This window comes from Hippocampus zosterae, chromosome 11 (assembly GCF_025434085.1).
Source record: "Hippocampus zosterae strain Florida chromosome 11, ASM2543408v3, whole genome shotgun sequence".
NCBI lineage: Eukaryota > Metazoa > Chordata > Actinopteri > Syngnathiformes > Syngnathidae > Hippocampus > Hippocampus zosterae.
In genome coordinates this window covers 9073037-9214031 of record NC_067461.1, presented here as the reverse complement: position 1 = coordinate 9214031, position 140995 = coordinate 9073037, and the positions used below count along the sequence as shown (strand labels likewise).

At 42.1% G+C, this 140995-nt stretch overlaps 10 protein-coding genes, 1 long non-coding RNA gene and 8 other non-coding genes across 28 annotated transcripts; 4 read left to right on the top strand and 15 right to left on the bottom strand.

Moving 5' to 3' along the window:
* Positions 1-17297: 17297 nt before the first annotated feature.
* Positions 17298-19767, bottom strand: avpi1 (arginine vasopressin induced 1). Of its 2 annotated transcripts, none has more exons than XM_052080049.1 (3): positions 19585-19767; positions 18416-18738; positions 17298-18037 (listed from the first exon to the last, which is right to left on the bottom strand). In XM_052080049.1, the coding sequence occupies exons 2-3, from the start codon at positions 18736-18738 to the stop codon at positions 17791-17793; spliced, it is 570 nt and encodes a 189-aa protein (XP_051936009.1). In that variant the 5' UTR covers positions 19585-19767; the 3' UTR covers positions 17298-17790. The 2 variants fall into 2 exon arrangements, with proteins under 2 accessions (XP_051936009.1, XP_051936008.1); XM_052080048.1 differs by having other exon boundaries at positions 17299-18037; positions 18416-18779; positions 19585-19763.
* A 1497-nt stretch (positions 19768-21264) lies between these two features.
* plek (pleckstrin) lies at positions 21265-25743 on the top strand. Of its 7 annotated transcripts, none has more exons than XM_052080030.1 (11): positions 21265-21460; positions 21546-21624; positions 22577-22762; positions 22879-23034; positions 23114-23295; positions 23394-23485; positions 23589-23773; positions 24337-24441; positions 24532-24615; positions 25229-25298; positions 25453-25743. In XM_052080030.1, exons 3-11 carry the CDS (start codon positions 22718-22720, stop codon positions 25563-25565), a joined length of 1032 nt encoding a protein of 343 aa, XP_051935990.1. In that variant the 5' UTR covers positions 21265-21460; positions 21546-21624; positions 22577-22717; the 3' UTR covers positions 25566-25743. The 7 variants fall into 7 exon arrangements, with proteins under 7 accessions (XP_051935990.1, XP_051935987.1, XP_051935988.1 ...); XM_052080027.1 differs by having other exon boundaries at positions 25382-25743; XM_052080028.1 differs by lacking the exon at positions 21546-21624 and having other exon boundaries at positions 25382-25743.
* A 4640-nt stretch (positions 25744-30383) lies between these two features.
* On the bottom strand, positions 30384-38937 carry prokr1b (prokineticin receptor 1b). Of its 2 annotated transcripts, XM_052080025.1 has the most exons (4): positions 38070-38937; positions 35162-35772; positions 32992-33461; positions 32753-32906 (listed from the first exon to the last, which is right to left on the bottom strand). In XM_052080025.1, exons 2-4 carry the CDS (start codon positions 35605-35607, stop codon positions 32878-32880), a joined length of 945 nt encoding a protein of 314 aa, XP_051935985.1. In that variant the 5' UTR covers positions 35608-35772; positions 38070-38937; the 3' UTR covers positions 32753-32877. The 2 variants fall into 2 exon arrangements, with proteins under 2 accessions (XP_051935984.1, XP_051935985.1); XM_052080024.1 differs by having other exon boundaries at positions 30384-33461.
* Positions 38938-42760: 3823 nt separating this feature from the next.
* Positions 42761-50861, top strand: LOC127610182 (filensin). Of its 2 annotated transcripts, none has more exons than XM_052080004.1 (8): positions 42761-43269; positions 44790-44850; positions 45662-45757; positions 46326-46418; positions 47331-47438; positions 48620-48840; positions 49249-49340; positions 49441-50861. In XM_052080004.1, exons 1-8 carry the CDS (start codon positions 42902-42904, stop codon positions 50490-50492), a joined length of 2091 nt encoding a protein of 696 aa, XP_051935964.1. In that variant the 5' UTR covers positions 42761-42901; the 3' UTR covers positions 50493-50861. The 2 variants fall into 2 exon arrangements, with proteins under 2 accessions (XP_051935964.1, XP_051935963.1); XM_052080003.1 differs by having other exon boundaries at positions 42762-43269; positions 47325-47438.
* Positions 50862-53489: 2628 nt separating this feature from the next.
* On the bottom strand, positions 53490-74531 carry pcsk2 (proprotein convertase subtilisin/kexin type 2). The gene is made up of 12 exons (XM_052080055.1): positions 74083-74531; positions 72126-72230; positions 68918-69031; positions 68464-68572; positions 66999-67036; positions 62975-63051; positions 61520-61608; positions 60666-60841; positions 59467-59682; positions 58731-58831; positions 56371-56598; positions 53490-54644 (listed from the first exon to the last, which is right to left on the bottom strand). The coding sequence occupies exons 1-12, from the start codon at positions 74278-74280 to the stop codon at positions 54155-54157; spliced, it is 1941 nt and encodes a 646-aa protein (XP_051936015.1). The 5' UTR covers positions 74281-74531; the 3' UTR covers positions 53490-54154.
* A 1357-nt stretch (positions 74532-75888) lies between these two features.
* Positions 75889-85001, bottom strand: LOC127610212 (uncharacterized). Its single transcript, XR_007964769.1, has 3 exons — positions 84538-85001; positions 77324-77488; positions 75889-77232 (listed from the first exon to the last, which is right to left on the bottom strand). It is a non-coding gene; the product is annotated as an uncharacterized LOC127610212 (long non-coding RNA).
* A 2111-nt stretch (positions 85002-87112) lies between these two features.
* Positions 87113-88454, bottom strand: LOC127610204 (otoraplin-like). Its single transcript, XM_052080051.1, has 4 exons — positions 87858-88454; positions 87617-87756; positions 87412-87522; positions 87113-87333 (listed from the first exon to the last, which is right to left on the bottom strand). Exons 1-4 carry the CDS (start codon positions 88003-88005, stop codon positions 87310-87312), a joined length of 423 nt encoding a protein of 140 aa, XP_051936011.1. The 5' UTR covers positions 88006-88454; the 3' UTR covers positions 87113-87309.
* A 1578-nt stretch (positions 88455-90032) lies between these two features.
* gtpbp2a (GTP binding protein 2a) lies at positions 90033-103370 on the top strand. Its single transcript, XM_052080008.1, has 12 exons — positions 90033-90490; positions 91738-91764; positions 92511-92695; positions 92789-92897; positions 92985-93182; positions 93261-93435; positions 99026-99245; positions 100109-100244; positions 100525-100583; positions 100664-100835; positions 100913-101077; positions 101536-103370. The coding sequence occupies exons 1-12, from the start codon at positions 90293-90295 to the stop codon at positions 101725-101727; spliced, it is 1836 nt and encodes a 611-aa protein (XP_051935968.1). The 5' UTR covers positions 90033-90292; the 3' UTR covers positions 101728-103370.
* Positions 94374-94456, bottom strand: trnal-cag (transfer RNA leucine (anticodon CAG)). Its single transcript has one exon. It is a non-coding gene; the product is annotated as a tRNA-Leu (tRNA).
* Positions 94751-94833, bottom strand: trnal-cag (transfer RNA leucine (anticodon CAG)). Its single transcript has one exon. It is a non-coding gene; the product is annotated as a tRNA-Leu (tRNA).
* trnal-cag (transfer RNA leucine (anticodon CAG)) lies at positions 95139-95221 on the bottom strand. Its single transcript has one exon. It is a non-coding gene; the product is annotated as a tRNA-Leu (tRNA).
* Positions 95516-95598, bottom strand: trnal-cag (transfer RNA leucine (anticodon CAG)). The gene has a single exon. It is a non-coding gene; the product is annotated as a tRNA-Leu (tRNA).
* On the bottom strand, positions 95904-95986 carry trnal-cag (transfer RNA leucine (anticodon CAG)). Its single transcript has one exon. It is a non-coding gene; the product is annotated as a tRNA-Leu (tRNA).
* On the bottom strand, positions 96294-96376 carry trnal-cag (transfer RNA leucine (anticodon CAG)). Its single transcript has one exon. It is a non-coding gene; the product is annotated as a tRNA-Leu (tRNA).
* Positions 98145-98227, bottom strand: trnal-aag (transfer RNA leucine (anticodon AAG)). The gene has a single exon. It is a non-coding gene; the product is annotated as a tRNA-Leu (tRNA).
* trnal-aag (transfer RNA leucine (anticodon AAG)) lies at positions 98428-98510 on the bottom strand. Its single transcript has one exon. It is a non-coding gene; the product is annotated as a tRNA-Leu (tRNA).
* A 599-nt stretch (positions 103371-103969) lies between the features above and the next one.
* polh (polymerase (DNA directed), eta) lies at positions 103970-108488 on the bottom strand. The gene is made up of 10 exons (XM_052080005.1): positions 108178-108488; positions 107512-107646; positions 107206-107441; positions 106599-106762; positions 106237-106340; positions 106043-106162; positions 105855-105978; positions 105676-105741; positions 105390-105562; positions 103970-105120 (listed from the first exon to the last, which is right to left on the bottom strand). Exons 1-10 carry the CDS (start codon positions 108312-108314, stop codon positions 104475-104477), a joined length of 1905 nt encoding a protein of 634 aa, XP_051935965.1. The 5' UTR covers positions 108315-108488; the 3' UTR covers positions 103970-104474.
* Positions 108489-109151: 663 nt separating this feature from the next.
* On the top strand, positions 109152-114956 carry LOC127610196 (voltage-dependent anion-selective channel protein 2). The gene is made up of 9 exons (XM_052080036.1): positions 109152-109319; positions 110708-110780; positions 110870-110919; positions 111318-111470; positions 111574-111626; positions 112562-112789; positions 113077-113227; positions 113309-113366; positions 114217-114956. The coding sequence occupies exons 2-9, from the start codon at positions 110714-110716 to the stop codon at positions 114306-114308; spliced, it is 852 nt and encodes a 283-aa protein (XP_051935996.1). The 5' UTR covers positions 109152-109319; positions 110708-110713; the 3' UTR covers positions 114309-114956.
* An 890-nt stretch (positions 114957-115846) lies between these two features.
* Positions 115847-118067, bottom strand: LOC127610197 (catechol O-methyltransferase domain-containing protein 1-like). Its single transcript, XM_052080037.1, has 7 exons — positions 117941-118067; positions 117729-117847; positions 117273-117378; positions 117043-117161; positions 116321-116375; positions 116120-116253; positions 115847-116044 (listed from the first exon to the last, which is right to left on the bottom strand). Exons 1-7 carry the CDS (start codon positions 118056-118058, stop codon positions 115892-115894), a joined length of 804 nt encoding a protein of 267 aa, XP_051935997.1. The 5' UTR covers positions 118059-118067; the 3' UTR covers positions 115847-115891.
* Between the last annotated feature and the right edge of the window lie 22928 nt (positions 118068-140995).

The window sequence follows — 140995 nt, the reverse complement described above, 5'->3', positions numbered from 1 at the left end:
AATAAGATTGACTTTCACTCTTTAGTAACTTCTGCCTCCTCTCCATGGACTCCTTTGCCCCAATTGCCTGTCTTTAGAAGGCACATAGAAAACGCATTTTCCAACTTATGTGTTCCAAATTGACAAAACTCACCTAACCAAATACAATTATAATCAAGTCAAAAATCGAAATATTTTCTACTCTGACAACCGTCCAGCGCTTTGTTTTGAATTGATTTATCCAAAATTATTTTTTCCATTCCATTTGACTGGATGGATAACATCACAATAAGCAGAGTTGACTTATCGTTTAACTTCTGACTAAAGTCAACGATTAAAATATCAACTTCACTTTCACTCCTCAATAATTACATTCATGAAGGAGTAATGAGTAAATTATTTTGGCACGGAGTATACTGAACAAAAATATAAATACCATGCCAGACTTGTTTCAGCTCCCATTTTTTTTCGTGAGCGGGCATCTAAGATCTAAAAGTTTTACGACATGCACAAAAGGCCATTTCCCTCGAGAATTTCAAATCTGTGTTGGTGAGCATTTCTCATTGGTCAAGGAAATCCATCTCACCTCATAGGTGTGGCATATCAAGTTGCTGATGCATGATTATTGCTTAGGTGTGCCTTACGCTGGCCGCAGCAAAAAGGCCAATCCGAAATGTGAATTTCTCTCCTACAAGCCTTGTCCAAAGGCATTTCAGACAATTTGCCAATCCGCCCCTCACAACCGCAGACCACATGTAACCAAACCAGCGAATGCAAGTTTTTTTGTTTTTTCTTTCCCAGATGGATTTAAAAGATACATGCAGTCAAATGTGCGATTTTTCCCCCCTTAGGACATAGGGGTTGGAGAAGGAAACAAGTGGGGTGATTTTCTGACTGAAACAAGCCCGCGGGCTTCTCCAGATGTCTCATCTGAATAAATGAGTCCTTTTAATCAATAAGTCATCTGTCCTCTGTGAAGAATAATGAGAGGCTATGCAGGTTTCCGTGACAGTGCTATAAATACAGGTTCATGCTAGTGAAAGAAGACTGTGCTTCACAATCAAATTCAAATTGAATTAAACGTTTATGATGGAAACTCAAATATTCATCAATGTATCTTGCTGGGGAAAAAAATGTTCCACAGCTCTTTTTCTCCAGATTACATCGTCTACCTTGAGATGAATTTGCAGGTCTTGTTCTAAATAGCAATTACTAGCTGCACATTCATACGTTTGCATGGCGTTGGCAACTTTCCATGCTCACCAAATGAACACCAACATGCTCTTGAAGTCATTAGCAAGGAAAGCAAGGAAATGACTGGCAGACATAGAAGGCAGACAAAAAGTTCATGACAGTAGACAGGAAGAAAAAAAAACTGCAGAAGTCAAACTGAATATTCAGCGTGGCGCTAATCAAACGCATCGACTTGCATCGGTTCCCTTACAGAATTCGGAAAAGGGAAGGTGCAGGAGCGATCCAGATAAAGCGACAGGAACATAAATCACTCAGAAATTTGGAAAACAAAGAGCAGGTAAGCAGAAGCAAGACACATGAGACCGAAAACTTGAAGATGGCAACAAAATGAGACGAGGAAATGCAAGAAAGTCTTGGATTGGTGGATGCCCGTCTGTATTTCAACATTGCTCTGACAGGGTGGGAAAACGATGGCACCTGCACCCTACCATCCTCTTCCTTCTCAGTCACACCCTCCCCCTCCCAAAACGATTGCTCTCTCAAGTCATGAATATTTCATTTTCATATTTCTGCGGAGAAGTATGCAGTTTGTACTTGCGCTCCTCCGCATACTAACGATGCTCGATCTTCTCAAGGGGGGGCCAGGCGAGGGGGTGATGTGGAATGAAGAGGTTGGGATGAAGGCTGAGGAAGCCTAATCAGCAAAATCTCACTCACCCACTCACGGGGGTAACAGACTTCCAGCAGCTTCATTGTCAAGGAAACTTCAAGAAAGAAGGTCCGAGACGAAAAGAGTTTCACGTCACCTGCTCCAGAGTTGATCGTAGGCTTAGACACGCAATGTTTATTGCACAAGGACAGCTACAAATGTCAGTTGTTTGCCATTTACTAGTTCCAACGAAGAACATTGAGTTTGACTTGTTATCTTGAAAAAGTGATGACAAAAAATATGGCCAGTCTACGATTTATTTGCTATATCACATATAAATAATGTTTAATGTTAATTAAATGGTCGTTTGAAGGATTGGGAAAAACTACACTTTGTGGTAAGGTAAACATATCGGGATTAAAAATGTGGCTGGAGGTATTTATTTTCTCTTTTGACCATTATGGACCCCTTCCCCAGTATCGTGCTTTTATCTCGAGTGATTCTTTGTAAACCAGGAAGTAGCCTGCTTGCTAGCAGATGCATAAACCAATAAATATAGCGTTAGGCCTTGGCCTGTTTTTTTTTTTAAGTCCACCTGCCACAAAATCAAAAATGGTATCGTCCAGCTATCTTACATCATTTTTGTAACCAAGGAAATTAACCTGAAAACTTTCAAAATATATTTTTTTAAACAGTACAGCGTTCTACTTGTTTGCATGAGGGAGAAATTTGTATTATAGTTTCACTGTTTAAGTCAACCTGGAAGTGTAGTCCCAGATTTAAAATTTGACCCAGAAAGTAGCTTACAAGCTACTCAGAAGACTATGCCAAGGGTGTGTGTGTGTGTGGGTGTGTGTGTGTGTGTGGGGGGGGGGGGGGGGGGGTCAGTTTTTGGCATGATTTTCTTTTTCTCCACTTCTCCATTTACCAATGAAGTGGAAAACCCTTCTTACCCAGAATAAAATGTGTACTGTATCATCTAAGTAGCCTGCCAGCCAGCAAACTTAACATTTCCAAGCACTACTTAGGTTTCCACTCTACTTGGTGTCATCCTAGTTTCGTTGTTTAATATTGAGCAGTACAGGAAAATGCTTGCACTCCATTATTGTGTGTGCGCGTATATGTGTCCTGTAGGGGGCGAGGCGAGGTGTGGTGTGCTGCCGAGGCCTAAATCTGTCTTGGACACTTAATTAAACCCAGGGCTCCAGTGGCCCTAACTTATTAAAGACCCACAACACATTAAGTAACCCCCCACACCACCACCTCACACACACACACACACACACACACACACACAGACTTCCATTAGGCTCACAACATCCTACCTTTGAGCAACCAATGATTAAATGCATCTCACTTGTTGACCCTGAGCCGCTGCTGCTTAGTGACCCGCTTTTGGAGGGGAATTATTTCCAAGGAGCTTTAACAGGGTTGCTACTGATTAGGGTTTAAAATAGTACAGCTGGAATGAATGCATTTTTAAAAACAGAGGAGACAAACCGAGCACAAAACAAAGTTAAAGCTAATAATAACGGCATATTTTGAGCCTTTCGTGGAGAAGTATGTTTAGTTCAGATGAAGGTCGACTGTCAAGATAATACCATCAGCAACTCTCATCGTATAAACAGCTTACTCGTCACACTTGAATATTGCGGATTTCGTTTTCACTTTCTGACCCTTTTTATGCAAGCCATTTATTCTCTCCTTTACATGGGAGCCATTGTGGAAGGGATTGTATACGTTTGCACATCTTCACCCCTGCCTCACTTTGCATTTTTATTTTAGACTTTTCAGCAAGTTACAAAGCCATTGGTCAGGTGTTGCCAATGAAAACGTGTCGTCGACAGAAGGCCATGTTGGCTAGCCGAAGAATGCTAAACAACCACTTGGAAATACTCGTTTGCTGTTTTTAATCACTTGTACCAAGTAAAGATTTCAACAATATGACATTTTGAGGTTCCGGACAGTACGCAAAGAATAGTTTAAGCAATGGCGCAAGTGTATATTGTCACACGGCACAGTAAACGCACGCTCAGTTATGTAACTTCCTGTTTTTCAGACAAATATTGACTGTAACAATGACTTAACTATATTTCCCCGCTATGCTAGTGGTGGACTACAATGGCTTCCATTTTGCATCGGCGTTCCGTTTACATTGCCGCAATAGGAGTGAAAAGAACTTTGCCGTAAACTGAGGTTCTCCTGTAGTTATGCTAGTTGGGTAGCACAAAACAATATTGTAAAAGTAACAAGCAGCTTAATTCTAGTTTCAGATTCGGGTTATTAATACCACCAGATAACAGTGGACTGTATAACATACTGTACATTATTCATCAATGTTTTATTGCTATTCGCGGCAGGGCTTGGTCCCTATTTACTGTACTCAAATAACAGCCCCGACTCCAACAGTGTCTGTGACTCCCAATTAGACTCCCTCAATTAAAACCAGAATAAGTCTTGAGTGCCAAAGGGGAAGACACAGAAAATATGAATGGATTAGCCATTTAGCTCCGTGTGTGGAGTTGGGTGTATTTATGTGTCAACGCTGCAGGAGACATTTGCCCCCGGGAGGAGGCCACACAGATTGGTGTGAAGCGAGGAGCCAGCTCAGATCTGCTTAGCATTGCCACGCATGTCACATCATGTCGGATGGCGCCACAGTTACATGGGAAGAAACAACACGACCATCACGTTGAACAACAACCCCGTGACAAATGCAGACGCCCCCCTTCTGTCAGCCGGGCCTGAGGAGACCTCCCCCCACCACACTCTCCCGCCTCACCTCCTGCTGTTGCATGCCTACACATGCACATATATGCACATTATATATTACGCTGTTTGCACATGTTAATGTTTTTGAAAAGTAACTTCAATGTATGTATCGTACTTGACATGCACATTTAAAAAATGCAAATATCGAAATAAATGGACACATGAATGGATAAACAGACATTTGTAGATTTTTTTCCGTGCTGTGATTCATTAACATGTAGCACACAGTAGGATCAAATCGAAAACATTTAACGGTCATTATTATTTAATTATGTACATATTTAGACATTTCAGGCAGGGTGTTTTGTTTAACCACATTATCACTGCGCCCCATTAATTCTGTGCTGAGACGTTACATTACATGAAGCAACATTTTCTGACAGATTATTAAAGCGGCTTCAAAGCTTTGTGACTATTGTTGTAATTTATTTACGCACTGTATGCAGTTTAGCAGTCCAAGAATAACCAAAATTGCGAGATTTGATGGGAAATGATGATGCAATTATGTGAAATCAGGAGCCAAGCTGGAACATTTCGGTGAACAGGCTGTTGTGGAGATGGAGGTGAAGGTAGAGTGATGGAAGCAAAGTAAGATTGAAGAAAAAGAGAAGGCCATCGTTTTGTTGTTGTGCTGATTACTCAGATATGGACAGTAAACATTATAGAATGTGAGGGTCTGAAATGTGGAGACAGCCGCGCTGCAATATGGAGGAAAGATGGAGGGTGGGAAACTATATGGTTAAAAGTTTGAGGAGAAGCTTGGCTATTAGTTTAAAAGCCTCAAATGATGAATAATCTGGAGATGTCAGCAAAGCTTTCCATTCCATTTGTTTTGCTTTTGCTTTGGGTTTGTTGAGTTGTGTGTGATGGGAACAAAAGAATATCAATGACATATAATGTACAATGGCTAATTACAAGCATGAAAATGACCAAAAACATTTTCTAATAACCTGTTTCCTTAATTGATTTCATTAAGGCGTCTATTTTTTTCCCTCCCCCAAAGGTGCAAGTTGTTTTAGTTCCGTTATATTGTGTTATCTTACGGGTACATTCGGATTAATAATGCATTTGTGGAATATGAACGAAGCCGAAAAAGCCAGCCGTTGTTATCCATCTCAGCGGGCTGCCATTTTGCCTTGTGCTGCCACTTTCTGTCAACGGAAAATGACATGACAGCCCCTAAGGGCTCAGTTTTCAAACATCTTGTGACCAAACCTCAAAAACAGGTGAGCCGTGATGCGATCTGCTCTTCAATTAAAAATCGGTGTAGAAAGGGGTTGGTTTGCAAGAAGACCATTTCCCAACATCAGAGCCGCAGCACAGATGAAGGAAGAGCATATTTTCACCGTTAAATTTACAAGGAACCCTGGAGATTTAATTAATCTTCATTCCACCCCCGCTGGTTTGGACTGCAGCGCACGCCCGGACACATTCAGCTTCACTAAAATGCTAAATTCACCCCCGGTGAGGCGCACGGTAATGGTTTGTCACCACCGTCAAGGCTACCTAGACTCACGTTAACACCAATGACAGCGAACAGGACGTGATATGATCACTTCCTGAGAGATAAACACCCATGTGGTGTGATTAAACCTAAACCAGGATTCTGCATCTGCTTCCACCAGTAGAAGCCAGGCTGAATAATTGAACAGAAGATTCATGAAAAGCTCAGCTCTCAAGCACTCTAGGAGGACCGGGGGGTGGTAAGAAGCCAAAATGCTCTATGACGCTATTCTCCAGAAACTTTGAGAGGAAGCAAAAGATTGATCCATATTTTCTATTTCATCACATCCGCTTCATGCCGTCAGCAGGAGAGCAGCAGGAGGCGTGGGCTGAAAGAAGCCTCTGCCTCCAAATGCTCCATTTTTAAATGTCTAACATGACACAAAATCAACTCGAAAAGCTTTTTTGTTTCTCAGTACTCTGATTTTACGAAGGCGGGCATGACGTTTTGGTCTTCAATTGTATCGGAACTGGTGATGACTATATAAAAAGGGCAAAATTCCAGAAAGTTGACATATTAATGCTTGCATATAAATAGATTAAATAGCTTAACGGCATTTGACACTCTACTGCAACTATTTGAATGAGGCAGCCTGCTGGCACGAATACTGACCGTCTGGTTGCTTTTTCTTTGACTTTGTTAACTGATTCGAAAAGCTCGACTGTTCTCAGTTATCACCATTTTTGTGGTCTGTTTTAAAAACTGCTGATGAACCAGTGTCTGTTAGAGGTAGCATGTGTGAAATTTACAAAAATCTGCATAGGAGGCATGGTATGAATGGTGCACTGCTACCCCCCCCCCCCCCCCCCCACACACACACACACACACGTGAGACGGCAGATAGCGGACCTGAATTTCATCAAAGCCATTTGGAAGTTGTTCTCCATCCATCCATTTTCTGAACCGCTTTATCCTCACAAGGGTCGCGGGGCATGCTGGAGCTTATCCCAGCTGGCTTCGGGCAGTCGGCGGGGGACACACCGAGTCGAGCAACCACCCACGCTCACACTCACACCGAGGGACAATTTAGAGTGTTCAATCAGCCTGCCGTGCATGTTTTTGGAATGTGGGATGAGTACCCGGAGAAAACCCACGCAGGGCCGAGGAGAACATGCAAGCTCCACACAAGAAGGCTGGAGCTGGAATCGAATCCGGTACCTCTGCACTGTGAGGTCGATGTTCTAATCAGTCGACCACCGTGCCGCCCTGGAATTGTTCTCTGTGACCTAATTGAACTCCTCCTGCACCCAAGTTTTTGCCTCAGCGACCCTTAAAGCTGCATGCCGCTTGACATGCCTGTACCCATCGTCTGTCTCTTTTGTCCCACAGGCACAAAAGGGTCACTAGGACTCCTCCCCAAGCTCGAGTACATGCCTTACCGTTGGCATCCACCAACGTGTTTGGGGCTTGATGCCACGAGAGCCACTGAGCACTTTTCAGCTACAGCTCCGGTCAACCATCTCAACAATGGAGGCAAAGGTCATAGCCTACTCAAACTCAATTCCCCCACCTCCCCCAGGATATGATCAAAGTTCTGTTGGAGGTGGCAGTTGAAATTCCTGACAGGCTACCCTGCATGACGAAACACACACACACACACACACACACACCCACCTCCACCACTATACCTATATAGTGACGGCTCATGGAGGGCCATTCTGTTTCTTCATTGTTTATTCTCTTTCAAAGTACACCCCCGCCATACATGCCGTTCTCGTTCTTCCTACTGTGCATTTGCTCAGCAAGAAGTGGAATCCGCTCGCTATTACTTGATCAATGCGGCGTGTCATTTCTGTAATTGTATTGTGTTCATCAGCCGCCCTCTCGTAAGTGCATGAAAGTGTCACAAAGCGCAGACAGTCACGACGGGGTCTTTTCTCGCTAGTGAAAGAGGGAATTAAACATCCGCATTTTGCTGAAGTTTGGATGCTGGGCGGAGTCAAGTCAGTTACTGATTAAAATGGTCTGAACACACAAAAACAATATAGCTAGTGACTGGTTTGCAAAGTGATGGTACATTTCTAGAAAGTGAGGCAAAGAATTGGGGACTGATTCATTTTGACGAGTTGGACATTTTCCATGGGAATTTGAATGGACATTTGCCGTCATACACAAATGTTTAGCTGTGCAAAACCTAATATAACGTAAAAAAAACAACACAAAAATAGTTGAATCAAGAAAAAACCCATAGATTAAAACAACTCATTTTATGAGAACAGAGTTGGGGTGCAATGAATGTCTGAAACTTAAGAGACAACATTTGTATTTTTACTGAATAAAAGTCATATATTTTCTGACTAAAGATGCACTGTAATCACGTTTTTTGTTAAAGAAAAAAAAATCTATAATATACTGTATATTTTTAATTTACAAACTCAAATTAAATTCTTACCAAAAAAAAGAACAAAGTGGAGGAAAATTTGCAGTCTAATTGTTTGTTTTAATCCAATCGGTAGCCTTACTTTGTACTATTTTATGTTATGTGTTGTGTTTACACTTTAACTTGATGTGAACAGTTTTGTTAAGCGCTTTGTTACAGCAGCCGCTGTTGTGAAAGCGCTCTATAAATCAGCATGTATTGTATTGTATTGTATACGAATAAATCACAATCTTATGAGAATCATCACAATATTAAACAATCGGGGGCGGGGGGGACAAATACAGTCCTCTGTCCAAACCGTACATAGAAGCAAGTGCAAATGTATTCCCGTTGCTAGCGCATAATCCAGCATGCAAGATGGATTTCGTCACCTTGAATGGTGACTATAAATAATGTCTGCAAATTGCACATACCATGAGAGCGCTCTCACATTCTATACGGTATCCCGTACGCAGTCTTGCTAATGTAGCCATGGCCGAGTCTTAATATTTATGCCTCTCTCTCTAAAAGCTACATGCTGATAGTCAGTCATAATTGATGCACATGCCATTAAAGCCATCTTGAAGCGTCCAAACGCATCAACACGGAGAGATGAGCCATTCTATCCATCTGCTCCAATCAAAGGCCACCTGTCATCACTTCCTGTGATTGTTTGTCATTACTTTCACATTTCACACGCGTGCTTTTTTCAACAGTTTCAAAAGTGTTTCTTTTCGACTAAACGGCTCCATACATTCGTACACAAGTCACTTGTCAAATAAATGACATTTACCCAGCAGGCAGTTGTCTTTTAAATTCGTTAAGATGGTTTACTCTTTCAGTTTCAAGATTTTCCCAACGAGGAAAAGGTGAATGTTTCTGCAGGAATATGTGCAAATGTGATCAACGTACACAAAACTTGTGGCACCTGCACAATAAAAAAAAAGTGTGACTTTTTTAAATGCATTTAATATTTTGGTAGACTTCACCACATTTGGGGGTCAAGGAATGACATTTTAGGGAACTTTTCATGTTTGTTTTTAACTTTCAAATTGTCAAAACGGGTCAATTTGCCTCGGATAGTATTTTAGGATGAAAAGTGTTTGGGCGTAATTTTGTGGCTCACTTGTCTTGCGCTGTGCATCTCAAGTAAGTTGGGGCTCCTAAAGTGACAATGCCTGCAGGGAAGTGTGTTCAGACACATTTGCATTTGTAGCCTTCGAATTATCCCCTTTGAAGAAAGACTTTGGTGTGCAAAGCGATGAGGACGAGAGATGTCTAACCGCCGAAGGTTCGCTTGTATTTTTACCCCACTGATGTGCGGCGGACGTTCTTTGTGTCCTCACATCATATGTGGTGGGGGATGGGTTGAAGGCTTCGGGAATTTTATTTTTTTTTCCATTAAGGATCTCATTCGTTTTAGCACCCTGTCACATCCTCCCTGGAAATACAGGCTGACTTCAAAGGTGTAAGCTGGAAATGCTCTACATGGCCTTGCAGCCTTTCCAGTGCTGCCTTTGCATTTTTGCGGACACGTACGCCTGAATGCTTCGCTCACATCATTAGTTGTATAATTAAAGGCTTGTCGGTTTGTTTGGGCAGCAGAAGGTGGAAAGTGTGCAAATGTGTGAAAGTATCTTTGGCTTTTGTTGTTGTTTTTTTTTTGCCACAGCTGGGTGGCAGTGAGAGGGAAAGAACATGAGGGTTGCAAGTGAACAAGAAAGTGTACTTAAATCTCAAATCAGAAAAAGCATCTGAGCAAATTTTGTGGATCGTTGCTACGTCTGAACCGAAATAAAATGAGTTTATTGACTCACAAATAATTTTCTTTAGCTTTGGTTGATGACAAATTAAGGTAGCATATTTTCATCGAAAAATGTCTCTCGCCGCCTAATTTATCAAGATGAATGTATTTTTCACCTTTGGATGACATGCGTAAAGCATTTCCAGGAGGCATCTGCAATCCCACTTTCTGACAGGTTTGCCAAGTAAGATGACATTTTTTGATTGCAGCAGATGTTGCTCCAAAAAAAAAAAAAAAAGGACTTTGCAATAAGAGCGCATCCTATTTGCAAAATCGGGGCGAACAAATCAATGGTTGCCCTTTTTTCTGATCTTAAATGCTATATAGCGTGCTGCCAGGAGCCCAAAGTCTGCATGCACAGATGTGTGTGTGTGTGTGTGTGTGTGTGTGTGTGTGTGTGTGTGTGTGTGTGTGTGTGTGTGTGTGTGTGTGTGTGTGTGTGTGTGTGTGTGTGTGTGTGTGTGTGTGTCTTGCATTGTGGTCGGGTTTGCGTGCAAATTTGCTCATTAGCTCAAGGTTATGCTCTGCATATTGTGTCACTAGCTCAGAGGTCTGTTTTGAACTGAATTATTAAGATGTGCTTTCCCTCTCTAGTTCCGACTCAGTGGGAACATGTTAATGTGAATTTGTCCCACTTTAGCCTGCTGATCTTTATGTGACGCATGCTGTTATCACGCGCCACAATGAAGCCGCTCTAAATGCAACCAGATCTCTGAATAAATTATGTGTAATAGTTTGAGTCGGTGGGATATTACATTTATTCGTGGGGAGGTTTTTTTTTGGTTTGTTTGTTTTTCCCCACTAACGATTCTTCCCGCAGTGCCGCACTGGTCACTCGCAGCGGAGTTACTTAAATATTTATGGTGAGGAGTTCACGACAAAACGAGTACTGATGGAGTTGACATTTCGATCGAAACAATAAATTGCCCGTGTTGCTGTCGCCACTGATATTTAACAAGGACCGATTCATTATTCATGAGGTTTTATTTTTGCCAGTACTCAGTATAATCTTTCCCAAGCTCATTCAAATCATCACAACATGAGGAAAATTAATACTTGTTGTACAAATAGCTACTCGAAAATCATTCCCGACGACACAAATGTGTTTATTCAATGATGTCTATTTAGTTTGAGAGACTGAAAACTGGAGTTGGCGAAGTACATTTTGTGTTAATGTGGATTCCCTCCAACCAGATGGGTGAACCCCCCCCCCCCCTCCCGCTATTCACGCCTCTGCTGCCACAATGTTTTGGATTTTATAAGCATTGAGCATTATTCTCCCTTTAGACGCCATCAAATCCAAAATATTCGAGTATTGTTTTGATATTTTCTTAGATTAATGTGGTCATAAGTACATATTTGCACATGAATTGTGTTAAGGATTGGTTGTAGTTTTCTATCACTAAGTAAAATTAAGATTTTTTTTTTAAATTAGTAAACACGGGTGAGAAATAAGCTTACTGCCAATAAAATCTCAAATATGGTGCTGAGATTTTCAGAGATTGACGTGGGCATGAGTAGAGATGTGCATGTGAATTCTGAAAACGATTGCTCATTCTTCAGCTTTTTTTACATACAGCTTTTTAGACTGTCCCAAAGTACACTCCGTGACGCTCATGACGGTGTGGGGACCAATGTCACATAAAGGATAAAATATCAAAGGATCTGGTGTGACTTTCACTACTTGTCCACTGTAAAACTCCTCCCCTCGCTTGTCCTCGACTCACCTGAATGCGTCATGAGCAGTGTAATATGATGGGATGTGAAGTTGGACGAACATGTCTCTTCGCAGACCAGAACAGGCCCGAAGGCAGCAAAGCGTGAAGGCAGACAGCGAAGGTACCACATGTGGAAAGGATTTTGACCTTCTGCGCACGGACGGCTGTGCCAGTTTGTTGCCCCGGTTTTATTTATGTGACAGCTCTCATTGGCAACACGACGTTAGCAGCAAGAGGGGGATTCAAGGACTCGGGGGAGTCCGGGTAGACCCTGGACTGGTCACCAGTCATCGGCACATAACACAGAGCAGTGATGCCAATGAATTTCTTTCGATCCATTTGTTTTATAATCTAACAATTCTCGTTAGTTTAGTGTCTGTTGTGACTTCCAGTTCCTGTTTGATGAGCTCTACCTAGCAATTAGTGGCTAGTCAAATGTGTGAAGTGAGAAGAAATAAAGAATCTAAAAATAACCCAAATGGGTCGAGAGTTAAAGTTCCTCGATTTATTATGCGGTTTATTATCTACTTGGTTTATAACATTACACTGGCCTTAAAAAGAAAAATACGTACGGTAAAAGAGCATGAGGTAGAACCTCTCAGGTCAATGTCTAAGTTTGTTCTGAACCAGGAAAAACAAAAATACCCCTAAGAAATCAGATAAAACACAAAACGTGTGTGTGTTTTTTCCTCAGCATCATAGAAGTTAAGCACGTTAAAATGACAAACAAACAACCTTGACTATGATTACAAGTAGGGAGGGTGCCACTGTAAGAGTGTGTGTGCGTTCGAGAGGATCAACTTAAGAGTCCTTTTGCGTGAGCCCCTTAAAATGGCAAGTGAGAGAAGGTGCTCAGCTCAGCAGGACTCTCCCGTCAGCTCAAATCTGATGCTCACCTGAGAAGCAAGCGTGCTAGTGTATTTTTCTTTCTTTCTTTTTTTTTTTGTATGTGTCTGAAACCTTTGAAACCAGTGAGCAACTGAGCTGGAAATAAGAACAAAGGCGCACAATGACACGGAGGAAGGAATAACAATGAGTGATGTGCCGTGCCGTTGTGTGGTTCCATGAATAGAAACTCTTTGTGCGTGCTTGTGTGTGTGTGTGTGTGTGTGTGTGTGTGTGTGTGTGTGTGTGTGTGTGTGTGTGTGTGTGTGTGTGTGTGTGTGTGTGTGTGTGTGTGTGTGTGTGTGTGTGTGTGTGTGTGTGTGTGTGTGTGTGTGTGTGTGTGTGTGTGTGTGTGTGTGTGTGTGTTGCATCAGTCGGATTATCATCAGAGCAAGAATACTGTGTATATCATTTCACTAATTACCGTTCGGCACTCTAATTACAATGCAACGGGGACATGGCACTCTGTGATCCTCAGTCACGTATAATCTCTATAGGACTCGCCTTGTCAATCGCACATTCACACAGAGACTTGCATAAAATGGTGTGACTTGATTTTTCTGACTGTTTCCTTGGCTTCTGTGCATCTGTCATTCCAATCTAGCCTAGGGTCACCCGTGAATGACCTTAAAGTAGAAGAACTAAAGGAGCCCAAAGATACGATCAAACACAAAATAGCTTCAAGTCAAGTAAAACCATGGGATCAGGTTGTATATGGCACAACAATGTATTAAAATACTCAAACAACGTGTGGGACGAATAAAGGATATCTTATCTTATCTTAAACTTGGAAATGTAACAAAAAGTCTGTCCAAGGAATGCTTCCTTCCCCATGGACATGAACAGTTTAAAAAGTGGAGAGTCAAAGGCGGGAGTTGAACTTAAAAGGCCACATTAATTATTGAAGAAAATTTTTCGTTTCACCCTCCGATAATGGAGGACATAGTAAAAGAACGTGTCAGGTATTTATCATTTCACAGATTTTGTGTAGTTATAATACAGCACAGTAAGTTTTTTTACTGGCCCTCTTACATTTATACACACACACACACGATGTGTATGTGATTGAAAATGAGGACATGGACTTTATTGCTGTGAACAAAACAGATTCAAAAGGAGAGTCTTCTCCTGTAAAGACTTTCATTTGAATGTTCTAGTTACCTCTATGCAGAGTTACATTTATTATTGTCTCCTAACGTGCACCATGTTGCAGTCGCTGAATCACTCCACGTGTGTCTCTCACCCTTCCATTGTGCTAACGGTGACGAATGATACGGGTGTGGTACGGATTTAGATGAAGCTTCATTACGGCGCCATCATTAGTCAAAGTGTCATGTGTAATATTTAAAGCATTCAGCCAAGGACAAGTGTGACTGACTAACAGACTGCATCCAAAATTAGTTGAAAAGGTTTACCTCAAGGCCAGGCTTTTCGGGATTTGGGCTCGAGTATTCGGCACATGTCCACGGGTCCCCGAACACAAGCGCTACCTGCTGGGAACAAAAGGAAACTGATCAGGGCATCTGGTGATTGGGTTTTTTTTCTGTTTAATAATATAGAGCAGTGCCATGAGATGTGAGTGCCTTGACTGGCAAGTTTTTCCAGGATAGGAGCAAATAGAATTGTTCTGGATTTTGCCTTTTATCACCTTGTGAGAGAACCAGAGAAATAAACCTGTATCGGTTTAAATGCAGCTTGGTGGGACGATATGAGCTAACATGTCTAGATATAATGTACTGCTAACGCTATATCATTCAGCATTAGAAGTACTGTATGTTACATTCAGCCTACATGGCACGCTTGTCATTGTCATCTGCCATTCTGTTGAAGGGCCAGCGCACAGGAGGCGATCGCTTCCATTATAATTTGAAGCGGCCATTTTAAGGTCGTTTAGGCATGTCCGGGTGGCCTTCAATGGCCAACGTGTCCTCGAGATTTAGTCCGGTGGTACCACGTCGTTGCGTATACTAGACAGGTAGGTGTCGATAAATTGCAAAATGTGTCTGTTTTGTTCCTGCGTGTTGGTAGAACACAGCAGCCAAGTTTGATGACTCGTCGTAAAACGCAGGACTAATAAACTGAGCTCCACAAGGTCAAAACAATATATAATGCCATGTCCAGCTCTGGGCCTGGAATCAGGTGTGTTCCAGCCGGCAGAGATGGAAAACAGGCAGGACAGCGGGGGGACCCTTGGGGACCGAGTTTGGACACCCCTTGTATGATGCAATAACAGATTTCTTTCAAAATTGTGTTGCACCCACCCACTCCCTGACTAGCAGCAACAATACAGTGTTGCTGAACGTGATTTTTTTTGGGGGGGGGGGGTATGTTGACACATTCTGGCTGTGGTGGCTATATGCAAGTGACTGCTACCATCTATCATCACCTATTGTACTTGTTTCTATGAGCACACTGTTCACTACGGTAGCTGACAAGTCATGGGATGAACAAGCCTGTATGAGGACAGTATAAGATAATTAGACCGTCAAAATCTGAAAGGCTCGCTTAAATGTGGTGCGCTCATACGATATTCGAGTTGGATTGGAGCATTTTTCCTCCCTCTCAATCAAAGTGAACTAAAATCTGACTCAAAGATTATTCTGAGTTTTAATCCTGTTGTGTAGGGTGGGATTTATTTATTTTTTTTACCTCAAGCCACTTTGAAAGCAATCACGGCAGACAATCGTAAATGGGACACCCATTCAATAGTTATAGTGGCAAATCTTGATATGTGTGGGCAACACATAGTGTCACAGGTCATTTGCGAACAAAGACGACTTTGCATCCACTTTGTAGTTCACAGATGAACTAAAAGTTAGCCTAGCTATAATCTCTTCCTTCTTTATGCAGCGGTAGAATGCTACCTCCAAGTGACCCAACATTCAAGATCAGTCTTTTTTTTTTCTTTTATCTGAAGTCGTAACAATTTTCTATTTACGAGTGCCAGACGGAGGCAACGAACTTCACAACAAGCAGCTGCTTAACAGATTGTAAACAGTTCTTCACAAAGACCGGTAGTTTCAAGCAATTTATTTGAACACTCGCTTGAAGTTCACTGTCAAATTGAAAGTAAAATGAAATTTTTGCCTTAAGATCTGCTAGCTTTGCTAACACAATGCCACTGAATGAATTGAACTGCTTAATGGAGGGACCACTATTTTCTTCAAATCTGGAAAAACTGTGCTACCAGGTCAGTCCCAGTATCACCCAGATTGGGTTTAGGGGGAAGGTTTGCCGATTGTTGATGAAATGATTGTTTTGTCATTACGTGTGCTCAAACAAAGATTAAGATGTTTACGAACACCCCCACATTAAAGATAGCAAACTGGCAACTCGTGAGAAAACGTACTAGACTGTGTAGTTTGACACTTGACGACGTGCAAAGGCACTCCAAAGACCCAGCTGCACTATTAGTATACAAGCAATTAAATGTCAGTTTTCTGCAATATGTTCCCTTTAGTAAGGTTTTTGTTTTACTTCCTCCCCCAAGTTTCTCAAAACCAACCGTAAACATTTCCTTTGGCTCCACCGCCGTTCATTACTGTATTCAGACTGGCTGGATCTGACATCACAACTTTGCAACTTATACATCTCCATAAATTCATCAGCTGGGTAGGCCAGGAAGATAATAAAATGCTGAAAAATAAACGTCGACACGTTTGCAGTTAAATAGGTCCGATTGAAAAGTCCGTGCCCGACAAGTATGAACTTCATTTGACTGTCGCGTGCAATTTTAAATGCAAAACAGTAGCGTCATCTAGCGGTCTCTAGGAGCATTACAAGTTGAGTTCTCAAGAGAATGCTGATGAGTTGATCATTTGTATCATGTGCTGAGAGGAGGAGACATCGAAAACGGGCTGCATGAGAGATTATGGGGGCCGGATTTCGGCACCCCTAAACTGGATAGTTTTTGAAAATGTCACTGTTTATAACTTTAACGGTATATTTACTCTGGGTGTAATTTGCAGTAGTGTAAGACTGCACAGCATCGCGTTTACATACTCCGATGTTAACGTCAACAATACCCCGATTAGGATAATCTTTCAGTGTGATCGTTTCACGTCACTGTAGTACAACCTCAGGAACACTAAATGAACTTGCATCATGAGGTATACTGTACTAGTGAACCAGTGAGTGGTTGCAGTACTCCCATATCTGTACACATGAGCAGTGTGAATGTAATGCACAGAAATAAGGCGACAGTGGTACAATAAAGGTTGTGGTTTGAAATGACTAAATGGTTGATTTGAGATCATTCCGTTTCAACATAAACGTAGCTAACTTAACATGACCATGAATCTGCCACAATGTTTAATGTCCGATTTTTTTTCTTGAGGTTCTGAATGCCGATCACATCGACATGCAGTTTGAATTAATTCATCTTTGCCTTGTTGAACAAATAAAAGAAAAAACAAAACTATAGACCAAAAAGTACAGTACTTTATTACCACAGGCTTTAGTGAAAATTGAACATTGAACCCTCTTTTATAAGGTTGGTAGTGTTTTCCTTCAATCCCAAAAATACATTTACATGTAATGTATGCTGGTACTGTACAAGGGGTCTTCGATTTGCAATGGAGATCCGCAAGTATCAATACAGCAATGGTCATGTCATAATTACAGTAAACAGATTGTATGAGTTGTAAACCATCAATATTAAAACACAAAAACTGTAAAACTGGAGTATCTGACGACGCATTCTTATGCCACTGCGCAAACTGATTCATTGTGCTCAGTTAAGTCATTTGTAAGTCTGTACTATCATAAACAAAACATCCCTAAATAGACAAACTGTCGCGCTGATATCCTGCTATCTAGCAATGAATACATTGCTAAAACGTGCCCTTGGTCCAAGTGTTGTTGATTTCTTGACGCCGTTAGTGTTGTATTCTGAGGACGAAAATCTCCTTTGACTTCTTCACTCCTTTAGTGTTGTATTCTGTGGAGGTATCTGTCAGGGTCGCTCTCTCCACCTGTCCTTGAGCTTGAGAAAGATCGAGGCGGTCTCTCTGACCTTCTGAAGCCTCGGCTCTCATTTAGAACCGCCGAAGGCCCTGTAGTTTGCTCAGTTGTAGTGTGCTGATGTGGGCCTTCGCTGTTGTGAGGCACAGCTTCTGGATCTGTCTCTTCACCAGAGTCCTTTTCCGGACTGCTTGGGAAGCCCTCTTCAATCCTAAGTGAAATGAAAACATTTTAGTGTGAATAAGAACCTTGAAGTATTTTCTACGTAGAGCTAACCTATCCAAACCGATTTCCTTAAAAAAAAAATAAAATTTGTGCTCTTCACAAAATGCCACAAGATGGGACCAATGCACTTGCTAATCGGGACGCAGTCATTGGTGTCTTTACTGAGAGACCATCTTTGTATATTGAGGAGGGTTTAGTCTGAGTTGTTAGTGGCATTTATACACACACACTTCAGTATAGTTTGTGGTATAATTGCAGTTTGAATTATTAATACAAACATATCTAGGGGATGGGTCAATTAATCAGTCCCTGTCCCATACAAATTGTACAGGTTGATTGTGTCCATGTATCAGACTGATTGTACCTGAGATGATTGAAGGCCCGTAACCAGTGTGTGCCCATTAAGTCCCTCCTGCTAGCCCTCAGAACTCTGCCATGACTCCGGGTCCTAAGTCCCACCAGGGCCTGGGCTAACTCGGTCTCATCCCTGTGGGCCCAAACTAGTTGGGCCCTCTGTTCTGCATCCTGGTCTCCAGCAGCCCTGAAAAGTCTCTGGAGTTGCCACAGGTTCACATTGCTGAAGATGTTCCCAGAGCCGGCCTTACGCGCTCGCCTTTCGGCCAGGCGCCACAGGGTGGAGGGGCTAGCCACCACGGACGAAGGAGGGGATGTGGGCCCACTATCCATCTGAGGAAAAATGCAGGGCAAGGTGACATACAAGGGCTGTGCTGTAAAACTATGCAAATAACAGTTTCAAGTCAGAACATGGATGAGATAGCAGCGGCTTCTAAAGAAACTCCACAATTGACATTTCACATATCATGATAACAGGATAAGTATGATAACTACAGAACCAGAACATAACATTACATTTTCAAGTAAATATTATAAAGGCACACACATTTACATGCATAGTGTTGCTGTGGAAGTTCTGTTATACAAGGTTCAAATTGGGCTAAATATTAGCTTGATAGGATTACGTTAGCGTCAGATCATTACATTTGGGGGTCTACTGCTGTGCTTCATTATTTAAACCCGACTTATTAACTTCACTTTAAAAGAATGCTCCATTGCAGCTTGTAAGTGGAGCACCAGCAGATCACTCGCAGTGACAAAAGGCTGAACTCAATTTGGGTCACAAATTCCGGTCAGTGAACGTTAGGCCGTGGATTAACAGTCGCTCGTCGTGACACATCAAAACACACTTTGACCGGCTCGTTTAACAATTCTACAACGTAACTATTAAATAACGGGGTGTCATATGCATGAGTTATGATGAAAAAACCACCATTTGTTTCTCGCGTGCCTTTTAGCTGCAGTGTACTGATGGCAAAATAACTGTCGTGACAAAACACAGCTGAAACAACCAACTAATAATCCAATAACTCTGGAAAATACGGCTCTCGAGATAAAATACTTAATATTCACAAACAAATGCAGTCACTATATAACTGGCTGAGTCGACACGCGTGTTTATGTTTACATACACCCTACTAGACTGACTCACAAAAATTAAAAATTGCAAATACTTACCAAAATAATGGTCTTGTGTCGACAATAGTCACTTATATTACATTTTCATTGATGCAGCCAACAGCTTTGTTTTTTATGAACGCTGCCACGGTGTGTGACGTACAGCATTTTTGTTGGTTCCTTGGTGATCCCTTTGTGTCCTTGAGCCGGTTACATCGCTGACGTGCCACAAGCCAAAAAAGGGTAAAGTTCCGTCACAGTAGGCGGGGAAGAGATTTACAAGGGCCAATCAAAAGGTTGAAGAGGCAGGCTATAAGAAAGGCCCCGCCTCTGCAAACGTCAGTCTTCTCCTTTGACGTCAGTCGGGCGTTTTGGCATGAGCGGTCCGTTTCGTAAACAGAATGAGTTTGGAGCAGTGACGTTTAACCCGCCTTCAGTGCATTGTGGAATAATTACGGAGACAGTCTTACTTTGTAATTTTGCACTTCCTTGTGAGGGGTCGAAGGGTTTCCGAGTATGGCAATTGGCAAATGCCATCAATCATTCATTCATTTTCATTCATTCATCTTCCGTACCGCTTGATCCTCACGAGGGTAACGGGGGGTGCTGGAGCCCATCCCAGCCGTCTCCGGGCAGTAGGCGGGGGACACCCTGAATCGGTTGCCAGACAATCACAGGGCACACATGGACGAACAACCATCCACGCTCACACTCACACCTAGGGACAATTTAGAGTGTTCAATCAGCCTGCCATGCATATTTTTGGAATGTGGGAGGAAACCGGAGCACCCGGAGAAAACCCACGCAGGCCCGGGGAGAACATGCAAACTCCACACAGGGAGGCCGGAGCTGGAATCGAACCCAGTACCTCTGCACTGTGAAGCCGACGCGCTAACCACTGGACACCGAGGCCGCCCGCCATCCATCATGAATTCTTTATAAACGAAAGGGGTCAGGCCACATTTTTTGTACAGTATTTACCTCCCACATTATTTTAAGTTGCACCTCGTTGAAATGTGCATTATAAATTGTGTTTAATAGAAGTGTGCCAAGAGAGTAACAGATTGGGTTTTGTGCCCTATTAATTATCGTAAATGGTACCCAATGAAGTACTTGTGTTTAACAAAAGGTATCAAACACAAAAACTCTACTAATAACGTATATGAAGCAGCATACAAATACAGGATGAACATTACGTGATAGTAATACACATTTTTAAAAAAATTTTAATACACATTTTTAAATACAACCAACAAGTAATGTCACAAGATGAATATTTAAATGTTTACTCCACCCCCCCCCCCCCCCCGAGTAACCATTAGCACAATGTTGCGTGAGCAATGAATAAAACAGGAACCTGTGAAAGACAGACTTAAGTCAGCAAATACATGCATCCCTAAAATTCCACCATTTGTCACTCATGACGGAATACTGTCCTGTATTTTCCAAACATGTTAGTCATGACCACTAAAACTAAAAGCAAAGGGGAGAAAAAGGTTTTTTTATCAGGAAAAGCCGATAAACATGAAAGTATCAAAGATTTCAAACATTTAATGTTTAACACGACAGGATTACAGCATAAATATAGCCTATGCTTTGCAATAAATGGAAAAAAACCCAAGATGGATAAAGAACATTTGCAAAACGAGTCATGTTCCAAAAAGTGTCAAACGTTGAGTCTCAGAAATGTCAGCTGAAACGGCTGACAAAAAGAGGAAGTTGATGGACGGCTCATCTGACGCACACACACACACATTAGGCCCCCTTCCTGCTCATTTATCGTTTGCGGTTTTGATGACAAGTGGGTAGAATATTTACACACACAAAAAATAGTGAGAGAAGTCAGTGCCTCTTCAAAGAAGCACGGAGGGGACAGTAAAGCAACAGATGAGTGATGGAGCCTCAAAAGATCAGAGAGGGCTACTTGGTGAAAAAGGTAAGAACACCGACTTCCTCATATCGACTCCTCCAGTACGGCACATACACAAAAAATGTCCCATTTTATTCAATGTGCCACGCAGAAGGCAAGTGTAATCAAATTACACCAGAGTGGGCTGCCACGTGAGCAGTCTTGGTGAAGCAGAATGTTCATTCCCCAAGGTTATTTTTGTTCTTTCTCTTCCGAGCAATTCAACAATTAGTCATGTGTGATCATAAGGCAGGCAGCTTGTGTTTAGTTTTAAGTGTGACAGTACTGAGTTCAAGGACCCTCGAGGCCTACACTGCTCATGTGCGTCTGTGCAACCACTACTGCGTGCAGGGATAAAATAAAGGAAACTTCAACATTAGACGGGAATATTGACGGTACAAGATAAAATGTGACAACACAGAATTCTAACCATGATCATATTTACAACAGCAATTGTGACGTCCAAATCAAGGTGATTCTTGCCTTGCATCTACATCTAATTGAACTCAAGTATAATACAGCCGCATTGAATATTTTAGAACTGCTTGTTTTCAAACATTTATGTAAATGTCGTGTCAAGTCAAGTCAACAGTATTTATAGAGCACATTCAAACAGCCATCGCTGCATACGAAGTGCTGTACATGGAGCAATTTAACATACACAATACACAGTAAGTAATGAAGATCAGTGTTGATATTTAAACTGAATCTTTACAGTGGATTATAGTATTGCGCACAATTTTTCGGAATAAATCCGGTCTCTGTTTTACATTTGGATCCACTACAACACATTATTATGATTCTGGTCATGATTATGGCACAGAGACAGACACTTTTTTTTGTAAAGAAAAAGTTAAGTGTGTCAAGCAGAAAGTAAAAACATAAAAAGGACAGCGTGTAAAAAATGTGATTTTCACTGTTCATTATTTTTATTGTTATTAATTTCAATACATTATATCACATCAACGTAATTTCTTTCGTTTGCGATGGCATATTGCTTGCACTTTTGCTGAAAAAAAAGGTCTCTGAGGCACCGTAGTGCTTCAAAATAGACTCGCATTGAGCTTTGGTCATTGTATTCTACTAGTTCAACGCTAGATGGCGCTAAATTCCACACTTTACCCTTCCATATTTCTTTTAAAGGTTTGACCCAAGTAGCACCCAGTACCTTACGGTAGTTGATCCAAATCTGAAAGATTCTTGCTTCAACATAAAAAGAGATTGACAGAGATCGAGAGGCTGAAAATAGGGAGGCGATGGAGAGACGACAGAACATTTACGCCAATGCAGCATTTGACATTTGATGAGTTAAAATCTGAAATGTCGAGTGTGAGTGACGCATCCATTCACCCCGTTATCATCTTCAGATGTATGCACAAAAATAATAATAATACCAAGTACAAATAAACATTCATCTAAAACTGTCATGTCTTGGTGGCTCAAAGAGCTCACTGTTGAACTACTGGACGGCTGTGTGGGTGGTGTTGTCTGAAGACGGGCTGGAATTCTACAAGAAGAAAACAGACCATTCTCCCAAAGGAATGATCCCACTTAAGGGGGCCGCAATCATCAGTCCTTGTCAGGACTGTGGCAACAGAATGGTACGCCCGTGTCGGATATACACACACACATTACTTGCAGCAGAAACGCACATCAGTGAGATCTCATTTAATTCTCCAGTTGGTGTTCAAGATCACCACACACAAGAAACAGGAGCATTTCTTCCAAGCGTCGCATGTGGAAGAGAGGGAAGTGTGGGTGAAGGACATCAAGAGGGCTGTTGGGTGCCTGCAAGGGGGCAAGAGGTTTGCCAGGAAGTCCACCAGACGCTCCATTCGCCTGCCCGACACCATCAACCTGACGTAGGGTCGCTACAGTCCGCACAAACCAAGTCCAAAAGTAACTAATGTGACAGTCTTGCTTGATATCTCACTAAAGTCCCCCATTTGTGTTCTCTTAGTGAGCTGTATACTCAGCTGAGAGACCAGGATGAAGGGGTCAAGGAATTGAAACTGGAGCAAGAGAACAGAATCTTCAACCACTGCTTCACTGGTAGCGTTGCTTTTGTCAGTTGTCCCCCCCCCCCCCCCCCCCCCCCCACACTGATGCCAAGTTTCACGATAAGGTTTCATGTTTTCTTTGGGAAAAAAAAAAGGTTCAACGGTGGTGGAGTGGCTCATTTCCAAGGAGAAAGCCAGAAACAGGCCCGAGGCGCTCATGTTAGCCACAGGGCTCCTAAACGAGGGCTTCTTGCAGCCCGCCGGCGATCTTTCTAAGGAGGGTGCAGTGAGCGGGGAGAAGTCCGTTTTCTTGGATCAGACCGATGCTCTTTACTACTTTGTAAGTTGATGCACATAAATTTATTGGGCTCTGCTGAGGATGCTTAAAAAAATCTTTGAGAAATTATACTTAGTGGTGGTCCATTGTTTCCAACAGCGGAGAGAGCCTTTTATCTTTTTTTCGGTGAAATCCAATACAAGAGCCACACACACGACAGAAAGTACCAAAATGGCCGCGCCTCAGATAGCTAAAAACGGGTTGGATTTGCTGCTTAACTCATATCCCAGTAACGCAATCTGAATCAGAGCACAGTGTTTCGACTTGTGAAGGTGCAAGGAACATATTGTAATGAACATTTTGGGCTTGACTTCCCCTTTAAAGGGTCCAAAAGGCAAGACTTGTAAAAAAAAGGAACTTGTTTTAAGGTCTCAGTCATTTTGCATTCACCCTTTACATGGTCAGCTAAGTCAGCAGCGCGTAAAAATGATGATCTCAAGAGCCTTTGTCAGTCTGAGACACTTATTTAGACCGTCTTATCGAGTAAATTGGTTTGGAAAGTGATAGACAGCGTTTTTGGGTGCAGGTCTTAGATTGTGTCTTAGACGTGTGTGATTTTGTGACAGGCAGACAGCGGATTCTTCTGCGAAGGCTACTCCAGTGACGAGGACACTCTTGTCAAGGGAGAATTCAGAGGTAATATCGTGAAACAAGGCTGTTTGCTGAAACAGGTAAGTTAAGTAAAATAACTTGACAAAGAGTTTGAGTCCAACAGCAATGTGATGGACCGAAGCTTCCGATCATTGCATCAACGTTCACAGGGCCACAAGAGAAAAAACTGGAAAGTCCGGAAATTCATTTTGAGGAGTGACCCTGCCTATATGCATTACTACAATCCCACCAAGGTAAATACTACATTTCCCCTCCAAGAGTTGCCATCCTCTTTAAGTGCGATGCTCCATGTTAGATGAAAACTCGTTTTTGTCGCGGGCCACATCATAGTGACCGTTTCTCATTGAGGGACGTTATGACTATGAAAACATGTAATGAAGTCAAGAATAATGGTTCACTCAACGATTGTTTCAATTAGTGTAATCAGGGATTTGGTAATAAGAAAATGCTGACAATATCTCATTTATTATATATGAGAGGTTGAAATGTTAAAATTCCATGCAATCATCATAGAAATTGACATGTTTGATTTGCTCTTGCGGGCCACATAAAATGACGCGACAGGTCAGATCTGGCCCCCAAGCCTCGAGTTTGACACCACCTGTGCTCTATGCATTCCTAAAACAATGATTGCTGAGTGGGAAAGCTTTTATTCTGTTGTATGAGTGGAAACAGATTTATCCACAGATAAATTGTACGCTCAGCCAACTAATGGAAGAGCATTTAAGTGTTCAGCCAGTCATTCTAGGTAGCTGGCATGGATAGATTTATAGAAAATATTTTTCAGACCAATGCAGTTAAGCGTGACTAGCTTTTAAATGCTGAAATTAAAATCTTTATATTTAGGGTGATGACCCCCTGGGGTCCATCTACCTGCGGGGCTGCGTGGTCACGGCTGTGGATTTTGTGCCCGACGGTAGGTTGAGAAACAAACGTGATCCCTTTTCTTGCTCCTCAGTACCTTTTCATCTCTCAATCACATGCCTCTTGCGATTCCAGCCAAAAGATACGACGTGGACGGCAACCTTTTCGAAATCATCACCTCTGATGAAACGCACTACTTCCTGCAGGCGGCCACTGCCGAGGAGAGAAAAGAGTGGATCGAAGCCGTGCAAGAAGTGTCCAAAACTGGGAATTAGAATTGGTCTGCAGGCTCTCGTTTATGGATGGAGGTGCTCGATAGCAAAGCGAGAAGTGTGCATTTTCTCACAACTTCAAGGTTGCGTTCGAGTCATCTGAAAATTGTAGTCCAAGGAGCACTGCGTAACTGCCTCATGTTTCGCTTCTCATTTCCGCTTTCATGAAGTTAGAGATAGTGTGCTATCATATCAACACATGCATGTGCACGGAATTCCTGGCTGGGAACGACGTGGGAAAGCTCGCACGTTCCCGGAACGTGCGAGTGTATTAATACGTAAATGTCTTCTGCTTACTTTATTTTATTCCTTAAATAATGCTTGAGCTTTTCTGTAATGTGTGTATTATGTATAGGGAATTTTAGCGCTATATAAATCAGCATGTATTGTATTGTATAACCTCACCGTATATGTTAATGAGCCGTTGTCATGTTACCACTTTGCGTTGGATTAAAAGCACAAATAAACTCATTTTGTTCGGGGCGGGGGCTGGGGGGTCACTACATAACTGAGGATTACGCAGACAAGGAGAGAATCGTGAACACTTATAAATGTGAAATAAAATACTGTATCGAGATTAAAAAAATTACCGAGCCTTGTGCGTTTCCGATTTTTAACACAGGAGGGCGCCACGGGTCTACCCAATGATATTGTCGAGTACCACAGTAGTAGAATCCCACTGTAAAGATTGAAAAGATGACTATGTACCACAGGTGTTACCCAGCCTTTGAGCAATGAGCCAGGCCACATATTTGAACCGACAAAAATCACAATACGCTAACGGATGTTGCAAAAGCTATGCAGGGAAGTATACCGAAAAAAATGGCAGCTTGATCATTGAACACACCTGGGGGATTTTATGTTGTCTTAAATTACATTCTGTGTTTTACAAAGATTTATAGAGTTCAACATGATAGCTGACAAGTAAATGCATGTCTATTGATTCGGTTCCGTAGTTATTCGAGTATACGAACAAGCGCTGCAACAAACTCATTAATTCCAAAGTGCAAGACAACTATCAATGGCTCAATAAGAGAGTTCACAAAAGCAGGCAATCCAGTGTTTACCATGTCATAAGAACAAAATTGTTTTCCTTCCAGCATCCAAAACATACGGAAATATGATTTAATTTAGAGAGCTCAAATTGCATACATTTGCAGTCTGGGTCAATTAAAAAGAAAGCACTTTAGGTAGGTGTTTGTCTTGCAGACGACATGCTGGTGAGTAATTGAGGCGTGGCATCTCGGGGCTATGGCACTACGAGGAAATACGTACGTTTTGCTTTTGTGAGAGATATTTTTCATCCAGTCATCACCAAAGGCCACTTGGGGGTCCTGTGTATTGAACCGGCCATTAGATTGAATAAAACCTATCAACGACAGTCCCGTGGCGTGAAATGACAGGCGATAATCACTCAAATATATCATCTTAAGTACAGAATAGAGCAAGAATGGTATCAGAATGTTTTTATCCTACTCATACCTGAATCTGGGCTACCGCTTACTTAGCGCTTTTCTAGCTTTGGCACTCAAAGCGCTTCACACCAACTTCCTCACCTAACGCACTGAGCATCAGGAGGTTCTCGATCTTGCTCAAGGACACTTCAGCAAGATCGCAAGAACCAGAGATTGAATCCCCAACCGCTGGGTTGAGAGACTGCCACTCTATCACTTAGCCATGCCGTTCCTTTATCTAAACATTTAAGAATCAAATAACCTTGCACTTTGATCATCAATGTACAAGCATTTCCCAAGTTGCTGCAACTTAATATGAATTTAGTCCGTTTATTAATACACACAGAGTAGAATATGGATGAATACAGTTCCATCCAAATCACATAAGAACATAACCATGTGCCCAAAAAATTAAAAGATCAATTAATACACAATCACTTTTATGAAATTCAATCCCAGTGACCTTCATACTCCCAAATGATGTCTGCTGGACAATTTGTGAGTCTGGTGGGGTTGCTGGGCAGCAGCGAAAAGTTCCTAAATGAATCAATTCAAGTATTTCAATTTGGAGTAGAGAAGACTGGATCTTAAAATAATTCCCCCACTGTCATTTGAAAAAGGTCACGCTGGGAGCTACAAAGAAGCCCGTCTGGACGTACTTGCACAAAAAAAGAGCCAGAGGCTTGCCACAAGATAAAAATTGATTTAACTCTGCTGAATGTCCTCCACGAGAAGTCAGTTAATGCAAACATAGACTGAGAGACGAATGAAAACCAATATCCTCCCAGAGGGAAGAGAAACCAAAACAAGATCGTCCAATATGGCACTGATATGAGATTTTGAAGAAATGAACTTCATTTTACCTCAATCCTGTCCTAAGTTTGGATGATAAAACGTTCCTTTCTGTCCACATTGATCTGCGTTTGTCTTAATTAATCCAATAAACTGGCAAGTCACTGACAAAAGGAGTACATCAGAGAACTGATATTAGAATCGGACCTTTTACAATGGCTACGAGGTCAATCATCTTGGAAAAGATATCTTGCAGAAAAAGGTTTTTGCTTGGTGGTGGAACAGGGAAAGTGATGAAAAAAACTACAGTAAACATAAAGTCTACCCTCCCCCTCCCTGTTTAAATGTCAGGATTTTGTTATAGTTTGTTTTTTTTTAAGTACACGTTTTAAAATTTTCTCTTAATGTGACCTATTAAAGAAATGAATTACCTTCTTATAACCGGGGATGTGCTAATTTTTTTTTTTTAAGTCTCCTAAACATGGGAAAATATAACATTTCACTCCAGGTACCTCAAATCAAAACACGCAAGTCTTGACATTTTTAACACCAATTAAAGATGGTTAAAATGGTAATCAAAGCATAGATTAGCTCCTGTTAGAGTAGCAGAAGCACACCCATGAATGTGAAAACATTAAAAAAAAAGAGGCTCCTTGATCTAATGGTCAGAAGTGTTTCATGTTTGACACCTAATCAATGAAAACTAGTGAAACTGGTAGAGCCCCAAGTATGTACGTCATATACAAGTATATTTTCTTATCTATCTTGATGCCATTTCAAACTGTATGACTCATCTCCGTCTTCCATTATACCGTCTGCAGCGATCTCCCATCAGCCCAGTGCATTAGTCGAATAATACATGAAAGATAAAAGCCAAAGCTCTCAACACTTTTCCTGGTGCTGACGGCCATTTGGTTAACACACATACAGACGGTACGAGTCGCTAACACATCGTTGTTTGCATGCAGTCACCATGACTACTTAAACAGGAGGCGATCAGCATTCCGGCCTCACGATGAGGGCCGAAAGCAACATCAACAGTTCTGTGATGGACGTTTCTCTGTGATGGACGTTTCGGTCAGTCTAAATGACTTGCTGGTGCTTATGCCAGATTGTAATACAAAGAGAGCTGTGGTGCCAGGGCACACGTCCCACTCAGCAATGTTTGCAAAAGCAGCCACGGCCGACAGGGAGAGACATAAAAATCAGGAAAATGGGACAGGTGAAATGGATTCAAATGATGGCCATGATGGGAAGGCCAAATTGTTTTGTGCTTGTGCAAGGGGGGGAAAAAAAGACAAGAAAATCCATGATCTGTTTTGCTTCTCTTTCGATGCAGCTACTAATAGCTTGTGCGATCTCCCTTTTCTTTTACAATTCTCTTGCAGCGCCTCAGCTTTTTTTGTTGGGCGTTATTTATTGAGGAGATTCTTTTTTTTTTTTAGGGTGATGCCAATTTGATTGGAGGAAAAAAAATTGAAGCTGGCCTTATCAGCAAATGTCATATATATATATATTATACAAAGTTATGGTATACATTTATGTGTAATACTATAAATGGACAACTGTAAATATTTAGAACACTGAAGGCTAAAAAACAATTGTCAAACATTGGCCAATTTGCGCTATGTTTGAAGGGCCAGCATGTAAATCAGCGGGTCGGATAATTTACATAGTTTGTTTTAATCAGTCAGAAACCTAGCCCTATTTAATTCAACATTTTTAATTGACACTCACAGCAAGCTGTGACATATTCTGTTGTCACAATAGGCAAAAATATATTGTACTTTCTCAGAAGAGCACTGCCTGCCACTATACTGTACATTGCAGAAGCTAGTTGGGGGAAAAAAAATGTTACGAATAATTTTCAGGCAAAAGAGAACTTTGATATTTTCCATGGCATCACTGATGATCTCTCTGCTAGCCCTTTAACACCAGTGTGCTGATAATTGCAATCTCAAATGACATAATTCATTGTTATTCCCACCCCCCCATGGGGAAAGGAGAAGTCTCTAAACAAAATGTTTGAGTTGTAAGAGGATGCGACAACTTCACATTTATTAGGACGACCACTTCAGTATTTGAGGCAACACGCTACATTACAAGTCTACAATCCCTTGACTGCACTCATGAACAGTGATTCCAACGTTTGCATTCGACGCCATATCCACCAAGTGTTCAAAAAAAAAAAAACAGCTCATCGCCGAAGAAGATATGGTCAACGCAAGCACAGGAAGTCACACACGCAGGACAAGTTGACAAACGCTCAGTTGCTCATTCAACCCGTTAAAAGGCGCATTGATCAAATGGCGCCAACGTGAGCACAAGGCCAGGCTGCAGTGGGGAACATTATTCATGAGCACCCAATGATTTACTGTCAAGCGGGCTGCGGGGAATGCAAGCGCGAGGATGCAGTCATTCAGGTGGAGGGCAGCCCTCCAGTAATCATCTAATCACTTGTTAGCTGGACTTCTAATGATGCGAGGAGGAGAAGAGCTTGGTGGGTGCACATCTTGAGCACCGACTCTCTAAGCTACAAGATATCAACACACTACAAGTGGGAGTGGGCCCCATGTCGATTTGTTTTTTAATGTGCATCCTAACACACATTACAGATGTGGCGTGAATCATTTGATCTATGCTACCTCTCCTCTACTATAAAAAGTTGGTCTCACATGAACTGTTTTCATATCTTCAAGCTTTTGCTGACAAACTTGTTTTACCATCTTTTTAGGGAAGAAGAATGTTAACAGTGGGATTATTTGCAGGGCGGGGAATGAAAACAACTCCTCGTTAATGTCCAATCTACTCTCCCTGGGTAAACTCACTATGCAGTTTACGCAACTAAAAAGCATGACGTCCATGAGAGGAATGAATAAACACAAAGTTGAAACAATTTGGAGCCAAATGTGAAGAGAGTTGTAGGACTTGTCATTGTTGTCAGCTTTTCTCGAGATGGAATCATGGCGTTTTGAGTTGCGGCTGACTTGAAGTCAGCGTGACCATGACGCATGCACACAAATATGATTCGGACTCGATAACTTTGATTTATGGAAAGAATGAGCAGACAAAAGCAATTTTATGGTCAAGTGAGTTCTGGGCTCCTGTTAACACTCTACGTGAAACAAGTCAACAAATCAGGACATTCACATTAAATTATATCGATTGCCTCTTTTTTTTTTCTGGTCACAATCTGCATACTTCGAAAGGTGTGTGCTGTGATGCGTCAGGACTCACCATTTTTGGAAGGTCACTCACAAGGTAGCTCGACGTCCAAGTGAAGACAAGTTAAATGAATAAAGAGAACAAAACTTGGAACATTAAGTGGGCAAAGTCCATCCATCCATTAATCTGCTTTTCCTCCTGAGGGTCGCGGGCGTGCCGGAACCTGTCTTTGGTCAGTAGGCGGGGTACCGCATGAACTGGTTGCCAGCCAATCGCAGGGGACACAAAGACAAACAACCACCCACGCTCCCACTCAATCTGGTTCGAAGGTTTTGACAAACGAGTTGATTGGCAACAGGTGTGGCGCAAGCTGCATTGCTTATAGATGATTGATTGGAAAACTGGCAGTTCCTGGTTGGTTGAGATTAGGGTGGGTGTGTCTATGGTTAGCAGGAAGTTTAAAAAATACAAAATAAAAATTTAAAAAAAGACAGAATGCTCTTTGTTGCGTCATATTCAGGGCGGCCCGGTGGTCCAGTAGTTAGTGTGTCGACCTCACATTGCGGAGGTAATTCAAATCAATCCCAGCTCTGGCCTCCCTGTGTGGAGTTTGCATGTTCTCCCCGGGCCTGTGTGGGTTTTCTCCGGGAACTCCGGTTTCCTCGCACATTCCAAAAACATGCATGGCAGGCTGATTGAACACTCCAAATTGTCCCTAGGTGAGAGTGTGAGCGTGGATGGTTGTTTGTGTCTGTGTGCCCTGGTTCAGGGTGTCCCCCACCTACTGCCTGAAGACAGAACAAGGAGGGAAAACAAATACGTTTTGGAATGAAAATAGAATTACAACCCAAGTACGAACATGTTGATCTTTCCCTTTGTTTATTTGAGTCATGTGAGCAGAGTGAAATGTTGCGTTTAATGTCATCGAAAGGGTAACCGATAACAAAAAGGCACAATGTCTGTATTGGCGTAGTCTTTATGGCAAACCAATTGAAGAGCAAACACGCCACTAAATGGCACCACACAATGTCATACGCTAAGAGGGGGACTTTTTTTTTAAACATAAAAATTTAATGATTTCCAACGACTGCGGCTCATTGGGGTAAAATGAAAGATCAAGGGTGTGCCTGATTATTTACTCCAAATTACGTTAACCTTGTGTTCATCGTGCGAGCGACGTAGTGACAAGCTGTAAATACTTAAATGCTCTTGCCATTGATCGCATCAGGCAGGATTCAGTTTTATGTCTGCCCCGAAGACATTCACACAAATAACTTTGTGTTCATTGATTCACCAGGCCCAGATTTCACAGTTAGAAAGTAAATGGAGGTTTTAACTGAGGCGAGATCAGAAATTCAATGTACTGTATATTTCGGCACTGAAAGTTTTTCTCCTTGGCTCAGAAAATACTGCCGCAAATTCAGAAACCGTAAAGAGACGTCAGATGCAGGCGCATGCTCGAAATAAGCAGGAAAACCAACATATTTTGAATGATTAAAAAAATACTATGTATGCCAGAACTTAAACATCCCACGTTCTGACCTGTTTGTTCGTCATATTTGCAAACATTGCTGTAAACAGGAATTGCTGTTTTTCAGAACACATCAAGTCAGGGAATTTTAGCAGCAGATATGCAAAAGCTTTCGTGCGATTTGCTCCTAACTAATTAGTTTTTCCATTCCTTGTTTTGTCTGAAATCTATGCTGCATTTGTCCCCTCATACGCTTTCGCATTACAGTAAATAAAACCCGTGAAATGTAATTGAGTGTCCTCATTGATTCCAAGTCCATTCTTCACATTAGCAATCCAGATTTTAATGGCCGTGTTTACCTCAGATGAATGCATTCAATTTCCTCTGTGACAGGCAAGGACGAGGTCCTTAAATCGAGTTCATCCGCGGTCCTAGTGGGGGCGTAAGTTGACCTCCATCGCACCAACACAATCTTCTTCAGATACGTGACCGTGTTGTTCTTGACGCTGACAAAGCAGATGGTATTGATCATGCTGTTGCTCATTGCAAGGCATTCGATGATGTAGAAGACCACCAGTGAGTTCTTCTCACGGGAGATTAGCGTCGGGTGGAAGTCCCGCAGGATCGTGAAGCCGTAGTACGGAGCCCAGCACAGGATGTATGCCATTAATATCCCAATCAGGACCATCACAGTTTTGCGGCGACAGCGCAGTCGCTTTCTTATCTGCTCCGTCTGGAAACCAGGCACATTCTTGAACCAGAGCTCGCGGGAAATTTGAGTATAACACATCGCCATGACAACCACGGGTCCGACAAACTCCACGGCGAATACGAGCAAAAAGTAGGAGCGGTAGTAGGCCTGTTGGTCCACGGGCCAGATTTGAGCACAGAAGACTTTGTGAGTGGTCGTCGTGATGCCTCCGTGAGGATACATGGTTTCCGAGGCAAAGTAAGCCGAGGGAATTGAAATGAGAATGGGAACAATCCAGACTCCGGTTATCAAGCAGTAGGCGGTTTCGTACTTCATTCGAGGCTTCAGAGGATGAACGATGGCCATGTACCTGAGAACATAGACAACATCAAGTTGACGAGGTAGTCGATCGGGTCAATCTCCCAATTGGAGAGACCAACATTTTGGGATAGCTCGAGCAACCCTGATGAAAAGAAACGGTATAGAATGTGGATCAATGGATGGATGGATGGATTATTGACATGCTACAGAGGCAATGGACAGAAGTTTAGTCCAATTTTTTCCTTTTTTTTTTGTTGTTCGGGAATTGTCATTTAAGTAATCATTCTATTGGTTCTTAATTTCTTCTTTGTTGTTTGTTGGAGTAAAAACATTAAGCAAACTATCTTTATGGTGAACCACTTTTTACCACTTATCCAGTTCTGGCTCATGGCCGATCTAGGGGCTTATCTCATCTGATTTTGTGGCAAAGGCAGTGTACTCCCTGGATTGATTGCCAGTCAATAGAGCACATCGGGGTTTTTTTTTTTGGTTTTTGTAGCTCTAAACAGACAATGACTCATTCCTATGGTCACCGAGCGACTGCAGGATAGTCACTCATGTAAACTATTAGTGAAAGTGGCTCTACAAAGACATTAAATGGGGTTTGTTCATAGTACGCTAGAAATTAAGCAGTTGGTTCAATATAATTTGAAGTAGCTTACTGTGACTAAAATGATACCAGCACCTCATGCAATACAAACATTCTAAATGGCACAAACATTTGTTTCACGGCTTTGCTCTCCGCAGTCAGCCGGCACGCACCATTGAATCAGCGCAGCGGAATTGCCCTCCATTCTCAAAGTATGTGTTATTGACGGCTGTTTGTTCAAATAAGACATCAACATAATCTTCTGTGCAACGGACCACAGAGAACGTGGATCTCCAATTGCACTGCTCAAGTTAATGAGACATCCATCCGTCCATTTTCTGATCCGCTTATTCTCATAAGGGTTGCGGGACGTGCTGTGGGGGCTATCCCAGCTGTCTTCGGGCAGTAGGCGGGGTGCACCCTGAACCGGTTGCCAGCCAATTGCAGGGTACACAGAGACAAACAAGCATCCACATGCACACACCCACACCTAGGGACCATTTAGAGTGTTCCATTAACCTGGCACGCATGTTTTGGGAATGTGGGAGGAAACTGGAGTACCCGGGGAAAACCCACGCAGGCACGGGTAGAACATGCAAACACCACACAGGGAGGCCAGAACTGGTACCTCTGCAGTGTGAGGTCAACGCGCTAACCACTGGAACACCGGGCCGCCGCCTCTATATTTTTCTTGGATTATTGATTGGCAGGTCTGCAATCACTATTTCATTTCATGAATTGGTTGTACGGTATGTTTAATGTGTAAGACGATGAGTGACAGTTATATAGTTGTTCTCATTATTGATGGGAAAATGAGGCTTCAAGGTGCTTCATGAACCAGTTTTTTACTCCTTCGGATGGCATCTCTGTTGTAATGTACTATTGATGGATTTCACATTGTTGACACCGCAATAATATCATACCTTCAGTGAAAACACAATTTCAAGAAAGTCATCGGTTTTCAAAATTGAAGACACATCATTTTTGGTCCATCATGTGATTTCAAATCTAGTCGCTACCACACAAAAGTTCCAAACATATTTTATTACCTGTGTTCTGCATACAAAAACATTGAATATATGATAAATCCAATAGAATGGTGAGTATATGAAGTGCTGCAAGGCATTTTGATTGGCTTACAAATGACCTAAAGGCCTTACCTGTCCACTGCAATGGCGAGCAAGGCGTTTGTGGACACGTAGAGTGACACGGTGCGTAGATAGTTGACCGAAGCGCACAGCACCAACCCATGATCCCACGACAGCTGTTTGACCACATAGTAGTCGACAAGGAACGGACAGCACACGACCGCTACGAGGAAGTCCGAAATGGCCAAGTTGGCGATGAGCAAGTTAGTGAGGTTGCGCAGCTTCTTGTAACGCGCCAACGTAGCGATGAAAATGAAATTCCCCAAGCCGCATACCAGCATGATGCAAGCGAGGACGACGCCGATGATGATGGTGGCCACGTAGAAGGCCAGACCCTGTGTAGTGTCAGGGATCTCATCGGGCGGAATGCCGTAGTCCACGTCGTAGTTGTCAAAGTTATGATCCGATTTGTCAGGAAAAGGAGCCGTCAACAGGTGGCTGATGTTTAACTCTGCCATTTTGTTCGAAACCAGTTCAGGAACAACTTGAACTTTCAAAATTAGGGGGGGGGGGGGTATGATGAGTCTTTGTGGTGAAGCCAGGCAGCGACTCCTTGTAAACACCTTAACTGCTACACTATTTGCCTTGAAGAGGATGAATCATATTTGGAGAGTCACCACAACCTGTAAGACAAAGTTATGCATTATTCAACACCTGGTCAGGATTAATATGATTGGAAAATAAATTACACAGCCCAAGTCCTTCAGCAGGTTATCGAGGATGGCAGGTGGTGCAGTCCGAAATATATGCCTTGTCAATTTTTACTTTATGTTAAATGTTTTGTTAAGCGCTTTGTTACAGCTGCCGCTGTAGTGAAAGCGCTATATACTGTAAATCAGCATGTATTGTATTGTATTGTATTTATCGCAAGGCAGTGTCGCGAGACTAAGCGCAGTCTGGTTACAAGGCATTTTAAGCTACATCAAAATACAAAGCGCATTTGTAGCCTCGAATTACACAGCGTAGACTGCAAGGATAATGAGCTAGAGAGAGGGAAAGAAAAATCAAGGGGTCTCGTAAGCGCATACAATTTGGGACCTCACCGATAAGTTCACATAAGAGGAGTACACACAAACTGATAATTGGGTGAAATTTGAGCATTTTATTTCCTCTTTTCTTGACACGGTTGTAATGGTTTGAGACTTTTCATTTAATTTGCCTTTATTTCATTTTGACATTTTTTTAACATTCAGTTTTAATTTAGGTTTTTAGAGCAGGCTTATTGATTTTTAGTCATTTTTACTATTTCGAAAATGTTTGAGTCTCGTCATTTATTCGTTGTAGCATAAGTTTTTAGGTTTTTTTTTAGAGTGCAACAATTTAAATGAAATTGCCGGTACATCTAACCTATACGATTCAATATGTATTTCGATATATTGACGTGTTTCAAAGTGTAACGATTTGATTTGATACATTTGCCTCTTTTCAATCAAAAAACTTTTTTTTTAATGGTGACCTTTTCTGACTAATATATTCATTCATTCATTTTCCGAACCGCTTTATCCTCACGAGGTTCGCGGGGGTGCTGGAGTCTATCCCAGCTGTCTTCGAACAGTAGGCGGGGACACCCTGAACTGGTTGCCAGCCAATCGCAGGGCACACAGAGACGAACAACCATCCGCGCTCACACTCCGCTCACACCCCCCCCCCCCCCCCACATACACGAAGATTTGTGGTTGTAACTATCAAACACATTTCATATTTGAGATTGTCACCCTCAAGTTGTTTTTAACACGATTATCGGGTCAGATCCGCTCTGAACACATCACAGATCAAAGGATAATCTTCAAGGACAATCTTAGAAGAGCAAAGATAGTCAGGGGTTTGACATCCTTTGTCGGGAAGGGGCAACATACTTAACAATACAGCCCAAGTGTCTTTATTCCTGTACCGAAGACAAACAGAACATTCCAGCTGCGATCAATTCAATGCTCTTTGATTGGCCTGGATTAATGAGAGGGCATGTAAATGTTAAACCTTTTAAATATTTATCAAGGCAACTCCTTGTGTGTGAGGACAACACCAGTGATGAGTCACGGACTCTTTGATTGTGACGTGAAAGGGAACAATGGCCAATAAAGAAGCAACCCAACGATTGCCCTGTTGCTGGAAAACAAGAGGAACAACTCGATGTATTGAGAGTTTGTGTAACATTTGACAAGTCATTTAATAATGAAAATGAAAAGGATAAGAATGTGTACCCACAATGTAGTCACCAGATGGGAAAATAGCGTGCTTTATCTATATGTCTTCTTCGCTATGACTTCTCTCCTTGGGATTTTCTGGATATTTGGATTTCAACATCTTGAGCATCTAAAGTTTTTGTTGTTGTTGTTGTTGTTGTTGTTTTTTTTGTTTTTTTGGTGATGGCACCATAGAACAGAAAATTAAACTAACTACAATATAAGACAGTGTCTCTCTGCCCATTTATAAAAATGTAGCACAATTTCATCTCACTTATCTCCGTCCAGCCATTCATCATTTTCTATAGTGCAATGGCCCCGCGTGTGCTGGCGTTCAGCTTAATTTAGCCTACAGGCCAGGTACACCCTGAACGGGTCATCCAGTGAATTATTTTACCGAGTAGATGCTGATAATTATTCAACATAATACATCAATCTTAAAAGGGTGAGTAGTTTTGCTTTACTTTAGTTTAAAATGTCTTTTAGTGTACTACACAGTAGTTGACTTTCATTTTTCCATGTAAAAGTGTTACTTCAAATGTTGACTTCAAAGTGTTTTGTGATGGCCATCCCATCTACGTTAAGAGTAATAAAGGTAACGTGCTCAAGGACATGAATGATGCTTTTAATCACCAAACATATGGGAACCATTTACCGGCAACTAAACGAAAATGGAAAAGTTATTCTGTTGGTAAATAACAATAGTGCATTATTAAGTCATGGAATATCCATCTTACCTGCAAATAATGTAGAAGGTCAAGGGAATATCCAGTTCAATTAGTAGAGCCTTCTCAGATTGGCTCGTGCTTAAATAAAGTCTTCGAGAATCATAATCATGATCCGCTCCTCCTCGCTCGCCTCCATGGAAGAGACAACAAAAATTTGTTTCTCCGCCGCCTTAAATAGCACACCGATGATGACGCCGTGGAGAAAAGGAAGATGGGAGGGGATGGGAGCAGGAGAGAAGGAGGGAGGGAGGAGGTCCAGTGGGAGTGTGCCAAAAGGTTAGCGTGGCAAAGCCATTAGTGTCAGCAAGGGTGGTGATGTATGCACTGAAAGGCTACCGCCGCCTTCAAATCACCTTCACAGTATAGTATGCTTAATCAATATGCATTTGTTTTTTATATGCTTGTCATTATTATTATGCAAGGGAAGCTTCATGATTACTTTCCAATTCTCTCTGCGCACAATTGGAAATTCATAAAAGTTCCAGCTATCTTCCAGGACTGCTGGTGTTGTTGTTTTGGCACATAGTTGTGCTTCATAAGCTTTAGACAGCATTTTTTCATGATTTTTCCCATAAAAGAAGCTCAACTACAAGGGGCTACATCAGAATATCGATTTTTTAAAGACATGAAATGCTTCTTTTACTACGATAGAAACATTCAGTAATATGTTTATGATTACAGTTTGATGTAATTCTCGACTCCTCTCAGTATGAGCATTTCTCCAAGCCCATGATTCAAGTTTGATGAAAGAATCATTATTTATAGCAATTCTGAATTCTGCAACGCTGCTCTTGTATTGCATCTCATTCATACATATATCCTTAATCTTGTTTCCCAATTGGGCACATGCATGATGAAAAAAAAAAAGGATGCATTGTGACAGTTTTCATGCTATTGTTTATGTTGCTTGTGGAATCAAAACAATCGTCCCTTAGCCTCATACTCAGCAGTTTACTTGAGATTATCAATGCACGAATGTCAAAGTTCAATAAACTGGAAAAGGCTAAACCAGGGGTGGGCAAACTTTTTGGCTCGGGGGCCGCATTGACTTTTAAAATATGACAGAAGGGCCAGGTCAGCACGAGCTATGGTACATAAAAAAAAACTGCATTTGTTGACCGTCCATATCAAACATCAACAGAACAAAAACATGAAAGTATTGTATTATTATACTTTTTTTATATGACAAAAGTGTTGTTGATGACCTATTTTAGCCTGTGCATTGCTGCAGATGGGTTGTGATCAAACCAGTAGAAGTAGAGCGATACAGAGGTACTAGATGGTCGAAAAGACCCCCCCCCCTCGCCCCTTTCTGCAACTTCAAGTCAATGCGCCACCTGGCGGTGAAATGCATGTCATTACAAGTCCAATTGAAACGAATGCAATCATTCACATCGAACCTTAATTGTGGACGAACCTTCGGCGGGCCGGATTAAAAAGACCAACGGGCCGGATTCGGCCCGCGGGTCGTGGTTTGTCCACCTCTGGGTTAAACCGTATTATGTGCAACAAATATGATGTGCAAAGAACCCGGTAACGCAGCACATGCTCACTAACAGCGCTATTTGAGCGAATGCACATATTCTGCCCGTTTTTTCCCCCAGACGTCGGTAAATGAGGCCCAACATCTCTATAAGAGGCGATGTTCACAGCCCGTCTGAAGAGTGCATCAACATTCATTTGGACTCATCTCGACAAGTGGACCATGAGGAGTCACTGCACGTATTGTGTTTTCCACTCCACTGACCCTTGAAGGATGCATTATGGGAGCAAAATCTTTTGCAGTGTTCACCAGCTATTGCTGATAATCAGGTTGTTGTTTTTTTTTCCTGGCAACTGTTGACACGTGGATTCATCATGTCCAACTTACAATTCAAAGAAGCGAAACAGAAAATAAGGTTTGTGAAACATTAATTTCTCATAGAGCAGGGAAATGCTTTAATCATGAGGTATAAAGATGTCTTTGAGCCCTCCTGGTTTTATGTCAATGAAAAATATATACATTGCAAATAATGCTGTGCCTAAAAAAAAAAAATCAACAACATTTTTCTAGTAAAAAAGTAATGTCGGATTTTGCTTTGTTTAATTTTTTTTGTTTGTTTTTTTTATTTCATTCTTCAGCCGTTACTACAGTGGACAGCCTATCAGTTTATCAGGTTACAGGTTATCATTATTTGTGCATGAAACGGTTAAATGTTTTCCATACAACTGCTAATCTCTCATATGGAGTTGCTTTTACATAAGTGGCATTAGTCGCCACCGCTAGATTTGGGAGGACATCCAGCTATTCACACTTAATCAGCATCAAATTAGGTGGCACTTATTCTGTGAGATTGGCCGTTTAGTTTCGAGTGCTCAAAAAGTCTCATCATGTTGACTTTCGGGGGCGGGAGCCTTTTGATTGGAAAGCAGACATCTCTGTGGTCATCCATCCTGAACGGCAGACAAACAAGAACGGACTGCAGCTCAGATGACTCCCCGCGATCAATTCTTTGTTTTGATGGAAAGCCAGGATCACTCTTACTTTTATTCTCTCTTGGACAATCTTGTCTCAATTGTCTTGAGATGCCTGTTCACACCAGGCAGTGTGTGTGTGTACGCATGTGTGTGTATAAATCTCTCTTTTTCTCTCTCTCTCTCTCCCTCTCTCTGCACACGCTTCCAAAACTTTTTTTTTGTCATTGTTTTTTTTTTAATGATACTTATGCATATTCCTTAACACCCCCTTTTTCCCCTCAGTATTTACCTTACGTTATTTAAAATTGCTCTTTCTGAATCTTTTATATTCTCCGAGCATTTCATTGGGTCGTCCTACCGTTGGGTAAGCTTAACTTGTAGCAGACGTGTGCACATTGCAGCATGACGTCTTTGATCCGCTGGTGAAAAGGACACTTTGATTTGCTCCTCGTTCATCTATAACTGCTTCAGACAACAAAACGTATGCAGGAAAGTGGTTAAGATTACACGATTGTCTGTGTCTCATGTATTATTTTGTCATTTTATGTTCACTTTTCTTTTGATGGTGGCGCGGGCACCCGCAGCGGCTCCTCTCGTTGTACGTTGTGAGAAGGAAGACATTTCATCTGTGCTGTATGTTGCACATTTGACAATAAAGTTGTACGTGATACTTGATTCGATACACAATCGATAAGTCAAAAAAGTCAAACTAGAAGAATATGAGATGTTCTGCGGGCAAAAAAGACTGACGATGCCGAAGAGAATTAAGCAAGCCTAATCTTCAATGGAACTGCAATGGAAAGAGGATAACACCCAACTCCCTAAACACCGACAATCGCCTCGAAATGTTCCCATTAGATTTTATTAGCCGCCGAAAGATCAGGGCCTACTTGCTCAATCTCTCTCTAGCCTCTGCCATGACCGCCTAAAAGGCCTGAGCAAGAGCATAAACAACAGGCTTTCATTTTCATCCATAGGAGCACTTGACTGATCCAACATGTACTCAAGTGATACAGCACCTCGTAACAAAAGAAGATAGATCGACTCAAAGTCGCATCGGATATCATGGCCAATATGCACAAGACAACTTGCGTGAGGCTTCTTCCGAGAAGCTGGAAGTAATTTATTGCCAACACTGTTCGAGGCTATGAAACAACATCGAAAGAGGATTAATGAAATATATATCTGGATTTAAAGTGAAACAAATGCTTTCTGGTATTTTATGAGAAAATAAAAAATAAAAAAGGATCGGAAGGTGGCAGATTTCTTCAATCGATCACTCTGTTGTGGCTCAAGATTAGCAGTAACAGGAATATTGATATTGAAAATAATAATAATCGTGTATTTTTATTATGAAATTGTTTTGTTAAAGCGTACTATACAACGTATACTTGTCGTTGTGACTGACAGATTTCAAAACAATTGACAAATTCTGACTCATCAATTACTTGGCAAATCTATGCTATCATTTCACTCCATCTCAAAACCTTTAAGCTGACACGGTTTGTGCGTTTTGATGCCACTTACTTGCGTTTTTGATGCCACTTCCGGCCTAGAACTGACGAGTTTGGCGAACCCGGAGACCCCCTTACGCTGTTGAATTTTTCTGTTTCGTTCTTCATGCAGCATAGCTATTTTAATCAGAGCGCTGCATTCTGACAAGTGCAGACACAATTTATGATCTCTCACTGTTTGGATATTTCCTGGGCATCCTGTGTCTATAATAAAAAAAACTGTAACTAGTAGGGGTGTAATGTTCTGGATTCTGATTTTAAACAGGTTTCAAATGAAACGGCATCATACAAAGCTAAACCTCAGTAAGGGAAATACAGAATCATGAATATTTTTCTAACATTCTGGTATGTACTGTTCACCGCTGAAGAAATCCAAGGGTCATCCATTCCACTTGGTTTTGCAAAACTATTATGAAAAGAAACGTTTACTGTAATGGTGTAGCACAAACTGGCATCCAAACAAGCCGTCATGCACGAAACTTCCCTTCTGTCCTGCGATTGGACTGAAATCCAAACTCCCGCACCATCCATGGATCTCCAAAGCAGCTGACTAAGAAGCGCGCTTTCGCGTGGCGCATAATTGTGTGTGCGTGCGTTTTTGATGTTCTGCTTTGTCATCACAGTGTGCGGCTTTTCAAATCCCCGCAACAAAGACAACAATCAACTCTGGAAGGCCCCAGGCTCACGAGTTGCGGTCACCGTCAAGAGGGGAGGTACCGGGATGTATTTCGTCGCCAGCCAGTGCCGTGTGGCGTTTAGTCTAGCATGAGACAGCCAAGGGTGAGCACCCCAGTTTTCACACAATAAAGAGCTGAAGAGCACAAGTACTTTGAGGGATACCACCTGTCCAAGGGAGAGAAAGCTACCAGGATGTTCAAGACAAGCTACCTGCGCAAGGAGGTGCGCAAGGAAAAGTACGAGCACTCGGACGTCTACCGCGAAGAACCCGAGGACTCGGCGGGCATCTCCGCCATCCAGGGCTGGGAGAACCTCCAGGAGCTCAACAGCCGCTTCGCCCGCTACATCAACCGGGCTCGGGTCCTGGAGCAGCGCAACGCCGTGTTCCGCAAGCAGCTGGAGACTCTGCAGCGCATGGAGGAGGCCAGCGGCCTGGAGGAGACGTTCAAGGAGCAGATCGACGTCAACAAGCTGAGGATCCGAGAGCTCACCTCTGACCGCGCCAAGCTGGAGAGAGAGCTGAGGGACGCCAGCCGCATGCTGGATGAGTTCACCAGCAAGTAAGAGAACGGCCCGCGGCCGGGGTCTCCGCTAATATCCCCTTTTAGAGATAAGCTGAACTGAAATGTGCTTAGGATAGAAAGGAAATGACAGAAAATGCTAAGCCTCGAGGGCGAGGGAAAGGCAATTGAGTTTCCATTTCCACCAACTGATATCAGGTTGAAAGAACACCCGATTCTCCCAAGGCCATTGAATCCAAATTTGGATCAGCGCCAAATTGTGCACTGCACTGTTTTCGCATTTAGCGATGGTTAAAATACAAATCCTCCGAACAGCGGTGTCAAATCCAGGTCCAGAAAGTAAACCCCGCCACATTTCGTCTTTAGCCGCAGGGGGCTTCTACGAAACCAGCAGGTAAACACGCTCTTAAGTAGAAGCGCCTTTGGCCAAAGACAAACCGTGTGGCAGTTTACCTTCATGTGGAAAAAGTCAACTAAAATGATGAGCCGAAACAAGGCTACAGATGTGTCTCTGAATAGTTATTTGACGATTTATGTCTCCATAAAACACCGCAATAGATTTGAAATAAAACATATAATTGAAGTTGGACACTTCCAACTTTAACTTAAGGGGCTCGGCAAGAAATGTGGCATTTACCATTTTGCAACCGCAGCTATTTTATGCACCGGTGCCTTCGCATTCAGAGGAATTGCCAAGGTCTGACCTTTCACAGTGTACTGCAACGCCAACAAAAAGATGGGAGTATGAAAAGAGCTACCGAGAGTTAAACGGTGCTGTTGTATAGAGATGCAATGACCAAAGAGATTTTTTTTTTTAAAAAGGGAGGGGGGAAAAAAGTCCTTTTGTCTCATAGGTCGTCTTTTTGTAACAAACAAACACAGTTGTTTCCTTTGTGGAGCTAAATGTCACGTGGCAAGAAAAATAATCTAAGAGGAACACACTGGAATTTCGGTAGCAGTGACATTTGCAGCGTTGCGAAAGCCGCCATCGTTCTCATTGAGCCGCATGAAAAGTTCTGCCTGGTTCCACAGAACAAATGGCAGTTTCCACACTAATCGATGAGTTGGGAAGAATACCGAGCGCTCTAGTCGAATGGTGAAGAGAGATGGTCTTCATTGAATGGAGTCCTCCTCACCAATGTTGTTCTTAACACAAAGTTGTAAATGAGCAACATTCCTTTTTTTGTTTTTGTTTTTTTTCTTGCTCCACGTCATTAATTGATCAAGTATTCATGAAAAAGCCCCAAATTGACACTTTGTGATTCTCTTCTTTCAACAGAAATTCATTTTGTACCATGACAGCAAAAATATATAACACCGGGCAATTTTCCGCACACTTCTACAGCTGATTGAGTCTGAAAGAGACACTTTAAAAGTGATTGGGAGATTTGTCACTTGGCAGACAAAGCAACACACATAACAATGACATGCCAACACCTTGCCTCCAGAAAAATAATCTGGTATCTTTTTTAGAACGAACGATGTTTAATCATCACTAATTATGCTGGTCATTTTTACAAATTATATCATATTTGATCATTTTGTTTGTTTGTTTCCAGATACCGAAGTGAATGTGATTATCAAGAGCAACTACGGAGCACATTGGAACAGCTAAACAAGGTACAGCGCTGATTGGAACAAAATCCCAATGTGACCAATAACCGATATGCACACGTTGTAAGAATTGTTGACGTATATATTATCGACAATAATAATTTAAATTTAACAATAATAACATGTAAAAAATCTGAAACTGTAAATGGAAATCAAAATGAAATTATAGATAATTGTAATTGTTAAATTATGAAGTCGGGAATTGAATTAAACTGAATTTTCCTGGAGGAGAAAAACTCAAAGATAAACATTATATGTAAAAAAGAAAGAAAGAAAGAAAGAAAGAAAGAAAGAAAGAAAGAAAGAAAGAAAGAAAGAAAGAAAGAAAGAAAGAAAGAAAGAAAGAAAGAAAGAAAGAAAGAAAGAAAGAAAGAAAGAAAGAAAGAAAGAAAGAAAGAAAGAAAGAAAGAAAGAAAGAAAGAAAAAAAGGAAGACAAATCAAATGTGCAAATGTTATAAAATGTTACTATGGTTCAATGTATCATTAAGTAGTCATATTACATCTGAAAAAAAGTTTCTCAAGCAAGTTAGAAATAATTTCTGTAAACCTAAAACTTTAAAATAAATATGTATGGTTAAATTATACATGTTGTCATAAAGGATTGTTTTAATTAGATTACTTGAAAGAAAATAAGTCTTTTTTTTGTTTGTTTTGTTTCAATGATTTCAATGGCCCTCAAGACACCCACAAGGTCTCCCCATTAAAAATATCAACTCAGCCATGTTGCCCCTGCCTTGCGAATCTACTTACCCATGGCTTTCCCTCTTGATTATGCTCTCTTCCTCTGCTGTGCTGTCCCATTAACTTCACCTGCAGGAGGCAGACAGTGCCCTGCTGAAAAATTTGGAGTATCAGATCCAGTCCCAGTTCCTGCAAGATGACATCAACTCTACCAGAGAGAGACACAGAAAGGTCAATGATACAAGCATATCCAGCATGATCTCACATAGATATGCAGTCAAGCCCGCAGATATTGAGATACCGTCCCAATTCGCTGATAAAGTGTGCATGCTTAGCCCTTCCTGAACCGTGAGCACGGCTTCCTTCCTTCATTCTGATTTATTACAACACAAAACACATCAGCCAAGTGTTATTGTGATGTTAAATGCAATTTTATGGGGCAGTAGTTACAACAAAAAAAAAAATCTTAACAAAACAGGAAAAGTCCATCCAAATCCCATTTTCATTCATCAGAACTGCTCCAATCGTTGACATTATGCAGGACACATTTTTATGGGCCATTTTCTACCTTTATACCATCGCCTGCTGGTACATTTGAAGGCGATGTAATCTTGAATATTATCATTACGATGTACCAAAGCGCTGCGCCACGAGCATATTATGTCAGGTAAAGGATGGAAAGTCATCTTAAATTACCGTTGGATTGGAACATACGTAATAGGCTTTTAGAGAAACAAAAACAACAACAACAAAAAAACTCACTTAACTCATTTGTCTTTGTGTGGTGTGATCTTAACAGAACCTTGCAGAGATCCAGACCTTTGTACACATTTTGCAGCAAATCAACCAGACGCTTCCGCTTGCTCCTACCGTGTCAGTGGGCATCTCCGAGGTGAGGTCACTCACAAAGCGTATGTGCATGTGCGTGCGTGTGTGTACGGCCCCCCAGTGAACTATATGCCAAGTGCTGATGAGGTTAGTGGCCTTTCAGTTCTGTTGCCTTTGTTCATATTATGACATGCGGGACAGTGAATGGGTTAAGCACACGCTGTTCATGCGCACATACACGACCATTTTTTCTTGTCCGTGATACAGAGTTTTTTCCCTAATGCAGTCCGTCTTCTGAACAAAGATTTAAGCACAGAGTGTTTTAAGCATTTTAAGCATTGACTAGTCCAGTAATGTAATGTTTGATCCTAGCAATTTATGCATGCGTCCGCACCTGTTGAATTCTGTTATGTGTATACATATATAGCTAATAAATGATGATGATGATGATGATGTTTGTCAAGTTGATAGACTGGGTTGCCTAGTGAACCAAGGTCATAGGGTTTTTTTTTTTCTGAAAGTGGACTCATTGTGCTCACAAACATGCACTGAGACATTTGAGATGATATATAATAAGATGTTTGTCGTTTGATTAAATCATTTAGAACTGAATTTTTGTTGTGAATGATTGCAAGTTGATTTAGGGAGTTTTCCATGTTATTTTGAGAATGTTAATTCTGTTTTAAGAAACGAGCCACAGCAATGGAAAAAGAAATGTAACTACCCAGCCTTCTTTCTCTACCTAGCTACTAGCCGGTTGTTGGCTAGCGAGTCAAAATGTTAGCATGTCATTCATGTGACTTTTAAAGCGTATCGTTTATGACAATTTGAGTCCAATTTTAAATTGATGGCGTACTGTAAAGGGATAAATTGCTTCAACAACAGTAGAACAAGTAAATGCATCCAGACAACAACAATGCAACAAATATTTGATGAAGAGTGATTGCTTTTTTTTTTTGTCGTTGTGAAGGAGCAGGAGAAGCTGCTGGTGCAAAGTAGGTTGCCGGCTCTGCAGAGTCAGCTGGAGGAGTACAAGAGCGCCCTCTGCCAGCTGCAGGCCCAAAAACAACGACTTCAAGCAGAGGTGGGTGCAACATGGTCACCATGGCAACTACAGTTTAGTTATGCTTTTTTTTTCCAACCACATTTGCCCCCGCATACTATTGCTCAGTCCCCAAAACACAAATTCCAAGTTTATTTTTAGATTTTCAGACATTCACATTTGTTCTTATTATGAATTTGACATGATCTAATCATTAATTTATTTATAAATGTGTGGTGTTATAATTCACTCTTGCCTGAAATTATTTAAATTAAATCAAGACCGGATGATTCATGGGAAAATGTTTATTTCAAATCTATCTTTCAACAAATATATTGACATTTTTATGAATTGTATTGGGTTCAAATTGTGTGAGATATTTGGAAATACTGTATTACTTTACTTTTTCATACTTCAGGTCATGTATCTTTCCTTATTATTGAAAGTTCATCTTTCAGGATTCAATTTCACATTATGTATTTTTTTCAAATGTATAAATGTACGAGTATTTATGTAAAACTGCATTCGTTATCACTTTAAATTAATTCTTAATAATAAATAATAATCACATTTATAATTGAAAATGTTCTTTCAAAATTCTCATTTAAATGAATTATTGTATTTTATTTCTAAGTTATGAAGTGCCAAAAAAAATAGAATTTGTATTTTCCACCATTTGAATATGTCATTAAGGAATTACCCATGACAAGTGCTGTATTGCAATCATTCTTAATCTGAATTCTCCAACGCAGGAGCCGCTATGGTTTGCCATTGACACTGAGACCCCACTAGATGTCAGCTGTAGTCCATTTTAAGAGAGCAATTGTGGTATACGCTAGCTCACAATGCATTTAAATAGTAAACAGTGGAGTCATAATAATAGGGAACTAGAAACTGCCAAAGTCATGTTCATCACTCTTTTTATGACACACAATCCTTCTGTCATTTGTTAGGATACTGTAGAAGCCAAATGAAAAATGAGATGCAACAAAATGTGTACAAATCTTTGATATTTTGGCATAGTGTATATATTTCAAATGTATACAGCGTCTACCTTGGATTTTATTATGTGCTCAAATTCCTAATAGTCAAGTAATGAGCAACAAAATGCTGGGGTGCCGACATACAAGGAGCGCTGTTAAATCTCCTCAAGGGTATTCGTAATTCTGGAGAATCATTTCATCAGAGCGTCTTGATTAAAAAGGCGTCTGTGTCTCTCACAGGCGGCAATGTTGGAGCAAGCCATCAGAGGCACCCAGGAGAGTTTCGACGACGAGATTCAGCTGTACAACGAGCAAATCGAATCGCTGCGCAAGGAGATCGAGGAAGCCGAGAGGGCCCTGGAGAGGTTCACCAGCGAGTGCCGCCACTTGGCCATGTACCAGACGTCTCTGGAGAACGAGCTGGATAGATACAAGAGGATCATCGAAAATGAAGACAACAGGTGAGACCTCCACTGGCTGACTGGTGTTTCATTGCCATGAAGCCTGGGGGGGGGGGGGGGTAGCTTGAGGAGCGGGGGCAAGCATTCTCATCTTTTGGAAGCTTTAGCCCACAATCCGAAGAAGGAATAGAAAGGCCATAAAGACAGTAAAAATAATTGATTTTACTTCATCATGGAGGCAGTATTTCATCGCCAAATTGTTGAGTTCCACACCGAGAGACAGAAGTAAATACATACACTCCTTTTGTCCACTACAGACTTGACCCATATTCTCGGAATTAGGCTTGAAAACCCAACCTAACTCGTGAATTGTATGCCCTGTTTAAGAGTGAATTTGTGCTTGGCAAACCTGTCCGGTTGATGTTTGAATACCGACTCATGAAATTTGACCTCTGTATTCCATCACAGGTTGAATTCAGCAATAATCGGCACACCAGTCACCCTGTTTACTACCAGTTACCACTACACCCACGCGCCCCCTGCCTCAAACAGGGGCAAAGGTAAGTCACTTGCAGCTAAGCCACTACGCTCTCAAGACAATGGACCGATGATGTAAAAGTAGCTCAACAAAAATGTTTGCGTCTTCTCTTTCGTTCCCAGATATCACTCTTGCCATCCAAGATATAACCAACATAAAACCTCGCCAGAAGATCACGGCCAAGAAAGTCCAGAAGAAGAAGGAGCTCACGCCCAAAGATGTCATTGACAACAGTCATGAGGATCGAAAAGCCGGCGCCGCCGGCGGAGTGGCTCCAGACGACGAAGCGAAGAGGACGTCATCGGTAGGAATTCAGGATGATAACGTGAGGAGGACTGAGGAGAGGCCCGTGTTGTCCGGAGTGTCTCCGCAGGACGTCCCTGACGGAGCTCAGATAAGCAAGGCATTTGACACACTCTGTAACATCGTCAGAGATCGGATGAGGAAGTACAAGAAACCGGAGCCCATCGCTGACTTCTTCACAAAGGGTCGTTACGTCCTCGTCACTGGCGAAGGAAGCTACCCAGATCCTTGCTTCTGCACTACCACACCATCCGGAGGACATGTCGTAGTCACGCTCAAAGATCAGCCTCTTGGAGACAACGTACCATCCCCTCAACCACCTCAGCCCATACCAGGCCCCAAACCTGCAATTCCCACCCCTCCGGCTAATGTCGCAGGAGGAAAGGATGATAACAAGGGAGGAAACGGGAAAGAAGATGGAAGTAAAGACAAAGTTAAGAAAGAAGAGCCTGAGCCTAAACCCAAAGATCCAGGCCCAGTCCAGCCTTTCTCCGGACCCACAGATCCAACTCCACCAGTGGATCCTGCCTCTTCAAAGAACAAAGATGACAATGGACCAAGGAAGACTCCCAAATCTCTGCCCCGCGCCGCCAGCACCAGTTCCAGTTCTAGCAACAACAGCAGCAGCAGCAGCAGCAGTAGCAGCAGCAGCAGCAGCAGCAGCACTGGCAGTAGCGGCAGCACCAGCAGCAGCAGTAGCGGCAGCACCAGCTCAAGCTCCAGTAGTTTCACTCCAGACGCCATGAGCTACGAGAAGGTGGTGGTGGAGTCTGTGGAGAAGTTCTCCAACGGGCGCAAGCTTAAAGGTTACGAGGAGACTTCCATGGTGGTGGAAACCACCATTGAGAAATCCAGTAAGAAGAAACATTAGAACCAACCTCAGCAACCAACCAAACAATCCTGCTCTCATATTCCAGACTCCTCCTACTTCCAGTCTTGGGTTGTGTATCGAATGTTGCGACCAGACAGCCATGCTCATGCTTTAGTCCTTTACTGTCTGAAAACTTGGGATACAAAAACGAAAAGAAAGCAAAAATAAATCTCTGTGCCACCTTAAAAAGAATTAGAATAAATGAGAAGAAACAGTCAACGAGGAAGTTGTGCTACCCTTCTGTCTTCCAATACCAATTTCCCCCTCTTCGGCTCATTTGTACAATTGGATGCCAGCGCCTGCCCTCAGCACCATTTTGCTGTGTAACAATTTGCTTTGATATCTTCAATAAAGACGACTCAAACATCATTTGTGCCCTCTTGTCTTGGAGGCTACTTTTCATGAACCCGAATGTGAGACTGGTGTTGCTATACCAATTTAGCCGACATGTTGTTCTCAGTAAAATGCCATTGACTGTTTCGTGGTTCAGTCATCTGACTTTGGTGACAATGTGAGTGTGAGTAATTGTCCGTCTCTGTACTCACGAATGACTGGCAACCAGTGCGCCAGTGTTGTACACTATTGACCCGGAGGAAAAAGAAAATGGGAGAGACTCTAGTTCCCCTCTAATCTAAACAGGAAAAGTGATCTAGAATAGCGATAGACAAATGGTTCAAAAGTATGCAGAACCTTGAGGCTAATTCTGTTTGGAATACCTCAAGACAGAACTCATTATTTAGAAAGCACAGGTTTCAGATGGATTGCAAACTGTGGCTACTGAGGCTAATCTATCATTGGACATAATGGTGTTTCCTCTCACTAATGTACACTGTTTAACTCTTTCTGAGAGTGAAGTAGGCACAGTTAGTCAACAGAATTACAGAGTGGGGCTGAGACGAAAGTGGTTTTGCAGCTTGCGGGTGCTGACAGCTGACCACACACAACTCACAGCGGTATTTGCAGAATCAAGGAAAAGCCTGCAATCAAGCATGCGATTAAAAGAAAGTTGACTGCTGTGCTCTTGTTAATGGAAAACAAGTATATTAGCGCAGCGGTCCCCAACCTTTTTTGCCCCACGGACCGGTTTAACGTCAGACAATATTTTCAGGAACCGGCCTTTATGGTGTGGTGGATAATTACAGCACAACAATATGATATGGCCTGCATGATACTGTGGTATTTTCTAAACATAATATAAAACACGAATCATGCCACGATGAACATCCTGTTGGGCTGCAACATCCGTTGGTGGCTATGGTGACGTTTAAACGTGCCTTCAAAAGAAGATAGACAGCAAATACAAAGTGCAAGAAAGACAAGACTCACCATCGCCGCATATTATGCAGAGTGGGCTTGGTGCTTGGCAATCTCCAGTTGAGCCTTCTTTTTCTGGAAAATCGTAGGCTCCTCTTTTGTCTCCTGTTTGGACCTTTCCCCTTCCCAAAGAAACTTTCCAAAGACGTTTATGTTTTCACTCATTTTGCGAGTTTAGCGGCAACCTATCACGTGAACGAGAAGCGCACCTCGACCTGCGTCAAGTTTGACATACTGATTTAACGGGTAATCCGGTAATCTTTCAAAATAAAACATTTTAGATTCTGAAAGGAATGAAATTGAAGTGATGTAAGTTATTTATTGTTTCTTGCGGGCCGGTATCCATTGACCCACGGACCGGTACCGGTCCGCAGCCCGGGGCTTGGGGGCCACTGTATTAGCTTGTTCCCTGTTATGATAAACCACTTTGAAGTCAAAGACAAATTTTGCCAGCATGTCAAAAGAGTCCAATAGCTGTTCATTTCCTACTCAATTATATATATATATTTTAATGTAACCCCCCCAAACCCTGATTACAAACTTAATGACATAAGCTATCAAATGAGTTATTCCTGTGTCATATAGAACCAAGAGTGCTGCTGATATGATCCTAAAAATAAACCGCAAATGTAATGACGCCTCCTCCGAGCAGAGAGTGCTTCACCTCGCCTGGCCAATTCTTGCTGAGAAGCAACGTTTGTCTCCTCTTGTGCTTTTTGAGATGCAACAGAGAAGCAGCAGAGTGTCCTCTCCATCTGATGCTGCATGGATGCCCAAGAACAAAATAGGGCTTCAAGGACTTGGCAGCAGCTTGATTTTTTTTCTTTCTGACTAAAATAACTTCTAAATGCCTGCAGTTGGTACTTGTCTGCCCTCAAACCAGTGTCTCTGATTGGATTTTAATGTCTTTGTTGTTTTAAAGCAGAAGTCAAGTCAAGCATATTTCAATATGTGCCCCTACTAGTCTAAATACAACATTGCAATTGAAGCATTTGTGGAAAATAAAATAAGTGAAATATTCCAACCGTTTTTATTCTTCCGAGGAAGCTTCCATTTTGCCCTGTACTGTAACCTACTGTCAATTGAGATTAATGTCACATTGTCCACGAGCTCAGCATGTGACAAAGTCCACAAAGCAGATGAGCCCTTTCCATTCCTTGTTTGCTAACAATTGGACATAGGAGCAGTTAAAGGGCAACTGAGAGGATTCAGAAGCAAGGCAGAATTCGCTATTTTTCTGCTCAGGTTGGTTTATCACATTTTTGATTTTAACTGATCGTGCATTGATCCATTTCCATCCATGACTTGAGCCACTTCCCCCACATGAGGGTTACAGGCGTGCTTGAGCCTATTGATTGTACATTCCAGTAAGCTTTATGAATACTCTAGTCTAAGTCATGCTACCTTCTATCAGCCATGGCAAGCGCCAGCTTGGCTGAAATGTTTAAAGTGATAGCGGTAGCTCAGTGTTGCTTCGCCTGCATCACATTTTCATTAAAAGACACGTCATTCATCATTAACCATGTTGAAATTTACAGTAGTTGACTTCAAATTATTAAGTGAAGTTCAAGAATGTTCAAAAATAAATGCGCACGGTGCATTAACAGCATGAATTGTTTTAGCATATATTTTTAAACACCGTTGAATATGTTCAAATCTAAAAATGCTTGCACAGTTATGATGGCGAGTTTGAAATATATTTTTATTTTAATTGTTATACATTTCCATAAATGTTAAAACAAAAATTTTAAAAATCTTAAGAAATCATAAGTCGACCATTGAATGAACTATCGTACAGTCTTTCTGCCCGCCTGTTATTCTTTACTTCCGTGGTCCAACACCCAACACAATTCAAAGTTCTGCTTCAAATCACTCGAGTGTTTTAATAAACAGCAGGGTAGATTTATGATGGCGTACACCAAAGATCATCAAATAAAAACGGGGAACAGGCTGCAAATAAATCACACATTCCTCTCCTTCTCATTCATAAAAACGGAGCATGTCACATAAATATAAACAGACACTTGAAATAGGATGACACCGAATCGTTTGGTCACAACCTGTACAACATTTGGCAGAAGAGACAGAGAACGAGAGCGAGAGAGTGTGTGGCAATTAAAGTGTCAGAGCGGGCTCTTTTGGTTTATGTATGGACAGTGTGTTCAAGTGTAAAAATGATGATATAGTCTCTTTATGTAGATTACTGAAGGATATACTGTACTTTTATTGATAAACATTCATTGAAGGTCAAAACCGAAAGTACAAAAAGCAGATCGAGGCGGGGGGGCAACAAAGAAATACCCAAGACGGTGTGTGATGAGAGCAACACATGCGGGTGCGGGAATTTTTCAGTTGGTTTTCTTCAGCAAGCTCTTCAAACTTCTCTCCACGGCCTCATCCAGCTCTTCCTCCAGCTCCTCCTTCTTGGACATGGCCAGCTTGGATTGGTAGTCGCGCACTTTCTGGTCTATATAAGGGGCACTTTGTGTTCCGTGCAGCATGAGCGTCCACTCCTTGAGGACGCCGCGCTGGAGCTCGTCTCCCTGGAAGCCCACTTCCAGGACCCAAGTGCCGCGCGGGTCCTCGCCCCAGTTGTGCGTGGTCATGAAGGGCCACTTATCAAAGCCCACCTTGGAGTCGTTGTCGCGGGGCCGTCGGCTCAGCATGATGGACTTGGTGCCCATGGGTGAGGTCATGTTGATGTTGAGGTCGCCGCGACGACTGGCGTTGACGGTGATCACCGCCTGGACGTGCTCTAGGTAGCGGACAAAGTTGTCCTTGCCTTGGCAGGCTTCAGTGGAGATGGCGAGCACCAGCTTGTTGCCAGACTGGATTTTACTGGAGGAAAATGACAAATTGGACACTTCAATGATATGTGGCAAAAAGGTGTCATTTGTGATGGCTCAAAATGATCAGGATATGATTTAGAACCGTATTTTTCCACTCAAGAAATTATTTGCCCTATATTTTGACCAGAATCGTCTCTGTCATTTAGCATTGATGGCTAGATTGTATAGCCGAACTACAATCCAAATGAAATTCATTTTTCAAGTATGACTACAGTGATACATTAATTTCAGAGAATAATTCGTGCAGCTGATAAGGCTTGCATTTATTTGCATTTACAAACAACTATTTTTCAATTTCTGGAACAGGAATCTAAATGCTGTTATGCAACAAAATGGCTAACTCCTGCCTCCACAGTGCACAAGGAGATAACCCCCTCCTATAAAGGGTTTGTTCCGAAAAGAGTGGATTCTATTCATTTACTATTATTTTTTTTTAATGCGGCTATTCCCATCTCCTCAGGAACAAGGACACAGCAGGGCAGCGGCTAGCAGTGGAGCCTTATTAACATGAGAGGCTTAGGCCCGCAATGCAGGCAGCTTCAAAAGGGAGCTGTTGAAAGACGGCTGAGCTCACCCAAGCGACCGCAGTAGCAGGAGCAGAATAAAATATGCTTCTTGGACACTTTATTGGGTACCGTTGCACAGAGCTGCACCTTGAATTGTGGTGGAAATTTACCAAAGCGGGCTCATGATCACGAGGTGCCTCAATAAGTTAGCAGAAGGGAGAGCCGGGTTTTCCAGAAGACATTGTATACTACACTACATTCTGTGTGCCTCCTCTAAGCAAGATGTCCTCTGCGAAAGAGAACACATCGCCACTGGAGATTGAAAACAACAAAGTCGCACAATGTGTCCCAGCACGCCAGCTCCTCTGATAATGAGAACTTCTCCTCCAGCCAAGTAAGTCACAATCAGCCAGCGCCGCTATCTGATCAGCGTTCAGAGCTGCGGCGTAGTACGCAAGAGCCTGGGCTTTGTTGATGTTTATTGCTTTACCCCACCCACCCCCTACAGACAGTCTCATCAGAGATGGTCTTGTTGTAATTATTTCTCCAGCACAATAGAAGCAGGCGTGCGGCCCCCGTGGTGGTGCCGCTGTGTAGAACAGCAAGCCGACGTCGAATGTGATGCATGCGTTTGCGTGGCATAAAATTTGCACGCAAAAGACAATTGGTTACCATTAGCGTCTGTGCCCTATAAACACTGTTTTATCATTTTTATGGCTTCCTTTATTTCCCTTATTTATCTCTACAGCTAATTATCCTTGTTTTGGAACAATTTCATTAGTGTCGGGTTCCTAAATAAGCACAGAAGACTATCTACATACAACACTGTTATAAATTCTCTGTTGAAGCAATTTTCATCATGCTCAGTCTGTATGATTGACAGTCTTAAATGGCCAAACCATATAAGGGACTCTAATGAAGCCAATTAAGAGGCAAGAGGCCAGAGGAAAACAGTTGCTAGCGCACATCAGGGTCCTCTGAGTTGCACCGTCTAATAAAGCAGCAGAGCAGGATGGTAAAATCAACACACCATTTTCTTTCCAATGCGGAAAGATATCGTACTTTGCATTTTAAAATTACGTCCATCCATAACTCAATCTTAATGCACACAATAAATGAGTGTCTTCTTGTAAACGCTGCAGTATTTACAAAGTAACTGAATTGCAAAGAATTACCAGGCCTTCATTAACATTAGCACATTTTACTTACTGATTCTCCGGGATGGATCCGGCAACGCAGTGGAAGCGCTCAGGCACAGTCTTCCACTCTTTGGCCATTTTCACCATGCCGCCGGCGTCCAGGACGCCGTAGCCAAACAGGTGGTTGAATTCCAGGCCCACGCCGTTCCTCCTCCACTGGTGGATCTCATCGTGAAGCTGGTTCCTCTTGGAGGTCAGCACTGAGAGGTGCTGCATGTCTCTCCATGTCAGGTCGGGGCTGTAATTGGGGGTGGGGCAGAAATTAATTTTTACAGTAAAATGCGTATCTCAAAAAATGGATTATAGCTTTTCTTGACACCAGACTATCTTCAATATTGTGGAAATAGCCCGTTCAGAACACAGGGTAGGACTCCTCACTTCTATTCGCCTACGAGCTTTGGTAGATTCTGCTGTTTTGATTTGCGATGGAATTATAGTTCAATGAGCTGAGCAGTTCTGTATAAACAGGAGCCTTTATGAACCAATCAAATTAGTTGTCACCCGTTCTCCCACAGTTCTTTTCTTTGGTTTAAGTACATACGGCCAGCAGCTCTTATCATTGCTTCATTTTCCCGCCGTCACATGATTCATGATTGTTTTGTGCTGAGAGGGAAGAAATGTCATCTGTGCTCTATGTTTCACATACAGTACATTTGACAATAAAGTTTAATCCAATCCAATCCAATTGTTTGGCCCGTAAAAAAAACACTTTGACGTGCGAGCTCATCCACTCACTCCCGACAGCGACATCATCATCGTGTGTGCAGAGCAAACAGTGGTTTCTTTGCACAACTACGCTAAGCGGGGTGTCTGTTAATGGCGGGCAGATTCTGGTCGGCACTTTCACGTGACAAATTAAGCATCGGAGAGGAAAGGAAAGTCTCTTCACCGGGGTTTGCAGCAAATCACCTTTTGTCGTTTTTGCATTATAATTACTTCCGAGTTGTTCCGACATACTGGCTGTGTACTCTCCTTTGCGTATGTGTCAGCAAACATTGGCGTTCTTAATAGTATTTATGGGTATTTTTCAACTTGATATTTATGACCTTGGCACAGGTACACATGTAAACACACATGTAACTAAAAAAAGAAATAAACACAGCAAAGTGCTCTTTGGAAAGTAGACAACAGGCTGATGTTTTTTAGGACGTCACGGAGAGAAATCTTAAATGAAGGATTGAAGGGCGTAGAGATTGGCCAACTGTGCCACATGAAAGGCTCAAGTGAGCCATTTATACTATACATAAACCACGCGGATGAATGTGATGACTGAAAAGATTATCGCGTGCAATAAATCTTTGCCTCCGAGCCTCCCTTTAGTCACCAGAGAAGGACGTAAATAACATCAAATATTTCTATAGGCTCTCATCTGAACCCAAGGATCTCAGTACCAGGACAAAATGCCATGAGGACAGCCGACTACATGAGGACACAAGACTGTATTAAATGAGCACGGTTGTCTGTGGTACGTACAGTATATCTAACACAATTATTTTGATGGATCCTCCTGCCACTTATTCCTGACATCGCTGTCACTGTGCATAGATAGAAATATACAAAATACTGGAAATAATCCATAGAGTGTAAAAAAGATGATAGCACACATGGGAACAGAAATACAAGTAGACTATGGAGGCAAAAAAAGGCCACAGCACTGACATATCCAGTAATTCATGTGATCATTCTCACCAGTTAAGTCATGATAACTAGACAGCAAGTCAATGTGCAAGATGGCGAGTCAGCAGTTTCCCCAACCAGTGGTCCGCGGACCAGTACCGAGCCGTGGGATATTTGGCCGCACAGAAAGAATAAATGAATACATTTCAAAGGTGTTTTATTTTGAAAACTTACCGGATTCTCTGTTGCATCCATATAGAATATATCAATATGGCATGCTTCTCGATCACGTGATAGGTTACCACTAAAACAAAACCCAGGAGCTAGCAAAGTAAAAATGAGTAAATAAATAAATAAACGTCCTTGGGAAGGGGAAAATCAATAATATAATATATAATAATATTACTTTGTTGTATTTATTCTGCCTTAAAGGCCGGCCCCTGAAATTGTTGTCTGACATGAAACCAGTCCGTGGGACAAAACAGTCCGTGGAAAGTTGTTATGTAGGAATTCATGATTGCTCGTTACTCACGATTGCAAGTTATCTTGCACAATAGAAATAAAGAGAACAACTCCAAATAACCCAGCGCGTCCATTTGCCATTGTACTTCAAGATAAAAAAAAGGATTAGTTGATTAGGCAAGGACGTCAGACTATATGAGAACATTAGGATCGACACATGCATGTTGACTCGACATGAGGACAGTAACCACCCGGACAGAACATTCCTTGGGGACAAGAAACAGCACATACTTTGCCTCGAGAGCCAGAGCAAAGACTCCGGCTGCCTCTGGAGCTGCTGCTGAAGTTCCTGAGTGGCGCAGAGTGCAGTTCCCATACAGGTCGGTGGTGGCCTAAATGCAAAGCACAATAAAACCGCTAATGCGTCATTTGTTACCAGTCTGTGTAAAAGAAGAGCTGAATCAAGGTTATTGTTGTCTCTCTTAACAGATATAAAAGGATCGATGTGAAAATAGTTCTCTGTTGCAATAACCTGCCAGAACGCAAGTTATGCTGATATTTATTGACTCAACCTTTATTTGTGGCATTCGGTGCTTAATTAGACGCAATAACAGCCTGGCTGCAATTAGAGAGAGAACCCCGGGGAGGACCTTGCCTCTGTCAACAGCCCGCGGTCATTTGCATAATCGCTAATACAAACACGGCTGCCTCTGTACATGGGGAAAAGCCATTCTTGCTATTTGTCAAATGTTTTCACGCTCTTTTTAACCAGATCTGATTTCAGCCAGTTAACATGCTTACGTTATCATGAATTTTCATTGAAACACGAGCTCATATGTAGCTAAGAAAAGCAGAAAATGAGAGGTGTTTGACATGTTTCACCTATTGAGTAAAATAATTGCATTTAGAGTGTTTTATTATTTTACATGACCTTTTGTAATATTTCAATGTAGATCAAAATTGTGGTTGGTGTATCATATGTGCCCATTTTTGTTCTTATGTGTATACTTCCATCATCAACACTCACAACGCCAGCCTCGGGGTTCCTCTTGCGTCCGTTGCTGAAGGTGGACGCCAGCGTGGATGAGCAGCTCTCGTCATACAGCGCCGTGCGTCCGTCGTTGATGGCCGAGTTGATGGAAATGGTCCACATACTCGAGGCGTAACCGTCACAATTACAGTCGTCATAGCTACCGCCATCTCCCGAGGCCCACACATAGATGCTGCCTTTGCCTCCTCGCCCCTGGATCGAGACCGGTGAATAGAAGAGTTCTGATTTTGATTTGTGGGACATCGTGGATGGAATGTATAATAATTAGCATTTTATAGTGACAATATCTACAGTATGCATGAAGCTCGTGCTGACTAACGTAACGTACATGACACTCTGCCTCATGGATGACAACTACAGTATAAAAAAATATGAGATGCATGCCTTAAAGGATCTTAAAACCTTCTTCATGTCAACTCAAAAAGACGCAAAACACATTTCAAGGCAATGTTATTTTTGGGGGGCACATTTTGCACAGCAAGCAACTATTTCCGCCTTCTTCAAAAAATTCAAGCAAGCATTGGTGAAATCATTTTTTTTCGCACAGTGTTCACGCTGATTTGTTGAATCGAGGAGACAAAGCAGCCGCTTAATCAGTTGCATATACACAATCAGAAGAATATGTGTCCGGCGTTGGACCTATTCAACTCCGGAGAGGCTGGGTCATTTTAGAGCAGCCTACACCTGCCTGCACGCAGTCCAGGATGATTAATCAGTCTGGTAATAGGCAGTGGCACTGTTAGCATGGCAACAGTCTGCGCGCGCGTGTGTGTACATGTCTTCCGCAGAGGGGGGTGGAGCGGATCTTTGCCTGGCTACAGTCACGTGGATGAGATCTGCCTCCCATTTATGGGAAGAAAAAACATCTCATCCCTACACAGTACAATGTGAGTGAGGACGATAAACCATATGTTTAAATGACTTGATATCAATCAAAGAGAGGAAGCTCATCAACCAGGTGACTGAAACGGACAGGCCCTTTATTTTTGACTAAATCTACATGAGAGACTGAGCACAAGATCTAATCCAACCTAAAACTAATCTTTCTGGAGAGATTCCACAATGAGGCATCAAATGAAGAGTGAAAGAGTGAAAGGGACTCCGCATTTGTGCAAAGACGAGGACTTAAGGATTCTTTTCCAACTGTCTCCAGTGAGGAGCTAAAGGCGCCTTACCTTGTTGACACCGTCAGCCATAGCCTGAAGGGTTAACTCTCTGGGTCCATCCACAGTCTTGCCGTCGTCGGTGGGCCCCCAGCTGGCACTGTAGATGTCAATGACTTGAGGCATATGGCTGATGGATGAGGCCTCAATGATGTCCGTCATGAATGGCTGGTCCAACATTCTAATACCTGGCAGGTGAACGAGACATGAAATGCTGGCCGCAAGAGATCTGTGGTGCCGAGGTATCAATCGCAAATGGACTGTCTTATCGACGATGTTTTGCCATCGTATTCGTACCATGTAAGGCACAATGCTTTTACCGTTTGAGATGCTAGTGCACAGGTGTCAAACTCACGGCCCGGGGGCCAGATCTGGCCCGCCACATCATTTTATGTGGCCGGGCCCGCGAAAGCAGCTCAAACATGTCAACTTCCATGATCCTTTCTAAAATGTCTACCAAAATTTGAAATTCTCACATGCAATAAATAAGAGATATATTCTAAGCCTTTTCTTTTTTACCAAACCCTTCACGATAGTAACTTAAACAATAGTTGAATCAACAGTTCAATTCTTGACTTCTTTACATGGTTTCAGTCATAACAGCCCTCCAAGTGGAATGTTAACTAAAATGTGGCCCGCACCAAAAATGTTTGACACCCCTGTGCATCACCTGGAGGTCATATTTCAAGAAAATCCCCATTAGCAATTGAAGCATGACGCTATCTGGCTCCTTTATTTTTTTGTTCCAACCGTTCATTGAAGATGCTTGAATTTATTCATGACATACAGAGCAATTTGCAACGTCGCTCATTTTCGTGCCATGATAGTGCCGTTATTTCTTTCATCATCCCCATCTTGAGGCATACCTGCCACCTTGGAGTTGTACGCGACTCCCACGCCGCAGATGTCGTTGTTGGCTGCTGCTGACACTTCCCCGGCACATCGTGTGCCATGACTGGTGACAGGAAGGAGCAACACACGGGGTTGGGAAGACAGATTTGATATTTTATACAAAGGCAAATTGCCTCCGACTGCAATTTTAACATCCGGTGACAATTTTGCGCCCATGTTGCATCTTTTTGACATTTTAAAACGATGCATATCTGATATCACCGTTTTATTTGCATGAGACGTGACTGCCCCCCTCCAAACAGACGTCATGCAGTAATTCTGAAACCTTGTGGTAAGACAAGCATATTATTAAGATTGACTTCTTTTTTTTTTTAATACAGTGGAAAAAAATGCAGCCCTCGTAAGGATAAGCGGTATGTATGGATAATGAATGAAGAAACGCGTCTCCTCTAAATTCAGATGATCTTGGCATTACTTTGCTGGTCATCGTCTGCAGTCATTTTTCTTATTTAATGATATTTTGACCTGTAACGTAGCTAGTTTTAGCGAGGGAGCGTATACATGTTTGATGAGCTTCAATTACAGGACATCATTTTCACACTCACAATATGGGCCTGTAGTTGGTCAGTTATTTGGGTATAAGATGTATACCCTACAAGAGTTGTAGTCGATGTCAAAAGATGCTTGATTTCTACATGAGGATGTCCAATTCTATGGGTTCGCTTCACATCGTCATGTCACACACGCGCACAAATACCTCAATTTCCCCCTTGGATGATTTAATTAGCTGAGGGGCAGTGCAGATGTGAAATTTTAAAATCTGACAACATGCGACTGGTTTCATTTTAGTTTTTTTTTCTTTTTTGGTTGAGCAGCTTGCCATCCATGACTGCTGTCTCGCTTCAAATCAGCGGGTGCCGTGCGTTGCGCTCTCTCGCCTCCATCCCTCAGCTCCCCACAGGGACCTTGCAGAGAGTCGACCCCGTTTTCTCCCAGCATGCTTTGCCACTGACAGGAAGCTATTTATAACAGCCGCCTGATTAGCAGAGTTGTGCGCCCGCCAGTCTCAGAGCTGCTGCACTGACAAACCCGGCACACACATTTCGACATCCTTGAATATATTTCTGTATATTCTTACCGCCCTCACGTGTCGCGGTGGATCACCGGGAGACGGCAAGGAGGATAAAGCACTATCAGTAACAAGGGGCGCCTCTGCGTGAACATGCCTCCTTTATCAGCCTTATCTCGGCACCAAAAACAAGTATTGTGCTTTCTAGTGTGTTGTGTTCAGACAATAGCTCTGTTTATCCTGCACCATTATGTCCTAATGGAACAAGGTTGGAGAGAAAATCAATAGAGAGCTGCTGTACTCTAGGGAAAACACACAAAAACCTAGCGTGAATTCGTGTGTGACTGTGCACGTGTGTATGTGTGTTTGTGTATAAACAGAGGGCGGCTGAGTGAACTACCTGTTGAACCAGTCATCTGTGTAGCGTGGAAATGGGTACGGGTCATTGCTGCTGAAGTCGTAACTGGCATCTGCATTCTGAAAGGACCAAATGGATGTGTTGACAAAGAGAACAATGTAGAGACAAAAAGCAAGACGCGTTTTATTCAGCCTTCGATCCAATCGCAGCACATTTGGCCAATACTTTTGCTGGTTTGAAATACTTATGCATAGTGGCAATCATCATCTCTCTGTGTGTCCATGAGTGGCCTACAGTAGATAGTCTGACATTTTAGAATGTAAACTACGTGTTTAACTCAGAGTATTCAGTTTTGCTGTTGTGTTTTGTTCTGAAGATTGATTGAATAAAAGCAGCTTCATGACTCCAAAACCACCCCCGATGTCTACATATAACTTAAATCAATAAGTCTCTAGGGTAAGGTCATGCATGATCCTCTGGCTGCAGCGCACCATTTACCATAAAGACATAACAGTGACGCCATTCCTCTAATCAGAACAAACAAACAGGAAGTATGGGGGTTGCGCAAATTTCGATCGATCCCAAGCACAGCGATCACGAACGGCCAAACGTGACAGGAATAGAAAGGACCACAGAGGAATAAAAGAGGACAAATGTCTTTCTTGGAGAATCTCGTGCTGTTATTGGGGCAGTGCTGCCTGCTGCGAACTCGTGTTTTATTCCTAATAACATCTGTTCTTGAGTACGGCCAAGTATTCATTATCCCCATAGTGGGAAAACGCATCAGATCATTTAGCAGTCATGTCGAGTGGATTGCACCTCTGTCATTATCTCGATACAGGCTGTTATTATCTTGGCCCATGCAAACTTTGTTTTGTCAGCATAAGTTACAACGTATGTAACGCTGGTGTCAGATTTGCCATCATCATAAACACATCCAATGAATGTGAAAGGTGAAAGCGAAGACACGGAGGTCACACAGATTTTGTGCTTCTGTTTGTTGTCGACTTTACTCAGTTGAAAAACGCTGCAGCCCTTTGATAAATTTCACTCACGAAGTCGCTGACTTTAAATTCTTCAGTACTTTTGATACCGTTCAGCCATTTAGATCTTGAGAGGTACCGCAAAGATAAAGAAAATGCATATTAGTCCGTTTTTCCTAATGATTTTGTCATGGACTGTTTTTTTTTCCCCCAGCCAGTCATGTGACATTTTGCTTCACTATGATGTTATCGGGTCCAAAATTGATGACGAATGAAGTCAAAATGTTTTCAATTTACAGTGAAATGACAACGGGAGATGAATTGACCTTAGTTGTATTACCGGTACTCATTTGTATTGCATTCCGCGGCAAAGCAAACTAAAATTGATTGAATGCTGGCATTAATGATCATAAAGCAACATATAATATGGGGCAAACACAGAGAACATAAAAAAGGTAAAATAACAACAACTCATTAATTATTATTATTAATAATAATACTAATAATACTACTACTACTACTACTACTAATAATAATAATAATAATAGCTTTTATTCTTGAAAAAATATCTTTATTCTTGTGAAGTAGGAACATTATTTCCATAACTTTCTGCCTTTATTCTCGTACTGGTACAGTAATATTCCAGCATGCTTATGCTGTTAGCTTTGCAGATTTAAAGCAGGGACAATAAGATATTGAGCTTTACTACACTCTGTGTATATCTTCAGAGTCATGAGTCAATCTTTTCAACCAGCAAAATAATCAGGAACAATGCAGGAATGTGATAGTAGAACTTGTCGTCATGGCTAGCATCAGTGATACCAATGTAACGCGAATAAGACACTTTTGATTTCAAAATATTACACCTCCGTGTCCTTTGTACTATCTCTGGAAACAAAAGAGCTTGTGTGGTGTATTACCCAAATGGTGAAAAGATAATAAGCGTAGAAATATAATCCGGCTATCTGAGTCATCACAAATGATCTAAATGTCTCCATCCTTCCAAAAGGCACAATCTCATTTACTCTTCTCATTCCCAGTGTGTTTGTTTATGGTTGTTTTAAGCCCAATGAGTGACTTGCCCTTTGTAAATAAATGCAGCATGAAATATCACCGTCTTAGTGTGCGCAGAGGCAAACCATTACAGTAATTCACCGTATTAATGTTGCTCTTCCGAACTGATGCAAATATTAATACGAATACAAACAGTCGCAAAACACACAAGATAAGCACACGATGACATCGTGGGCTTTCGAATCCATCAGCTATCGCAGTAGCTGATGACATTACGACTGAGGCGGCGTTGGAGAAACTCAAGCGGGATTACTTACAGAACACTGTGTCACTTTTGAATGCACTCTGGTTCAAACAAATACGGAGGTAGGCGCAGTGTGCGCCATCAAGACAGCGGGGCATGCTCCTATATCACCCATGCTAAGGCCCGCTCTTATTTTTGGGTCAATGCTGCTCTCTGTTCACAGACAAGAAACGAGGAACGGCGCAAAGGCAAACAGTGGAGTGAAGGCGTACGGGAGGATGCAATATGAGCTGGATGAAGCGGCCTGATTTTTATGGTCCAATCGGGACTCATTGGTTGGCTTTTTATTAGTGGGAGCAGGCTGGCATCTGTGCATTCGCAGGATTTCAGATAACAGATGGCACATTCATGCTGATCAGTGCTACGTTTATCCAAAAAAAATGGTGGGATATCAGCCGTAAAGGTAGGAAAACTAGAGTACCGGTACTACCTATTACCCTTTGCTGTACTTTTTAATTCCAGTTGATCCCTTCGCAGTAGTTATACTCTGTAGACTAGCAAAGACTGAAGCTGAAAATTTACAACTAAAAATTCATACATTTATGAGAAACATCATGGTTTAGCGCAGTAATAAAGTAGTCATTTTATGGAAAAGGCATTTTAGTAACTTTGCAACTTTATGTTTGTAAAGCTGAGCCATAAAAGTGGCCCATCTTTCATATTGTGATGGGGCAAGACTAGTTTACCATGTTTGGGAATTTGGCAGATTGCGTTGCACCTTGCTGGGTGTTCGAGTGAACCGAGGGAGTTTTCTATTACCGGTACACGTTTTCTATTACACGCCCTCGGTGCATCTGCCAAATTGGAGACAGGAAGTAGTCTCCACCTTAGACCAATCTAATTTGTGGCGCGGGGTGGTCTCATGCGATATTTGGTGGATTTGAGCCAGGCCGAGGCAGACAGATTTTGTGCTTCCCTGTTATGTCTGGTTGATGTAATGTAACGCGCGTGCGTTGAACCCTTTGCATCATTGTCAAAAAGAATTCATTGTACACATCATTATTATAATTATTGTTATTATTATTGTTGTTATTAGCTTTAATATATTTTTAATAGCATCCCCCCCAACTATGGATGTGTGTGGGTTGTTGTCACACACAGATGTAATCATGGTTCAAAGGTTTGCAGCAGCCTCCTTTGAATCATCTGCAAGTGGAAATCTTCCAGCAGTTCCGTTTAAAAGTACTTCGTACTTCGATCTCCTGCATGAACTCCTGTGAGTTTCTTCTGCTTCTGCCATGTAGACCGAGCAAGTATTTTTCTTACTAGCATACTTGGGAAATATTTCCGTAAACACTACTGGAAGTAGTAATGAGCTTTTATCACCACGGCGCCATCTATTGGATCAGGTGGGCTCCGAAACGCAAATGAACCTGCATGCAGTTTTATACCGCAAATGTCGTTCCCATTTCCTTGTTATGTCATCTTCCCGCTTGTCCTTCAAGCTTTTATCAGTGTGCTAGGGGTAGAACATCACATTATTCAGCTCAGACTACTCTGGCATTATCTGCACTGGTGACAGATCGGCCTGCCATTGTGCCTGTCACAGCGCCGCGTGCATTAGCATTAAACAGCTCGGCCTTCCTCCTGTCCTCTCTACCTCCTCCTTGCCAACTCCTGCGTCCTCCGCCAAGCATGACAAGGAGACCCGGCAGCCATGACGGCACCTCGGAAAGCACCTGCCATCGGCCAACTGAGTTCCCCCGCTTTGCTCATTAACAGGAGCGAGGGAACTTTTGCAATTCAATAATGAGGAGATACTCACATAATTAGATGCCAGGTCTGGATGCAGATAGTCAATGCCTGAAATACAATTTTGACACACACGTTAGGGACAGCTAATCATGTGACACAGTGCTTCAAGAGAAGGACGTCATCTGGGGGGGGGGGGGGGGGTTCATCACAATTTGTATTTCGAAATCATAGAAAGCTGTCCCCATTTTCCCAGACAGTGATATGAGATCCAGCACAGAGGTAATAAACATTCTACCATGACAAACCTAATATTGCTCCGTTTTGATTGACACTGGCAATCACAGACATATTAATCTCGCAAGGGTACCTTCATTATTGCTTTATAACTTGTTTGTACGTTGATTATTCATTAGATTGTTTGTTAAGTCTTAATAAATGGCAAAAAGTCATTCATTAAGGACGGGCAGAGTGATGTCTTGCATGCCAAATAGTGAGACCACATTCAGCTGGGATGCATTTGGAGAATGTTGGGATTAGGCAAACATTGAACTGATGCTGTTACGTCATTATTTACTGATTCATGAAAAATATTTTCTATTCATAAACAATTTACAAGAGTACCATTTTTGTAATGTACCCATTTGTTCACTATACGGTTGTCAATTGTGTAAAACTGAACTAACCCAAGGTAAAGATGTTTTGTGGGTACTGTAGTTGCTATGTACAGAGATGTTCATAAGAGCTGTACCTAAAGAAGTGTCCAATTGATGTCTTTAAATAGTGAAATTAATCTACACAAAATGCTTAATAGTATTTTTATTTGTTAAATATCTTGTTGTTTCTCATCAGTCACGGGAGCTCAGAAAGGTAAGGTGGCGTGAGATTATTTAAATATTTGAAAAAAAATAAGAGGATCTTAAAAAAAAAAATCTAAAATATATAGGGAGCCAATGAAAGGATGCCATAGTAGGAGTTACACGCTCCCTCTTATGAGTATGAGGCGAGCAGCAGCATTCTGGACAAACTGGAGATGCTTAATGGAGGATTGGCTGATTCGAAAGTAAAGTGTATTACAGTTATCCAGCCAAGATGTGACAAAGTGCTCTTTTCGTGTTTGTCAATTAATACTATACATGAGCGTTGTTGGTTGATTTTAAACTATTATTTATTTTTTGTTGAGTTTTTTGAGAATCTTCGTTGACTGTACTGTATTTTCTTACACAGGACTTAGTTACCTTTTTTTATATTTCACTGAATTGCGGATTTTAAAAACAAAAATTAATACTAAAATACATTCAATTAAAACCAAGCATTTCCCCCCAAAATGAAAACAAATTTTAAAAATTGCTCCAAAATCAAATTAAAACACACTCAATTTACAAACAAAAAGTCAAAACCAAATGCAAACTAACTCAAATGAAAAATAAAAAAAACTAAAACCCTGCCACATGCACATCAAACCCAACACTTTGTAATCTACATAAATGAAAACGGTGTGAAAACTAAACCAAGCAAGCAAGGTTGTTAATACTTGCCGTCATCCATGATTGCAATGGTGACTCCTAGGCCTGTGTAACCTAGTTGCCAGGCCTCGGCCACATTAAGATCCAGCCCCGGGGTCCCATCTGCTTGGCCAGTATTGATCTAATCACGGAAAATGAGAAATCATTAATTTAGAGCATCCAGGTGGGGATAGAAACAATATCAAGGCGCATGAATGCGTGTGTGGGTGGGATGCTTTGGTGAAGGTAACGTCAGAGATAACGGCGCATCTCGCTGAAGACGGCCCAATCTGTGTTCCTCTGATGAAGAGCGGCGAGCTCGCAGCAGCCGTAAATGTCACAGTTGCCACTCAGGCTTAAACGAGAGGGGCGCTGCGCATGCGGCGGTGTATTGGCATGGCTAATTAAAGTGTGACTAACTGCACTGATTGTGGAAGTAGTGGGGAATAAGAATGCTTCTGATGGTTAGGTCAGGATGGTGACTCACCAGGTACCACTGTTTGGTGAAAAGCGGGTCGCTTATGTTCACTTCCATGTCATCTAAATTTCGGTAGCCACGCTTCTGACGGTCAAAACCGTCTTGATCCAGAATGTTCTTCACCTGGGAGAGATAGAAATATTGCTTTGAAGACTTTGTAAAGTACTATATGGACAGTACAGTACTTTATATTTTCCAGCGACCGGAGGCTTTGAGTGGATGTATTTTGCGGCTCAAATTGTGAAGGCATTAGAGGCATTGACAATTGAGCGGCATGTGGTTTCAGCGTATTCGGCCGACATGTCAATAAAGACACCAGATTCTTTTTGCCCTTGCATGATTGTTAATAGTGTTAAAATGTCCCTTGAAGCATTTCCTGTATAGCCGAATGTTATACGACGCTTCCGAAACCGATTATTTACATTAAGAAAAGACAAAAGATGCTGTTTTTGTCGCTGCCCATTCCTCAAGTCCACAAAACACAAACACAAATAATTCTTGTCAGCATTTCAAAATGTCCTCCAGAACATACATTCGGGTGACTAAGTCCCCTCCGATGTGACTGAGGTACAAAAACGGGCATTGTGGTTGTTTTTTACTGCTACTGATAGATAAGGCAGTATAGAGCAGCACTCAAGATGGCCTTTTAAAACCTATTCATCTTTTTATAGCGTACTCTGAGCAATCGGGAAGTGCACAGCACACACGGTCAATCAGCGCAATCAGACGATCCTTCGTATGATAACGCCAAATAATACCATATATGTATTTGAAAGTACTACCGGGGGGGACGACCCAAAGGCAACTAGAAACAGACACTGCATTTCATAATAAAAATGATTAAATGCCAACAGTTGGTATGTTAAGACTGCTAACAAAGGCTGTACATTGCTCTTTTTATTGTGGTTCTAATTCAAATGATGAAATGCTAACATGCTAGCTGTTGGTATTTGAACTTATAGCAAAAATACAACTTGAAGAGACAAAGTGCTAGAGTCAATTGATGAGGGTTTTAGACTTTTTTTTTGTATTCTGGTTTAATTTCTAATAAGAATTGATTTCTTAAATGCGAACATGCTAGCCGGTGGCATGCTAACATATGGCAAATAAGCTATTAAATATATAGTATAATGTTCTGATTGGCACGAATTTGGGAATTTTGCCATGGAAAATGGACAAAGTAAATGTTTTTTAACCAGTGAAAATCTCCACTCATGAACATGGGGATTTTTTTTTCTTAGAAAAGTCTACTGTATTTACTGTTCAGGCAACATAGAGAAGTTGTTTGATTTGTTGAGAAATATGGACCAAAAAAAAATCTGGAAAATGCTAAACAATTTCGGTCTGTAACAATCACACAATAACTATTATCCTGAACTAAAGGAGTCTGAAAGAGACTGTTCCAAGAGAGCAAGCACTGGAAATTTTAGGAATCATACTGACTGGAAGGAAAAAGAAGTAATGAACAAAGTAGGTCATTGAGCTCCACTAATAGATTCTTCCCAAGACTCGAGGGAAAATAGAAAAATCAATGTAATGGTTCCCTCCAGTATATTTAGCGCTTCCAGGAATTCACACCACACAGTCGTATAAGCCATTGATATATTTTAAAGATTATTTAAAATGCTAATGATTTGGTTAATAGTTTATGTGTGCGTCTGTTGCACGCCCCCTCCACTCCGCCTCCAAAAAAACTTTAATGCACTTTGACTGCAGTTTAACATTAGTCTTAGCGACAGACCTTGAGTATAACACTGTACTAGTTCTTGCAGCAAGCTTATTTTATTTGGTCGAGAAGGACGGCCGGAAAACACTCGACATCGTGATATGCTGGTGACATTAAATAATTCACGCATGGAAGCCAACACCTGAGGCGGTACACAAGATGGATCTCACAACCATGTCAAAACAGCAGGTTTCCCTCAAGTGTAAAAATGAGACCACGATAAATATTTATAATTTGAAAGATCCCCCATCATCATGTAAATTAAGGTTGAAGCGATTTATTGAATAATTCAATTACAAAAAAGGTCAAAGCAAAATCTCTGCCTCGAAGCTTTGCAGTGATCATGTATTAATTTTTTGGTTTTTTTTGTTTTTTGTTTTCTCCCACTTGTCGAGGGCTCAGCACAAGTGCGGACTCTGATGGGCACGGCTGGCAGTGGGAGAAAAGAAAATGTCTGGAAGATTGTTTGCTACCAGCTGTGATAATACAAATACCAGAAGAGAAAAAAAAGACAAATCCTATTTTGAATAATTTAATTCACCTTTACAAGAAGTGAAGAGCGGTAGACTGGCGGGGGCACAATTAAAATGGGAAATGTTATTTTATTTGCCCCATGTCGTTATTTTTTTTTCCAACAACTGCCATTTACTCCACATCCACAGCGTCACCGCTGCATCCACTGTTAAGTAAGTACCACTTATCTCATAAACTTCCACAGGAGGAAGTTTGAAAGCAAGAATTGAAAAGGGAACAGAGCACATAAACACAACCTTCGCAGAGAATCGCTTCTTAAAAGGCACCTCATAAAAAGATCATGGGTGATTCAGAGTTTTTTTGAGTGATAAGTGGTGTTCAACAGAGGAAAAACAGTTTGTATGAGTCACAGAGCAGCTAAAATAATCACATCATCAATAAATCTAGCTCATGGACAGCAAGCGACAAGTACAAATCTCCTCTGATGCAAAGGAAACAAAATAAAATCCCAAATCTTTGATTCCAATTTTTATTCCTACAGTACCAAATAACGTGCTCATATCCTGTTAATCCGTGCAGGTCCAATTGATTTCAATGAAAACCTCTTCTGACATTATTGCTGTGGACTGGAACGATGCTCACGTCGTTTCTTTGCGTCAACATATTTCACACTGTCACGCAGAGCCGGTTTTCCACAAAGAGTGATGTCAAACGAAAAGATGCCGGGTTGTTTCCTAAACCCCTCGCTATGGATTTTGAACAGCTTGGGTTGAAGATTGGGAGTAGGCTGGTTGAGGAGCTAAAGCTGGTTGCCACAATTAAAAAAAAAAATTATGAAGAAATTACGAAAACCAATCATGGTCTTGTTTGGACTCGTGGACAATGCGGCTTGACATTTCTGATGGAAATGGGAATGTGCAATTGAAAGCGACTTGTTGTATTACGACCATCAGCACTTCATTTTTGTACATGAATTTAATTTTAAATTTATGGTCTCAAGGCATGACTTCTAGTTACCCTGCTGTCTTTCTGGAGTCGCTGTCTGCTTCGTATGCTTCGTTTGCTCCGCCTCTCGGAAGAATCCTGAGGATAGAAATGGTAGAGCCCCTTTCCAAAGCCCACCTGAACAAAAACAAAATGGTGAACAAAGGAGATGAGTAAGAATGGGTTGAAAGAGATGCCCCAATCGGCATGTAATTGCTACACTACAATAGACGAGAATGGAGAAAGGTTGAAGAAAGGGCACTGATTTCCAGGCTTTCATGAAAGGGGCACAAGGATCTATTTTAGGGCACGGGTGGTAGAATTATGCCTGAATTAACGCATGATGAGAGCAGTGAAATGCGATGATTATTTTTTCCCTCAGGCACCATGCCCAGATTAAAGACCCCTTATGCTTGAAAACTGGCTGAGTTTCGGGTAGGTCAGTGTTCGCTATAAATGCTTTCCGATGAGTCTGCTGTATCGCATTTGGCTATAACATTGAAGACTATTGTTATTTGACACCCATGCTCTCAAAATTAAAAAAAAAAAACGAGGACTCAATACAATCTGCACTAACGTTGGTTATCTTGTTAATTAAGCAACAATTAAAGATGGTTCAAAGAAAGCAGCCATTGTTTAATGCTATACATCCCATCAAGACAAATATAGCTGCCGATTACATAACCTGTGAGAGGAAGAGGGAGGTAAGATGTGAATGAGGGGGTTGGGGGGGGGGGGGTGCTCCACTGTCCAAGAAAAAGAACTAGCGATCATAGAAACACCGCACAGCAAATATTACAATGATGAAGTACAGACTGACAGGTTTATTTATGAATAAACAGAAAATCCTTATTCAGAGTCAGAGCAGAATATTTCATGTCGTAGGTCTCACTGCCTGCAACCCCCCTAACCCCCCAGTGAGCAATTTCACACACGTCCATTTTGACAGGCCCTCACGCTGCCAAAGGCAGAGGTGGGGGGGTGCTGTTTCTACTGCACCATCATGGAGGCCTTGTTAGTGTTTTGTTCATGTACGGTACGTTATCCACATATTTCATGTCACATCTCCAGGGTGAATAAAATGTCACACGTAGGGATGAACGTGTGTGTGTGTGTGGGTGTGTGTGTGTGTTACGACTCTTCAAAATGTGTGTAGAGGGGAGGTGGGAAAATATTTGTAAGATTGTGCCTGTGTTGGTAAAATAGAGGATAAAACTGTCTTTTCTTTTTTTAAATGTCACGTTTTTTTCTGCAATGTTTAAAATATACATGGATAGATGAAATGGTATTTTTTGTGGGGGTTAATTTATCAAGGAAAGAAATTATTTCTTTTGAATTCAGTGATGAAAGACCTGCTATTGTGCTCGTTATTATTATCATATATTTAAAACATGATACATTTTGGATTCTTTTTAATATGAAAATATACAAGCTAATGAGATCAAAGGACTTTTTATCCATGACAAATATTTTGTTTATCAAGTTATTCAGATTTAGTTAAGATCTATTTAGATGTATTTTCATGTGTGTATTACTATATCTATTATTATTGTAGCTGTTTCATGATTTGTTTGTCTCGATTTATTTGCGCCCAAATGCATACATTCCCGTATTTTATATTACTTGAATTAATATTCATTTATTGCCGATGTATGAACAATTTTTAGAGGTATTTTCAAATATTATCAGTTGAATTATTGTATCTGACCTATCCATGTATTATCTTTTCATGATCATTTTCCACTTGTTGACTTTTTTTTCCCCATGTAGAAAAACAAAGGGAAATCAAATTGCTTCGAGACACATTTCTGTCGAGCAGGCATGCTGCCTAATAACCGAAGCTGTCTTGTAGTGGGATGTGACGTCACCACATTTCACAGAAGTGCACCGAAAACAAAACAAATGCCTGTGAAGGATCAGAAGAAGGAAGTCATGTTTTGAAAAAAAATCTATATCATATCCCGAGGCTCCGTTTGTCCGAGCATCCTACCTTGCGAGCACTCTGGTACCCATGTTGTGTTGCAAGTTGGTGCGCCTCCTCCTCCGGCGCCTCCTCGTGCAACTGGACCACGACATGCTCCGTGGAGTGTCTCTCCGCAGCCTGCGTCGCCACCAGCAGCAGCAGCAGCGCGTTCAGCAGCACCATAAATCCCACGCGTGTCCCTGCACGGCGGGGAGATCCGCGCATCGTGACCGGCTTGTGTCAATATTCGTCCGTGCGTGTGTTTTTGTGTGCACGCGCCTTCTTGCCTAGGCTGCCCGTCGGCTTGTGTTTGGATGTTTGGAGGGAGGGATGCTCCTGCTGAGAGAGGAGAGGAGAGGAGGGAGGGAGGGAGGATGGGAGGTACGGTGGTGGAGGAGGTGGAATCAGAGGTTTTGCGCGCGCATTTCCTCTGCGAGTCGGTGTTTCCTCTCCTGCTGCGGGTCGAGTGGGGCGCGCGACGTGCATCCTCAGCTTTGTGTCTCTCCCCCTCCCAGTCCGTCACAATGGTCCAATGGGGCTCACTCAGCCTTGAGGTGTCCTGTCGCCACTTCAATTTCAGCACCACGGAGAGATCCCTGCTCCACTTTCATTCAAAACCAACAGGATTTTGAGCCGTCATAAACAGGACTCTGGTCCATCCATTCTCTTATTATGCACACCTTGAACCACCCCGCTTGGGGTCCTGTCATGAATTACTTATATAAACAAGGTAAGGCAGCTTCATTTACTGTTACATAGCGCATTTCATTTCAAGGGAACACAATGTGCTTCACAAACGTACATTTTAAAGCACGTGCAAACAAAACATGTAAAAGCACATAAATAAAAAGTAGCTTTCTAGAACACAAAAATAACAAAGAATGCAAGTACAAGATTTTTTAAATGCTTCGAAAGACACTCGTATTGGTATGTTTAAAGAAGATCGGTTTTAACTTCAGCGTTTACATTTGGGGCAAACATAAGTTATGTCAGGAGCTTATTCCATTTGTGTGCAGCATAACAGCGACATGCTGCTTCGCCGTGCTTGCTTTGAATTCTGGGCTCCACTAATTGACCTGTTTCTGCACCCTTACTGGGTTTATATTCAATCAGCATTTTTAGGTGAACTCTGGTGGATTTAAAAATACAGTACATATTGTACCTCGGGTCAAAAGTTTCCAACAAGTCGGGAAGTCACTGCTTTTGTAATGTCCAAATGGGGAGCACATTGTCGGTCATTTTCAGTGTGGTTGAATCTGTGATTGGCTTTGTCATCAAATGGAACATAATATCCCAAAAATTCTGCTTATGTTGTTTGTTTGCTAGTCACTTTTGAGAAGAATAGTTAGTGGGAGAGGTTGTAAAAGTCACTAGATATCGAGACCAAACCTCTCAAAGTTAGCTGATGAGGTCAAACGCGATGGATCGATGGACATTTGCTAATAGCTTATTGGGGATTTCTGTGAACTGCACCACCCTTTACGAGGCTTGTGTCTCTTCTTTCAAAGTTCCACAGATTGTTGACATCCATCGTAAGCATTCTGACCTTTTAGGTTGGAATGTAGAAACCGTTGGAATGGGGTGTAATTGGATATGAGCAGCAGGCTGTTATGAAAAAAGAGAAAAAAAGGAGAAAGAGAGCTCATTAAAATGCTCCTCCTGTTGCTACTTGACACACTACATAAGAACTGGACACACAAGTACATTCTTTGCCAATTGAGGAATACCCCATTTTCTGTGAGGAGCATGTATTCACATGTAGTTAAAATAACACTCATCGATCACCCTAATGATTGCTCTCAAATTACATAACATCCCAAGGTTGTATGAAACAGCTTCGGAAAATAATGTGTTTTCTACATAAGTATTGGCTGTTTACTAATCACCGTTTGCAGCCTCCCCGGAGATTTCCTCCCACACGACTGCCACGCTGCAGCAGAGAGATTATTTGTTTCACTTGGACAAACGAGCTCGCATCTCTATTATACTTCACTTCTCACCGGAGCTGCGTTTAAAAGGAAGCCTCCAAATTACACATTCTATTAAGGGGTTCGTTGCAGAGTTTCCTATTGGAGGGATGCATCACAAATAATGTGTGCGCATGGGAGCTTCATCTCTTCATCTCAAAGTCAATCAAAAAGATGATGATGTGTGAAGTCAGCATGACACGGCGAGGAGGAATCATGATTGTCGCCGACTGGAAAAAGTGATTTCACAAGAAAGATGGGGTGTAACAACACCATTGCATTTATACAAAATGAGAACATAGCGAGACTTTTTTTTCTCCCCTTACATTGATGTATTTGTTGACCTTTCGAAATCCCTTCCAAATTATTTTCTATATCGCCAAACTGCATTACAATTCCATCATCTGAATTCAGTTAAACACTCTATGTTTCTTTCCTGTTTGCCTTTCATTTTACCCTCAAAAACCTTGAAAAAAATGCCCAGCGGCAACGATAAACCAAACCTAGCTCTACACAACAACACAATCCGAAATGGATGGTTAAGAAATGCGGAGCGCTTTTATTTATTTTTTTCACTGCCTTTTATTGCTTCGGCTATCAGGGTCAGTGAGAGCACACAGAAAAATATGACACGGCAGCTCGACTAATTTTCAATCCTGAGCAAAGAACCGATGTGTTTTTCACAACGACAGTTCCTCGTATCTTGCCTTCCACGGCCCAAAATCCACTAGTGTCATCATTCACCTTTTGAGTGGGAAATCACGTAAAGGATCATGTGTTACTTTACATTGGAAATGAAGCAGTGACACAACTATCACTGTGCCAGTGCAGGCCCTGAACTTAATTGATCCGCTGCGCTAAATAGCGGTCATGCGGCATTTTGGAAACACCGGATGACTCAAAACATCAAGGTGGTATTTTATAATCAGGTACACACACACTCACAGTGTGGTTTGGTTTACTGCAACATGTCAGCAAGTGTCAGGACCAGTCTGTTCTTTTAGTGGTTGTGATAAAGGCTATTACTGCCGATCACATAAACAACAGAGTGCTCTCTCTTCATTGAGTTGGTTAAAATTGTAAAAATGTAATATTATGAAAATATTACCTATCCATTTTTTTGGCTCTTCATTGGCTGCCCATCAGTTCAGCCCACCTCTTGCCCAAAGTCAGCTGGGTTGAGATAGTAAAGCCACCTTACACCACTTGGCTGTTTAGAGAGAGGGATTTTGAGGTATGTTGATCGAATCATGTCACAGAAATAAATGACCTGGAAAGTAGTGGAAAAATTGGCATCATACTGCATGTCCATTTCAAGGAAGCTCCATTCGCTACAGTTCCAATAAGTAACAAATTCCGTTGTGCAGTGAAAGAGGCATTGTAGTTACTTTGCACACTGACTTGACTGGATGGACCAGGGAGCTTGATGCTCTCTCTGTGTGCTGAGCTTCTTCAGGTGTCTGCCTCTGTGAGATAAGATGGCAGATATAAAAAAATATTAATAATCAGCACAGAGCAGGCTTCATCTTGGGGGCGCGTGTTATTTACCTGCCACAATGCATCTCGCCTTGAATCTGTGAAATTAGCGTGTGCGGCTATTAAAATAGTTTATGATTGATTGACAGCAGCCTTGAAGGAAAATGTGTTCCGTTAGATTAGACCTACTACTTTTACATTTGGCGAACATAAATAAACACCATTCTGTTGAAGTAAATTGCTTATGATGCCTTTGTAGGTGCTGTTTACAAAACCCCACACAGGCCAAAAACTGTTCTTTCCTGGAGTCAACAGACAAGTAATTCAGGATAACATTTTTATTTTCACAACTACACTGCTGTGACAGAGTAATTTTCCCCTCAGCAAGGCGCCATCTAATCTACAAACCACTTTTGAGTGTGTTTTTATGAAGTCTGCTCACAAGCGTGGTTAGAGAGCGATTTCCTAGCCTATTTTCATTGTTTGCTATGTCCTAGTTTTCAGCGCTCGCAAGCGTCAACTGTACATCTGGCTGGTTCTATCGCATACAGGTCAGCTTTACACGATCAGGATTTTAGAGGCGATAGGTGATCACTGAGTGTATCAGCCAAATTATTGGTTATCAGTATAACGGTATTAGTTGAAATGTCTCATATGGTGCATCTCTACTCTTGAACATGTGATTTTTGGTACAGCACAAATATGACTTTTTTTTTGTTGTAAAACATTGCGATCGTGACAGTGATGAAAAAAAGGAAACGCGAACATTGCAGCTCATGAACACTATCGGATGCACACCGTCATCATCCACAAGCAACGACCAGAAAGGTTTGGATCCACTTTCAAACGTTTCAAACACTTTCAAGCTTCTTTCTTTATGAAACATTTTTTAATGCAAAGAGAAAATTATAAAACTCATCTGTTAGGGACGACCCCTCCCTCCAATCAGTCTGTAAATCAGGATGTACTGTATTGTTATATCAACTAAGTTCAAATAATAATAAATCTGTTTTGTATGCTTGAGAGAAGCAAAATTTAAGATGTATTGTTGATGGAAGTTACTGTTTTTCCCCCCACATTTGTATGTAAACATGCACATCAGGTGTATTTTTTCTTAATCAAATGATGTGTAAACCGTTTCTCTTTGAGGATAATGTAAGAAAGTTGGAAATGATATTAAATCGTTTTGGGATAATAGTCTGTGGTGTATTAATAAGCAATTATCAACATTATAGCTGACAAAAATGAATATATTTTTTTTTTACAAAAACAGGATTAGTATGAGTATCACGACTTATACGAATGCGATAATACATGCATCGATACAGGGTGAAACTAAAACAATTCTTTTGAAGCATCTGTATCAGAGCAAGCCACTCACCAGCGCTAAGAGCTGCATAAGCGTGACTGGCTGCCGCCACCCGCTTTGTTATTCAAAGCCTACTCCAAAAGCAAATCCACTTTAATTAGAATAGAAAAACAAGCGTGCATGACTCCGATTATGCATAATCAGGATGATTAATTCCCTGCGTGCGTTGCTTACTTTCAAGGTGAGAATTCTGTGCGGCCTAATGGATGCGTCACATAGGGGGGCGATTAAAAGACGTGCAAATGTGACAGAGCTGAACAACACTCAATGCAAAATACTGTTTGGTACATGAGAAATAATGTACATGAAAGCACCACGCTGTCATCGTTTCATTGCTCACGGTGTATTACCTGCAAATTACTAGTTTGTTGAATGTGTTTGGACTTTGATTATAAGGTGGGAACATATCACAGCGAGTGGCAGTCATTTGAGTCACGTAATTACGCTTGGTTTGTCAGAACGGTCATCAGCCGCATCAAAATCTTTTTGATTGGAAAGTTACTTGAGGAAAATGAACCAAGAGAGCTAATCCATGACAGTTTCTTCAAGAGTCCTTGAAATTTTACTCAGTGTTAACCACCTTCTATGAATATGATTTCATTCTAGGAAGAAAAATGTATATCTATATATATGTTGCGCGTCGTCCCGCACGCGGGCTGTCCTTCCGTCTGTCCCTTTTCAAAACGTACCTACTTCACCGCGCCGCTGCGCGCCGCCACTGCGCCGCTCAGGCAGTGGCTCACTACGATCGCGCGGGCATCTTAGCGAAAAATTGTTGTCTACCCACAAGCCTTGCAATGAAATTGTTAGTTATTTAGTAGAGCTAAACATCTCTTTATTTTCGCGATAAGCAATGAAGATGAACAAAAAGTTGAACCAAGCAACAACACTTTTGTGGGCCGAAGGCTCACCTTACCAGCCTTCCGCAGGAACTAGCCGATGAGCCGCCCGGAGGGCGGCGAACCAGCTAGTATATATATAATTTGATTCTGGCAATATTTTGTGTTTTTCCTCATAAAAATAGGACTTGGATTTTATTCTCATAACTGAAAGAATTTAATAAAACAAATGACAACAATTCTCATCAATTATTATTCATTAACATTTTCTATTATTCATATATATAACACTAATAAAAGCAAAACTAGGCGGCCCGGTAGTCCAGTGGTTAGCACGTCGGCTTCACAGTGCAGAGGTACCGGGTTCGATTTCAGCTCCGGCCTCCCTGTGTGGAGTTTGCATGTTCTCCCCGGGCCTGCGTGGGTTTTCTCCGGGTGCTCCGGTTTCCTCCCACATTCCAAAAACATGCGTGGCAGGCTGATTGAACACTCTAAATTGTCCCTAGGTGTGAGTGTGAGTGTGAATGGTTGTTCGTTTCTGTGTGCCCTGCGATTGGCTGGCAACCGATTCAGGGTGTCCCTCGCCTACTGCCCGAAGACAGCTGGGATGGGCTCCAGCACCCCCCGCAACCCTAGTGAGGATCAAGCGGCTCGGAAGATGAATGAATGAATGAATGAAAAGCAAAACTAAAACCAAGCACAAAATGAATAAAACTTAACAAACCCACTCTGAAAAAATAATTCAAACTTTTCCATTCAATTATATATATTTTAATTGCATTTTATATATTTTCAGTATGAGGTAAAAGGGACTTCATTCACATTATATTGCTTGGGGTATTTACTGTGCTCACTCATAATATTACAACTTGTTATTTTTTAATTCATAAAACATTCAAGTTTATTTCCATAAAATCGATTAAAAAACAAAAACTCATCATAATCCAACTTCATTCTCACAGCAGGCCAGAAAACAACAGCTCCGAAGCACACTAATCATGAGATTCTTTAGTTTAACAAGTACTGTACATTCATTTTGCAAAATCAAGCCTCCAAAGAGCCAAACTCGTCCTTCCACCTCAACTCGAGTTGGGGGTAATTATCTGGGCTTTGTGAATGCCTTCCTGCGAGAAGACTGACGACAATGTGACCTGGTGGTAATCAGCATGAAAATGGGCTCTTTGCTCTGCTCTGCGGTCTGGGCGGAAGACCTTGACTCGATGTGATGACGGTGGGTCCAATGAGGACGGAAAAGAGCACAAGCACCAGCCTTCCTCCTGTGTTCTTTCCATTAGGACATTACTGCTAATGGTAATGCTACCTCGGACGTTACCAAGCCGCTCTCCAGTGCTGCCTCGTACTCTGAAGAGCACAGTCCATTAAGAAGGTCAACAATAGCCTACGTAGAACAACGGATAATTAGTCCTATGCGTTGTGCCTTTATGTCCCAAAATATTTCAAAAGAATAAAAGAAGAAGACAAAAATTCGGATTTGATTTTAGTACACGTTTTTAGCTGCACAGAATAGCTCATCGACTTAAGTGTGTCACTTAATGCACTTTCAAGAATTACATGCACGCGGGATGGAGCCACGCTAAAATGGGGGCTGACAACTCTCGACCGGGGTTATAAAAGTTTAGCAATTGTCAATTAGAATTAGTTTATTTATTTTGCGTTTTGTTTTATCAATTTCGTTTTCAGAGTGGGTTTGTTAGGTTTTTTTAATGCGTTTCTGAAAGTGTTTTTTGTAAAACAGTACATAAAATGCTTTCCTTCTTGTTCTACAAGAATTTAATTCTGGCAACATTTGAAGTTCTTTTCTCGTAGAAATATGACTCTCTTAAATTATGAATTTGTGCCCTATTAATAACATTAATTTCTTTTTTTTTTTAAATAAATGTATTTTTTGTTCTCGGATGATTACGAAAGCATGTCAGAAGTAGGGTTTCAAAAAAGCTTGTGATTTTATTGTAATCAATTAAGTTTACTCATTTGACCTTCAGAGTCTTCCCTTCATAAATATACAACTTTATTCACAAATAATAATAATAATTCATTATTCTTGTAATTTACAGATTTATTCACATAACTTATTTTTTTTCTATTTTATCACATCATGCTAATTTCTTAACTTTTGTTGATTCATCATATTACGGTACATTTTTCACAAAAAAAGAACATGAAGCTTGTCGTACTACAATTTTTTTGTGTGTGTCTTGTCTTTCAAGAAATAATAACAAATGTACGTGTATCTGTCCAGTTGATGTAACACAATCCCTGGCTTAGCGCAGATGTGAGAACGGGCGTCACCTGATCCAACCTGGCGGTATTAGGGAAAGGTCGCGGTCTCTTTCGGGCTCAAGAGCTACAGTACTGGCTGGACCACAGACGAGTGCTAAACCAGCCGTTCGATTCAATTTGTGCTGACTAACATAGGAAAGTTCATTCGCATCTGCTTTCATGACTTCACAAGCCTCTATAGCTGCATTACACCCAGTCAGGCAAACAGTAAAAAACAGACAATACTCATATGCATGCCGCCATTACTGAGCAATCTCTGCATTGTAAAAACAGGCTGTGGGCAAAGCGTGTAAATAAAATCCTGCATGAGCTATTCCAGAAGAGTCAATAAAAAGGAGCTGGAAAGCATTTAGAGGTCCTCATTGGAGGATCTCATTGCTCATTCGGCCCTGGCGGGTTGTGAGCATATCCTAGCCAATCAATACAAGCACCATTAAGCTTAACAAAGCTGCTTTGTCTGTAAAACGGGCCAAAGATGAAGCAAAGCACTCTGGTACACCTGAGTAGCGTTCACACTGATATTCATGTGGTCACACATAACAATAAAAACAAAAAGCCTCTGATATACGAATGTGTATCACTTTTTTTTTTACCAACATAAACACAAGGGATGCGCCAAAAGGTTGTTATTTTTTATTTTGATTATTGCAAGATGAGCAGCGCTGTGAGGCTCATGTTGTTCCACCAACCCAAAGGAAAGGACAGTAAAATAGCACCGTAATGTAACATGCAAATATGCTAAGAGAATAAAAGCAAACATCCAAATGTAAATGTACGAAAGGTATATCATAGACACTTACTTATTGAGATAAATAGATGATAAGCATTTACATCTTTTCCCGATCACTTTGCCACATGTTTGGATGTGAGGAGAGAACCCCAGTGACGACAACTCCATTTTGTTTCAGCACCTAATGGCCTTACTTAGCCCCAGCTGCTTTTGTAATGGCTAATTGGTTGTCATGACAAACACTTGTGGCTCCATTCAAAGACTGTCACTAAACCCATCCCTGTGAAAATAAAACAAAGGAAATCCAATCCAAAGACAGGACGTAGGAAACATTTTTATGGACAGGTGCCTTTAAAAGTGATAACTTGTTATCAATTGTCAGCATGCCATTTATCAATTCTAAAATGACAATAAAATCCTGACGGATGGCTTACCACTTTCCCTGCTTCGATTGCTACCTTCTTCTTCTTCGAACAAATCGAGTTACCATTTCACCAGTGTGAAATAGCACTGAACTACAGCTCAGGTGCAGAGGCTTTTCAGTCTACCATAACGTTTTCTCGACTCAGGCTGCTGCCATGCTCTTATTTGTTAGCACACCAGCATGTTATGAATTCTCATTGAAATATTACTCGACGACATAGCAATCGATGATGCCATGATTGATCTACCTTAGCACTTCCTCTACTCTGGTGTCTTGCTATATTTTACTCAGTTTACAATAAGCATGTTAGCATTTTGCTAGCTTGATATGTATGAGCATACCACTTGCTAGCATGTTAAATCATTTTATCATTTCGAATTTTTCTAGAACCTGTTTTATAGGACAAGATGAAAAGTCTTTTTGAATTGTCTATTAGCGCTCTACTCGGGATGCTATCTTGATCTTGCTCTAGTCTACAGTATGTTAGCAGAGCAACTGCTAGTGTTTTACCATTCTATCAACACAGGATTTAAACATCTATTCTTGGATGCAGAACATTGTGAGTCAGCACATTTGAACTTTCTTTTTGTTTTCCTTATCGCTATTCATTTTGTCTGACAGACTACACAGTCAGACACTTGAAACACAACCAGTGCATTTTCATTTTTACCTTATATGTCACATACAGTACATTTGACAATAAAGTTTAAACCAATCCAATCCATGTCAAAGTAAGACGGCTACATATTTTTTAAGAGTATTTGACACAAACATGGCAAAATGAGAGTTTCTTCTGTCAGTCCTTTTGTATGGTTTCCTATGAATTCCTGTGTATAAAGAAAAACGTCTAGGGGTGTGTATAAAGGGTGTGTATAAAGCAAAACGTCTAGGGGAATAATAGTTTTGATGCCATTACATTGAACAGAGACAAAGGACCATAGTATTGGAGCAGTCGACCATTTGAAGCATCATCGTATTTGTTCCCAGACCTGATATGACTCAGTGAAATCGTAGCAATAACAACAATGTTTTCACAGTGGAATAAACCCATTTGATATCCTCTGAAACGATGTGTCAACACACAAGGGCATGTAGTGAGAGCCTTCAACAGCATCTTCAAGGTGCTCAAATGAGGAAGTCTATTTTCTCTGAGGGTCACAAAAAGTCTACGTCCCGGGATCATTTGAACTCAATCAATCAATCAGTCATTCACAGAGGACAAAATCCTTGAAGGGGTTGTGACTTGGGTTTGTCCTTATCACATTTATTGCTCTCGCTCACATTGCATTTGTCAATTTCAGGTTCGATTGGCTTCAAAGTCACAAAGGCTTTCATTAGTTAGGATAAAGTGCAGCTTCGGCATTAACTTCACCCACCTCGCGCTCTCTTCTTCTCTGAAGCGTATCTGTCCGTACGTGCACGTGCGAGTGTGACTGTGTGAGTCATGTAATTGCACGGGCTTGTGTGATTCCACCTATTTTTTTTTCTGTGACACAAAGAACCATTGATTTATACGCACTCACATTCTCACTCCCCTCTTCTCCCTCCACTAAAAACTGTATCTACATCTTTATGCTATCTCCTGGGATGGAAAATATACAATCTGAGACTCACTTTGCTCCATTCATTCCTTTTATGTTTTCCCTTTTATTTGGCTTGCTGATTGCCAAGGTTAGTGAAATATGTTATTTCATCCGTTTTCAGTTGAACTATGCCTGCAATTTAAAGGTGGCGCAGTCTCACAGCACACCAAATCTTGAGCGACTGGTGCAGTACTGTATTTACATTTAAAATTCTAATTATTGTGCATTACTTGGTGCTTGTCTCTACAGTATATCTCTCATGGAGTAAATAAATGAATCTCTTTTGACAAATTAAAATACATGTCTCCGAGTGCTGGCAACCGATTCAGGGTGTCCCCCGCCTACTGCCCGGAGACAGCTGGGATAGGCTCCAGCACCCCCCGCGACCCTGGTGAGGATCAAGCGGTTCGGAAGATGAATGAATGAATGAATGAATGAATGAATGAATGAATGAATGAATGAATGAATGAATGAATGAATGAATGAATGTCTCCGAGTGTCTTTGTTTTGTGACTTTGATTTGTAGAGAGCAAAATATATATGAATACTGTTTTAATTCTTTGGTGCTGTTTTTGTCTGTCAGATTATTGTCTTCTGCAGTTTATATATATATATATATATATATATATATATATATATATATATATATATATATATATATATATATATATATCAATCAATCAATCAATATTCCTCCCATAAATCATTTTTTATTGTGCTTACTATTTTTGTAAGTCGTTGTTATTAGTCTGAGCATAATTGTTGTTTTTCTAGTCTCTGTAGTCCCCCGCAAATCAGTCATGCATCAGCCACTGAAGGATATTTAAAATGGATATTTAATTTAAAATGGATATTTAAACCCTCAGATGCGCTGACCTCACAGCTTGTCAGGGTGCCAAGGGGCTTCCTGTTTACAACGGTGTGGGTTTTACATAGAGATGGAAAAAAAAAACAGCAGCTTGTGCGCTCTGTCTTGTGTGTGTCTGCTTTTGGCAGCTGCTCCTTGAACCATCAATCCCGCCGAAAACTCTTATCCCGTCACCACGGCAACCCTTTAAAGTAATAATAGTGTGTCTACGTGCACACTGTAATTTGTTTTTCATCAATTGTCTGCTTTTGTCCCTGCTGATGTTTTTTTTTTTTCTTGGTAAATGTTAAAATGTTTAGCAGGTTTATATTGATTGGAACGAGTGCGTGACCACGCTAATTGCCTCAAATGATAAATTAAATCAACAAATTAAAAGTTTGTGTTGTCACTTCAAATCAATAAGTGAAATAGCAGAGGTGAAGCTAAATCAATGAGCTTTCTGTGTTGCACTGGCAGACATTTGTTCCGATCCTTCATGTGCATCTGTGTGGGTGATGTGATGCGGAAAGAATGCCTATTGAAGACGATGAAAGCAAACAAAGCAGATCATCTGTTGTGCCTTAATAGCTCCAATATGTCTCAACGGTCATTATACTGTACTAGAAGTTTGGTTTTATCACAAAGTTCCCATAATCCATCTGTCGTGTTAGTCAGAAGACCATACTGCACTGTGCGTGTCTGCTCAGCACAACCTCTCCCTCTTTCAGTAATAACAAAAATACAACTCTTAGCATTTTTTATTTTTTTATTTTTAAAATAGAACGTTGCCACAGAAAACGCTGTAGGCAGATCTGTAACATCTTAATAAGCGCTTAACTTGTTTTACATGTACAGTTGATTTATAATTTGATGTTAATTTACCACTATCCTCATTACGGTTCCTCACGGTGAATATATTGCACTGCGTCATGCAGAGTTGTTTGGATAGCATAATAAACCTCATGACTGTGTTTGCAATTGATCTCATAAATGATTGTGCAGGTGTGCCTCGTGATTTCTGGATTTCGAGACAGGATCTTTGCTACTAGGGAGGAGGAAAACATTACAATTCCATGATGTGCATTGCAGTTCAATCGATAAAACAAATTTGACACTGCAGTGATAATGAAGAGCATCATGTCCGGTGGAAATGGCAAGCTCCAATGATCATTCCTCAAAAGTCACATTCTGTTCAAATAAGATGATTTGGGATTGGGTTTGACACGGAATACAGGGATTTACTGACCAATGTGGCTGTGATAAATGATAAGCGGCAGTGTTAAGTGCGGAACAAACGTCTTTTTTTGTGTACTTTATACTTATGTTCATTTCATGGGTGTGTACTTTTATTTCCACAAAGGAGTCAAATAAGTCATTTTTTTAAAAAACAGAAGTATCTTATCTGCAGTACGAAAGAACAGAGTGTGAGTACTTTTCTCACCCCGACTCCTATCTCTCTCTCTCTCACACACAGACACACACACACTCACATAGACACTAATGGATAATCGCATAAAGACATCAGTGAATCAAACCTTTACTGAGTGATTGAAAGAGATGAAAAAATATATAATTCGGCCCGATTGGGATTTGTGAACCTTGCTTCAGGCATTTGTGGAGCTGAGATTACCCGGTAGTTGTAGAAACAACCGTGTATTTTATTTTATGTATTAGTTGCTGGTATCTTCAAACAAGCAAACAGGAAGCATCTGTTCACCTTATGCGCAGAGGAAATCCATGTTCTGCAATGACAAAAAAAAAAAGTTGTTGACTGATTGGAACAACATACAAATACATACAGTATGTCTAACTTTACACACTGTTGTTTGAATCTGGACCGTGCCCTCTCTAAACGTGAGTGTCTCCTTCACCAAGGGAGCTGGAAAGTATCCGATGATGCCCATCTGGTCCACGTAGCGATCACTGTACACCTAACAGTCAACACATCAGCATAGCTTCACGAAAACGTTTCAACTTTTAGATTTCAGTGACTTTCATCCACAGTGGCGTTTGATTTGGACATACGCTGCCAGACCAAAAGACTCCACCGCCCTCTTCTGGAATCAGTTTAGAATACACATAAACCTTCTGACCCTTCTTGATGTTAATAAATCTGCAGTCTGGCGCGATAAAGTCATCCAAGGCCGTGGCCATGGAGAGAACGTCTACAAAGAAAAATCACAAAAAGAAAAATGTCAAAGCGAAATAGCTGTGAGTATAAAACGGGAGAGGGAAGCGGAGTAATGGATGGAACACATTTTCTTACGCGAACACTCGGCGTCGCCACACATCTTGTTGTCTGCTAGCTTTTCCATGAGAAGGGCCTCTGAGATGTGGTTCAGGATTCCCACACAGAGAAGCACAAGCAGATGTCGCATGTTGAATAATAACCTTGTATGTGTGCTAGCGGTCATGGATATTTGAAGGAATCTGAGAGGAAACTTCTCAAAAGGGGAAAAATGGGATGTGGTCCGACATCACAGGCAACCTGACCAATCACGGTTGATTCTCAGAAATGTCACACTCTGGAACCAGTTAAACCCAGATTAGGAGTTGGCTTTTTAAACTCATCGTCAATAACAATGGAAAACTGGTGGACTAGAACTGCAAAATGGCCAACTTTAAAATTATGTCAGAAAAAATGTAATTCATTCAAATTGGCATTATGCTTGTAGTGCTGTATTTTTTTGTTTGTTTGTTTTGCTTGACTGGAGTGTGATGGAGGGCAACTGCTTAGCAAATCCATCTCAGTTCTGAGATTTCTGCTTCTTCCGATCATGGCTCTGGCATTCATGTGTGGAGCTTGCATGTTTTTCCTGGATTAAAAAAACAAAACAATAATAAATCCCAGGTACTCCGCTTTACTCTCACAATCTAAAACATGCATGTTAGGTTCATCATTCAAGACTTTAAATCCAAGGTCACCAACCTTTGTTAGATGCAACACTTTTATTAGACTAATGGGGATCGAAAATGCTGCAATTGGCTGCCAACAGGCGCTCAGAGGCCTCTAAAGGAACACACAACTGAAAAGTGATGATTTTCTTAATATGATTTTGTCCATCAGCCCATTTTCTGTACTTCTTATCCTCGTTATGGTCATGATGAGCTGGAGCATATATGTCCCAACTGACTTTGGGCAAGAGACATGGTACTGACCGCTAGCCAATTGCTTGGGAACATAAAGAGAGACAGGTATTCACACTCACCTTTGCACGTCTGTACACCAAGGAGTGTTCAATGAACCCAACTTACATGTTTTGGGAATACAGGAGGATGCCGGATCTCAGATTTGCACTCTCAACTACAGGTATATACTCACCATTCGCCCAAAGTCCACAAGATAGATTCGTGGAGATGGTCCACACCTTCACCTCCCTGAACACCGTGATCTCTGTTGACCTCTCCTGGTCCGCAAACTTCTCTAGAATCATCAAGAAGGAGGAGCAGTGGATGCCCAAGAAAAACTGAGAACATTTGCCAAAGGCTCCTTATGGTCTTTTATGCGCGACACTTGCATAAGCAGTATGGAAAATGGATAGATGGCTGTTATAGCCTTTATCTTATTAGATTTCTATTTAACTTTATTTATTCTTACTGAAAGTGAGAGAGAACCTCAGAGTTGCACCCCAACTTCATTGTATCTGCACCACATTATGACAATGAAGGATTTCTATTTGATTCTATTCCGTTTTAAATTGTTATTCATATACACATATATCAAAAAAATAAACTCAGAAATTAAAACATTTATTTAGCAGCTCAAAAAGTTTGAGTTTATATTTCAAAACATGTTGATTATATTATTTCATTATGAAAATATTTTCTACGAAACACTAGATGGCGGCGTTGTTGTTATTGTCAACGTGAAGGGAACAAATGATAAATACTACTAGGACATTAGGTTATAATTCTGTTTCAGGTAATGAAGAAAACTTGATGTTTAGAACCATACTGACCCATTGCTTGGATAGTCCATTTGACTGGTTAGAAAAATTTGTCATTTAAAAAAAAGGAGTAATATGGCACATATGCTGATTGCAAAACTGAATACGACTAAAAAAATAATACACATATGTATTACATGCTTTTTAAAACATTCGTCGACATTTTTGCGCATTATCAGTCTATTTGCCCCAATTCCCCAAAATGGAACACAATTTTTCCATTTGAATGTAGTTTAAAAATACAAGTGCAAAGCGGTTGCTTTAACTTCACGATTCAGTGTGTGGTTTCATACTTAAATGCAAACTTTCGTCAGTCTTAGTGTCAAACATTGACTTCCTCGTTGGCTGACGCAAAGCTCTGCTAAACGGCGTGCGCTGGAAAGTGTACATACGCTAATAATGACCAGAGTAGCTGACACGGGCGGTGCTTAAACAACATCTACGTATAATTCGGGAGCCTGCCGCCCGCTCGTGCTACTCCTGTTTTCAAATCCATTTTCTTGCCTTGACGTTTCACAATGTGACGTGTATCCTCGAAAAACTCAAAACCACCATCTCTTCCCCGTTATCGTTTACGGGGACTTCCAAGGGTCCACTTATTCGGGGTGGGGGGGCTGAAGCTATCACATAACCGAAAACAACCCCTTCCTTTCAGGTAGAAAGAGTTGAATTCGAACAAGACAACTTCCATTGTGTTCCCCTCGGGTGTTTTGGGAGAGCCGTCCCGGTCCGTCGTCCCTTTGCAAAGCAGCTTATGGATGCACGGCTTTCCGAGTTGTTTGGCTCAGAAAATGGACACGACTGCGGCGGCTCTCGGACCGAAGTGAACCCGGCGTATGGTTGCGGACGTGCTCCCGCCACCAAGCGGGCTTCTGCCAAGAAGAAGAGAGCGAATGCGCGACACTTTCACAGCTTCAAACCGAGCAACAACGCCCCTTATTTACCCCCAGAGGTACGCTTGTCTCATGGGTATTGCCGGCCAACATCGCCGATATTCTGTTATTACATGTTAATTACATCCCCAAAAACACAACAGTGCGCTTTCACTTTTGGCATAAAGCTACGTTTTATATTCGTCCGATCTTTCTTCGTTTTGTTCGCTAACCTCATGATTCGATGTACAATATTCTGACACCACTTGGCCGGGATAATTTCTAGCCTTAATGCCTATAAAAGCTCTAAATTGAAACGCGCAAAAGTGCAGTTAGCATGCTATCGTAGCATCAGCTGTGTTTGTAAATAGTGTAGTTTTATATGGGGGGGGGGGGGTAGTTACGAGTATTCAATCGTAATACAGTAATATTACTTCCAAAGATAGAGTGTCTATTCCTTGGCCGACATTCTGTTTGTTTAGGGAGGTATTGTTTAGGCTGTAGGTAGAAAAATTAAATAATTACCCACTTTTGTTGAACTCAAAAAGCAAATTGCTCGTCAGTAGTATGCAAATGTCGAAAGTCGGTCGTAGTATGTGGAGGTAAATCTGAATGGAATTGGACACGCGTTTTCTTATAACATATTTATTAGCTCAGCGTTCGTCTCAGCTCTCCGATGACCATTGTACTCATTCAGCCAAAAGTTATTAATAGTTTACAAATCAATGGCGTACTTCTGGGTACATGTATTCTCATTCAGACAGGTCTTTTCTTTCTCAGGGCATTAAATCAATTGCAACTGGATTCGTTTGGTTGTCTTAGAAAACGTTTCGTCTTTCACCCGAGAAGGCTTCATCACTTGAGTAAAATTGAGCTGATGCAACAAGGCTTGGTTCGGACAGACCAGCCCCAGTTGGTTTGGAAAGCAGTTTTTGATGTATGTTGGGAGTCAAATTACAAAACAACAAAACACAGTCCCCTAAAACTGCAGAGGTAGCCTATACCCTACATTTTTACTTACCCGATGACTTAGTGACTAAAAGAAGCCTACACCGGATATCTTAACGATGATCATTTGCACAACGAATGCCGCAATTTCTGGTGGTGCTGTGTGCCTACAACTTGGAGCACAAATAGTTGGCTTTTCCACACCAACTCAGGCTGGTCAGTTCTAACAAGCCTATTTTCATGAACTAATGCGGCCCTCTCAAATGAGAGGTGAAACAAACAGCATTCCAGTTGTGATTGATATTAATGTCGTGAGATAAAATTACTGGCCTTTTTGTTGTGACTGTCTGAGTCTGATACATTGTTTCTTATCTCCTAGGTGGAAGAAGGGAATATAGAGTACAAGGTAAGCCCTTTCACGTAAAGAAATATGGTTTTAGGATATATGGTGTCAGTGTAAGTCGTCTGGGTGATATGAGATATTTAAACTAACCAGACACTTCACTCAATACACATTAACTCCCCACCCCACAAAAAAACAACACAGTGACACTGTCAGAATGGTTTATTTTGTCAATATTCATAGGTAATAAATTTTTATAGTATTGCACGAAATGTTGGGTGTGGTCTTATTTTATTGCTTATGGTCTATTGAGCCTTACAGCCACATTCAGTTAATTGAATATGTATTGAAATGTGTTAGCTTTTCCCCTACTTGTTAAATTGACTGCAGTGAGAGACTACACTCCCATATTTGTGCTTTTAAATTGAAAATAGTTTGAATATTCATCTGTTTAGTGCTTGCATATGCCTGGAGGTTCTGGAATGTAACCCCCAACATAAATGAGTGACTTCTATACAACCAAAAATTCAGGCTGTGGCTTGAAAGCAGCTCTTCCATTGCTCAGAACATATGTTTTCACGTTGTCCCATCAAATGCCACACTTCCACTTTCATACACAACATCCCCTTTTAGTTCAGCCATGAAAGTGAGGCTCACGATAAGGGCAGTGTGAAGAACATTTGTCGGTCAACAATTTGACAAGTCTGTTCCATTCAGCCCATGTTGAAATCTGACACCGGTGTGGATTAGCAATGTTCACATCGGGATAACGTATGTTGAGTTCTGTGATCTTTTCATCTGCGGTTTAGCTGAAACTCGTGGACCCTACGCAAAGCCGATTTGAGCACCTGGTGACGCAAATGAAATGGAGGCTCCAGGAGGGTCGCGGAGAAGCTGTCTATCAGATCGGGGTGGAGGATAACGGCATGTTGGTGGGTCTGTCGGAGGACGACATGAGGGCGTCCCTGACCACCCTCCATAGGATGGCTGAGAAGTGAGCTTTGTAGTGAACCCATCCAACAATCTCAAGCATATACAGTACGTTTTACATTTTGATTTCACACCAAAAATCACGTTTGTCTGACAGAGTTGGGGCTGACATCACCATCCTTCGACATGCAGAGGTGGACTACGACACTGATAAACCCCTCACCATCGCCGAAGTCCTAATTCGTAAGGTGCCGGATGACCAGCAGGTTAGCAAGTCTACCATTAAGACACACAGATTCACATCCATCGATATTTTAAAGAAATATATTGTATTTCTTTGCTCTTTCATACAGTTCCTGGACCTGCGAGTGGCCGTAATTGGTAATGTGGACTCGGGTAAATCGACCCTGCTGGGTGTTTTGACGCAAGGCGAGCTCGATAATGGGCGGGGAAGAGCGAGACTCAACCTCTTCAGGCACCTCCATGAAATCCAGACTGGGCGGACATCTAGCATCAGCTTTGAGATCCTGGGTTTCAATAGTAAAGGAGAGGCGAGTAAAAGAATCACCAATAAATAAGAACAAACAAACACTGAGTATGTTTAAGCAATGTGCGATTTTTTTGTCCAGGTTGTGAACTACAGCGAGTCTCGAACGGCAGAGGAAATTTGCGAGAGCGCCTCTAAAATGATCACGTTCATCGATCTGGCGGGTCACCATAAATACTTGAAGACCACCATCTTTGGCCTCACCAGCTACTGCCCTGATTTCGCCATGCTTGTTGTCAGCGCAAATACCGGCATTGGTGAGTGATCATTTGTCGATTGAGTGCGTTTTGCAAACTAGGCAATTCCATCCCATCTGGGTGCTTTTTAGCATACAGAAATACATACATCCTTAGGCTGCAGATTTCTGTACAGAATACAGGTCATATGTTCTTGCATTTTAATAGTACATTAAAGGTTGATGTGGAGGATGGTCACATTTAGTGTTTAAAACTGTTCTTTGCCCAAAATTTTTACTATAAAACGCATGAACTGAGCATGCTAAAAATTAGTGAAACAAATTTGTCATTCTGTGATTTTGTTTTGGGACTAGTCCTTCTGTGTAAGAGTCGTACTGATTACTCGATTCATCGACTTGTCTACTCCATTCAGATGTCATAGCCAGTCATGTTTTTGGCTTGAAGTTGTTGCTCTCTGCAACAACTGAGTGTGCTCAATCAAATTTCCTGGTCACCTTCATTGATGTTGGTTGGCTTCTATTTCTGAATATGCAGCTTTGGTAAGTGAGGAAGAACCACAAAAAGGGGGAAAAAAGCCACCATCAACGTGCAAAGGGAGTGGGAAATCAGTCCACTGACATATTAATTCCAAAACGCGCCATACAGAACCTGCTGCTGCGGCACAAGATTAGGACCAGTGTCTGCATTTGACTGGCCTATCGGAGCAGCAAGCACACTGAGCGAGATAATTTTTTTTTGTCTGGCTAGAAATACCATCACGCACAAGTCGGCGAATCTTAATGCTCTCGTGTTTTAATGTGTATGCTCTGCGTAAATTTGCTGGCCATCTGCAGTAAGAAAATACCAATGATATCGTGAGCAACAAGTTGTCGTCGACTTGACTTTCATCAATAAAATAAAAATGATAAAATCTGAATTTGACCAATCCTGACTTTTGAGTCAAATAATGTCAATTTAAAAACATGATTCTTTTATAAAGAGAGTAAAAAAAAACAATCTGTCAGAAGTGGGATTCGAACCCACGCCTCCAGGGGAGACTGCGACCTGAACGCAGCGCCTTAGACTGCTCGGCCATCCTGACACATTTACATTGTGTGATACCATTGCATGTACTGACTTCACAGGATGTCGGGGGTGGGGCAGGTTTATCAGTTGAGTGACCAGAGTTGCTGCAGTTAACTTGTGTTCACCAGAAAATAGGCTGCTTTGTATTTTTACTCTATGAATTTCATTATTTCACATTTGTTATGACGATCAAGCGAATTTTGTCCACCCCAGTAAGCTCACAAACACGTACTGCTTGAAGTTACATGACGGCACACTGGATTTGTGAGTTTTAGTTGAAAATTTGTGCAGGATTTTTAAAAGGTTCAGTTGTCAGAAGTGGGATTCGAACCCACGCCTCCAGGGGAGACTGCGACCTGAACGCAGCGCCTTAGACCGCTCGGCCACCCTGACTCATAATAACAATCTGATACCATCACGTGTACTGAGGCCCACTCAACGGCTCGGGTGGGGGGATGGGGGGGGGGTTAGCAATTGAGTGCTCTGAGCTGCTGCAGTCCACTCCTGTGAGCAAGAAAATATGCTGGTTTGAATTGTCACTCTACCAATTTTATTATTTCACATTTGTGTTGACGATCAAGCTGAGTTTTGTCCACCCCTCTAAACTCATAAATATGTCCTGCCTGAATTTACATAATGGCACACTGGGTTTGTGACTTTTCGCCGAAAATTAGTGCAGGAGGTTTAAAAGATTATTTTGTCAGAAGTGGGATTCGAACCCACGCCTCCAGGGGAGACTGCGACCTGAACGCAGCGCCTTAGACCGCTCGGCCATCCTGACACATTTGCATTGTGTGATACCATTGCATGTACTGACTTCACAGGATGTCGGGGGTGGGGCAGGTTTATCAGTTGAGTGACCAGAGTTGCTGCAGTTAACTTGTGTTCACCAGAAAATAGGCTGCTTTGTATTTTTACTCTATGAATTTCATTATTTCACATTTGTTATGACGATCAAGCGAATTTTGTCCACCCCAGTAAGCTCACAAACACGTACTGCTTGAAGTTACATGACGGCACACTGGATTTGTGAGTTTTAGTTGAAAATTTGTGCAGGATTTTTAAAAGGTTCAGTTGTCAGAAGTGGGATTCGAACCCACGCCTCCAGGGGAGACTGCGACCTGAACGCAGCGCCTTAGACCGCTCGGCCACCCTGACTCATAATAACAATCTGATACCATCACGTGTACTGAGGCCCACTCAACAGCTCGGGTGGGGGGATGGGGGGGGGGTTAGCAATTGAGTGCTCTGAGCTGCTGCAGTCCACTCCTGTGAGCAAGAAAATATGCTGGTTTGAATTGTCACTCTACCAATTTTATTATTTCACATTTGTGTTGACGATCAAGCTGAGTTTTGTCCACCCCTCTAAACTCATAAATATGTCCTGCCTGAATTTACATAATGGCACACTGGGTTTGTGACTTTTCGCCGAAAATTAGTGCAGGAGGTTTAAAAGATTATTTTGTCAGAAGTGGGATTCGAACCCACGCCTCCAGGGGAGACTGCGACCTGAACGCAGCGCCTTAGACCGCTCGGCCATCCTGACACATTTGCATTGTGTGATACCATCGCATGTACTGACTTCACAGGATGTCGGGGGTGGGGCAGGTTTATCAGTTGAGTGACCAGAGTTGCTGCAGTTAACTTGTGTTCACCAGAAAATAGGCTGCTTTGTATTTTCACTCTATGAATTTCATTATTTCACATTTGTTATGACGATCAAGCAAATTTTGTCCACCCCAGTAAGCTCAGAAACACGTACTGCTTGAAGTTACATGACGGCACACTGGATTTGTGAGTTGGTTTTGTGAGTTTTAGTTGAAAATTTGTGCAGGATTTTTAAAAGGTTCAGTTGTCAGAAGTGGGATTCGAACCCACGCCTCCAGGGGAGACAGCGACCTGAACGCAGCGCCTTAGACCGCTCAGCCATCCTGACTCATAATAGCAATCTGATACCATCACGTGTACTGAGGCCCACTCAACAGCTCGGGTGGGGGGATCGGGGGGGGGTTAGCAATTGAGTGCTCTGAGCTGCTGCAGTCCATTCCTGTGAGCAAGAAAATATGCTTGTTTGAATTGTCACTCTACCAATTTTATTATTTCACATTTGTGTTGACGATCAAGCTGAGTTTTGTCCACCCCTCTAAACTCATAAACATGTCCTGCCTGAATTTACATCATGGCACACTGGGTTTGTGACTTTTCGCCGAAAATTAGTGCCGGAGGTTTAAAAGATTATTTTGTCAGAAGTGGGATTCGAACCCACGCCTACAGGGGAGCGCCTTAGACCGCTCGGCAATCCTGACACATGGAAGAATTTGTCCAAATAAGGTCTAATGTTGAAGCCCATGACTGGCAGGCTTTCACTACCAGCTGTCAATCCAACTACTTTTTCTTTCAGACCGATAATATAGAAATGCACCATTATTTATTGCCGTGCATATAATGGTGTGCATCTATGACGGTGTGAATGGCTGTTTGTCTCTATGTGTGCTCTGCGATTCACTGGCAACCAGTTCAGGGTGTAGTCCGCCTTCTGCACAAAGTCTGCTGGGATAGACCCGAGCAACCCCGCGACCCTCTACAAGATATAAGCGGTGTTGAGGATGGATAGATTAATCCTTCCCACCTTTTGTTCAGCCAACCAGCTGCAGCGCAAAAGCTGCAACACACATGAAATCTGACCTTATGCAACAGACCAGACACTGTTGCCAGGAATGACCCGCTCTAAAAATATAATCTTTGGGTCAGCTGGGTTTCACGCTGGCATTTCGGAGATGTACCAGCTGCTGATATGAGTGCACTTATCGGTCAATCTTGCCCGGAAACTAACATAACAACAACACATCGGAACATAAAACTAAAGAAGCCATTGATATATTTTTCATTTCATTGCTGTGGGTGTTTTTGTTTGTGTCAAAAATAGAGTGCGCCGGTTGAAATAGGGTCACGAATGTGGACCACTCCTGCATCACATGCAATCATCTCTCCTCGAATGAACTTTCGATATTTTGCATCACTCTCATGTCTGCCTCTTTTTTTCCTGTTTGGTACCACATTACAGTCAGTCAAAGTAACGCCCGAGACTAAAATGTTCTTCCTCCAATAAAGTTGACAAGTTGGAATTTTTTTTAAATGGTAAATTGAAAGTTATTATATATATTCATTCATTCATCTTCCGGGCCGCTTGATCCTCACTAGGGTCGCGGGGGGTGCTGGAGCCTATCCCAGCTGTCTTCGGGCAGTAGGCGGGGGACACCCTGAATGGGTTGCCAGCCAATCGCAGGGCACACAGAAACGAACAACCATTCGCACTCACACTCACACCTAGGGACAATTTAGAGTGTTCAATCAGCCTGCCATGCACGTTTTTGGAATGTGGGAGGAAACCGGAGCACCCGGAGAAAACCCACGCAGGCCCGGGGAGAACATGCAAACTCCACACAGGGAGGCCGCAGCTGGAATCTAACCCGGTACCTCTGCACTGTGAAGCCAACGTGCTAACCACTGGACTACCGGGCCGCCCTATTATATATATAAAGACAGTTAATTTCAATGCTCACTTTGTGAATGCAAAGAAATATTGTTAATTGACCATTTACAGAGTTTCAAGGACACCCGTAAACCCAATGCCGAACCTCTCGACTTATGTTTGATCAGTTACCAGTTGATTGAATGGAAGTAAAGCATGTCATCAATATATTTGTCAGAAGTGGGATTTGAACCCACGCCTCCAGGGGAGACTGCAACCTTAACGCAGCGCCTTAGACCGCTCCGCCATCCTGACATTTGATGTTTACCTTTGCACACGCAGACAGACAGCATCAAGAAAGGAACCGCCAAGTGTGTACAAGGATTTATTTTTCTCCAGTCGCTGGAGTGACTTTCGGACTGCAGAAAACAAGCAACTATGACATATATCAATTTAGGACATCAGTACAGTAATGTCCAGTATTGCACTCATTCTGATGATCATCAAAAACAATCTGTCAGAAGTGGGATTCGAACCCACGCCTCCAGGGGAGACTGCGACCTTAACGCAGCGCCTTAGACCGCTCGGCCATCCTGACTGGGAACCCTAGTTTGTTTAACTACGAAGCACGAGCGCATTTTAATCCTCGCGATTTAATTATTTTGCTTTTGCGTTGATGATCATGGAAGTTTTGTTCACCCATGTAATCTCATAAAACCGACACAAATTTACAAAGTGGAACACTGGGTTTGCTAGTTTTGGTAAAAAAAAATGAGTGCATGATCATTAATTGCATCTGTTGTCAGAAGTAGGATTCAAAACCATGTCTCCAGGGGAGACTACGACCTGAACACAGTGCCTTAGATCACTCAACCATTCTGACGTGCTGCTCATTGTCAATATACACACATATTGGAACACATAGCAGTGGGACCGCCGTATAGTGCATTTCATGAAATATATGTCTCAGACAACCAGAAGCATCCAGCAGCTATCGATTCAATGTCATGAGAAAGAGTGTCATAAAGGCTCCAAAATGATTTCCTCCAAAGTCAACGGGCTGCTATCTTGAAGAAAGAAAGTCACACGGCATTTAAACCTCTCTTTTTACAGCTGGCACGACACGGGAGCACCTTGGCCTGGCCCTGGCCCTGAAGGTTCCCATCTTCATCGTGATCAGCAAAGTGGACCTGTGCACGCGGGCCACCGTGGAGCGAACGGTGCGGCAGCTGGAGCGAGTCCTCAAGCAGCCGGGCTGCAACAAGGTGCCCATGGTCGTGGCTAACAAGGACGATGCCGTTGCCGCCGCGCAGCAGTTTGCCCAGTCGCCCAAGTGTGTACCAACCCCTGAAGTTGAACACAAGTATAAAATGAAATGTGGATATATGTATAGACACCACTTAGAATTACTGAGGGATATTTGGCTTGAGGGTAAAATTTCTAGCCTAACTTCCACAGGTAATTTTCAGCCTATTATAATAATTTCCTGTGCACTTAATTTTACCCTCTCTAAACTTTTGAATGCACATAAGATAAGATAACCTTTATTTGTCCCACACTGGCGAAATTTGCAAATTGCACATGTCCAGTTGTTCTAATTGAACCAAGAAATGTGCGTAATTAATGGATCAAAAACCTAACGGAAATTTTAATGTTCGAACAGCAAACTGTACAAGAGTACTGAAATAGTGAGCAGTTGGACTTGCCCATTGAAAAAAAATGAGAAGACCAATTAAGTTGTTTGAAGTTACATTTGAGGTCTATCCAGAAATTTCAGCCCAAAGCCGAATATCCCAAACTGTGAGAAGTGCATCACACTTTTACTGTTTGATACAAGTGACACGCCATGTGACGGCTATCCAGTCGCAGGTTAGAGTGAGACGCTAATGTAGCAGTCGACATCTTCACTAAAGTGCTCCTTCTCGTCATTCAGCTGGACTCAAACGCACCAGTCGCAGAAGGTCTGAATCAAAGTCCATTGTTCACAAAAAGTTGATCAATACCAAAGGGAACAAAAAAGACGGGAAGTAGCAACCGACCAAAATAAAACCAGGAAGAGCGCTAACCATGGCTTAACAGAAGCAACACTTGTTCAACCACATGTTAACTGATGACTATCATGATACTGAAACACTAACAGTCCAGACACTGTCATTGTTTTGATCATGTGATTAATTTTTTTTCCCCTCCCGGCAGCATTACACCTGTTTTCACTGTGTCGAGCGTGTCCGGAGAGAATCTGGACCTGCTCAAGGTCTTCTTCAACATCATCCCTCCGCTCAGCAACAGCAAGGAGCAGGAGGAGCTCATGCAGCAGCTCACTGAGTTTCAGGTAAAGCCACAATCAGCAACGCGTCGTGGTGTGTGTCAGATATTTGACCTCGCTTTCATTAGTCATCGTCAATTCGGTAGGCTGAAAGTTAGAGGGAATGGCTTTGCAACCGAAAAGACGAATGAAAATAGTTAGATTGCAACAATTGTGTCTGCGAGTACTAAGCGAGATCCAGCCCGCCACCACCAAGCCGTACTATTTTATATGAAGTCAGTCAGTGATTCCCAAGATGAGAAAAACCTGCCGGTTAAGACATGATTGAGTGAAAAATGTTCTTCAGGTGGATGAGATCTACACAGTGCCAGAAGTGGGGACTGTGGTGGGCGGTACTTTGTACAGGTTAGTTTATCTGCAACAAGTGACTCAAAATTTGTCTTTAAAAAAATGTAAATGACTGTTTGGGTTTTTTTTTGTTGTAGTGGTATTTGCCGCGAGGGAGATGATCTGGTGGTCGGGCCCACAGACTCTGGGCAATTCCACAAATTGACCGTCGGGAGCATCCAGAGGAACCGTTCAGCTTGCCGGGTGCTTCGCGCTGGACAGGCTGCCACGCTGGCACTCGGCAATTTTGACCGCACGTTGCTGCGAAAGGTCCGCCTCGGCCTCGAGTATTATTTCCATTCGGTGTTTGCCAACGAAGTGCATCTGATTGCGTTCTCCTTCCACAGGGGATGGTGATGGTGAGTCCAGAGATGGACCCGACCATCTGCTGGATATTTGAGGCTGAGATTGTGCTGCTCTTCCACTCCAAGACCTTCCACAAAGGCTTCCAGGTGACAGTGCACATAGGCAATGTGAGGCAGACTGCCACCGTGGAAGCCGTGTATGGCAAGGTGAGTCTCTGGAGGCTGCTTGAACCACAGGCGTGTATGCTCACATTTGGTCTCTCGCGGCAGAGTGCGGCCATCTTGAATTGCCCCTGTTCCTGACAACTTCCATTTTCACTGTTTTACACTACAATCCCTGTATTGTTCTGAAAATGAGGAACTTTCAAAAAAACTTGAAATTGGAACAAAAAGTGCACGACATATACTGGACACTGTCCAAAAATGGATGGCAAGTCTTCGAAAGATGTTTCTTGTCCGTAGTTGTATTTACCTCATGTGGAATGTGTTTAATCCTTCCCAAGAAAAAAAAAATGATGTGAATCTTCCTTAGATATTTTCTTCTCTACCACTTCCAGTAAATGAATAATGAGAAAATACCAACTTTTTGGGGGACATTTAACATCGTTTTGATCTTGGAAGTGACAGAACCGTGTTTCAATCAACCACTTTTCAACATATGGCAGGAGGAGCTGAGGACAGGCGAGAAAGCAGATGTCCAGTTTAAATTTCTCAAGCATCCCGAGTACCTGAAGCTGGGGGCCAAGGTGCTCTTCAGAGAGGGTGTCACCAAGGGCATCGGCCACGTCACCAAGCTGCATCCCATTGCGCAATATCGCCACGTCCCGGAGAGTGACGAAGATGAAGATGACGACTAGAGAGTGAACGCTCCCCCATCCCAGAAAAACACACAAGTGCCGTTTGGTTTTGTTTTTATAACGGACAAGCTTCCACCAAAGGCCAGTCTGCACTCTTTGCCGTACTCACCCGGAGAAGGTAAACAAATCTGCATTTATAGAACGCCTTGCCTTTATACCTTCAAGAGACTCGTAAAGCCGATAGAATGTAGCCACACACACACATTCACACAATCAGACTTGCACTGCCATGAAACAAAAGTCAACAACTGTCACACTTGGGGCCAAATGATTCATTTGTCAGAGTAAGGGTTTATGCCGTTAAAAAAATAAAAATAAAATAAAAGACCATAAGAAATTATATAGCAACTCCACTGCACCAAAATACTCTTCTAAAATACTAATTCATTTCAGCAAGGAAGGAGAAAAATCATCTTAATGAGGTATTGTCATATAATCTTGGTGGAAAGATTAGCACAAGTCGACATTTTCCCAAATTATTCTCGCAATATTTGGCGGTAAAAATCATCACAATCATTGACATAGTTTCCCCAAATTATCACAATTTGGGGGAAAATGTTCTGGCAATAAAGGGGTGCTAGGAACAATCCTCACACTTACAGTAGATATTTGTCTCTAAGTTGAGTTGCAAAATTTTGGGGAGGAAAATCACTTATTCTACACAGCACTTTGGCCGATATCACGTCTTTTGCTAATGTTTGAAACATTTCAACATTTGTGTGGCTAAAGCCCATTTCAACTTTACTATAAACCCATCCAAAGTAACATTGATCTTTAAAGTCAGTGGCAGGAGTGATATGGCGTCATTAACATCACAGTGCATCCGAATCACACAATTTGAGGCTGGGGAAGGGGCTGCTCTCACTTGCACTGACACACGCACACGCACACACACACACACCTTACAGATGTTGTTGACGCAGCCGGTGTAACTGTGAAGCATCCATACATTCGGTGGCTCGTCTTTTGTCCAACCGGCATCATGACCTACTCGAGTGAAAACTGCAAACGGGGATCATGTGGACAAACGTATTTGAGACTCTGCTTATTACACCGACAGTGAATCCAGCATGTGACTTGTTGGAATTCAAAGCCAATCTGTTTCCAAGTTATTTGCAAGCTTTTGAAGTTACTGACATCTCACACACACACACACACGCATGCACAGTGCCTAATGGTAGTGCCTTCCAACACAAGTCATTCATGCAGTTCAAACACACACACATGGGCGCACACACAATTTCCAGGTGGTGCTACTTGTTTAAATAAATATTTACCACACGTTTGACTGTTAAGTACCGCTCAAAACGAAGACTGCCGTGGGCCTTACAGTACTTACTATTCACTCTTTTTACTCCTACACCACCTTCACACAGCACACCCCACTTGATTATTGTGTTTTTAAAGAGCATATTTCAACTTTATATCTACATTTACCATATGTTGTGTTTTTGTGCATCTCAGGTGTATTTCCAGTCGTTTTTACATTTTGCAATCCAACTCTTTTGAAGCTTTATGGTTTATCCCCTTTATGAATGGAAACGTGTTTAATCACGTCTGAACCAATTATGTACAGATCTGATTGCTGTATTGTGGTGTTCATCACAATCGCGTTTATGCCATTAAATGTTGACTTCATTTTATTTTCACACTTCAATTCATGACATGCCTCTTTTGCCAAGGAAGGGTGTGATTGAAAATCACTAGGATTAACGGCATTCTAAGGCCCAAAGTTTGGCCAACCCCGTCCTACATGATGCAAGACTAAGGCAACAGCACACTGAACTAAACAACAGGAGACACACCTTTTTAGTCACATGAAAAATGGCCATGACTCACAATGCTGAAGGTAACGCCTCATAATGCGTAACACATCCTTCCATTTTCTCGACTGTCCTCATTAGATGTCTGAAAAAATATTGGCAGTTGAAATTTTCCCAAAATATACTGGAAGTTAAAAACTGCCGAATGAAAATTCACTTTAACATAATGATAAAATTATATTTGATGTGTTTAAATTATTAGAATGAAGTCTATGGTGCCCAAAGGTATTTGGACAATGACCGGTTAGATTTTCTTGTTTCATCATGTGGGACAAATGTCAAACGTAAAGTCGTGTATATGGGTTACATTTTGGGGATTGCTTTTCAGAACAGTCCCCAGGTTTTTTATGTTAATAAAATATTCTAAAAATGTGTAAACTAACCACGGCATACAACCAAATCATTTAAAACGGGGCTGGTTGGGATCCAACAGAGCTTTTAATTCTAGAACAAATTACAATGATAAAGATACAAGTTATTGTGAACAATAAGTTTCTAGAGTTTCTCATTTATTATACAGCATTTTAAAGAGTTTAATTCATTCCGTGACCAAAATTCCAAGTGAAGGTAGGAAGTCAATTTTGCTTAATTGAAAGGAGCTGAAATTGCATTAACCATTCCAGCCTCCAACAAATGACTCAATTTTTAATAAATAAAAATTATCACATTGTCTCAAAACAGGAGAATGTAAATAATAGGAAGCGAAATACAGTAACTGCACACATTAGTGTATTCATGTTGGGGTGCAGCCTAGTGACTGACGCTCGTTATAGCGACTTGTCATTTTGCATTTTTCTAATTAACTGTCTACTATAAATCAACCAAGTGATGGCTCGAAATTTGAAAAGCATTTAAGTTGGGGCATTTGAAAGTGAAGTTACCAGTTTTTGTGATTTCAGAAATCCCTTTCACATGTAAAGATCGCTATCTTTGAAAAAAAGAATCCAAAGTACCCGCACCTGCACCTTGAGAGCATTGTCTTTTGGGATGGGGACCTGATGATCTGCTTTTAGTTTTGCCCAGAGAGGACAATGGCACCCCTGCAGGAGGTCCTCTTCTGACGAAAGAAGAAGAAGCAGAAGGGGAGAAGGATTTGTGCAGATCCAATGCGAAGTGATAGTCGTTGTGCTCAGGCATCTCCCACGCCAGCACATTCTGGCCACAGCGGTCACACTTGAGCATGTCTTCCGCGGTGTCAACTACGGAGGTTGCCAGTGAGTTGGGTTCACCATCATCTCGCTTTTCGCCATTGTGCCTCGGCTTTGAAAATGTTTCCGTGTTTTTCTTGTGGAAGAACGAGGCACTGATGTCACGAAAGCCTGCCAAAGTGTCTTTTGAAGGACTCGGTGAAGAGACAAAACAAGATGGAGAGGACTCGGTTTGCGTTTTCTGCTTGTGAAAGAAGGACTGGATGGTGGTGGGTGTTTTGCGTGTGGTGGTGCTAGCGGAGACCAAAATTTGAGTGGAAGCAACGTCAGCACTCAAGAATCCTGCGATGCCTCCCGCTGATGCTGAAGGGGCGTCAGAGAACTTGCTGGCGGAGAGGTGCAGCAGCGTGAGAGGCGGAGTCCTGCATGGCAAGCAGGAGTATATGAAAACACAAACAACCATTGTCAAGAATGACTGTCAAGCCTACTTGGCCAGCTCAACTTGATATGTGGTTCACCAGAGGCACTTAAAATTGGCATATATGTGCTGATTTAGCATAACTTTGAAAGTGATTGCTTAATTGTGAACAATGCGTAATGTTAAAAAAACAGCAGTAACCATATGTGAAGTGTAAAATGAGTAATATTGACATTTAAATTCCAATGCGCATTCTGGTTACACTGGACCTACCATGCCGCCTGCTGGTTTCCTGCTGTGTTGAGGCTCTTGATGATGGCAAAGCTGTCGCTGGACAACTTGGCGGCGTCATAGCGCACTAAAGCGCAACAGCGGGAGAAACTGCTCTGCCGCTTGTCACCCAGCTGCCGGACGCCGACTGTTAACTGTTTTGCCACGCGACCGTTCTGGAAGAAAATAAATCATGTACATCGGCCAAGAGTCCCCAGAGAAAATCTAAGCAAGCAAGTAAAATGAAACTCCAAACAGGAAAGTTAGTGTTCCAAAGCCTTTTTCTTACCTCTTCTCTGTCTTTTGTCAGCCTCTCCTCCAGCTCCAAAGCCAGCTGATGAAGCCAGTGCTGGACCTTCTCAAAAGCACATTCAGTAAAACCAAACAGCCACAATATTAGGTGCAATCCAATCCGTTGAAAAAATAAGATTGAGCTGTGTGTCATAAAGATACCGCAGGACTGAATACCTGCTCTTTTGTAGCCAGTGATGTTTTCCCAGGGAAGTTCTTACTACAGCCAATAGATTTTGGTAGCTGCCTGGGTTTCACCACTTCAAAGTCGATACCCCGACACAAATCGTATAACCACTGACTGCAAAACACATTGCATCCAATGAAGACGGACGGGATCAGAAGTTTTGGTTCATCAGCCTTACCCGGTCTTCTCTCCAAAGTGCTTCCCTAGTTGGGCCTGAGAGAAGCGAGTTAGCTCCCCCATGTGCTCCACTTGCAGAGCTTCTGTGACTGAGACCCCGAGTTTACCTCCGAGGTTGCGTCTGTGCAAATGAAAGGCAGCTGCATTAATAAGTGAAGGGGTCTCACTTGGCGGCGCCTTCACTGAAATGCTCACATCTTGCTGATGGGCAGCGTGCTAAAAAGTTCATTCACAGAGTCCAGTGGCAATATTGTTTGTCGATTTGGTTTGTTCAGACCACATGCCAGTTTAGCCAGCACCTGGAAAAAACACATTTAATTACACATACAATACAAATGGCCTTTGTTTCAGACTATAATAATGGTGTATCCAATACCACATCATAAACATAAGTGTAAAAATTACAGTGTAAATATTTCTGCATAAGGTCTTAGCTAAGCTAAACTGATTAAACAAAGAAGTAAAATCAACAAAAACACGTAATGTGATCTTGTGCTTTTGATGTTAGATTTAAGATCAAAATCATAGTAAGATTTCAATGAACAAATAACATTTACTTTGTTGTGCGAGATCCCAGCTGAACATTGGAAGCTTGTGTGTTGCTCCACAGCCGCCCTCATTTCCTCCACGATGAGGGCTCCCACGGTGAGCTGAAGCTCAGCAGAGTTGTGCATCGGCATAGACGCCAGCCACTGCTGGACACCCGCCGACCTCTGCGTCTCTGTTGGGCATACTGAATATTGACGGCATTTGCTTTTGTAAATAATAGATGAGCTTAATGAGTTAATGGAGAGCAATGCCTATTTGTTGAACGGTGGTGTTTTAGGAGTCTCCACTTTATTGTGCCACACAGTGAGCTCATCCAAAAGAGGTCCAATGCTGCTATCTGCTGGCCGTAGTGATTTTATTATTTTTTTTTTTTAACTTTCCCACCTTGTAGGTCAAACCTGATTTGGCCAAGACTTTTCTCTGTCCGTTCTCATAATAAAACCTAGTTGACGCAATAACGTCAACACCGCGCCTTGTTAGACTTCCCACAATGAGTAAATAGACACTCCCAAGACACTTTTTGCGGGCAGATGACTTTCCTAAAAGATGATTGTGGGTCTGTAGAATTGAAATATATTTCTAGCTTTATAGAGGACAAATTACAGCTCTGCTTACCTTTATCAAAAATTGCATTTTCGGCAGCTTCTTCCTGTCCTTCAGATGAATTGTGAGGGTAACCTTGGATACACGTAGTCTTGAGCAAGTGAGGCTTTATTTGTTTGTCCGCCATGTCCTTTAGCCGCTGCTGGACAGCCACAGTCAAATCCATGTAGGCCTCATCAATGCTGGCCCGCTCGACCACCGCAAAGCGAGACATGACTTGGATCACTTCCACGCTGGCCTCCCTGTAACTGCACACAACGTTTCATTTCAATTATGCTTCAGTGACATCATTAAAATGACGACATGGACATCACTAACGGGCTCAGGTCCGCCTTGCCGTGAGACTCGCGCACTCGTGCCACCTGGAGATCTGGGCACAGTTTCTTCGCGTCATCCACCCACATGTTCTTCGTCACGCCATGGACCCGAGCCTCATAGCTCACTGCAATGATCCTAACAGGACAGAGGGTGAGTAAAAGAGACAGTTAATAACAATATCAATAATGGTATTTATTTATAATGATTATTATTTCTGTCAATAATTAATCCATCTATTTGTCTCGATTTGGACTACAGAACGGTGCTACTGACATGCTAACTTCTGGGGCATCATTCTTATCACCGTGGTTGTTTTTTTCCCTTAATTTTAATTCCAAAATAGGAAAAGAACAGTGATATTAAATAAGATATACCTGCATAATCTAATGAGAGCCAATACAGATGATGTACCAAAATTCGTCGAGAAAGCTATAACTTTTTAGGCTTATGTACATGAGTTTCATTTAATTTATGTATTTAAAAAGTTAATAATTCGGTTGAACAGCTGTTTGGCGTCGTGATTCTAATTCTAAGCAGTCTATATTACTCAAGGACTTGATACAACCATGGGCACCATGGGACCGTGAGTGTACTACTGTTCTAGATGACAGCGCTTGTCAGCTGCATGGATCATTCAAAAATGACATCTCCGTGCCAGAACCTTACCCGCCTCCTTTCCAGGTTTTGTACTGGGCCACGACGCAGGGCGTTTTCTTTAGGGCAGGATTCAGTCTTTGCTCCACTTGCACGTAGAAACAGTCCATGTCCACTAACGCCACCACTCTTTCCTTTCCGTACTCCATGACTGAAGAACAACGGACTTTTTTTCTGTCACGAGTGATCAAAACTACCTCGTTATATAAGAGTGGCTTTCACGTTCTATCATAGTTTATCCACGAACGACATAGCCAGTAGGTTTTAGTTCCCGCAATTTCATTTCTTACATAAGTGCGTCATCAAAAGTGGACAGACAAATATCTTTGGAGGAGTTATACCGACCAATCAGCGCGGAATCTGCTCCAATAAAACTTCAGGCAGATATCCGGATATGTGCGGACCACCTTCAAGAAAAATTACGTTACCAAGTAGACGAAATATATAAGGAATGCATACAGTATAAATAGTCAAGACGGTTTTGATATTTCCAAATGTTGTATATAGCTTGAACATGCTGGATGAAAAGGCATACTGTAAATGTTGCATCTTACAATTTTGCTATCATACTGAGACCTACTGCACTAGTACAGTTCAGTAAAGTACATTGTAGTACTGCTGTGGCATGCCTCAATACCAGTGGCACTTCTTGATAACGCCACATCACATTGCAATAATAGAACCACCAATAAAACCGTATACAGTATACAACAATATGATACCAGAGATACCGAGTCTTAATTAGATGAATTTCACACATTTCTACTTGAAACACTGTAACCTTAAAAGTGAGGATTACATAGAATGTGTGGATGATTTGAGGGTTGAATCACAAACGTTTCCCAAAAATGTTCAACTTCTCTTTCATAAATGTGGGAAGGAAAGTGCATTAAAATGGAAAACAATGAGAGTGAGGTGTATCTTGTAAGGCCAGGAGCTCGGTTCCTCTGGTTCAGCCCTGGATATCTTTTTTTTTTATTCAGGCAAATGATAGCCAGCCCGGGTCCTCAGGCAGGATGTGATAGGTCGGGTTTCAAGTGAATGCAGTCTCCTTCAGCTCGTCCTCCAACTGGTCAAGCCTGCCTCACCCGTGCGGTTCGAGGAACCTCTGTCCAAAAGTCACTTTATCTCACCTCAAGAGACCCCTCCCAACGGTAAGAGACGTCTCTGAACGAGGGTGACTGGAAACGTCCTCGTCGTTTTTTAACGCGAAGAAAGGAGCTGTCTAACTTGATTTTCTTACTCACCGGTAACTCTACTAGCTTTAGCAGCGTTAGCTATGCTAGCTGGGGCACGTCGTGTCTGACTCATGAAAGATTAAACCCATCTAACTCCTTTCGGAAATAAATGCATTAAATGCATATTACGGTGTCGCAATGACAGTCTGTGTGTTTTACACTTGACTAATGTATTCGGTTTAGGTTAGGAATGCATTTGTTGTACGTTGGCCTTTACCGTGTGACAGCCCTTGACAACGCACATCACTTTGACATGCTACTAATTAGCGCCAACATGTGCCCTCCACCCGACCTAACTTTAAACCAATTTACGATAAGAAGCGGGCGCCAAAATGTCAATCCGACCCACATTACCGTTAACCTTGCTCACGGGTTGTCAGGCCACTCGGAGTGAATGGGTACGTCACAGCCACGACGAATGAAATCAGAAAGCGCGGTCAGTGAAATATTTGCTAAGTCCTAAAACGTGTGCATTCAGTTAGCAAACAGACACTGAGCTTTACATGTGTAAAGACGTCTATTCTATCCAGGTGTTCTAAAAATGGCGGACTCTTGGAAATGCGACTAGTTTGAAGGGCGGCAATGTCACTGGGAAATTTTCTGTTTTCCATAACTTTATATTATTACATATTGGTCCATGGCATTTTCTATCCATCCGTTTTCGACAGCACGCGTGCTCGTTAAAGTCTCCATTGAACTGGAAACCCCAAATATAAAATAAACCATTCACAACTACTACAATTTATCTTAAATCTTTATTTGAACTAACATGCAGCATGCATGTTTTGCAATGTAGGAGGAAAGGAGACAACTCATGCACTCGGAGAATATGCGAATTACACACTGATCACCTTTCTCCAGTCAGACAGAAATTTGGTGTTCGCAATACAAAAACAAAATGATCTGCAGTAAATGATAGCTTGTATCTCAAAACTTGTTCATTCGGTCGCTCCTGAGTTGTACGATTTTATTTTTATTTTACTTACACTGAACACTTGAATTGTATATTTTCTGCCAGTTGTTCACACGTACATGTTTTCATACCTTTCCATATTTGTGTAAAAAAAAGTTTTGGGGGAGGGATAAAATGGTGCATGCATAGAAAGATTCAAAGAAGGTTTAAATCCAAAGTAATTGTTGCATGAGGATTGCCATTAAATGTTCTATTTTTCCTAAAATGCCAAATGTTTCCCTACCCCCATAAATTTGACTCGAGTCTCATTCATACCCTTGAATGGTTTGCACACATTTTAAATAAGTTTAATGTACATCATTAAAATATATTTGTTTCTCCTTTTCTGTAGAAAACAATGGCCGTGCCTCCCTCATATGTTGATTTGGGCAAGTCTGCCAAGGACATCTTCAACAAGGGCTACGGTAGGAATTGATTTGTGATGGTTGGGAAAAAAGTAGTTTCCTATGCGGTCTGCTCTGACTGAATTTGATCAAAACAACTCTTTGTTCAGGATTCGGCCTGGTGAAGCTCGACGTCAAGACAAAGTCAGCCAGTGGAGTGGTAATTACAGTATTTATGTACTTTTGCACTGGATACACGCCTTCAAAACTGCTAGGTGTCGGATAGTTTAATAGGTGACTTTTTTTTTTTAATCTATTTCGCATTACTCTCTCATTTTGCTAATATCATGCCGATGCAGTAAATTAGTGGCCACTGTTGTAGTTGTTTGGGGGGTGGAATAACAGAATTAAATGTGTAAACTTCCGCCTATTGCGCTACTGTATTTTAATGTAACAGTATGTCATTATGATGGAGCCAACTATATTTTGAGGGGCTACTTAGTGAAAAAAAGTTTGAACAACCACAGTATGCGAAGAAAGTGTGTGGTAGTGGGAAGATGCGATTTGCAGTTTGTAAGAGCTTGTGTGCTATCTTCTGTCATTTTTGGTTTTGTTTAGGAATTCAAAACATCTGGATCCTCCAACACTGACACCAGCAAAGTCGTTGGCAGCCTTGAAACCAAGTACAAGAGGGCAGAGTATGGCTTGACCTTTACTGAGAAGTGGAACACCGACAACACCCTAGGGACCGAAATCATCATTGAAGATCAGGTAAGGACAACTCATAATATCAAATATGAAGCACAATTTATAATGACAGTGAACCACACTGAATACACAATGCCCATCCATCCAATGATTTGTTTTCCCATAGATCGCCAAGGGACTCAAGTTGACTTTTGACACCACCTTCTCGCCAAACACTGGGTATGACAATTTGATTTGAGACTTTAATTGAATGCTTTAGAGTACTTCAAGATGGTCTACTTTGGCTGCTGGCCCCCTACGTCATCTTAGCAACAAGATCTATACATTGCTCCTGGAATGACTTGTCAGTTATCCGGCGCCCTCCATTCCGAATGTGGAACACGTCGTCTGTCAATGACAGCAAAACACATTTGTGACTTTCACAGGCATTAATTAATTAACACCTTTCAAATCTCAAATTAAGCTCAACAAAAGCACACTCAAGTTCCACTTCAGAGGTGTAGGAGGCGCTCTGTCAGGTGTTTAAGGGGCACAGCTGCAGAGTCTCAGTGAAGAATGGCAAATAAACACCAGCATGGCATTGGATGTGGTGTTTTAACTCAATGCCGCTGAGCTGCCCCTCACCCTTCCTCACATTTTGCTGGGCCGTTGGCAAAGCTGCCTTACATTATCACGACGACAGTGGGCGGAGCGTAGTCTTTGTGTCCAGAGAGGCTTTGCGGGCTGCCTCCCGTCATGCCAGTAATTTTGTGCGTTCCAGTTGGGTTTATGTTGCTTACACTTGGCGGGATGGCTCGCGTCGTCTCGCCAGTGAGTCTGCGAGTAGATATCTGTGAGGGAGGGAAGTGGACCATTGTAAAGACAATGACGGCATTTTAACCTCTGGCCATTCATCACAAGATATCATTTCACACTAAACAGGTTGACAGCCTATCCAGGGAACACACTACTTGGAGACAAGCTTGAAGTGGATTTTCTTGGGTCATACATGTCCCAAAAATCCATTATCGTGAATTGACAAAATACTAAAATCTACTGCCAAAATTGAAAAAGTGTATTGTATCAGTCTTAAAGTAGTTGCAGTCTGCTACGTTAGAGCTGCAAGTAAGATTTCAATGTGTGTACCCTGATTTGCCTTGTGTGTACCTCGACAGCAAGAAGAGCGGCAAGGTCAAGACCGCCTACAAGCGTGAATACGTCAACTTGGGCTGCGACGTAGACTTCGACTTTGCCGGCCCGACCATCCACGGCGCGGCCGTTGTCGGCTACGAGGGCTGGCTCGCCGGCTACCAGATGACCTTCGACACTGCCAAGTCCAAGATGACCCAGAACAACTTTGCCATTGGCTACAAGACTGGAGACTTCCAGCTGCACACAAATGTGTCAGTCACGCAAGCCGTTAAGACAACGTTCTTTAATTACATTTTATTCCTGTAGCACCAATTCGCATCAGATGTTATTTCAAGGCACTTTAGTGGAGCAGGCTGCTGCCCCCAGAAAGTCTTCCTGTTTTTCCCAACACAGTGAAAGACAAAAAATGTTTCCATCATAGAGCCTCAAATCTGAATTGTCAAACGGGAACATTTAATAACGGTGTGGTAGAAAACCACAAGAACAAACATAAGGGGCCGAATTATGAAGTTTCCCCAATTGTTGTTCTCTTCCAAAGCAATGACGGTGCAGAGTTTGGCGGCTCCATCTATCAGAAGGTGAGCGACAAGCTTGAGACTGCCGTCAACCTGGCGTGGACCGCAGGCAGTAACAGCACACGCTTTGGCATCGCTGCCAAATACCAGCTGGACAAGGATGCCTCCGTCAGCGTAAGTACAGTGGAGGCAGTGAAACAAATGCAAAGTTGTAAAAGTACTTAAGCACGCCCCCTTTTTATGTACTTTTTTCAGGCTAAAGTGAACAACAACAGCCTTGTTGGTGTTGGCTACACCCAGACCCTCAGACCAGGTGAGCTGCTTGCACCCAACAGTGCAACTTTGAGCAGATCTTTTTGTAAATGTGGCCGTAGCACCTTCTGCGGATGTCGAAACCTGTTTTACAGCACTCCCATACACTCAGTAGACATTCCATCATGTAAGACTCGTGAATTGTTAGGCATATTTTAAAATGAGAGGTGAGGAAGAAGTCAATGAAACATTTGTTGCAGCAGAGCTGCTGGGTACTGTGCGGATGTGTATGAATCCCAGATAATCTTTCGTGGTTGTTGTGTTAGCACTTTGTCAATATTGTCCTCGGTTCCCAGCAGTCGCTCGCATACGTTGTCTCCAGCTTACCAACTGTGTGCACTGAGAGTTTGCGCATGGCTGTGAGAATATGTTGTCACTGGGTTCAAGGAGGCACGCGCAGTTCGTGCAGTGCTTACCGTTTCTCATTTGTTTTCCAGTTAAGGCCCGCATGTGTTTTTCATACAAATATCTGTAGTGTTAGTGACAACGGCACATTTTGACTTGCATACAAATCCCGGTTGCGCTGTGATTGGGAGAGAACTCAATTCGGGAACACCGCATAGTTGTACGTTTGCAACCACGATAAACATAGGCATGACAGATAAGTATGAAAAGTCATTCCGTAATGTAATAACATAATATCATATAAGTTATTTAACATAAGTATCCCCCATTTTGGTGACATTCCTCTTCCCCGAAAGGCGTATGTCAGGCGAGTGGAGTAGTGTCGATGCCGATGCCGTAGTATTAAAGCAGTGTTTTCCAACTAGTATATCGATACCAGTATATCTCGTGTAAGTAGTTTGAACATGTAACCGGTTGCACTAACATTGTCTCCCATTCCTACCCAGGTGTGAAACTCACCCTGGCCGGCCTGGTTGACGGCAAGAACATCAACGCCGGAGGCCACAAGCTGGGTCTGGGCTTGGAACTGGAGGCCTAAGCTTCTCCTCCCACACCCAGGAACTCCGGAATATCAGAAGAAATTTGGCCTTACGCATTACCCAACCAGCAAAAGTGGGGACAAGAGATCGGGTTCACAAAGGCTACAACAAAAACTCAAGTTGAGTGAGCATCACAGTCATGCTGGTGCTTTTTTGTTGCTTTCTAGTTGTCAGAGTCGGGTGGCATATTATTTATATAACTGAAACGTCATGGTTCCTGTCCAGCACTGCCATAAATCCAATACAGTCCCAGTCGTGCGTAACTGTGCCCGTGTGGCTTTGTCATCTTACCAGACACTCCGTATTTGTACGCTGAGTGCTGTCATCCCCGCTGTGATTTGTTATTAAAACGCCACCGTCTGATATTCCTCAATTTTAAAGTACACTAGGCTTTCTTCCGTTGCTATTTAAATAAAGGTGCAAGCCTCCTCCCCGCGCACACAACGTCCCGACGGTCATCAGAAACCAGTCCACTGACCACACCAACAAAAATGCACTTGGGGAGGCTCAGAGTGCTTGAAAGCGATGCCAAACTTCTGAAATCAAATGTTAAAGAGGAGTTAACTGTAAGTCTCCTCCCATTACAAGGAGGACCATGAAGGTTCTTTTGTCTATGTTACCTTTTCAATAAAGTCTCCATCCTACAACTGGCTTATGGAGTGTTGCCGCAAAATACTACTGACTTGAATTTATTGCGAAGATAGTTTTGCTGTTATTTTATTAAATAGTACATAGGCACAGTACATACGTAGCCGTACGCTTTGATGACTGAGAAATGTTTGTGAAATATTGCCTATGTATTTTGTAAGGGCTCCTAACAAATGAGACCAGTGATTGCCAAGCAGGGTGCTGTGAGAAATTAGACTATTTCGCTTCATTTGTCGGAAAATAATTCATGACATTGTCTATGCTCATCCATATGCCAGAGATGAATAGTGACAGGCCAAACAATTAAACCGCTCCTCCACTAGATGGCAGAAGGTACAAGGAACCACGGGATCCACCTTTGGCAATTCATTAAAAACAACAAAAAATCATACTTTCCTTGAGTGTGAATTAAACAGGCCGAGATTTCGCACTGAGTGAGTACACCGAAACAAGATCGTTATTTCTGTGTTCGTTTGGTTGTATACCATGACATTTTAATGTAAAATATCGGTAGTTTCCTTGCCTCAAAGATGAAGAAAATGCACGAGACATTTCCTTTTGGAAAAAGCTGGTGAACATAAAATGTCTCCAAAGCTCCCCCTTTTGAAACACAGTATTTGGCCCCACCCCATTTATTCATTCTGCACATGCCACAACCCAGGCTAAACTTGCCTCCCTCTTGACATAGAAAAAAAAATATTTCAAGGTGCTTCCTTGTACCAGTGTTTCTATTTTCCTTTTAATGGGGAATTTTAATGTAATCGTGTGAGATTTTAAGATGTTTCAGAAAGCAGAAAAATAAAATGTGAGTTTTTCAGCAACACTTGGTGTCAAATTCCCCGAAAAAATGAATAGGGAACGGCAAAGACTTAATGTCATGACTCCAAAATACCAAACATGCCTTTAATGCAGATGTAATGATCTTGAAGTCCATTTAGCGTTTAATGGCAATGCTTAGCCCGTCCCCCACAGTGAGCATGCTCAGATCGATCCTCTCGTCTTTGTGGAGTTTCTTGTTGAGAGCATCCAGAGTCCTAGAGGTGATGTCATCGGGGGCAGGATCCACAACTCTTCCGCTCCACAGCACCTGCATACACACCAGCACATGCATATTAAACATTGTCTCCATGACCAGTACGCTGTGCACATGTTGTGGACCTACATTGTCGATGGCAATGATGCCCCCTTTCCGAACGAGCTCCAGGGACTTTTCATAGTATCCGTCGTAGTTGGATTTGTCGGCATCGATGAACACAAAGTCAAAGGTTCCAGTTTCACCAGCTGCTATCAGTTCATCTACAGGAAATAGAAATGAATGCCAATAATTCAAGCGCAAGTCAAACTTTCATCACAAATCACTTACCAAGCGTTGTCATTGCCATCTGGAGTCGTATGTTGATCTTATTCTCCACTTTGGCCTGGAGGAAGAATATGTTGCTTATAAAGTACTGTTGTGTAAGGCTTTTTACTATTGATGAATTTTGGGCCATTTTGTACTTCAGAGTAACTAAATTTTAGGGCCTAGTATAGCGGTGCTTTGAGATACGACTGACCTGACTTACGAACGGTCGTCTGGACTATTTATATGAAGAGCGAGCAAGAATTTAACGTCTCAGCGCTTTATGGTGACAGTGACCTCAAATTACTTTACAACAAGCTGCAGCTTGGCAGATAGCAAACAATTCTAAAAAAAAAAAAGGGGCTTCAAGCATCAATGCCACGCCCAGTTGAAGTCAACGGTCAATCTAAGAGAATTACATGTATGTAAAACAGTCACATAAATCTGCCTATAAGGGCGCTACCTTAATGCTAACACAAAATCGGAAATGCCATAGATGGGCAAGTGAATAATGCTTTAAGCAATAGATATTTGACAACAGATACTTAACACTAACAGGACTGATTGTCTTCACGCCGATGAGCATTATTATTTATTGATGATAACATAACATGTGAGATAATGTGTTATTTCAGAAATGTGTATCAAACTGGTACCCCATCACAATAATTAGCACCCAAATGTGCGTTTCAATTTCACAAGGTTTGGTGAAATCTGCTCGAAATAAACTTGCCAGATCACATTACCTCTTTAAAGAAGGGCTTGGCAATTTCTACATAGGCGTTGTTTGTTTCACATGCTACGACCCGTCCATTATCAGGCATGGCCAAAGCCATACTGAGTGCATTGTACCCTGTGTACATCCCTGCAAAGTATAAAATAATGGTAATAAAATACAACAATAAAGATGCATTCAGTAAAATGTTCTTAGTGTTCAATGGTTGGATTTTGTAAATTTCCCCAATCTTAATCTCACCGATTTCAATAGCCTTGGTTGCATTAATCAGTTTTATGAGATTGGCCATCAACTGGGCTTGTTCGACGGAAACCATCATGGCATGCCATTGGTCATCGAGAGTTCTCTGCAAATGTACAAATCATAAGCCTCAAATGTCAAAGAACATTTTAGGCTTGAACCATCATAAATATCTTATACAAAGTTGTCTGCAAATGATAGATATTATTAAAATTATTTTTCCAGTCTTTTTTTTTTTAATAACAATGTTATTATTTTGTGTGAAAATTGCAAACTCCCTCTTTAAGGACGTTTAGAAAAAATTAAATACTACGACTACTACTACTACTACTAATAATAATAATAATGCTTGTCTCAATATGGTGTGTGGCACACTGCCATCTAGTGGCCAATAGATTAACTGCTAAAAAAACAGAACGAGGATATTTTAGATGTCCTCTTTATTCTATTACTTACCAATTTGAGTTTAGTGAGGACCGGATGCTCTCTTAGTGAGTTGTTGACAACGTATTGCAGCACCGGGTCATCCTTTCCTCGGCTGTGACTCTTTCCAACAATCACAGTCCTTCCCAAGCCTTCAAGACATTACATTTATTTGATCTGCCACCCAATTTATACACACACACACACACACACACACACACACACACACACACAAAAGTATTTACCTGTGAGTAGCAAAGACAGTCCGAGGCAGAATAGAAACTGGATGCCTGCAGCCATGTTCTCTCGCCAATGAAGGGATTGATCAGTTTCTGTTTGACTCCAATGTTCGCTGTTAGACATGTGTTTATTTAACCTTGGACACTGTTGACACTTGGAATTTGTTTTCAGTCTGTTGTATTCATGTATTTCAAGATGTATCATTTGTCATAGTACATTGTCATTTATATCATATCATTTGTAGGACAACAAACCATTTTGAGTGTCAAACTGAAATTGATTATACATGACTTACTATGAAGTTGCGGAACCATGTGATAAGTTTGTTGAATAACATTCTCAGTATGTATATTTGAGATAATGAGAATACGTTTATATATATACGTATATGTATATATATATATATATATATATATATATATATATACACACATCCAAATGGTGAGTCCCCATCTGTTTTTTTTACAAAATGCGAAATGTTAAGTATTAAAAACGTCTTTCTCAATTTGATGGTTTAAGATTAATGGTTCAGCAAACATGCCGTTTTTGTCGCTTTCCTGCAAAGTGATGCATTTAGGAAATAAGATTTTGCCCAATGACAGCTTGGTACTGGAAACACATACAAAAAATACTTAAAAAATAAAATACATAAACAAGAAAGAAAGAAATGTTGGCAAATGTAAAATAAATCATATTTACAACCTTGTAAATTACATTTCATCCACTTCCGGGGTTTAATACTGAAATAAATAAATAGCCAAATTCAAATTTTCAAATAAGACAGTTCGTTACATATATTTACGGTGTAAATATAACAGCAACAACAATAATATATTATTATATATTCTGTTTCACCCTAATTGTGCTCCAAATAGACTACAGTTTGCGGTGATTTGCGAAAATTCGGATACACGACCAAAGTTCAGCACATATTTGGTCATCTACAGTGTTGTTGAAATATTTAAAGTTTATTTAAAGTGCCAAGCTTACATGCCATTCTTGTTTCTTTTAATGTGTTAGTGTGTCCCTCCTGAGCAGCTCTATCCCATGACAAAAGATTCATCTGTTCTCAATTTATGGGTTTTCCTTTTAACTTTTCTTCAAAGCAGGTAAAATATAATGAGCAGTGTTTTGAACACGAAAATTGTTTTGGATAAACCGCATTTCCGCTCTAGCTTCAAACCTGCAGACAGTCAAAAGGGAAGCGGTAAATTCAGAGATGTGGGTGGTATGTGAGGTTTCTCCAAGGACACGACGCTTCCTCTATCTGCATTCTCATTAGAAATGCACAAACAAGAACACATCATAGAGATGAGCCATGACGCGAATTGTCCGGGAAAAAAAAAGTTTGGGCTCTAACAAGAAGGAAAGGAAAGGAAGGGAATTTCACACAGCTTTGCTAAAGGTCCTCTCAGTGAAAATGGGTCGCCGTGTTTTGCCGCCATCTTTGTCGCCCGGCCCCTCCCCCTGCTGCTTCGGGCCTCTGCTTCCTTGACGCTAATTGTTTCTGCTACTTGTGCCAAGTACCAACTCTTACCCGGCACGTTCCTGCAGACAAGCCCCGGTCCCTTGGCTGCTTTTTGTGCCTGTTTAAGCCGTGAAAAAAGCGAACAAGTGCTCGCCGCCATCTGCACGCCAGCAATCCTCCTCGCGGCCTCGACTGTCAACAGTGCCATAGCGGCACACATCCTCGCCTGTTCTCAGAGGTAGCAAAATCAACACCAGAAAACAAAAGTGACAACTGCTGCTGCTAATATAAAACAAAATAATTCAAGAGATCTCTGTTTTGACGAAGCGGAGTGGGAGCACACTTTATATTTTAAAAAGCTGGCCTAGCAAAGATGTTGATACGTGAATTTATGCTGGTTTCAAGACAAGAATTATTTCCCCGTGCCCATTACAGAGAGCAGATTTTCTTCGTTGTTAAAATGTCACCACCTTTCTCGTTTTTTTCTTAATGTAGTTTTACATAACATGGCAGTTTGGCAGACGAGCTACACATTTTCAGTGGTTATCTTCTAACATTTAATGTACGTAGAAACAAAACACTGAAATCACTTTACATGGTCCTTAAAGACATGGTTCAGGGAAGAGGTAAATTATGGAAACATGAACGAAATGGTCTTCCCCGGTCTTCGGAGAAAGCAGCGTCAATAGTTTACATTGGGGGGGGGGGGGTGAACAATACAGACAACAGTAACATTTCAGTATTAGAATTCCTTGACTGTACTTACTTTACTACTTTCTGATTTATATACGGCTTTAGCTGAAGTCCTAATTAACTTTGTTGAAGCCGGTTGAGGCATCCACAATGTAAAAAATATGCAAACTGCAGATGATAGATTTATCTATTAACTATTACTTGTGCTTCAGTGCGACTAATTATTAATGGGTTAGTTTCTCCTACTTGGATAAAAACAAGCAGCTTTAACTAGGACTGAATAATAAAATTCAAATTGACATCTCACTGTATAGTAGTAGAATGCAATTTTCAAATGGGGGGTGGATGCTTCATTTTGATCAGGCTTAATTTTTTTTATATACGTGTGTTTTTATTTATTAGTACATTTATTTCTTACTAAAGTGTTAGACGTAGCCCACCTAACTTTCAATCTTACAGTATTGTTGCAGCATTCCTTGTAGAAATTTAAAGCCCGACTTGTACCCTCCCTTCGCTTCATGTTTTTGTAGCTTCTTCATTTTACCAGCAAGTGGCACTGTTGTTTAGCTAATACCCACATTTCATGTCATGCTGGATCCTCCCTATGTGGAAGGTAATATCACTTTCCTCTTGTTGAATTGACCCGTGACACCGTCACAGAGCAAACAGCAAGGCCTATATTGACATGCTGCTAACGGCAAGCTGCTGTTGCATCATCAGCGTATTTAGGCGGAAAAAAAGGGGGGAGGAGCACGATGTCTGATGATGCGACCTAATATCACGATTCACTTTGGCTGTGAGCAGACTGATAAGCAAGCATGAATATTTAGTGCCACTAAGCACAACGGAGAAACTGACAAGACGCCTGGCGGTGTTCAATTGACACGTTCGGCATGTGCGTCTTCTGTTTTGACAGCGTGACAAGTCTGCTCTGACGCTCCCGGAAGTGACTCGCGCGCACGCTGCTGATTGTATTGACACTCTGTTTCACTTAAAGTGGGCCATGGCGCTGCCCTGCAGCTTTCCTCAGCACACGTGTGTACATAAAGAGCGTCGGTATATGTAGGCCACACGGGGACCTGCATCACAATGAGCTTGTAAGGAAATATTCTCAACACCTGCTGCTTTTCAGTCATGTAAATCGTAGCTTTATTGAAGCTGCATTAGATATGAATGTTGAGGATAAGCCATTCAGGTGATCTGACGATCCTCTCTTTTGTGTGTTCGGGCCCCACAGAACAAAGCCGGAGATTTTTCCCCACATTAAAAAAAAGTAAACAAACAAACAGAAATGAATGGCAGGTGTGACTGTTTGACTTACACATCACCCAGAGCATCTATTCTATTAACCTAGAGTGTCAATAAATGCAGAATTGAATTTCCATAGATACGCGCGGTAAGTTGACAGTCTTCAGGAGGGATCAAATAGGCTGTGCGAAGCTCAGAGAAAACGCGCTCCCGTGTGTGAAAGGTGCTGACACTTGGGGAGGGGGGAAAGAGAAAACGTCACATCCGCGGAAACAATTAGGAGAACCTCTGCTCTTTACATAGTGTCACACGGAAACATTTTATTGTCAATGTCCCATGTTTCTTCCAATTACAATTGGTTCAAGAGCCTCTGAAAAGCAATTAACAACTTGCATTAATTACAGACCGACATCAAATTGAAAAACAGTAAGTACGGTTATTATGAGTGTCTTATGCTGTGTTAGGACATATTCTTCCGTAGTATTTACCGTATTTTCCGCACTATAAGGCGCACCTAAAAGCATTCAATTTTCTCAAAAATGCTGACAGAGCGACTTATAATCCGATGCGCCTTAGTGCGGAAAATACGGCAATCGCACCGCGATTGATGTCGACACTGTTTACATGGCTCGACGCAGCTATCCGAAACTGAAAACAACGGAAGATGTAACATACCAAACTGTATATGCTGCACTCTACTACTTGAGAGAAATGTGGCTGCAGTCAGGAAGACCTTATACAGACGTTTAGATATACTATAGTAGAATGTGAGTATTGTGACCCCAAGTGGACAAAAACAATACCTGAACATGACATCTCTGCTACTGCGTCAAATAATGCTAAATACATTTTTAGCCAATTATTTGAGTGATACGCCACTGCAGAAAATATTCTTTAGCTACTGCTCTACTCCCAACCTTATATGCTGAGACCAGTCTATAAATGGTTAAAAAAAAAAAAGTGTGTACCAAATGATGCAGTTCGATGTTACACGGTTTGGTACACGCCCCGTTGATTTTGTTTGTGTTTTTACCGCTGGTGTGACGTTAACCGCGTGTCAGGTAAACAGTGTAGAACAGGGGTGCCCAAACCTTTTGGATCGAAGATCTACTTTTCGATCAACTAACCTCACGGGATCTACCCTTACCGGCGCGCGCGCACGCACACACACACACACACACACACACACACACACACACACACACACACACAAATTTAAGATTTACCTGCTTTATTTTATTTTTTAAATAGTTTTTTTAGTGAAAATGAGACTGATAAGATGATTACTGTGCAGTGTATATTAACACAAAAAATATATTACTAACATGTACAAAGACACTCAAATGGTTGTTTGTTTTTTTTTCTTCTCGACACTGCTCGGATCTGCTTGGGACCTGTCTTATATCTACCGGTAGATCAGGATCTACCTAATGGGCACCCCTGGTGTAGAAGATTGCGGCAGGCATGTAACCTGCCAGTCAAGTCAAAAATGTCAGTTCACTGTTAATGTTTGATGTCTTTTAATCTTCAATTGTAGGTACAGGATGTTTGGTTTACAAAAATTGGTTTACCATCGCTGTGCGATTAGATACTTTGCACAGAAAGGCAATCTCTTAGGTCGCCGTCACAGGTACGGAATTCCGTCCACCAAGAACCACTTGTAGCTTTTGCATTAGCATTTCAACCCTTGGTGAAGCTATAGCTACGGCAGCTAAGTAAATAACAAGATCGCACGTAACTCGCAAATTAATTCAACAATGAAGAAAATCATAGTTAATTTTTGTTTGTATAATCACACGTGATGGTGTGGAAACAATTAGTTATGACTCTCATCGGAACTTGGAACAGCAAGTAACAATTGACCAATCATGGCAAAAGGGCCTCTTCCCAAATAAACCTTCGAATTAATGCCCACCGTGCTATGCATTGAACACGCCTGCCACAATATGTTGATGTACAGTACAAGGAATCTGTTTCATTGACAAGCCTGCATTTTCGTGAAGCCAAATTCAATATTTACCTCATTTCCTGTGCGGGGTCACGAACCCCCCCCCCCCCCCCCCCCACACCCCCCATCCTGCTATTAGTCTCATTCTCATCTGACTGCTGTGTCCCACTGTGACCGCACTTGAGGCGCTAATGATAATGTTATAACCCAGACCAATTACCATGGCAATCAGACTCACTTAATTGAGTTGATTATGAGCTCTCCCTCTGAGATGACCCCTCTGGACTCAAAAGGAAGGGAACACAAAGAATCAGAGGGCGTGGATGCGGCGGTTGGAGTGTTTCTTCAGGCGTTGTGTGTCACTGCGCGACAGACACATGGGATATGACTGTGTGTGTGTGTGTCAGGGGTGCTGTTGGGAGATGGCGTGGAAGCAAGAGAGCAGCCCTTTAGGGACGTGTAAGGGAGTCGAGGGGCGGAACGGTGGCGAGAGAAAAAGTGGGAGGGGTCCGTCCCAGGCTCGCGGTTCGGAATCACAACCCTGCCTGTGTAATTGACCCGGACACACACAACATCTGAAGTTAATCCAATCAGCGGGGGGAAAGCACGACACTCCCATCCGCGCAAGACACACAAACATAAGGTCAAGAGCAGCTTGTATTAGCGCAATGATGTCAGGGACAAGTGGTGTGGATAATTGACTTTCAGCACGCTTAAAAGGCACACACAGAGAGATGGAGATATGAAGGCAAAGCAGCAGGTCCACTCTGCCAGATGACAAATGAAGACTAAGTGACTCAGCAGCAGGCTGACATTGACACTCGACTTGCACGGCGTTAGCATTCATTTGGCTGATATGTCACCTGACAATGGAGGCCAGTTTACTGCAACACAACATGTGATGCAAATATCAAGATTAGTCAGGATTTGGATGAACTTTATTTGTGCAGGGGCTTGTTGTTTAGCTACAATTGAAACTCAGAACAAGCTGTGAGAAAGTCATCCGTAGTTGGGGTTTTGCATTGTTAGTAAATCAGGATACATCAATTGATGATTTTGGCCTTTAGAAAAATGCGTACAAGTGATGTCCTTTTTAAATCACACTATTTAAAAAAAATCTAGCATTTCAAAATTAGACCGAACTGTAGTTTGATAAATTTGTTGTTAATTGTAATGCCCACTTCAACCTGTATACAACTCACTCCAAGAAATAGAATTTTTCGCACTGGAAAAAAAAAATGCCTTTTAAAGGAATGTTTTTGTGTGAAACCGCTTTAAAAAAAAATCTGGTTTAAAAAAATGCCTTCATTCGAGTAAAGCAGTATAACGCCATTTTTTTTCTCAACATTATCCTCAACTGTTTTGCATGGGGAACCCCCTTTCTCAATTGTCTGTGACAAGTTTCTGTTGCTTCAATTGCTTGGGCATGTCAAAATTCGACGACGTCAAGGAGCCCAAATTACCGTGATGTTTGAAATGCTGATCACATTGCTATTATTTCAGAAATGTGTGTTGAAAGTTGATGACCTCTGGTGTGCACTTACCTGCAACAATACCGTGATCTCAACATCATATCAAATTTTCCAACAGTTCAAAATATACTTTGCTGACTAATAAAAATAAAAAGGAATACCTCCGACAGAAACATTGATGTTTTCCAAGTATATGAATAATATTTTTCCAAGCGTATATTTAACATACAGTAGTGCAAACATGCCTCTGTCTAAAATCCTGAACCACAGGCATCAGTACTTGTTTGTATTCCAACAGCGAGGGAGGGACAACCATGGCAAAGCTTCCTGAGAGTCTTTCCGTTTCACTCACGGTAAAAGAGGAGGACACGCTAATAAAGAAGCTGTAGCGGAGTTGGCTAACATCTGGGGATTGAAAGCAAATGTGCTTTTGAGAGCCGAGTACACTGTTGGCTTTTCATAGAGCTGTTGTTATTGAAAGCAAACTTTCTAAAAGGACTATTGACTCTCTACATTTCCCCTTGCGTACAACAGACAGGAGGAGCGTAGCAAAACAGGGGCCTGCTCAAATGTTGTATGAAAACCGTGGTGAATTCATATTGATGGGAAAATGCGGCCTCGCAAGCCTGGCAGCGATGATTTTTTTTTTTTCCTCCATAAACCACCGGGAACAAGAAGTCAATCAGCTGACAGGTGCTAACGGTGCCAAATTGCGGCGCGGAAAACAGTTGGGGCGTGGAGAACGCAGCGAGAGAGCGAAAGCAAATGGCAAGCGCCGGCTGCGCTTTTCTGACGACTTCTTACGCTGCGTTGTGTAGCTTGTGAGGATTTTACGGTGGAGCCTATGTCAACACCCGAATGCATGTCAAATATGATGAGTCTTGATGCCTGTAAAACAAATCTGAGCGCTGCTTCTCAGCGTCTAGCTCCGACCAGAAGCCCTCTTCCCCCCCGGAGCTACGTCTGCATCCCGCTGCTAACTTTCTATGCTTGTCACAAGACCCCCCCCCCCCCCCCCCTCTGGAAGGCATAGATTATTTTCAGGGAAAAAGATACTTGTGATTATTATTATTATCTTTGATGTCTCTTGAAGAATGGGCTCCAAATATTTTTTGTGAGCGTGGTGCAGCCACATGACAAATATGAGCTCATCGGGGAAGAAATAAAGATGATGGATTTGCTAACGTGACACCGCGCGCTTGCCGGGACTCCACAGAATCTTTTTCGCTCACGTGCACTCCATTTGGCGAGTTATGCAGTTCTATTTCTTAGCATTAGCTACCGTTAGCATGTGACTTTGTTCGTGTGCAAGGATGTCCTCACACTTGCCAGGTTTTGGTAAAAGTGAACCACATTGTGATAGCTGCGCTGCTTTTGGTCATGTGTGAACGCTTGCGTCTGGTACAAAGCTCTTGGAGAAGTTGCTGTTTGCTTGTTAGTGAACTCCATTGCAGTTGGGTTTGAGTGTGAAAGCTGCGTGTTGAAATGACAGCAAAAAGCATCGTCGAATAACAAATGTATTTGTCTCTTTGCGCCTTGTCTCCATTTGAGCGTTGGTTTGTGTTGGCTTTTTAAAAATACATTTTGGAATCTCAGACAGCAGAAATAGAACTGCAGAAAAATATTGAACATGTCATATGGCGTCATGTAGTGGCTCACTGTTCACACTGGAATTCACTTCAAAGAGATATATACTGTAAAGGCCTTCCACAAATGTCCTTTCGCCTGTCAAGAAAATAAAAAAATAAAAGAGTTGAAAGTATAATAATCAAGAGTCCACGGACGCTTGCGATCACACACATAAGCCAACTGGTTAACCCATTTGAATCGCTCCTGTCTGTGTTGCGAACCAAAACAGCAGCTCCAAATAATGTAAACAGTTCCACAGATGAAATATTTGGAGACTTTCTGCTAGTTGTAAAGGTGTTCATCTGCAGCGCTAAACATAATCTTTTGTGATGTGGAGACATTTTTGTACCGTTTGCACTGCACCGAAAATGACATCACGTGTGTCTATGGCCAAATTGTGTCACATGACCAAATCCACAAAATAGGTGAGCCATGATCGGTCATTACCCGAGTCCTTAGGCACCATGATGCAAATTTTCACTCGACAACAAATGGGTGTACCATGCAAAATAGCTGCCGCCGAGATGGATAAAAAAAACGTGAGGATCTTTCCATTAAATTCGTAGTACACACACAATATTAATCAGCATATCGTGACTACAGGGTGACGCATAGAAATGATTGTAAGGAACATCTTTGACTGGACTTCCACTTTTCAGTTAACGCGGTCCAATCGGGTTGCGACTCTGCTCCAAGTGTCACGGACGAGCTTTGATCTGATGATTACTTTGGTCCGTACTCAAGTAGCAGACTACGAGTGTGATCACAGCCACAGAGTCGAGGAGGCCGAAGCACATGTGTGGAATTGTGCAAGCGAAGGCTGCGGGCAGTGCAAAGCTCCGGGGAACCACTTGAGATTGCAGGCAGAGGGACTGATAAGCCAACGGGCCATTCATCAGACCAAATGAAGGCAGTAAAGTCGACTGGAAGGAACCCAGGCATCGCCCCGGGATGGCAGCCGCCCTCTCCGTGGAGACCTGTGACTAACGCGTGTGAACAGGCACAAGCACGCACGCAAATAACCAAAGAATGGGAAAAGATGCGCGAATGAATGGACGGAGAGGAGCTCAGGAGAGGAGGTGGCTACAAGTGTAATGGACTTCCAGAGGCATCGGTCCCATTGCCTCGGGAGCTACACCTGGCGATCGAGGCTCCTGTCGGAGGGGGGCGGGGGGGCTACATGTGGCCCATCCCGCTCAGAAAGCATCCATCAGGCGGATATTGCCGCCATCCAGTGGTGATACATTAGCGGGGGTACCAAGGGGACAATGTGTGCCCGTGATGGATTCCGCCAGAGCGCCCCCGCTGTTGTCACACGGCGCCCATGTTACTCAAATCCGCGCGTTGTGTCTCCTTTTGAATTTATTCCGTAGCACTACGCTGTGTATTCTCCTCTTAATCACACCGCCCAGTGGACGGAGACGTATTTCTCGCCGAGAGAGCGCTACCACGTTGCACGCTTATGAAAGCCATACATTACTTAAGCACTTAGGCCAGCCAAAGAGGAGAGATGAAACTACTTTCAAGTGTTGCCCGCGTGTTTATAAGACCATATTAGTGTCTCGCTAGCGCTTTGCAGAGCTTGTACCATCAATTTGCCCAAAGACTCCATCTTAGCTTATATAAATCCCACCTCAGGGCTAATATGAATCAGATTTATTTGCTCCACTCATGTTTATTATTGTGGTTTATAGTTTATATTTGGTGTTAAATGCCATCAGTCGGTCTATACGGCATGTCTGTCTCATCCTTCGAAAGGATGAAAGTGGTTTACGGTGCCGTGAGTGGCAATAAACGGCCGGCGACCATCTTGTAGATGCACATCTTTAATGCTTCATGCGCCATGAACGTGGCCGTTTAGTGCAGGTTCAAGGCCACGCGGCGAATCGGCTTGAGCAACAAAGACAAGAGGACACAGCAGAGGACTTTCAAGATAGACGCTGTAAAGCTCGCAACAACCCGAAAAGGACTTCTCGGACCGGACGAGTTTAAGACGGATCATCAGTCCGTCATGCGCTCGGCAAATCACGACGCCTTCTTGGTCCCATTTTGAAGGGGCGCGGCGTGCGTGTGAGTGATCTTACTCGGACAAGATGAAAAGTCGGCACTCCGCCAAGGACGGCGGCAAAGATTGATGACATCAAGCGGTACGGTGACACCCTGTTCAACATGATCTCTGACAGATCCAAAGGGAAGCAATCAAAGTCGGCCATGAGAACTCTTGATGTAGTGGGAACACATGTCTGACCTCCAGGTTCACTGGTAATTCTACTGCTCCGATGAACATAGCAGGCCCTTCCTTCTATTGTGCCTGATAATAAAAATAACATTCGTGAAATCCCCCTTCGGCTGGTGTGCCCATAATGCTAAATTCTAATGAGCTTCATCCTTTTTTTTTAAGCGCGCGATAAATCACTCGAGGGCTTGCCCAGTGGATGGTTTGACCATTAACCAGCAATATTCATTTATTACGCTCGTATCACAGCAGTTACAATTGCCGTTGTTATGAAAATTACTTTTATCAATCTCCCCTTTAGACTTGACCATTTGTTTTGTTTTTAATTGCTGAATCGTTGGGAGTCATGTTCTAAACACATTTCAGAAGTGCATTTGGAGCAATTGATATGAACTTCACACTCTTGAAAAAGATCTGAAAAAGGCCTGGCCAGTCGATATAAAATGAGGAGCTGGGATTAAATGTGTGGCGTCTGAAAAGACATCTAAATACGTCTTTGGGAGCGAATGCGTTAAAAGCCTCACCCATCGCCTTCGATCGAATGCACGCAGCATGTCGGCATCCGTTTTATGATTTGAACCAATGTTTGGCCCGAAGGACCGTTGAGAACGATGGCATCCGTCACAATCTCGCAGACCTAGATTTCACCAAAGTTCACGCCGCAGCTGCAAAGGAAACGAGCGAGCGTGTGCATTTCCTCGTGTTTTCCACGGCAGCGCCTGTCTCTGCCGCGAACGACTCTTTTGATAGATGCTTCGCCGGGAGACAGACAGCTGTGTGCCAAGACGATGGCATCAAAAAGCAGATGATTGACAGCGACTGACAGCCATCTTCCTCCTAAACACACTGCAGGTCCCTGTGCTTGCTCACTCTCTCTCTTTCTTTCTCTCTCTGTCATTCGAGGAGACTGAACTAAAGAGAGAGATGTCATAAAACAGTTGCTGTCATTGTGTTTTGTTTTGGTCAGGGCACCTTTGTAAAGTTTGGAAAGACATTCAGGAGGGTTTTTTTTCAGTACAGGGATGGGCATTTGATGAAATGGCCTCAATCGCTCAGCAGGAAAAGACATCGTAAATTCATTTGTTGTTTTTGCCGTTGATCGATATGCGATGGCGGAAAGTGGTGCGTGTTATATTTGAACAGTCCCCTTTAACAACAAACTATTAAGTGTCGTGTTAAAGCAAATAAAAGCAGCACTAAAAGCCCAACCTTTTCAACATTCAACATGTGCAAGCTCACTCTTAACCATGCAATAAAAAATGCCAGCCTACGGATTCATTTGGAGAAATTTGACATTGTTAACAGGCTCAAATTTGTTGGACTCAGTAATTTTGTAATCATTGTAAATTCCAGATTGAAGCACCCGCAGCAATGGGATCTAATTGGGATGTATTGATGTCTTACTTTTACCAGTCTGAGAGTTTTTGCCTTTCTCATCTCTTTTTGTGGCGGCCCCATCATGGTTTGGTTTGGGGCCGCCACAAAAAAGGACAAAATCCGACTTCAATGGACAGTTAGGACGGCGGAAAAAATCGTTGGCCCCGCCCTACCCACTCTTGAGGACTTGCACACTGCAAGAATCAAGACATGGGCACGGAAAATCCTCCTGGATCCCCCGCACCCTGCCCACCACCTTTTCCAGCTACTCCCCTCAGGCAGACACTACAGATCCATGTGCACCAAATCCAGTAGACACTTAAACAGCTTCTTCCCTCTAGCCATTAACTCCTTAAACAGTCACTGACGTAGTCACTCTTCTTGTACTACAAAATGGTACTACAAAACTACTGGTTACTCTAAAATGGTTCAATGATTTTGTTGTTTACGATGATACTAATGCAGCGTGTTATACCGGAGACAAATTCCTTGTGTGTGCTACATACTTGGCCAATAAAGATGATTCTGATTCTGATTCTGATTCTGATTCCTCCGGTCTTGTCCATTGCAAACATGGGGTTTTGATACTTGACTTTTTGGGCGGCCCATTAAAGTTCTTTTATGATTATTTTTTTTTAATGGCAGCCCCGTCCATCCATCCCTCCCGGAAGGTCAACTCCACCTTCGACTGGTTGTCAATCAATCATGGTGACTGCCAGAGAGCGCAATGAGTGGGAATTGATGCCACACCAGCTGGACCTTCATCAGCTATGTCAAAAACGAGACTACCCATGACTCTCTGACAACCCAAAATGAATTTTTCCCCTCACTGTGATGTCATGGCATGCCTTACTTACAACATGCCTCTAAACAAAATCAAAGTAGGAGTGAAGAACTTTCCAAAACTCAGTTCAGTTTGTCTTCTTTAACCCTTCCATGCACCCCTGTAACCTGATAAGCTGTCCACTGTAGTAACCTCTGTCCCTGAAAGGGTTAAACCAACAACCGTGTACTGTTATTAAAAGAAAATATTTTGTCTCATATAATAGATGAACACACCATTTTTATACAGTTCCGTACAATTCCCCAAATTGCCGGTTCTCGAATTGATCCGCTCAATGTACCGTTCATATTCCAACGTTTATGTCAGCATTGTCCTTGCCGCAAATCATTCATGTAAACATTCCATACAAGTAAGTTTATGATATACAAATACTGTATGTACATCTATGTCAGAATTTCCATGTAAGGCAGCTGTTGTTTCTTTTTGAGACTTTTGATGGGCGCAGTTGTGCTTCATAGCTGCCGAATGCATGCTTTAATATGGACAGAGATGATTTTTATTACTTTTTCTTTACAAGCTGGTAAAAGAAACCATTGTATATACTCGTGGCGACCCGGCGGTCCAGTTAGCACGTTGAACTCACTGTGCAGAGGTACCAGGTTCGATTCCAACTCCAGCCTTTCCTGTGTAGAGTTTTTATGTTCTCCCGGGGCCTGCGTGGGTTTTCTCGGGGTACTCCGGTTTCCTCCCACATTCCAAAAACATGCACGGCAGGCTGATTGAACACTCCAAAATTGTCCCTCGGTGTGGGTGTGATTGCGGATGGTTGTTCATCTCTGTGTGCCCTGCGATTGGCTGGCAACCGGTTCAGGGTGTCCCCCACCGACTGCCCGAAGACGTGGGATAGGCTCCAGCACCCCCCGCGACCCTAGTGAGGATAAAGCGGATCAGAAAATGGATGGATGGATGGATATAAAAAGTAAATATATTGAAATCAAATTTTGACCAATGTCACCAACAGTCGTGATCACACTTGTGGGCTATGATTTAGCCACAACTAATGGCAAATGATGAACAACTTTGTCATGATTTTGTCAATTTGAGGGAACGTAAGACATTTAACGAGGTATCAAGTTGAACGTCCGGATTTCTCAATTCATTCTCTGGTTTCATCAGTTGAAGGAGGTGGAGCTCAGTCTCCATGATCAACCTGCGCCGCCATTATCTTCTGACACACGTATCCGCCACAAAATGACTTGCCTTCATCTTCTGGCAAGTCACCTAATGAAAGTTGAAAGAGGCGAGCTCGGTGCCATCGAGCTCGCCGTCGGCTTGCAAACTGCATTCGCTGTCATGAAGTAGATGAATGGCGGCAGCTGAGAACTGGCTTGTTCCTTTGCATCACGAGCGAAACGTCTCTCGACGCGGCTTATGATCTTTGCGCTGCCACCAAGGCCGTGTCGCGTTACTCACCTTATAAGTCACAGTCGGGTTCAATCCGCAGTACGTCTTCCTGTCTCAGCCGCTCATTGAGATCATTAGTACGTGGTGAAAGGAGAAGGAGACAGAAGACATATAAAGTTTCTCTTGGTTTTGCGCCAGTGGTCCTCATGGTATGACAGAACACCAGCTCCGAACGGCCTAAGTAGAAAGCTTTTGTTCAGGTATTTTTTTTTTTCCGCGCATAGGAGTTAAGGGAGAAGGATCACACATGTCCTCCTATTATGAAAATATAGGAAAGATGTTGGCAAAGGAAAGTTATTACCTGTTTAAGTCCAAATAGGAGGGAATTTTGATGACTCTTTGGTGTGCATCTCCAGTCACGCGCAAAAACGATTTGCTGAATTCTGAATGAATTTGAGTGGCCACTAGTAATATTTGGCTTTTGTGGCAGCACTGCACTGTAGTCTCGAGTCGTTGTAGTTACAGGTTGTATGGGGGCGCGGAGAGGGGGGGTGGGGATTGGAGATATACTTTCTTTTATAATTGAAGGGACCTATTAACAGTTGCGTTATCTTCCGTCAGGCCATTGTGAGGAGTGGATGACATCTCCATCTCATCGCAAATCCTGAGCTGTCTGCTGAGCATGTTTGCCGAGGTTTTACATCTGTTTACTTAGAATCTAATGACCTCTTTTAGACATGCAGCCGCTCTAAAAAAATGACTTTATGGATCAAGACTGTTGGCAAAAAAAAAAAAAAAATCTAAGCTCCTCAGGCTTAATTTGTCAATTATTAAAACATAATTACATTTTCTTTAAAGCCATTAGCCGCAGGGTTTTAAGAATCATTTTTGCGTCGAGCCAATAAGTTTCCTCTGTGCTTTTCCCAAAGAAAAATGTAAATGTCTGGGTTATTTCCCCCAGTGAGTCTTACAAAGTGTGGAGATGATTCATGGCAGATGAAAGCATTCTTCATAATTAGATTAGCCTGATGGACTAGAATTCATTAATTATGAAGACACATTCACATGGTTCTTAATACAGTTCCTTCCCCACCGCCTCCTCCGCGACCTCGTCGGCACATTGCCCATTCATCTGTAGTCAGCTGCTGGGCTGAGTTACTAAGTTGTGGTCACACATTGTTCCAACAAATAATGCCAAAGCACGGAAAGGCCAGCCTGGAAGTGATGGCCACAATATGCATTTGCCTTTAAAACTTAAGCGGCGCGTTTAATTTATCGAGGGTGTCACATGGCGGCGGTGAGTAATTATTCTCTGGGCTTAATGAATTCCATGGCCGTAGGGGCGCCTGTCAAGGAGGAGGACACCCTCGCTGACCATGTTAGATGCTTGCAGACAACAATCATGCTTCCCGGAGCTACAAGATGGTCTTTCTTAAAACATACAAAAAAAATTCCGTCTGTATATTTGCACAGTCGCTTTTATTTTACAATAGTCGCATGTGATATTTTCATTATTATTTTCGGAAGACCTTTAGTGAAAGGCATTTCAGTCAACTGAGGTCAGGCTAAATTAATTTAAAAAATCATTTAATCTTACTGTTTTATGGAATACCATAGGAAAAGATTGCTCTAAATCTGGGACGTCCAAAATCGGTCCTCGAGGGCCACTATCCTGCAGGCTATGCAGATGACTGCCAGATCTATGTCCCACTGAGCAAGAAAGACGCCTTTTCATTAAGGCCACTCCTATCCTGTCTGGAAGAAATCAAAACCGTGATGGCACAACATTTCTTGAAATTCAACGAAAAGAAGACAGAGGTGATATTGTTTGGTCCCAGTGGCCCTTGTACATTCCATCCTGTAGACTTGGGCCCCCTGTCTCCTTATCTGAAATCAACGGTCTCAAACTTGGGCCTTAAACTGGACAGTGATTTCAAACTCGATCGGCAAATTGGTGCCGTTGTTAATTCAAGCTTCTTTCACCTTAGACAGCTGACCAAAATAAAACCTCTCCTCTCACATGAACACTTTGAGACAGTAATTCTTGCCTTTGTCACATCCCGGCTGGATTACTGCAGTGCCCTGTACTTTGGAGTCAGCCAGTCCTCCATTAAGCGCCTTCAGCTGGTCCAGAATGCCGCTGCTCGCCTCTTGACTGGTACTCGTAAGAGGGAGCATATAACTCCCACTCTGGCATCCCTTCACTGGCTCCCCATTCATTTTAGAGTTATTTTCAAGATCCTCCTCTTTGTTTTCAAATCTCTGAATAATCTCGCGCCACCTTACCTCTCTGAGCTCATCCGCCCCTACACACATGCCCGGCGCCTCAGGTCTGTGGACCAGTCTTTGTTAGAAGTACCAAGAACTAAACTGAGGCTCAGAGGGGATCGAGCCTTTTCTGTTGCTGGTCCCTCTCTCTGGAATGACCTCCCACTGAACATTCGGCAAGCCTCCTCGCTGCCCATCTTTAAAGCCCTCCTCAAAACTCACTTGTATTCTTTGCCGTTCGACTCAGCATGACTTAGATTTGTTCTTGATTTTACTGCTTGGTGCTTTCTACCGCCTTTATTACCGATTCGTCTTACTGTTTATTGTGTATGTTAAATCGCTCCATGTACAGCACTTTGTATGCAGCGATGGCTGTTCGAAAGTGCTCTATAAATACTGTTGACTTGACTTGACTTGACTTGACGTTTCCCTCCTCCAACACAGCGGATTCCGATGATGAGCATTTGGATCCAGTGTGTTGGAGGAACAATCTCAACTATAATGACAAAATATCTCCACGTTAACCCAGCTAATGTTGCCTGGCGGAAGTCTGGCTAAGTGTAGCTCAACTTCGATCGCAAAAAATGAGTTGGGACTGAGTCAACAGCTCCTCTGGTAGCTGCAGCGAAGTAGTTCACTCCTTCATTTTGAGCTGGAGCCGAAGCCTCTCCCAGCTGACTTTGCTGAAAGGTGAAATAGATCCTGACGCGGTTGCCCGTCAATCACGGATCGCAAATCCGCCGTGCCTGCCTGGAATTCAAGCAAGTCAACACAACATGTCCAGGGACCGAAACAATCAACAACCCTGTCCTATTTTCTTATCAAGAGTGTGACCAATTTGTTGTTCATGCTTGCATTTTAAATGAACAGACCTCTTAATACGTGAAACCATCGCTAATTATTTTAGGCTCACGTTTCTGATCACGAATGGAAGGTTAAAAATCATCAGCCAACAATGTCAACAGTCACATGAAAAAAATAAATGCGTCCCCCACGGAGTTTCTCCTTGAATTGTTTCCACATTACACTCCATTAATCATGTTACTAAAGTGTGACAAGTTGAAGTATTTGTGTCACAATGTTTTAGCGACCAGTGATACATTTGAAGTCATAAATGTCCTTCTGTTGTGTTCCATATCGCGGTCTGAGTTATGCACAGTACATACATAAAAGTTGCTCTCCACAATTCCATTAACAACTCTTCAAAGTGTTGACGACACTGTATCGTGCCATCTGGTCATCCGTAGTTGTCCAGCTGTCACGAGTTTACACAGTTAAATTAAATGCGTGTTATGCGAGACATGACTGGAAAAAGTCTGAACCCGCGTCCACAGAGTTCAACCGGAGTGTAGCTTTTATTCCGAGTCTTCACACACGATCCCTTGAGCGTGGCTTCCAGACAAATAAGAGGCCTGGCGCTCTAGCTCAACACCACTGACAATAACTGTTTTTTTTTCTTTTTTGTTTTTTAAATCCATAAGAAATGTACTATTAACTCTTGATTCAGTCTCGTGCTGCGTCTCGGTGACATGGGCCTCCTTTCTAATTCCCATTACTGGGAACACTGTATCCTTATCAAGGGAAACAATAAGCCACTTGTCGGCACAGTAAGAAAATATGAGGAAGCATCTGCCTCATTCAGAGGAACCCATGACTCTGTGGTGAAGATGGCCCCCTCACAATGACCCCCCGCCCCCTCGCTCCCACCCTCCTTTTGTTAGTCCTCTCTGTGACCTCTAGCAGAGTGGTGGCGGCCTCACTGTGAAGGCAGAGTTAAATCTGATCTCCAGGGAATATATTTATATTTATTGAATTTTGCTCTCTCGTTGGTTGTGTTTCTTTTACACCACTCAGTTTGATTGATGGAGCGATATCGTTACATCAGGACAACTTTGAAAATGACTTTTCCAATTATGGATCAATCGCATTCGGAATCCGTCGTCAAACATTCGTGCCATGCCAATATTTCTTTTGACAAATGGGAACATTTGGACAATTTCTTAATTGGCATTCCAGTTCAAGCAGAAGTTAACTAATTACTGTGTTAGAAACTCTCTTTAAACACTCTTAACTTTGCCATTAAGACTATCCCAAAACTCGTATGACTTTTAAAACGCACTGTATTTTTCCAGATAATTTTTGGTCCAAATTTTAGCCGCTTTTGTGCGATGCTGCACAGGTGGGAGACATGAGAGGAGTAATTTGGCACAGGAAGGGGGGTCTCCCATTCTCATCTTCCAGCCCCGAATAGAAGCTGTGCTCCCTCGCCGTAAAGCTGTCACTGAGATGGCTCTCTATCGATGATGGCATCAACTTTTATTTATTTATTTATTTCTTAACCAGGCGCCCCTGTGATGCACTGCCTAGATTGGCTGTTATCTCCTCCCTCCCTGCTATGTCTCCCTGCTCTTTAAGACAAAGGGTAATAAAGCCATAAATTGTGTGCTCTGTGCAAGGTATGGACATTCTGTCTGGGAGATGCTGTAAGAAGTGCCATAAAGCACCCTCAAAGTCATAGCTAAAGATTTACACTTATTTAACATCCTCCTCTTCCCCTAAATCATCGTGATAAGAGAATTAAGTGATGGGCTATAGGTTCTTTGTTCTCAGTCTATTGATTTTTTTTTTTTTTTCGCCCCTCAAAAGTATCCAGGACATAATCACTGAGCTGAGCTTTTTGGTGCAGGTTGACAGATGATGTGAGGTGTCCTGAGTTTGATCGAATAGTTGAAAGGAAAGAAACCCTCTCAATTATGCCTCATTTATTCTGGTTGCTGGAAACGTTTTGCCAGCGCTGTAAACAGACTTTTCTGTTGTGGAAACACCCTCGCACAGCACAACAGTGATCCAAAACCGCCCCACATGGATATTAACTTAGATGACCTAATGTCTACACTATTTATCTCCATTCTATCTATGAAAGCTGCATCCTCAGCACGGGCTGTTGATGTGACAGGAAGCTGAGTCAACACATCCATACGGGTTTTGATGCATTCCCTTGCAATGGATTTGCAGCGAAACATATTTCTTTGCATTTACGTCGGCAAACACTTCTGGAACACTTCCAATAAACGTGTCATCAGGGTTGTTCAGGTTGGGTGAGGTCAAACCCTTTTTTACACATCTCATAGCAGTTCCAGTATGTATCGGTCATTTCCTTTTACGCTCAGCCCGAAGGAGGTTTTCCTGACATTTGCAGTGTGTTATACATTACACCTACTAATGTGTGTAACAGTTACTGTGATGTAAAATATGATAAGGAATAAACAAATGCAATGATTGTGTTAGCATACACATGCTAACATTTACAATCACAGTTTTTAATGGTAATGATGGTTTCCAGTCTCCATATTGTCAAGCACTTTGTCTTATCAATTAAAGACATAACTGAGATGTAATATCGTTCATGTGTGTAACAGCTACGGTTAAGGAATGAACAAATGTAATCATCAGATTAGCATTCAGTGTTCTTGGTGCCTATGAACTCACTCAAGATGGAGTCTATGTATTGCGATTGTACATGTCTATGCTAACACATTCACAATCACAGTTTTTAATGGTATGCTTTCCAGTTTTTGTGTTGTCGAGCACTTTGTCTCCTAAATTAGACGTAGCTGTTGTAATATCGTTCATGTTTGACCAGCTATCGGTGAGTTAAAATGCGGGGCGAACAAAGTTTCCCTAAATTTGTAGGCTTTATAATGACAGATGACAGTGAGATGTTGCTCTCTTATCTCGGAGTCGCAAACCTTACATGTTGTCTTTGGAACTCCCATTGTGATAATTGCTTAATGAGGTGGATTTTGCATGCGACTCGAGAGTCCTGGTGTGCGGCCGGGGGTTGCCAGTTTTGCGGCATGCACGGTCACTCACTGTTCTACAAATGTTGCGGTTCCATCAATCTATGTTCACTCACGTTCAAACTTGTGTGTTTTTATTTCAGTCAAGATCACGATGGATCGGAGCACCGCTGAAGCCTCAAGCAAATTCCTCATTGTCATTCTTGTGCTTCTCCAAGAACATCGAGCATTAGAATTGGTAAGCATTAACTTTATGATTCCCTCCCCCCCCACATTGCTTAACTTCGCTTAATAGTCAAGTGGTCCGTTTTCCCATGATTTGTAAGTTACTGCCATGACAAAGTTAAAAGCATCTGAAAGCCACTCGCGTAATTTATGGCCAATGCATTGGAATGAATCATAGCGACCTGCGTGAAGTTATATTTATTATTTGTCGAACCGGGGCAGGATATATGGCCGGAACGGAATCTGCTGAGAGGATTCGGTGGGCGCCATAACCGCATTCATCATTCTATAGTGAAACCATTTTTAATGCGTTGCCACCATTAGCGCTTGTACTTTTCTGCCCATGAGAGAGCCAAACCACCCAAAGACTGTCAGGCTAAAGCTGGATCGGGGATTCTATTTGGGGGATTATAGAATGTTTTCCTCCATTTTCTCTACTGGATTATAAAATTTATTGCGCTTTTTTTCCCCCAACGTTATTCATTTATGTCAGCAATCTGTAAATTCATTCTTAAATCATTGGAGAAGTAATGATTTCCTTACACAATGGAACCTCCTAAATCGAAAAAATATGTTCTGTGACGCGGGTAGACAAACATGGCCAACAATGCTAGGTTGAGTCATTCATTCTAGATTGTCACATCGTAAAACCTCTTCAAGTATCATTGTAATGGTCACAGCAGTAATTCAAGTGTTGGAAAATGTGAAGTGCTGTGTGAAAATGACACTGAAGTAAGACGGCTTCCGAGATGAATTGTGTCTGACAAAGAATAGGAATAGGAAATAGTATGTTGGCAAGCTTCTTGACGCATCATGACATCCAAAAGACAGAAACCAGCCACACACACCCAGCCCTGTGATCCTGTTGAGCGCTGGCCAACGTGATCGATAGATAGCATATCCGTCACTTCATTGGAAAACACCACACAAGATGCTGTTTGAGATGGCTTTAAAGTACTGCCTGTTCCTAAGTGAACCAAAACAGCTTGAAGGTGTATCACATCCACAATTGGTTCAGGAGGGCTCTTATGTCTTGTGGCCATAAGTCCACCCAAGAAAACCACATGATGAGTATTTACATCCCACCAAGATCTAAAGATCATTTACCCGTACCATATGCTGTTGCCTTGATGGTTAGTGATATTTCTGCGACTGCGTCCAACAATTAATGAGGGAGAAACAGGGCTGGCGTTAACCTCCGGGTATTCTTTCAACGCTACTGGCCCCTTTCTCTGAACCCTGACTGGCTGTCTCACCGGCCTTCTTCCGTCTTCCCCGGTTGAACTCTCGCCCCGTCCTCTCATCCCCCACCTCCAGCCCTCCCCTCGGGGCCCAGTGGGAGTGATTTATCTTAGCGTGAAAAGACTTGTGATGACGCCGGGCGTGGGGGGGAGGCGGTGCCGCGGGGCCCTTGGCATTGAATGCTTCAGTGGCGTTTGCATGAAGTTCACGGCCCCGCAGCCACGATAAATGTCAAGTGCTACAAACGTCCTGTAAATAAGACAGAGCGCTGCCAAAGTCGCAGTCTGCTTATTGACTGGCCACGCAGAAGGTGTGTGCGTGGGTTCTATGTGCGTACAAGCCCAATCTTATCTTACATTTTGAATAAAAGGCAACAAATCTTGGAATTCATAGACACCAGCTAGCTGTACACTGAGTGGTTATGAGCTTTCCTATGCAGCAGTTTATTTGGTGGCATATGCAAAAAAACAAACAAACAAAAAAAACAGGGAACGTTGAAGGTGAAAACCGGTGATGCATATTCATGCAAAGACTTGGTGTTCTGCACCTTATTAAAAGCTCGAAAATGTCACCACGGTTTTGTTCTCTTTTGAAGAAATACACATCTCACCGGCACTGCCTAAGCAGCTATATGACAAAACTGATGTTTTAAATATGTACACAATACATGCATAAGCGCAAAGTACATTTTTCAATGCAGATATAAAGGATTTGCGATCCTAACTCGGCAACAAAGAGTTCCAAGCTAACTATAAAATAACCAAATTTAGTATTTTATTGTACTGTAAATGGCTCTCTTGGGTGACAAAAAAAATACCGTTCAAGTATTTCACAAAAATTACCCGTTGCAGCACAGGGCAGTAACGCCCAAGGTTACTGCAACTAAGACATGTCTGCCATCTAGTGCTGGTTAGTGATATTACAACTCATAACTGCAGTTGACACAGATTGGCAGACTTTTATTTTTTTCATATTTTGAATTTTCCCCGGCGGCACAATGACGGGGTGTAGGGTTCAATCCTGGCTCCTGACTTCCTGTGTGGGGTTTGCATATTCTCCCCGTGCCTGAGTGGCTTTTCTCCGGGCAGTCCCGTTTCCTCCCACGTTCCAAAAACATGCATGGCAGGTTAATGGCTGGGATGAGCTCCATCACACCCGCCGCCCTCATGGGTATAAACGGATTAGAAAATGGATTGATGGGTGGATTTTTCCCCTTTTGTATGGATGTACAAACGGACCACTCAGTGTTCGGTCACGGGCCGCATG

What these genes read in the sequence shown, in the direction of transcription:
- avpi1 (XM_052080049.1), bottom strand. Translation starts at nt 18,738, where the DNA reads ATGGATAGTGGGCCCACATCCCCTCCTTCGTCCGTGGTGGCTAGCCCC. An exon ending in CGGGCCTTCAATCATCTCAG is followed by an intron (nt 18,038 to 18,415) that starts GTACAATCAGTC and finishes CATTTCACTTAG; the next exon opens with GATTGAAGAGGGCTTCCCAA.
- plek (XM_052080028.1), top strand. Translation starts at nt 22,718, where the DNA reads ATGCAGCATTTGACATTTGATGAGTTAAAATCTGAAATGTCGAGT. An exon ending in AAGGCTGTTTGCTGAAACAG is followed by an intron (nt 24,442 to 24,531) that starts GTAAGTTAAGTA and finishes CAACGTTCACAG; the next exon opens with GGCCACAAGAGAAAAAACTG. An exon ending in TGTGGATTTTGTGCCCGACG is followed by an intron (nt 25,299 to 25,381) that starts GTAGGTTGAGAA and finishes TTGCGATTCCAG; the next exon opens with CCAAAAGATACGACGTGGAC.
- prokr1b (XM_052080024.1), bottom strand. Translation starts at nt 35,607, where the DNA reads ATGGCAGAGTTAAACATCAGCCACCTGTTGACGGCTCCTTTTCCTGAC. An exon ending in CTCGCCATTGCAGTGGACAG is followed by an intron (nt 33,462 to 35,161) that starts GTAAGGCCTTTA and finishes CTATGTTCTCAG; the next exon opens with GTACATGGCCATCGTTCATC.
- LOC127610182 (XM_052080003.1), top strand. Translation starts at nt 42,902, where the DNA reads ATGTTCAAGACAAGCTACCTGCGCAAGGAGGTGCGCAAGGAAAAGTAC. An exon ending in TGTCAGTGGGCATCTCCGAG is followed by an intron (nt 46,419 to 47,324) that starts GTGAGGTCACTC and finishes GTCGTTGTGAAG; the next exon opens with GAGCAGGAGAAGCTGCTGGT. An exon ending in ATCGAAAATGAAGACAACAG is followed by an intron (nt 48,841 to 49,248) that starts GTGAGACCTCCA and finishes ATTCCATCACAG; the next exon opens with GTTGAATTCAGCAATAATCG.
- pcsk2 (XM_052080055.1), bottom strand. Translation starts at nt 74,280, where the DNA reads ATGCGCGGATCTCCCCGCCGTGCAGGGACACGCGTGGGATTTATGGTG. An exon ending in GGTACCAGAGTGCTCGCAAG is followed by an intron (nt 72,231 to 74,082) that starts GTAGGATGCTCG and finishes GTTTTTGTTCAG; the next exon opens with GTGGGCTTTGGAAAGGGGCT. An exon ending in GTACAACTCCAAGGTGGCAG is followed by an intron (nt 60,842 to 61,519) that starts GTATGCCTCAAG and finishes TTCACCTGCCAG; the next exon opens with GTATTAGAATGTTGGACCAG.
- LOC127610204 (XM_052080051.1), bottom strand. Translation starts at nt 88,005, where the DNA reads ATGACCGCTAGCACACATACAAGGTTATTATTCAACATGCGACATCTG. An exon ending in GAGTCTTTTGGTCTGGCAGC is followed by an intron (nt 87,523 to 87,616) that starts GTATGTCCAAAT and finishes GTTGACTGTTAG; the next exon opens with GTGTACAGTGATCGCTACGT. An exon ending in CGGTCCAGATTCAAACAACA is followed by an intron (nt 87,334 to 87,411) that starts GTGTGTAAAGTT and finishes TTGTCATTGCAG; the next exon opens with AACATGGATTTCCTCTGCGC.
- gtpbp2a (XM_052080008.1), top strand. Translation starts at nt 90,293, where the DNA reads ATGGATGCACGGCTTTCCGAGTTGTTTGGCTCAGAAAATGGACACGAC. An exon ending in AAGGGAATATAGAGTACAAG is followed by an intron (nt 91,765 to 92,510) that starts GTAAGCCCTTTC and finishes TCTGCGGTTTAG; the next exon opens with CTGAAACTCGTGGACCCTAC. An exon ending in AGGTGCCGGATGACCAGCAG is followed by an intron (nt 92,898 to 92,984) that starts GTTAGCAAGTCT and finishes TCTTTCATACAG; the next exon opens with TTCCTGGACCTGCGAGTGGC.
- polh (XM_052080005.1), bottom strand. Translation starts at nt 108,314, where the DNA reads ATGGAGTACGGAAAGGAAAGAGTGGTGGCGTTAGTGGACATGGACTGT. An exon ending in GGCAAGGCGGACCTGAGCCC is followed by an intron (nt 107,442 to 107,511) that starts GTTAGTGATGTC and finishes CGTTGTGTGCAG; the next exon opens with TTACAGGGAGGCCAGCGTGG. An exon ending in CTGGGATCTCGCACAACAAA is followed by an intron (nt 106,341 to 106,598) that starts GTAAATGTTATT and finishes TGTTTTTTCCAG; the next exon opens with GTGCTGGCTAAACTGGCATG.
- LOC127610196 (XM_052080036.1), top strand. Translation starts at nt 110,714, where the DNA reads ATGGCCGTGCCTCCCTCATATGTTGATTTGGGCAAGTCTGCCAAGGAC. An exon ending in CATCTTCAACAAGGGCTACG is followed by an intron (nt 110,781 to 110,869) that starts GTAGGAATTGAT and finishes CTCTTTGTTCAG; the next exon opens with GATTCGGCCTGGTGAAGCTC. An exon ending in CACCCAGACCCTCAGACCAG is followed by an intron (nt 113,367 to 114,216) that starts GTGAGCTGCTTG and finishes ATTCCTACCCAG; the next exon opens with GTGTGAAACTCACCCTGGCC.
- LOC127610197 (XM_052080037.1), bottom strand. Translation starts at nt 118,058, where the DNA reads ATGTCTAACAGCGAACATTGGAGTCAAACAGAAACTGATCAATCCCTT. An exon ending in GATGGCAATGACAACGCTTG is followed by an intron (nt 116,254 to 116,320) that starts GTAAGTGATTTG and finishes TATTTCCTGTAG; the next exon opens with ATGAACTGATAGCAGCTGGT. An exon ending in GCATCATTGCCATCGACAAT is followed by an intron (nt 116,045 to 116,119) that starts GTAGGTCCACAA and finishes GTGTGTATGCAG; the next exon opens with GTGCTGTGGAGCGGAAGAGT.